General features: G+C 44.9%; 2 pseudogenes; both read left to right on the top strand.

The window, feature by feature from the left end:
* Nucleotides 1-33691: 33691 nt before the first annotated feature.
* Nucleotides 33692-135834, top strand: LOC142427564 (serine/threonine-protein kinase RIO3 pseudogene; annotated as a pseudogene).
* A 2631-nt stretch (nucleotides 135835-138465) lies between these two features.
* LOC142427563 (lysine-specific demethylase 4D-like) lies at nucleotides 138466-139236 on the top strand (annotated as a pseudogene).
* The last annotated feature ends 4943 nt before the right edge of the window (nucleotides 139237-144179 follow it).

Below are 144179 nucleotides of genomic sequence, written 5' to 3'. Positions count from 1 at the left end.
GACCACTTTGGTTAGTTGAACGACCCTTACAGAGGGGAGTATGAATTCATAACAGTGGCAAAATGCAGTTATGAAATAGCGGTAGAAAAATTGATTATTTGGTGATGACCACTACACATTCAGAAGTGTATGGAAGGGTTGTGAAAATGGAAGGTTGAGAACTGCTGTTCTAGAGGAAGACACAAGTACAGTAGATGGGCAGCAAAAGAGAGGAAACCCCAACAGATTGATTAGCACAGTGGCTACAACAATGAGTGCAAGCAAAGAACCACTGTGACATGGAACAAGCCAGGGCAGCGTTTCATTATATTGTGCACAGGATTGCTATGAACTGAAACCCACTCCAGGTCACCTAAAATAGTATCAACAAGACTTGTGCATCTAGGAACGTGCCTCAGTATATCTTAAGAAAAACTCCACTTACTTTAGAGCAACAGTTCTGAACCTGTGCCTCGTGACACTTTTGGGGGGAAAAAACAACATTTTCACAGGGTTGGTCCAGTACAGAACTGTAGCAAATTCCAGTTATGAAATAGCAATGAAAATAATTTTATGACTGGGGGTTCACCAATACATGAGGAAGAGTCTGAAAAGGTCGTGACATTCAGAAGGTTGAGAAGCACTGCATTAGAGGAAGAATGATATCTCAGTAGAGTAGAAGATCAGCAACTGAGAGGCAGGCCCCAAGACTATGGATTAGCACAGTGACTGCAACAATGAGAGACAGCAAAAGAAAACTGTGAGGATGGCAGAGGATGGGACAAAGTTTCATCATATTGTGTATAGAGTTGCTTAGAGCCAGTCCCACTCGACAGCCCCTAACAACAATAAGAACGGCTCTTGCATTTCGCAATATGCTGAACTAGACCATAGGAGAAACTACTCTTATTTTAGAGCAGTGGTTGCCACCAGTGTGTCTAGATCACTTTGTTTGCTCGAACAACCCATTTACAGGGGTGGCCGGATTCATAGCAGTAACAAAATTACAGTTATGAAATAGAAATTGAGAAATTTTTATGTTTGGGGAACCACCACTGTTCATTGGGAAGTGTATGGAAGGGTTGTGGAAATAGGAAGGTTAAGAACCACTATCCTAGAGGAAGACAGGTAAAGTAAAAGGGCAGCAAAAGAGAGCAAGTCCCCACAAGATTGATTACCACAGTGGGTGTAACAATGAACATAAGCAAAGAACCATTGCTAGGATGTCAGAAGCCGGGGCAACATTTCATTACATTGTGCACAGGGTTGCTATGAACCGAAACCCAATCCAGGTCACCTAAAAATAATAACAACAACAGGACTTGTGCATCTAAAAACGTGCCTAAATATATCCTAAGAAAAACTACACTTAGTTTAGTGCAGTTGTTCTGAACTTGTGGCTTGCGACAATTTTGGAGGTAAAAATGACCTTTTCACAGGGGTGGCCCAGTACATAACTGTAGCAAAATTACAGATATGAAGTAGCAATGAAAATAAATTTATGACTGGGTGCTCACCAATACATGAGGAACAGTCTGAAAAGTTCGTGTCATTCGGAAGGTTGAGAACCACTTCTCTAGAGAAAGAAAGAGACCTTGGTAGAGTAGAAGGTCCTAAAACAAGAGGCAGTCCCCAAGAAGATGGATTAGCACAGTGACTTCAACAATGAGCGAAAGCAAAAGAAAACTGTGAGGATGGCAGAAGACGGGACAGTGTTTCATGATATTGCACATAGAGTTTCTATAAGCCAACCCTACTCGACAGCCCCTAACAGCAATAAGAACAGGACGCTTGTGTCTCACAATATGCTGAACTAGACCATAGGAGAAACAACTCTTAGATTAAAGCAGCGGTTCTCAAGCTGTGTGTCATGACCACTTCGGGTGGTCGATTGACCCTTTCACAGGGGTGGCCGGATTCATAACAGTAGCAAACTTACAGTTATGAAATAGCAATAGAAAAACATTTATGATTTGGGGACCGCCACTACATATTGGGAAGTTTATGGAAGCATCATGGAAATAGGAAGGTTGAAAATCACTGTCCTATAGGAAGACACAAGTACAGTAGAAGGGCAGCAAAAGAGAGGAAGCCCAAACAAGATTGATTTGCACAGTGGCTGTACCAATGAGCATAAGCCAAAAACGACTGTGAGTATGGCACAAGCCCAGGCAGTGTTTCATTATATCGTGCACAGTTACTATGAACCAAAACCCACGCCAGGACACCTAAAAATAATAACAGGACTTGTGTATCTAAAAATGTGCTTAACTATAACTTAAGTAATACTGCACTTAATTTAGAGGAGCAGTTATGAACCTCTGTGTCGCGGCCCCTTTGGGTGGGGGGTGGGGTGGGACAAATGATCTTTTCACAGGGGTGGCCAAATTCAAAACTATAGCAAAATTAGTTACGAAGTAGCAATGAAAATAATTTTATGACTGGGGTTCACCAATACATGAGGAACAGTCTGAAAAGGTCGTGGCATTCAGAAGGTTGAGAAGCAATGCATTAGAGGAAGAATGAAATATCAGTAGAGTAGAAGATCAGCAAATGAGAGGCAGTTCCCAAGAAGATGGATCAACACAGTGAATGCAAAAATGAGTGAAAGCAAAAGAAAATACTGAGGATGGCAGAGGACTGGACAGCATTTCATGATATTGTGCATAGAGTTGCTTTGAGCCAACCCCACTTGACAGCCCCTAACAACAATAAGAACAGGTCTTGTGCACTTCACAAAATTCTGAACTAGATCATAGGAGAAACTACACTTTTTTTTGACCAACGGTTCTCAACCTGTGTGTCTAGACCACTTTGTTTGGTCGAACAACCCTTTCAAAGGGATGGCCTGATTCATAACAGTGGCAAATTTAAAATTTTGAAATAGCAATAGAAAAAATTATGTTTGGGGGACCAGCACTGCACATTGGGAAGGGTATGGAAGGATTGTGGAAACAGGAAGGTTGAGAACCACTGTTCTAGAGGAAGACACAAGTACAGTAAAAGGGCAGCAAAAAAGAGCAAGCCCCTGCAAGATTTATTAGCACAGTGGCTGCAACATTGAGCATATGCAAAGAACCATTTCAAGGATGTCAGAAACCGGGGCAACATTTCATTATATTGTTCACAGGGTTGCTATGGACAGAAACCCAATCCAGGACACCTAAAAATAATAACAACAGGATTTATGTATCTAACAATGTGTCTAAATCTATCTGAAGCGAAACTTCACTTAGTTTACAGCAGCAGTTCTGAACCTGTGGGTCGTGACCACTTTGGGTTGGACAAATTGCCTTTTCACAAGGGTGGCCAAGTTCAAAACTGTAACACAATTACTATTATGAAGTTGCAATGAAAATAAATTTATGACCGGGGTCGGCAGTACATGAGGAACAGTCTGAAAACGTCATGGCTTTCAGGAGGTTGAGAACCACTGATGTAATGGAAGAAAGAAATCTTGGTAGAATAGAAGGTCAGCAAACGACAGGGAGTCCATAAAAAGATGGGTCAGCACAGTGAGTGCAACAATGAGCAAAAGCAAAAGAAAAGTGTGAGGATGGGACAGCGTTTCATGATATTGTGAAAAGAGTTGCTTTCAGCCAAACCCACTCGACAGCCACTAACAACAATCAGAACATGACTCGTGCATCTAACAATGGCCTGAACTACACCACAGGATAAACTACTCTTCATTTAGAGCGGCAGTTCTCAACCTGAGTCATGACCACTTTGTTGGTTGAATGACCCTTTCTCAGTGGTGTCCAGATTCATACCAATTACAAAATCACAGTTATGAAGTAGCAATAGAAAATATTTTATGATTTGGGGACCACCATTACACATTGGGATGTTTATGGAAGGGTGGTGGAAAGAGGAAGGTTGAGAACCACTGTCCTAGAAGAAGAAACAAGTACAGTAGAAGGGCAGCAAAAGAGAGGGAGCCCCTACAAGATTGATTAGCAGAGTTACGGCAACAATGAGCAGAAGCAAAGAACTACTGTGACGATGGCACAAGCCAACGCAACGTTTCATTATATTGTGCGTAGGGTTGCAGATGAACCGAAACCCACTCCTTGGCACCTAAAATTAACAACAGGACTTGTGTGTCGATCACTGTGGCTACCTATATCGTAAGAAAACTCCACTTAATTTAGAGAAGCAATTCTAAACCTGTGGTTTGCAACCCCTTTGGGGAAAAAACGACCTTGTCACAGGCGTGGCCCAGTTCAAAACTGTAGCAAAATTAAAGTAATGAAGTTGCAATGAAAATGATTTTATTACTGGAGGATCACCAATACATGAAGTACAGTCTAAAAAGGTCGTGGCATTCGAAAGGTTGAGAATCACTGCTCTAAAGGAAGAAAGAAATCTTTGTAGAGTAGAAGGGCAGCAAACAAGAGGCAGTCCCCTAAAAGGTAGATTAGAACATTGACTGGAAAAATGAGCGACGGCAAATGAAAACTGCGAGGATGGCATAGGATGGGACAGTGTTTCATATTATTGTGCATAGAGTTGCTATGAGCCAAACCCACTCGACAGCCCCTAACAACAATAAGAACAGGACTTGTGCATCTACCAATATGCTGAACTATACCATGAGATAAACTACTCTTAGTTTAGAGCAGTGGTGCACAACCTCTGAGTCCTGACCACCAAGGTTGGTCAAAGACACTTTCACAACGGTGGCCAGATTCATAACAATAGAAAATACATTTATGAAACAGCAATAGAAAAATTATGATTTGGGGACCACCACTACACATTGGGAAGTGTACGGAAGGATCGTGGAAATAGGAAGGTTAAGAACCACTGTTCTAGAGGAAGACACAAGTACAGTAGAAAGGCAGCAAAAGAGAGTAAGCCCAGAAAATTGATTTGCACAGTGGCTGCAACAATGAGCTCAAGCTAAGTTCCACTGAGAGGCTGTCCAAAGCCTGGGCAGCATTTCATCATATTGTTCACAGGGTTGCTATGAACCGAAAACCACTCCAGGGCACCTAAAAATAATAACAACAGGACTTGTGCATCTAACAATGTGCCTAACTATATCTTAAGAAAACTCCACTTAGTTTAGAGCAGTTGTTCTGAACCTATGGGTCACGACCCCTTTGGGGACACAACCTTTTCATAGGGGTGGCCAAGTAAATAACTGTAGCAAAATTAAAGTTATGAAGAAGCAATTAAAATGATTTTATCACTGGGGAGTCACATGAGGAACAGTCTGAAAAGGTCGTGGCATTCAGAAGGATGAGAACCCCTGCTCTAGAGGAAGAAAAAAAACTTTGGTAGAGTAGAAGGTCAGCGAATGAGAGTCAGTCCCCTAAAAGATGGATTAGCACAGTGACTGCAACAATGAGTGAAAGCAAATGAAAACTGTGAGCATGGCAGAGGACAGGACAGCATTTCATGATATTTTGCATAGAGTTGCTATGAGCCAAACCCACTCGACAGCCCCTAACAACAGTAAGAGCAGGACTCGTGCATCTAACAATATGCTCAACTAGACCATAGGAGAAACTGCTCATAGTTTAGAGAAATAGTTATCAAGTTGTGGGTCGTGACCACATTGGTTGGTCGATCGACCTTTCACAGCGGTGGATGGATTCATAACAGTAGCAAAATTATAATTATGAAATAGCAGTAGAAAAAAATTATGATTTGTGGACCACCACTACACATTGGGAAATATATGGAAGGGTCATAGAAATAGGTTGAGAACCACCACCCTAGACGAAGACACAAGAACAGTAGACGGGCAGCCAAAGAGCCAAATCAACAAGATTGATTTGCACAATGGCTGTACCAATGATTGCAAGCAAAGAACCACTGTGAGGATGGCACAGGCCTGACCAGTGTTTCATTATATTGTACACAGGTTTGCTGTGAAACAAAACCCACTCGAAGGCACCTAAAAATAATAACAGGACGTGTGCTTCTCAAAATGTGCTGAACTACATCTTCATAGAAACACTTCTCTTTTAGAGCAGCAATTTTCAAACTCTGTCACAACCATTTTGGAGGTTGAACGACACTCACAGGTGTGGCCCATTCATAACAAGAGCAAAATAAGATTTATAAAGTAGCAATGAAATTACTTTTATGATTGGGGTCACCACTACATGAGGAATGGTATTAAAGGGTTCTGACATTAGGAAGGTTGATAACCACTGCCCTAGAGAAAGACACAAAACTTGGAAAAGGGCAGCAAAAGAGAGGCAGTCCCCAGTAAGATGGATTAGCTCTGTGGCTGCAACAGTGAGCACAAGCAAGAACCACTGTGAGAATGGCGCAAGACTAGCCAGGGTTTCATTATATTGTGCATGGAGTTGCTATGAGCTAAAACCCACTCGACGGCCCGAACAACAATAAGGGGACTCATGCATCTAACAATATACTGAACTAGACCTTGAGAGAAACTCCTCTTAGCTTAGAGCAGCGGTTCTCACCTTGTTAGTTGTAAATTCTTTGGGGGGTCAAGTGACCCTCACATAGGCATGACCCAATTCATAACAGTAGCAAAATTACAGTTATGAAAGAGCAATGAAAATAATTTTACATTTGTGGGCTCACCACTACATGAGAAACTGTATGAAGGGTTCATGGTACAGTAAAAGGGCAGCAAATGAGAGCCAGCCCGAATAAGATGGATATGCACAGTGGCTGCAATAATGAGCACCAGCAAATAAAGCACTGTGAGTATTGCAGAGGAGGGGCAGCGTTTCATTGCATTGTGCATAGAGTGGCTATGAGCAAAACCCTCTCAACAGTACCCAACAACAATAACAACAGTACTTGTGTTTCTAACAATATGCTGAAGTAGACTTTAAGAGAAACTCCTCTTAGTTAGAGCAGTGGTCCTCAACCTGTGGGTCATGACCTCCTATGGGGCCAAACAACCTTTTCATAGCTGTGGCCCAATTTATTACTGTAGCAAAGTTACGTTGTGAAGTAGCAACAAAATAATTTTTGGTTGGGGGTCAAGACTACATGAGCAACTGTATGAAAGGGTAATGGCATTAGTAATGTTGAAAACCACAGTCCTTCAGGAAGACACAAATCTTGATGCAGTTGAAGGGCCGCAAAATATAGTCAGCCCGAATTATTGGAATAGCAGTCGCTGCAATAGTGAGCACAGCTAAGGGAACACTGTGAAGATGGCACAAGATGGTCAGCATTACATTATATTGAGCATAGAGTTGCTATGAGTCAAACCCACTCGACAGCACCTAACAACAAAACAACATGACTTGTGTTTCTTACAATATGCAGAAGTAGACCTTAAGAGAAACTCCTATTAGTTTAATACAGCGGTTCTCAACTTGTGGGTGATGAGCCCTTTGGGGGATTAACGACCCTTTCATAGTGGTGGCCCAGTCATTACAGTAGAAAAATTAGAGTTATGAAGTAGCAATGGAAATAATTTTATGATTTAGCAGTCACCACTATAAGAGGTACAGTATGAAAGGGTCGTGGCAAAAGGAAGGTTGAGGACCACTGCCCTAGAGGAAGATGCAAATCTTGGTAGAGTAGAAAGGCAACAAATAAGAGCCAGCACCCCAAAATATGGTTACAATATTGGCTCCAACAATGAGGACTAGCAAAGAACCACTGTCAAGATGGCACAGGTCTGGGCAGCGTTTCATTATATTGTGCATAGAGATGCAATGAGCCAAAACCCACTCAATGGGATTTAATAACCATAACATCAGGACTTATGTGTTTAACAATATGCTGAAGTAGATCTTAATAGAAACTCTTCTCAGTTTACACCAGGGTTCTCAACCTTGCGTCGCGAACATTTTCGGGTGGGGGAGTGTGTAGAAACACCCTGTCACAGTGATGCTCTGATTCATAACAATAGCAAAATTACAGTTATGAAATAGCAAAGAATATAATTTTATGATTGGGGTCCACTACTACACCAGGAACTGTATGAAATGGCCATGGAATTAGGATGTTTGAGAAACATTGTCCTATAGGAAGACACAAATGTTGGTACAGCAGAAGGGCATCAAAATTTAGGCAGCCCCTATAAGATGGAATAGATGCAGCCGTGAGCGCAAGCAAAGGACCACTGTGAGAATGGCACAGAATGGGGCAGTGTTTCATTGTATTGTACGCAGAGTTGCTATGAGCCTAAACCTACTCGACAGCACCTAAAAACCATAACAAAATGACTTATGCGCCTAACAAAGTGCTGAACTATATCTTAAGAAAAACTCCTCTTAGTTTACAGCAGCAGTTCTCAACCTGTGGGCGGCGACCACTTTGGGGGGACTAATGATCCATTCACAAGTGTGGGCCAATTGACAACAGTAGAAACTTAGTTAATGAAGTAGAAATGAACAAAATTTTATTGTTGGGTGATCACCCCTCCATGAGGAACTGTATGAAAGGGCCGTGGCATTAGGAAAGAAGAGAACCCCTGCCCTGGAGGAAGACAGAAAGCTTGGTACAGTAGAAGGGCAGCAAAAAGGAGGCAGTCCCAATGAGATGGAATAGCACAGTGGCTGGAGCAATGAGTGCAAGAAAATGAACCACTGCGAGGATGGCAGAGGAGAGGTGGCCTTTCATTATATTTGTTATAGAGCTGCAATGAGTAACCTCCCGCGCCCCCGACAGCACCTAACAACAACAACAAAAGGATTTGTTCTTCTAATAATATGCTGCAGAAGACCTTAAGTGAAACTCCTATTAGTTTAGAGCAGCAATTCTCAACCTGTTGGTCGCAACCTCTTTGGGGTGTCGAATGATGCTTTAACAGGGGTGGCTCATTCCTAACAGTAGAAAAATTACCGTTTTGAAGTAGCAATGAAAATAATTTAATGTTTGGGTGATCATTACTACATGAGGGTCGGTATGAAATGGTTGTTGCTTTAGGAAGATGGAGAACCCCTGCCCTAGAGGAAGACACAAATCTTGGTACTGTAGAAGGGCAGCAAAAAATTGGCAGCCCCTAGAAGATGGAATAGATCAGTGGCTGCAGCAATGAGTGCAAGCAAAGAACCACTGTGAGGATGGCACAGGATGGGGCAGCATTTCATTATATTTTTCAGAGATTTGCTATGAACTGAAACACACTGGACAGCACCTAACAGAAATAACTACAGTACTTGTGCTTCTAACTATATGCTCAAGTAGATTTTAAGAGAATCTCATCTTAGTTTAGAGCAGTGGTTCTCAACCTGTGGGCCGTGACACTTCTGAGGGTGTCGAATGACCTTTTCACTGTAGTGGCCAGTGTCATAACTGTGGCAGAATTACCGTTAAGAAGTAGCAATGAAAACGTTTTTATGATTGAGAATTCATCATTATATGAGGAACTGCATGACAGCGTTTTGACATCAGGAAGGTTGAGAACCACTGCCCTAGAGGAAGACACAAAGCTTAGTACTGCAAAAGGGCAGCAAATGAGAGGCAGACCCTACAAGACGGAATAGCACAGTGGCTGCAACAATGAGAGCCATCAAAGAACCATTGTGAGGATGGCACATAACGTGTCAGCATTTCATTCTATTGTTCATAGAGTTGCTAAAACTCCTCAACCTGTGGATCGTGAACCCTTTTGGGGAGTGAGTGGGTTGAATGACCCTTTCACAAGTGTTGCTTGATTCATAAGAGTAGCACAATTATAGCTATGAAATAGCAGCAAAAAAAAAAAAAAACGTTTTATGACTGGGGGTCCACTAATACATTGGGAACTGTATGAAAGGGTCATGGAATTAGGAAGGTTGAGAACCACTGCCCTAAAGGAAGACAGAAATATTGGTAGAGTAGAAGGGCAGCAAATGAGAGGAAGACCCCAAAATGATGGATTAGCACAGTGGCTGCAACAATGAGTGCAAGCAAAGAACCACTGCGAGGATGGCACGGGTGGGGGCAGAATTTCATTATATTGTGCATAGAGTTGCTGTGAGCCGAAACCCTCTGGACAACACCTAACAACAATAACTACAGGACTTGTGCTTCTCACAATATGATGAAGTAGATCCCAAAAGAAACTCCTCAATTTAGAGCAGTGGTTCTCAACCTGTGGGTCGCGACCCCATGGGGGTTTGAATAACCCTTTCACAGTGGAGGCCCAATTCATAACTGTAGCAAAATTAAAGTTATGAATTAGCAATGAAAATTTTATGATTGGGGGGTTCATCACTACATGAGGAGATGTGTGAAAGGGTCATGGCATTAGTAAATTTGAGAACCACTGTCCTAGAGGAAGACACAAATCTTGGTACAGTAGAGGGGAAGCAAAAGAGAGGCAGCCCCCCAAAAATGGGATTAGCACATTGGCTGTAACACTGAGCACATGCAAAATAACCACTGTGAGGATGGCACAAGATGGATCCTCATTTCATTATATCGTGCATAGAGTTGCTATGAGCCAGCACACACTAAAAGCACCAAACAATAAAAAACAGGACTTGTGCTTCCAAGAATATTCTGAAGTAGACCTTAAGAGAAACTCCTGTTAGTTTAGACCAGTGGTTCTCAAACTGTGGAGACTAACGAACCTTTCACATGGGTGGCCTGATTCATAACAGAGACAAAATTATAGTTGTGATGTAGCAATGAAAATATTTTATGCTTGGTATGTCACCACTACATAAGGAATGGCATGAAATGGTTGTGGCATTAGGACATTTGACAACCACTGCCCTAGAGGAAGACACAAATCTTGGTACAGTAGAAGGGCCACAAAAAAGAGGCAGCTACCCAAAGTTGGATTCGCACAGTGGCTGCCACAATGAGCACAAGCAAAGAACCCCTGTGAGGAGGGCACAGGACAAGGCGGTGTTTCATTATATTGTGCACAGAGTTGCTATAAGAAGTACCTACTTGACGGCACCACCACCAACAACAACAAATTGACTTGAGCCTCTAACAGTGTGGTGACATAGATCTTAAGAGAAACTCCTCTAAATTTAGAGCAGCGGTTCTCAACATGTGGGTCGTGACCCCTTTGGGGGTAAGCCGACCCATTTACAGGGGTGGCATGATTCATAACAGTAGCAAAACTAGAGTTATGAAGTAGTAACGAATATAATTTTATCGTTAGGTAGTCACGACTACATGAGGAAGTGTATGAAAGGTCATGGAATTAAGTAGGTTGAAAACCACTGTCCTAGAGGAAGACACAAATGTTGGTACAGTAGAAGGGCAGCAAAAAAGAGATAATCCGCAACAGGACAGAATAGTACAGTGGCTGGAGCAATCAGAGCAAGCAAAGGAACCACTGTGAGGATGGCGCAGGACGGGGCACCATTGCATTGTATTGTGTATAGAGTTGTTAAGAGTTGAAACCCACTTGATGGCAACTAACAACAACCAAAACAAGAATTGAGCATCTAACAATATACTGAACTATATCTTAAAAGAAACACCTCTTAGTTTAGAGCAGCGGTTCTCAACCTGTGGATCAGGACCTCTTTTGGGGGTCGAACTACCCATTCACAGGGGTCGCCCTATTCTTAATAGTAGCAAAATTACAGCTATGAAGTAGTAATGAAAATAATTTTATGGATGGATGTTCACCACAACATCAGGAACTTCATTAGAGTGCCAAGGTATTAGAAAGTTTGAGAACCACTGGTTTAGAGCATAGTAAATTCTGATGAAATACTACATATTTTTAATACATATGGAGAAGTTGAAAAATAAAGGAAATTGGGAGAGGACAGTAGTAGAAAATTCCTATGAGTCAGAATTGCTCTACATCATAGAGTAGCTAAGATAATTAGAAGAAATGATGAAGTCAAAAAGCTGAAGAGAAAATTCTGTAGGACACGTGGCAACAGCTTTATGCTATTGTTAGCCCCTTGGGGTCTCCCTATCTTTTGTTGGTTTCCTTAACCCCATCCCCACCACTGTGGATAGACTTCATTGAACTCTCTTTAATTAAACCTTCTGCATGGTTTGTCGTCCGCTGGACCCATAAGAGATATCATTTAATTTTCTTGATTGCAATTTATCTCTCTAGCATATAGAAATCATTCAAGAGTTTGTTTTTTGTTTGGTTTTCATCCACAATTGCATTTCCTTTCAGATTTGTTTTCCCTTGAAACATGATCAATAGTTCTTTCCTCTCCAATGAAACCCAAGCCCTACACTGCCTGTCTATGAAGTTCATGTGTGTCCTACAAGGGGATCCCAACCATTCCCTAGACCAGTGGTTCTCAACCTTCCCAATGCCGTGACTTTTTCATATAGTTCCTCAGTCTGTGGTCACCCTTGATCATAAAATTATTTCATTGCTAATTCATCACTGTAATTTTGCTACTGTGATGAATCAGGCAACCCCTGTGAAAGTGTCATTCGACCCCCAAAGAAGTCACAACCCACCGGTTGAGATCCACTACCCTAAACGAACGTATGGACCAAGGGTTGTATATGGCCCCACAAATCATCAATACCTGCCAGCATCACACATATCACCAAAGAAAAGCATTTGTAGCCATCACATTAGGGGTGAGTTCGATAAATATTTTACCTGTATGCCCCCATGAATGATGTTATAAATCACCACATGGTCCTTGGCAGTAAAACAGGTTTCTAGCTCCCGCTCTAGACCCAACTTATTCTTCCTACTGCCCTCTTTTCAGAAAAAAAATATTACTCCGGGCCCCCGGCAATGAAAGAATTTTGTACTATAACCCACCATCCAGGATAAAATGTAGTTATCTGCTTTGTAGATCCCAGGATTTGTCAGTGCCCAGCAGGTGGGTGGTGTTGCCCGCTTTGGGAAATGAGACTCTAGGTAAATCAGGTGTGTTTTCACTCTCTCTGCAAGAATTTCAGTTGAGGATCAAGATCTGTCTTGAATGAAGTGCATCCAGAATGCTCCTTAGAGGCAACACTGGCTAGACTTTGTCTCACATACTTGGACATCAGGAGTTATTAGAAGCAACATCATGGAGAAGGCCATCATGCTTGGTAAAGGGGTGCCAAAAAGAGGAAGGTCCTCACCAAGATGGATGGACACAGTTTCTCCAACAATAGGTAAACACATAATGTGATAGTTTATTGCACCAGCCTGGCCGATAAACACAAGTAGGTTTAATTGAAGGGCGGAGAGATAAATGGCTCGGTGAGCCTCGCCTTGCTAGCTCTGGGCCTCAAGGTAAAGGGTACACTACCTGTGGGACGCCTAGTCTCTGGACTGTGTCACTGTAAGTTAAGGTCCCTTTAAGAACACTCGATTGGAATGCTCATCTCTGGTGCTGGGTACCAACAGTTGGTGACAGTTGGTGACCTGCCTTGCTGTTTGCTGCCTGTGTATAAATAGCCCAACTCTCACTACAGAAAAGAAACTGGCGGCTCTCAAGACTTAAAGGACTGCTAGTGTCTCACTGCTTTATAATTTAGAATTTAACTGTTAATTTCTTGTATTATCTATCTATCTATCTATCTATCTATCTATCTATCTATCTAAAATTTAATGGTTCATTTTCTTGTTATATATCCATCTTTATAAATATATATATATATATATATATAATTTATAAATATATTATATATATAATTACTAGCAGTCTGGTTTTGTCTCTCTAGAGAACCCTGTCTAACACACATAACAATTGTGAGGATGGCACAGGAGCAGGGAGTATTTCTTTCGGTTGTACATAGAGTCGCTATGAGTTGAAACCAATTTGACAGCATCCAACAGAACTAGATGTGAAGAAAGCATGGCCTGGTCTGTGTACAGTGATCCCACAGAAGTTCCTCATCAGTTTTTGTGCTTGAATGGGCCAGGTGCTCTCACAAACCACCTCTTCAATAGAAAACTTATATTTTTTTTCTTTCTTCCCAGGAACCATCCTGAAATTTAAAATGACTATTTGACACAGAGTTGATTGTGATTCATGGTGATTCATAGGATTTTCAATGGACATAACCTTTCAGAAATAGATGGCCAGGTTTTTCTTCCAAGGTATTTCTGGGTGCGCTTGAGCCTCCTAAGATTCTGTTGATGGCCAAGGGATTTAACCATTTGTACTATCCAGGGATGACTTACATCTCTATATATCCTTAAAATTGGCATCTCTCTTCTCTTTGTAAAGTCATGACAATTGTTCTGTTTCAGTAAATTTACCTTCTTTAAATATAAGAATGGCATATAATTCTACCACCTCACAGAAAAAGCCAGAAACTTGTTGCTCTCATTTAATAGTGGTGTGGGCGATTACATATTGGGCTGCTAATCCCAAAGTCAACAATTCAAAACCACCAGCTACTCTTAGGGAAAAAAGTGAGGTTTTCCAATCCTATAAAGTTACAGTCTCAAATACCCACAGGAGCAATTGGACCCTGTCCTATAGGGTAGAACTCAGGTCATGGTGAGTCAGAGTGGATATGATCGCAGTGAGTTTGGTTTGGTTTTTGGACTACCCTCCTACCACAATATCTCACAATTACTAACTGCATGTTATGTACTAGTGTTCTACGAATTGCATGTATATTCACTCATTCCATCCCAATAGTGGGTGAAGCATTAGAACTGCTAACTAGAATGTTGGTGGTTCAAACCTACCAGCTGTTCTTCGGGATCAAGATGGGGCTGTCTGCTCTCATAAAGATTTTCAGGGTTGGACATCTGCAGGGACAGTTATTCATTTATCCTGCCGAGCTGCTATGCATCTGAGTAAACTCAAGACCAGTGGGGTTTTGGTGGCTTTTGTGGGGCAAAAGAGAAGCCCTTGACTATTTACCACAAGCTCAGAGAAACCCTCAGCAGCTTCCCATGAGAATGATGCATCAATTTGCTCCAGTACCAGGCACTGCCTATGGGAACGCCTATAGAATGGTTCCACTCTCTTCTACAGGCTCACTATGATTTGGAATTGACTGACCCATTGGTAGTACATCAGCTCCCGTCTATAGATGAGAACATGAATGCATAGAGAAGTGAAGCCATCTGGCCCAGGAGTGACCAGGTTATCAAAGGGGGAGCTGGAATTCAAATCCCAACAGACCAGTCTCAGAGACTACAGGCTTAGTTCCACCCTCTGCTGATGTCTTGATTTCGAGTGGTTGAATTTTGCCTCCTTTCCCCTACACATAATCTCCACCATCCCCTATCAAGCAAAATTAGCTTGAGCATTGAACAGGCACACTCCAGCCCTGCCCGATTCCACACGCACAGGTGAGAAAAGGATGGCGAGACCATTGGGCTGTTTTAGCTGCCACCTCTGCTCCCACTGCCCCAACACAACCACAACGAAGCCAGAGAAAGCGTTCTTGGCCTTGTCACCGCTCCTCAGCCCTGACATGGTGGAGCTTGCCAAAGCCACTCTCTTGGAAACCCACTCGACTGCTCCCTGGGAACTTCCCCTGGAACACTTGGGGGAAAAGGAGAGGGAGCACAACTGCAATGTAATTAACACTGTAACAACTTGTTTCCCCCTTGGATAATACACCATTAGCTGCTTCAATTGTGTATGAAATATAAATTACACGACTCAGAGGTATCATGTCTGAGCAGCCATGATGCTAGGTGACGGTGATGAGGCTCTCCTTAAATGGCCCCTCCACAACCAGCAGGTCCAAGAAACCCAAGCCCCAATGCCGACAGCTAAGACCAAGGCCCTGTGGTCTTTGAGTGTGCCTGCTTCACAGATCCCACAAGGGAGAATATTTCCGGTGGCCCAGGATGCCAGGCTGGAATGTTCCAGCCATCTGCTTTCATCACCCTGGATCTCCCATTTTCTTTCAATGGAGCCGAACGCTGGACAGCACTCTTTCCTCCCTATCTCTCAGAAAAGTAGAAAAAAGGGGTGCTGGCTGTGGTTGTGGTAATATCCTTCTTGCTAAGGAGCTTAGGTGATGCTGTGGGTTAAGCATCCCACTACTAATCACAAGGCAATCAGTTCAAACCTACTAGCTGCTCTGAGAGGGAGAAAGGCCATCTGACAATGGACAAATTTATAGTGTCAGAAACCCACAAGGTCAGTTCCACTCTTTCATCTAGGGTTGCTATGCATCCTAATTGGCTGGATTCACCAGAAGTAGGTTTTGCTTCTTGAGAGTGTATTTGTACATGTGTGTGTACATGTGTGTGTGTGCGCCTGTGTGTGCGTGTGTCTGCATTGGCTCTTGTGTGGTTTGGAAGCTTAGAGCACGCAGCTTGAGGCTGCATTGGAAGCAGGTGGACAAGTCCAGTTGAAAAGAAAGAATGGTGAGATCCATCAAGAGGCAGATCCAAACTCGTTCCCCAGATTCCTTCCATATCCATCCTGCCTCCCATTCATTACTCTGTCTGTCTCAAATTACTCCGTATTCTCTCGCTGGCCAGCCCCCCACAGCTTCCTACCAGCTTTCATCACTAGATTTCTGGACACTACTCTAAATCAGCTTGAGAAACTCACTGATTGATGAGCTACTGAAGGGTTGGATCAGCCACCCTTCTTTTTGGCCCATGAAAGAACTTTCTAAAACCTCATGTCACAAGCAGGTACACTTGCTTTTAGAGAAGAGGCATAGGTGAATTTTTATGTTTCCACCTTGAGAGGGGCAAGCACCACCATGTACAATTAGTAGGTGACCACAAGTATGTCAGTTTTGTGATCACTACTCATCTCCCTTGGGGGACCCATTTGCCCCTCTCCTAGCACCCCGATCCCCGGTGCCATGGCTACACTGGGATGGGACATCCATGTGCTCAACCAGGAACTTCCAGGTGGAATCAGAGCCATTGCACCCTCTGCAGAGTTTCTGTGAGGACAGGGAGTTTGGAAACATATCCTAAAGCTGCAGGAGGAGAAATTTAGGAAATTATCATGCATTTACCCTAATGACAACTGTAAAAATCCCACAACCACCCTTAAAATGCCCTGCCACTGAGCAGAGCCAATAGGAGGAAGAGTCAAAACCCACATATGGGTACAGGAAGACCTCTGGAAGGTGTCCCTGTGGAGGCCGGGGAAGGGGAAGCGTGCAGTTAAGGAGGCTCAGGGGCTCAGGCTCAGGCTGGGAAAGAGCCAGAGTTCCTGTCTACAAAACCCTTCAGACCAGACACAACCCTAGGAAGTTCGACTCTCTGTCTCTCTGCCTAACCACCCACCTCTTAACCAGTCCAGGGTAAGATTCTTTGAACAGGGTCCACAGGATCAGAGGTGAGAGCTGTCAGCACCTGTTACTACCCTGGCTTGGGAAACCTCCCCCACTCTGGAAATCCAAATATTTTCTTGGACATTGATCAAGACCCAGTTCAAGCCTAACCCCGCCCCGCCCTTTTCTCACAGAGGCACTTGGTCAGAATAGCGAATAGCCCTCAACTGTGCCATGCACTCCGCATCTTCATTCCCTGTTCCCTTTGAAACATCTGCTGCAAGAAATCACAAAACTACCAGATGGAGGGCAGGGCGGTGCTTCTTTTTCAGACTTCCCTCTCGTTCTTTCTCTGGTTGCAGCAAACCCATTGCTATCCAGTCAATTCCAACTCGTGGAGACCCATGTAAATATGTTGGACAGGGATCTCTAGAGAGACAAACCAGATTGCTAGTGATTATATATAAATATATTTATAAAGATAGATATATAATACAAGAAATGAACCGTTAAATTATATACAGATAGATAATACAAGAAATTAACAGTTAAATTAGAAAAGCAGTGAGACACTAGCAGTCCCTTAAGGCTTGAGAGCCGCCAGTTGCCAGTCCCTTCCTGTAGAGAAAGCAGGGCTATATATACCAAGGCAGCAAACAGCAAGGCAGTTCACCAACTGTCACCAACTGTAGGTCCCCAGCTCCAGAGACGAACATTCCAATCGTGTGGGATTAAAGGGACCTCAACTTACAGTGACACAGTCCACAGGTTAGGCATCCCACAGGTAGTGTGCCCCTTTAAATTGAGGCACAGAATAAGCAAGGCGAGGCTCACCAAGCCATTTATCCCTCCACCCTTCAATTAATCCTACTTGTGTTTATCGGCCAGGCTGGCACAATAAACTATCGCAGTAAGTTTTCCAAGGTTGTACAACATTATTGGAACATACATCCTCATCATTTTCCCTTGAAACAGATGGTGGGTTTGAACTGTCAACCTTTTAGCTAGCAGTTCAACATTTACATGACAGTGCCTTCAGAGTGGTGTGTCATAGTCTGTAGACACCGTGGGAAGGCATCATTGTTCTGGCTTATTTTCATAATGTGGGGTTCTAGGTAGGCAGGTATGAGGCAGGTGTAAGTGGAAATCCACTTGATGGCAACAAACAACAACACTGATGTCATTGTTTTAGGGCTGGGGGACTGAGGCCTATGAGGTATGGAGCTAAGTAACAACTACTTCAGGTTTGTTAGGTACTTCGTTGCTGAGCTCTGTTCTAGATACTGGGAATACAGCTAGAAAGAAGGTGGCATCCCTGTTCCTGGGGTTGAGAGATTAGAGGGGTTGGAAAACTTACAGTCCTGTTAGTACTGGGTAGAGACATTGTTTCTGCTGTTAGATGCCATTGAGTCAGTTCCAACTCCTAGCCACCCTATGGACAATAGAACGAAACAACACCCAGTCCTGCACCATCCTCTCAATTGTTGTTATGTTTGAGCCCCTTGTTGCAGCCACTGTGTCAATTCATTTACTGAAGGTCTACCTCATTTTCACTGCCTCTCTCTTCACCAAGCAGGATGTCCTTCCTCCTCCAGGGACTGGTCTCTCGTTAACAGTATGTCCAAGATATGTGAGGGGAAGTCTCACCATCCTTGCTTCTAAGGAATATTCTGGCTGTACTTCTAACCCAAATTTGTTTGTTCTTTTGGCAGTTCATAGTAATTTCAATATTCTTCACCAGCATTGCAATATAAATGCATTGGTTCTTCTTTGATCTTCCTTTTCAATGTCCAACTTTCACGTGCAAGAAGGCCATTGAAAATATGACCAAGATGGCTTTAGTCAGGTGCACCTTAATCTTCAATATAACATCCTTGCTCTGAAATACTTTGAAGAACACTTTTTAAAGAGGTCTCTGGCGCCAGCACGTGGCCCCATTAAGGGTGAGGAGGCGGGGTGCACAGGTGGAAGTCCATGGCCCCTTTAAGGCTTTGCCTACTTGGTAGCAGCTGGAGCCACTATTAAGGACAAGGCAGGGGGCCAGCCAGCATTTCCTATGGAGGCCAAGGCCTCAGGAGCTGAGCAGTCTAAGCTCTGAGCGCTGAGTGAGACAGACTCTGAGCTGCACCATCTCCATGGGCCAGAATGACCTGATGGGCAAGGCTTAGGACTTCACAGACCAGGTGTGACCTGTGTGGCCTCCCTGCCCCCTCCCAGACTCCTGCCCACCCGGGCCTTGCCACCATGACCCCTGATGTTAGTCTGCATCTAACCTGGCATGTGCCCAGCCACCAGGACTCCTGCCCTGCCCAGCCCACCCACCTGGGACCACACTCTAGGCCCTCTGCCCCCAAGCTCCCAACCCAGGGTCCAGCCCAGGAGAGGCACATGCCTAGGATCCCTGTTCCAGTCCCCTGCCCTCCTGTGCCTGGGCCTGCCACAAAGACCTTGCCCCAGAACCTCTGCCTACCCAGGAAACACCCCCTGCCCAGCTCGCCCCTGGCTCATCTGGGCCCTGCCCCAGGCCCCCTGCCTGCCCAAGACCTTGTGTTAGCCTGGCTGGCTATGGGGGATGGAGAGGAGGAGAGACCCTGCCCAGGCTCCCTGTACCCCATCCCACTTGGGATAACCTAGGTTGGTCCAGCTCCCAAGGCGTCTCCCCTCCCCGAGGCCAATATACCCAGAACCACATTGGGCCCACTGGGTACCTGAGACCTCCCCATCAAGTGCTCGGGATATGTACCCCCAGCCTGGAATGGGCTCCTAGATTGCTAGAGCCCTATTCCCCTCTTCTTAAGCCCCAACTACGTAAGGTCCCTAGAAAGTGTCTGTTTGTGGGGGCCCTTGTGTGGTCACACTCTGGCTGTAAGGGGCTAGGCTGTGGCTCTTGGAACTTGTCTTCTCATTCTGAACCTTTAGGCCATTGTTCCTTCCACAGGGCAGTTCTACAGGAGTGGCAGGGAACTCTATTCTGGAGTGGAGTTGGCCAGATTTGAGTGGGGGGTGCCCTGGCAGGGATGCCAACTTGAGAGAAGAGCCCGTCTCCCCTTTCTCTTTCCCAGCTACAAAAAAATTTAAAAAGGAAGAGGTCTCATAGAGCAGATTTACCCAATGCAGTACGTCCCTTGAGTTCTTGACTGGGGCTCGCATGATCATTTATTGTTGATCGGAGCAAGAAGATATCCCTGAGCACTTCAGTCTTTTCTCCATTTGTCATGATCATGTTGTAGATGACAGGGTCATAATTACATATAAATATGTCCCTGGGATCCAGCTCCTGGGGAGACCCAAACAACTTGATGAAAAGAAAACAGAGAGAAGACAAGCACTCTGAGCCCTTTTTTGGAAGGAAAGTCCTTTGTGAATAGAGAGCTGCAAGGATGTTGGAGTTCCTGAAGGGGGGCAAACAGTTCCACATTCGACTATTTAACAAATCATTGGCAGTTGGAACCCACCCAGGGACACCCTGGAGGAAAGGCCTGGCAAACTGCTTAAAGCCTGTAGTCTTGAAAGTCCTATGGAATGCACACATGGCGTCACCATGAGTCAGAATCAACTCTCTCGTGCCTGTTTTGGTATGGGGAGAGGAGCGGTGGGGTATAAAGTTGAATCCAAGAAGAGGAAGGATTTGGTCACCATTAAAGTGACTTCTGACTGAATTAATAACAATAATATGCACTTTTGTGGGAGAAAGATGAGGATTTCTACTGCTCTAAATATTTAGTGTCAGAAACCCACAGACAGTTCTACCCTGTCCTATACAGTCGCTGATTTGGTGTCAACTGGATGGCACTAAGATAGCAACTATCTGCTGAAAGGTTGCCATGTGGCAGGGCTCATGCCAAGTCCGTTATGGTTATGCCTATGATCTTTGCGGAAGACAAAGACCCTACTTATGATTACTGTCTCTGTTGTCAGATCGCTTCATTGTCCAGTCTTGGCTCTATGTCCTTCTATCTCCATGACTTTTGACAAATCATTGAATCCCTTTTGTGCTGCTGTGTGTAGAAGGGAAGTGAAAAATAGTTCTTAGCTTGAGTGTTCGAGGTTGAGATTGAATGCTAGAAATACCTTCTTGTTAGTCGCCAGCAAATAAAATTTGACTCCTTGTGACCTTACGTCTGATACAATAAATTACTGCCAGATCCTATGCAATCTTCCTGCCCATTGGCAGGTTTGAGGTCATTGTTGCGGTTATTGTGCCAGTCAGTGTCATGAAGAATTTCCACAGATCCACTACTTTACCAAACATGATGTCCTCTTCTCGCAATTGGTCTTTCCTAATGACATGTCCAAAATCAGCATGACAAAATGTTGCCATCCTCTCTTCTAGGAACATTCTTTGAAGAATGTCCTGGCTTGATTTCCTCTAAGACTGATTTGCTCATTCTTTTGGCCACCCACTGTATGCTCAATACACAGTCTTTGCCATCACTGTCATTCGAATGCCTCAATACTTCTTAGAATCCTGGTCCTACTGCTGTCCTGGTTAGAAATTCCATTTCAGATCTGCTGAAGTGGAATCTGAGTTTCTGTTAGGCCCCAAGGGCATTGCATTTGTGTGCCTGCTAGAAGCACAGATGGGGAACAACATCTGGCCAATAGTAAGTGCTATATAATTATTGGTTGTGATCAGTGTTATTATTTATCATCCCATCTAATCTTTCCAGCACACTCACATGTCAGGAAAACAAGATTCTGAGCCTGTCAGTGCCTTCGCTGAGGCTACCTCTCAGGAGAGGGCAGGGGCTTTATGCAAATCGAATATAAGATCAGACAAGTTGGCCTGAGTGGAGGGACTTTCATTGCTAAAATAGAGGAACAGGTTGTTGGGTATGTGGGAGGAAAGGCATCTAAAGAAAATCAGCAGAGTGCTCTGAGGCTCTGGATTTCTGACTACAAAGACACATACATAACCTTGCTCCCAAACCTCCTCTTTTCTGGCAGTGACATAAACCAAGCATTTGCTCTTTTGCCCTGTACAATCCAGTGGCCTGAAGAACATTCTAAATGATGTACAACCATCACCCCCATCTTGTTTCAGAACATTTGGATCACTCTGAATGGAGACACAGCCAGTACTCCTTAACCAGTCACTCCCCATTGCCTTCGTCACCCAGCCCTTTTCAACCGTGACTCTGCTTGCTGTCTCTATGGATTTGCCTATAGATTCTGCATATTTCATAATAAGTTCTCATTTTGGTCTGACTTGTTTCATTCAGCAAAAGGTTTTCAAGGGCCCTCCATGGTGTAGCATGTTCCAAAACATCATTTCTTTTTAGAGAATGAATAATATTCCATTGTATGACTTAGGTATTGTTTGGTTTATCCATTTTTCGGGCCCCGGGCATTTTTGTAACAGCCACCTTTCAGCTATTGTGTGTATTGCTGCAGTTAACTTGTATCCTACTATCTCTTTGAGTCTCTGTTTGTTATTCTTTGAGGTATATACTTAGATGTTGAATTGTGAGGTGGTCAAGGATTTCCTCTTCCTTGGATCCCTGATCAACGCTCATGCAAGCAGCAATCGAGAGCTTAAAAATGCATTGCATTGTATTGTGTATATATTCACAAGAACTCTTTAGAGTATTGAAAAGCAGGGATGTTATTTTGAGAATTAAGGTTCATCTGACACAAGCCGTAGTATGTTCAAACACTTCCTATGCATGTAAAATTTGGATATTGAATAAGGAAGGCCAAAGAGGAATCGATGCATTTGAATTTTGGTGCTAGGGGAAAAAAAGTACCATGGACTACCAGAAGTACCAAGAAACTTGTCTTGGAAGAAGCACAGGCCAAATGCTCCTTAGAAGTAAGGATGGCCCGATTTTGTCACCCTTTGGCCATGTACTTTCAACATGTTGTTAAAAGAGAACAGGCCCAGAAAAAGGACATCATGCTTGGTAAAGTGGAGGGGCAATGGAAAAGAGGAAGGCTCTCATGAGATGGATGGACATGGGGGCTGCAGTAATGGCCTCAAACATAAGAATAATTGTGATGATGGTACCGGGGGGCATTTTGTTCTTTTTTACATAGGGTTGTTATAAGTGGGAACCAACTGGACCGAACCTAAGAATAATAGTAAATCTCTGACTTGTTAAGAAGGAACAAGCATTTTTCATTTTCTCTATGAGCCAGGCACTGAGCAGACCCTGAAGGTCCAGATAGAAACAGTGCTTGGCCCCTACCCATGATGGGTTCCCTGTCTAGGGGTGAGGCAGCAGACTCCCACTTTTGGAAGAGACCTATGCAGCCTCCTTGGGGTGCCAGTGCATGCTGGAGAGACTCCAGTTAGAGACTTTTCATTTCTCTATACCCTCCTTTAGGGAACTGGAAGAACTTTAGAAAAAAAAATCCCCAGAGATTTCTGTTGCACAATTAGACAAAAGGGAAAAAATGGGGGCTAAAGAGAATGAATGGAGAATACAGAGCTGTGTCTGTGTCCTTGGCCATGCAGCTATCAATCAGCACAGTTGAGTTTCGGAATCAGGAAGGGAAGATCCTCAATATCTGGATCTACCAGGTGTAGTAGGAGTAGCTTCAAAGCTAAAGAAGGATAAGCCCTCTTTCACTTCTAGGAGGAACTCACCTGGGGAGAACTCACTCAGGTGGGACTGCACTGAAGCCTTAGAACTGGGAGGGTTCATAGGAGCATGTTCACTGCCAGAATGGTGGTTTCCCATTCAAGAGTTTCTAGCATATTCCAGCTCAAGAATGGTCTTTGCTGAGTCCCTTGGTTCTTTTTCTGTGACTTCTGTGGCATCACTCGAACGCTTCATCCCCTCTAGCCAGGAGCAGTGGCAGGAAAAACCTGTTAGGGAGAAGTGGGAGAGTGAGCTAGGATATATTCCGTATCTACATTGCAGCACAAATCTAGGCTCTCTCCTTCAGTAAAGGCCCCGTGGGGTTGGGGCTTGACTTTTCTGATTCTCTCCAGTTAGAAGTCAGCACGGAGCTAAAGAAGTGTGAATGGAAGAAAGCAGGATGATGAGCTGACAGCTTTTTCGTGAGGAAATAATAGCCAGAAGGGCTCCAAGTGGGGATGAGGGGATGGCGGGTAAGGGCACACACAAGCTGCTACCAAGGGGAGAGTGAGGAGCAAGAGACCAGCAGAGACTAGTCTCAAAGCCATCTTCAATAATATTTCCCCAACAGACTGTTTTCCTCTCTCCACTCTAAACACATCAGCCTTCACCTCCTCCAAGCACTGAACCCCTCAATGCGGCCTTTATCTGCCCATTCCTCCCACCAATTGGTCCCGGTTGCTATGGAAACTATGGGGGTGAGTAATATGATCCCTCTATTACTATCAACTTCCCTGATTTCAGCACAGATCAATCAACCACTCCCCTCAACCCCATATCTAAGGGGAAGTTCCTAGGGGAAAGTAAGGAAAAGATAAATTCAACACAGGACAAGAACAACAGTGAAAAATGAACAAAGAGAGGGAGTGATGTAATTCCAGAGTGTTAATCAATTCCTTTTGTCCGTTCAGCAACCATCCTCTCCCCCAGCTTAACTCCCTGAAGGAGGAAGGAACTCTCAGTAGGTGTCTGCCAAGGTGAGGTTTCAGGCCACTTGGGGGCTTCTGAGGGTTCCCTTCCAAATTTGCCTTCCCTCTCTTCAAAAGAAAGTCACTGGAACTCACCAGCCAGAGTGGGCTAGGCTATCACTGTGTTGCCCATTTAAGGTTTATATCTTGGGGCAGACTGTAGCTCACAAAATGCCTTCAAGGGATTGTTTCTTCCCTACAAGCTCTTCCAGAATCTTGTCATTCCACATCCAAAGTTGGAGTCTATGTTTCCTCCCTTGAACCCATGCGGGCCTTATGGCTCTCCAGGAATAAAGTATGGCAGGTGAGATGCGATGCGACTTCTAAGGTAATATAGCTCCCACCTGGCTCTTTCTCTGCACAAGACCCTCAGAGTCCAAACCCCTTGCTGTGAGGAAGTGTGGTGAAGAGGCCACATGCAGATGCTGACAATAGTCCTCCTGAAAGTCCCAGCAAACACCAGTGGCCATTGTCAGGTACACCAGTCGGGAAGTTGTGTGAGATGGCTCCATCATCAGCCATTGCCGGATGGCAACCCCACAGAAGAGTCTGCTAGCTTAGTACTGCCAATCCCCAGAACCATAGGAAATAATGACTGATAAGGAAGATAATAATTGACTGCAATTTTCTTTCACACCGGAAGAAATGCACTGGGGTTATAGCTCTGGAGCCACAGTCCTGATGCAGATGTATTAAATAATTTATTGATTATCTAGTGATTCTTCCTGGTCCTCACCCTTCCCAGCTTCCCTGTGCCCACCCAGTCCAAGCAGCTGCTTCATGACTTATTCTGTAAAGCTATGTGCGGGTAAGTCAGAAAGCATTGCTCTAAAACCACAGACACTTTATTAAACAAAAACATCCAAATGTGAAGCGACTGTTTCTAGACACAGCCTCTTTCTTGGTCTACATCCTGGGAGGCAAACTTTTGAGACAGAAGAGCCAACTTTTTCCCTCACAACAATTGAAAAATTCTTTGAGAGAGATAAAAGTATATTTTTTTACAAATTCAATCACCATTATCTGAATAATAACTGTCCTTGGAAAGGTTTCCATGTTACTTCAGAGCCACATGCGTGGACCGAGAGACCCGCAGTGTATCCCTGATCCCTGCTCTATAAGCTTCTGTAATTATTCTCTGAGGTCTTCTCTGCTTATATATACTTCCAATCACACGACATACCATGACCAACAGGGTCGTTTCGGCATCATTGAGGGACTTGGATCACGTGCTGTGGCATGTTCTTTGATCATACTGTGTCCCTTGAGAAAATCTATCCAGATGATACCTTTCAGATCCCCAAACCAAAACAGTCACCATCATCTTCTGAGCTGCCGTCTCTGTTTTGAATTTCAGTGGCACAGCAGATCCCTTCAGAAGTCACAGTTTTGAGTAGAAGCTTTTTTTTTTTGGGGGGGGGGTGTCACACACCTAACAAGATTAAAACAAAACAAAGAAACAACAACAAAAATCCTCACTGCTATTGATGCCAATTCATAGCAAACCGATAGGACAGGGTAAAACTGCCTGTCCTTTGAGATTCTGAGACTAACTTTACAGCAATAGAAAGCCCTGTCTTTCTCCTGCGGATTGGTTGTTGGTTTTGAACGGTTTACCTTGCAGATCAAAACCTAATACATAGCCACTACTCCACTGGGGATCCCTCTAAGACAAGTGTACTAGGGAGCGAACTTACCCGCAGCCATTACCTGATGGCAGACACATGTTTCCATGTGTGTTATTGAAATAAACCTGTGCATGACCAGGATCCCAGGGAGCAATATTCCCTTACTCTTGCACCCACACAGCCCTGGCTGCCCTCCAAAACTCCCTATCCTCGTTGTTCTGGGCTCCCTGTATCTTACCAAGATGCCCTCCACAGTGCTGTCATGTGGGCTAACCAGGGCAACCTCTGCACTTCAACATCCACAGAATCTTTCCATTGCTCAAGTTGGGATCTCAGAAGCTGATTTACTCTTCACCACCCTCTGTGGCTGAGCTACCCACCTCAACTTCTTCGTGTCCAAGGGACGCCTTCTCTTGACCAACCACATATCCACGATGTGCCACTTGCAGCACCTGGTCTAGTGATTCTGGAACCAGACCTTGACCTGACTCTTGGTCCTGCTCAGGAAGCAGGCAAGCCAGGCACTCCTGGCTCACCAGGTGCTTGAGCTGCTCACAAGTCCCCTCCAGCCCAAAGAGTTACTGCTTGCCATCCATCTCCAGGATCACCTCCCACTCCCACCCCTTATATTTTATGCGCTAGGTTGGGGTGGATGGTTTTACAACAAACATAATAATAACAAACTAGAGTGATGTTGGACATTAGGAATGAGAATTTGGGCTGTAATGCACCATTTGTGGCAACAAACTCATTTGAGCTTTTCTGCTTCTCTGCCTGTGAAAACACAGAGATTCAATTGTTTGTTTGTTTTTGTGACCTAGTTGATGGTTTATTTCATGCTGGGTACACACAGCAATCATCGGTCACTATTTTATTATAACATGCTGTGATGGAGAGAGACAGTTGACAATTTTAGCCCATGTGTTGAGGCCGTGCACCCAAAAAATAGATGTCACATATCCAGTGGGCACTCATCTTAGCCATTTGTGGTTGGATGTCAGTCTTATCTATGTCATCTGATAATTTTTGGCTGTCTATTCTTTGCTGTTCATAACGTGTTCAGTGGCTAAGTCCTCAAAAGTGGACAGCCTATTTCTTCTATGTAGTCTGCTCTTAGTCTGGATGTTCTGTTGAAAATGTTCACCTTGGGTGACCCTGCTGGTATTTGAAATACCAATAATACAGCTTCCAGCATCCCACCAATACACAAGCCACTGCAGTATGACAAACTGACAGGTGATGAGTACCGGCTTCTGGCTCCACTATAGGTAGCTGTCATATTGCTTTGTGCTCACAAACTTCTTGAAGGTTGTAGACATCAGTGGGCCTCAAACTTGAGCAGGCATCAGAATCACCTAGAGGATTTCTTAAGACAGATTTCTAGACTTTACCTTCAGACTTCTAAATTTAGTAGTTCTGGAGTGTGGCCGCAAAACGCTCTGTTTGTGCTTAAGAAGTTCCCAGATGATGCTGCAGGTCCACAGATCACACTTTCACTTGCCACCTCTATTCTTCTTCCCCTTCCTTTTCAACCTCTTACAATATGGTTTCCCCCTTCATAATTGTTTCTATGGGGGGGGGGTGGTCAATGCTTTGGGAATATAGTCTAGCCTAATGACATCTGCTCATACTTTGGCCTCCATTGACCTCTGTGTATCATTAAATGCCAAGGGACCATGCTTTCCTATTTGCTGCTCCTTTTGCCTTGCTGCATGTCTTTTCTATTGCTGTATGCTCCTTAGTACTCACTTACCTTGTTCCTGGCACCATGAGTGTCCTGGGGCTTTGGTAACAAATCACCACCAGTTCACAAGAGACACTTAGTTCTCTCATAGTTCTGGAGGCTAGAAGTCTGAAGTCAAGGTGTTGGCAGGGCCATGCTTACTACAAAGGCTCTAGGGAATTTTTTGTGCCTTTTTGTAGCCTCAGGGAAATCTTAGCTGAAGAAAGCACAACTCCAATCTTTGCCTCTCTCTTCACTTGACAGTTTTCCATTTGAATCGCTCTGTGGCTCTTCTCTTCCCATGAGGGCATCAGTCATACAGGATTTGCGTTCAGTCTAATGACCTCCTTGTATAACTAATTACACATGCAAAAATCCCACTTCCAAATGAGGTCATGTTCACAATGATTAGCTGAGCTGCAATCCTCCAGGTCATCAGCTTGACACCACCAGATGCACTTTGGGAGAAAAATGGGGCTTTTTAAATCTTGCAAAGAATTACAATCTTGGAAACCCACCGGGGCAGTTCTACCCTATCTTATAGGGTCTTTATGAGTCGGCATCAACTTGATGACAATGAGTTTTAAGTGGACTGGTTCTTCAACATATTTTTTATGAGGGGAAGAATACAGTTCAATCCATAACACTTCCTCATCTGAAGAGCTGACACTCTTTGGTGTTCTCTTTTTTCTGGTTCCTACTGATGGAGAAGCTCTGCATGAGGTCAAGAAAAAAAAATTCAAGTCTCAAGTTGCAATCTTGAAAGATTCTGTAAACAAAATAATAAATGATACAGTAAACATCAAGAGAAGATGGAAAGACTACACAGACTCACTGTACAAAAAAAGCACTAGTCAACATCTCACCATTTTAGGAAGTAGCATATGAACAAGAACCAATGGTGCTGACACAAGAATTTCAGACTTCACTGAAAGCATTAGCCAAGCACAAGGCTCCAGGAATTGATGGAATATCCATAGAAATGTTTCAGCAAGCCGAAAAAGCACTGGAAGCAATCACTCATCAATCCTAGGGAATTTGGAAGAGTTACTCAGCCAACTGGCTGGAAGAGATCAATATTTGTCCCCATTCCAAAGCAAGGTGATCCAACAAAATGCTCCAACTATAGAACAATATCTTTGATATTGCACACAAGGAAAATTTTGCTAAAAATCATCCAACAATGGTTGCAGCAGTATATTGACAGGGAACTACCAGGAGTTCAGGCTGGATTCACAAGAGGACGTGGAACAAGGGATATTATTAGTGATGTCAGATGGATCTTGGCTCAAAGCAGAGAATACCAGGAAGATGTTTACTTGTGATTCATTTACTATGCAAAGGCATTCAATTGTGTGACCCATAATAAACTTTGAATAACTTTAAGGAGAATGGACTTCCAGAACACAATAAAATGTTACAAATTTGTACATGGATCAAGAGGTAGATCTGTTAACAGAGTAAGGACACATTGAATGGCTTAGAGTCAGGAAAGGTGTTAGGGTTGAATCCTCTCACCATACTTTTTCAATCTGTATGCTGAGCAAATCATCAGAGAAGCTAGATTACATGAAGAAGAATGTGGTATCAGGATTCAAGGGAAGGCTTATTAACAACCTGAGATATACAGATATTCAAAAACCTTGCTTGCTGAAAGGGAGGACTTGAAGCACTTGCTGATGAAGAGCGAGGATTACAGCCTTCAGTATCGGTTACAAATCAATGTAAAGCAGACCCAAATCCTCACCACTGGACCAATAGGTAACACCATGATACGTGGAGAAAATATTTTAGTCATCAAGGTCTGTGTCTTACTTGGATGCACAATCAATGTTCATGGAAGCAGCAGTTGAGAGACCAAAAGAAGTATTGCTTTAGGTAAAGCTTCTGCTCAAGACTGCTTTAGATTGAAGTGCAGACCGTGACTTGGGTCAGGCACACCTTAGTCCTCAAAGTCCCACTCTTCTCCATTGCATCCTATACATCGGAATGTTGGACATGGAATAAGAAAGACCTTAGAAGAATAGAACCATTTGAGTGCGGTTCTGGGGAGGAATATAGAACGCTAAATGGACTGCTAAAAAGACAAAACGATCTATCTTGGAAGAAGTAAGATCAAGGTGCCTTACTTTGAGGCACTTAATTAGAGGAAAAGGATTGCAAGACTTCACTTTGGACATATAGTCAGGAGAGGCCAGTCCCTGGCAGAGGCCATGTTTGGTAAAGTGGAAGGGCAGTGAAAAAGAGGAAGGCTGCCCTGAGATGGATTGACACTGTAGCTACAACCATGGACTCAGTCATAGGGACAATTGTGAAGGCAGCACAGGACAGTGCAGTGTTTTGTTCTGTTGTGCATTGGGTCGCTTTGGGTCAGAGCTGATGTCACCTCAAAATAACAACTGATGAAGATCAAGGATGGCAACCTTCAGTGTGGATTATAACTCAATATAAAGCAAACCAAAATCCTTACAACGGGACCCATAGGTAACATCATGATAAATGGGGAAAATATTTAATTTTTCAAGGATTTCATTTTTCTTGGCTCCACAATTACTACTCATGGAAGCTGCAATCAAGATATCCAATGAAGCATTAGGTTGGATATATTTGCTGCACAAAATCTCTTTAAAGTTTTGAAAATAAAGATGTTACTTTGAGGGCAAAGGTTCTCCTGGCCCAAGTCATGGTATTTTCAATCATCTCATATGCATGTGAAAGTTGGACATTAGATAAGGAAGATGGAAGAATAAGTGATACATTTGAATTATGGAAAAAAATTTGAAAGTACCATAGGCTGCCAGAAGAACAAACAGATCTATCTTGGGTAAACTATACTCAGAATGCTCTTTAGAGGCAAGCATGGTAAGAGTTCACTCATGAACTTTGGACATATTGTCAGGAGAGGCAAGTCCCTGGAGGACATCACGTTTGGTAAAATAGAGGGGCAGTGAAAAAGAGGAAGGCTCTCAACATGGATTGAGACAGCGGCTGCAATAATGGGCTTAGACATAAGAACATTTGTGAGGATTCTGCAGGACTGGGTTGGGTTTTGTTCTGTTGTACATAGGGTCACAATGTGGCAGAAGTGACTCAACTGCACCTAACAAGAACAACAACTGTCATCTATCAATGCCTTCCAAATGTATGGCTCTAGCCATAGCCTCTCTCCTGATGTCCAGGCCCACATTTTCCCCAGTCTACTGGGTGTTTCTAGCTGAGTGTCCTCCAAGTATCCATCATGGTCAGCATCATTCTCCCATATTTCTTGGCTAATGTACTTTGTGTCCCTTAGTCCTTTATGGCTACACAAGTTAGCTACCTCGTCCTCAAATTCAAATGATTATCAGGTCCTCGCCAAAAATGCTTCTCCAATTCCCTTCCTCCTCTCTAATTCATCCTCACCTGGAACCTATTGTTTGGTCCCGCAGTAGCTCTTGCCTGGACCATGACCATGGCTGTCTGAGTGATTTTCTCACCCTTAGATGCATCTCCACTTGTGTGTGCCATTACCAGTTAGATTTCTGACATGGAGATAAGGCTGTATCATTCTCTGGTTTTAAAATGTCAATGACTCTTCATAACTCTGCAGATGCTCTTCTCAGACCCTCTGATGACTCCAGGCTGCCTGAACAACTCCTGTGCCATAGATTACCCAGGGGAGCCCAGAAACAGTGACTGAGGGGTGAGTAGCTACAATTCTCTAATTCTATTACTTCCATGGAGACCATCCTTGAGGCGTCTTTTATCCTGTCTCCAGAGTGACCCTGAAGGATTGAGCTAAATTGTCTCTCATAGAACTTGGTAGCACACTTTGACATATTTTGTTTGTTTGCCTTCTACATTTTTCTCCCTCCCATTTTAGCTTTTCCTGGTAACACCTAATAAATCATTTCCATAAGAATCATGCTCATAGTTGGCTTCCGGGGACCTTGGTCTAAGGCAAGATTTTATAGGGTAAAAATAAAACTTATTAACTTGGAACTCAAAGCCTTTCAAAATCGGTTCTGAGCAATGTTTTTGGATCTATTATTCCTGTGTCCCATCTGACAAGACAGTCACATGTAGAACTTGAATTCCCACATTTCGTGTGCTTCCACACTCCCGTGGCTCTGATAAGGCATTGTGCCTGTGGGAGTGCCAATCCATTCCCTGCATGGAGACCCAGCACAAATGCCACGTCTTCTGTGAAGCCTTCAGAAGTCTGTCTTCTGGCTCCACTGTCCATGTTCCCTTTGCCTTCATGTTTTATGCATTTTCCCGATTCAATATTTATTTGGATGAATGGCTCATTAGCCTGCTTCCCACATTCCATTGTGAACTCCCTAAAGGGTGATCACGTTTCCATAATTATTGTATTCTCACTGCCTGGCCAAGTATTTGATCCATAATAAGCACTCAATAAATGTTGAATAAATGAATTTTATGTAAGGAAGTAGAAATTAGCACTTACCATTTGCCGGGCTTTGTTGTAAAGCCTACACATTTTTTTTTTTTTTTAGGGAGGAGAGCAACAGAGGATCATCAGGGGATAGGCCTTCCACGGGTACCATGCAGGCTCTGCCCAAGGATCCCCCTTCCCTGGGATCTCACCCCTTCCCACCTGAACAAGGAGACCTCTTAGTGCTGCACTCTGGCCTCTGAACGTGGCCCTAGGAAGTGAGAGAGGTATCCCTGGGAGCAGTGGGGTGAAGGCTCTGGGCCTGGAAGAATGAAAGCTGCCTGGGTGTGGGAGTGGAGGTGGTCCTAGGGAGGGGTGGAGTAACTCTGGTCACCCAACAAGAGGAGCATGACTCATCCGCTTTCCAGATAGCAGACAGGCTTGGAAATAGAATAGTGAGGCTGATTGGGGGGGGGGTGCGGGGGGGCGGGGCGGGGAGGGGGCGTATGTACCACTAGAATCCTAGGCTTGGGTTGGGAGGCTGGATGCTTGAACCGGTCCTGGCAGGAGCAGAGCAGCACCAGTGGGCCCACCTTGAGCCACCCCCTCTATTTCCCAGGACTGCGCAGGCCCAGAGCGAGGCTGCCCCAAAGTGTGGGGCCTGCGGAGCTGCGTGGTGGCGCATTTTGGTCCCAGGGACCCCAAAGCACCAGCCACTGCCTCTTGTGAGGGCTTAATATTCACGCAGCAGGGCTCCGACTGCTGCTTCTGGGTCTGGCAGCACATGCGCCTCTGCCTCAAGCTCTGCAGCAAGGAGCTCAGCTTCACCCGCCTCTCAGAAGACCTCACTTAGTGAAACCGCTGCAACATAGAAGCAGAGGCGTGTTTGTGTGGCCTGTGAAAGGTAGTTCTAGGCTGGCCCCCCAGCAGCCCCAGGCCTCCAGATCCCACATTGCACCCGACCCGGGAACCACGCAGGAGCCTCCTGAGACCACAGTATGCACCACACAAGGGAAGTCACCTGATGTGACAGAGCTGAGCTGCAGTGCTTTTCAGCAACCCATCACAGCAGGCTGTGGCTGTTCTTGGCATGGCCAGCCTGCACTTTGAAGTCACCGGGTGCCCTCTGCCCGCCATCACCTGGCAGCAGCAGAGTGAGCAGCCTGAGAACTTGATCCTGCACCCGGACCAGATGTAAGGCAACATGGTGGTCACCAGCATCTGGCAGCTTGTATTGTACAATGCGCAGCCCTTGGACGCTGGGCTCTACACTTGCACTGCCCACAATGCAGCAGGCCTGCTGTGCGCAGACTTCCTGCGCTCAGTGGTGCAGCAGGGCTTGCCAGACCCGGGCTCCCTGTGCAAGCTCTGGATCCCTTGCCTGCCCCATGCGCTCCGCGCCTGCTACACAGCCCTGCATGTGTCCTGCCACCCTGCGCCTGCTGTGGCATTTTGACCTGCAGCACAGCAACAGTGTCACTTTTGGGCCCGGTGGCTGCGATGAGGGTAAGTCCTGCACAATTATCAACTCCTCCAATTCACCAAATGCTAGTATGAGGCAAGTACTGTTGTTATTTGACAGAGGAGGAGGTCAGGGCATGGAGAGGTCAAATGACTAGCCCAAGGTTACAGAGTGAGTCAATAGAAGAGTTAGATTTAGAAGAGTAATCTGATGTCTGAGATCTTCACTCACCACTCTGCTATTCTGGACAATGACGGTTCTAATAGCAACTGTTGCAAAGGAGGTTCACAGCCTCTTAGGTACTTCTAGGTAGGGGCTAAAACTGAGACAAAGAGGGGGAATGGCCGAGTTTCACATTGGGTTATAAACAGCGAAGGTGGCAATCAAACCATTTTTTTCTGACTCCTAATCTAATACCCTCCTACAAAACAGCAGAGATGGGCCTTGAGAGCATCTCATGATAAATTCTCTTGTTTGAGATTCAATGCCACTAGTTTGGGTACCAGCCTGTAAAAACAGGGCAGATAGTTGTTGTCAGGGAAACCTGGTTCCTCGGTAGAAGATGCTCCGTGGCTGGTTATGGGCTAACAGTGGTCATGTACATTTTCATTCTCTGTGAGTGTAACTTCCATGACTGATGGTCATGGGTAGAATTGCTTGGGCTTTAGATTTCTGAACCTGATGCCCATAAACTACATTTTCATATAGAATACATGTCTGAGAAGCAGGCCTGTTTTAATCTCATGAGTTATCACCCTTCCTTTCTCTAAAACTTGAGCCAGCCTCCGATGAGTGAAGAGGTTGCTGTGGCAAGGGAAAAACCCACCCATTCCTTCGCAGCCTCCAGTTTTGGCTCCCTCATCAGATACCTGCATTTATTTACTCTGAAGGGGGAGGATGTTCTAAAGGGTATTTAAGGGTCCTTGCTACCTCAGAGTGGCAAGAAGAGACATGATGTTCACATGCAGTTTGGGTCTCTCAGTCATGATTCCCAATAGCTGCTGACAGCTGAGTAGTTCAGTTTTGGCTCTAGTTACAAAGGATGGTGGTGGTGGTGGCTGTGTGTGTGTATATTCCATTAAATTCAAATCAGTTCTACAGATCAAGTCTTTGTAATACTGGATTACTTTGGGGTTGGCCAAGTGGGAGGAAAGAAGGTATGCTCCCTGGAATGTTCCAGAAGACTTGAACTAGCCTGTTGACTAACCAAGTACATAAATAACCAGCAAGCCGGTTGCCAGGAAGTGGTGCTATTTTATAATGGGTGGTGATAGAACATTAGAGGTTGGCCCAGGTATATTTGAGATATTGAATTTACAGTGGACTATCAAAAAATGAACAATCCATCTTCAAAGAAATACAACCAGAACCCTATTAGGAAATGAAGATGACAAGACTGTGGCTTGCATACTGTGGACACGTCATCACAAAGGGCCAATGGCTAGAAAAAGACATCATGCTTGGTAAATTGGGGAAACAAACCAGGGGAGTTCATCCATGAAACCAATGGACACAGTAGCCCCCGCAAAGGACTCAAGCACACTAGTGCTCTGAAGATGGTACAGGCATGGTCAATGTTTTGTTCTTTTGTACATAAGGTCACCATGAGATGGAGCCTACTTCAGGACCATTAACAACAACCACCTAAGTCCAAAACCAACATCACTGCCAGGGAGTCCATTCTGACTCATAGCCACCCTTTAGGGCAGAGCATGACTACTCCCTGGGATTTCTGCGACTGTGAATTTTTTCAGGAGTAGCCAAGCACATTGTTCTCCAGTGGATGAGCTGATGAGTGTGAACTGCTGACCTTACAGTTGGCAACCCAATGCTTACCCCACTGTCTCACTAGGACTCTGTGTAATAGCAGCAGCAGCCACAGGCACAAACCCTGGCCACTGATGATTTGAAGGGGACAGATAATGGGTCTGGAACTAGGTGTGATCTAAGTAGAGCTAGGACAGACACATGTAGTCTGGGGCTCAAGTGCTTCGTGGATTTGGTTAGACGCTATGGGATGCGATACCACAAGGCAGAGGAGGCCAGGCCAGGGTAGAAAGAAGTTGCTTCATCCTACTAAGATTGAGAGGTTGATTTTGGGCAAATCAAGCTGAGGCTCTAGACATCCGCCTTAATCTCTGTTCAGATGTAGCATTGTAACTCATCAGCTGTGGGAGACAGTTTCCAGTACACTGACAGCTTTCCACCTCCAGTGCCTGAGGCTCTCTGCTTATCTGCCATGGGCAGGCTCAGTCAAGCACAGGGGCAACCTAGTGCAACCCAGAAATGCAGAGGCGTGAATGCCCCAAGGACAATGCTCAGCCCCAGTTCCTCTCTCCTCCTGTGGCCTGATGCTAAGAAAAGTTCCTTGGTTGCTGGGAAGCCTCCTAGGGGATTGAGTCCTAGTGACTCCCTCTTATTGGTTTCCCTCCCTTCCTGGTCTCACCGTGCTGCTCTTGCACTGTGTTTTCCAGGCCCACCTCTCAAACAAACCACCTGTGCCCAAGTGCTTCCTCATGTTGGCATCAGGAGATGCCTATACTGCTACAGAATGAGGACTGGGTTTTTCAATGATACTAAAAGAGCCCTCTGTGGTCCTGCCTGCCAGGTTCTTTACATGAAAATATAGAATTCCTAGTTAAATTAGAATTTCAGGTAAACAATAAAAAGATTTTAGTATATGTCATATTTGGTATAACTATGTGTGATTGTGTGTACTAAGAAAATTTTATTATTTATTTTGGATTCAGTTTTAACTGGGCAGCCTGAGTTTTACCTGACAGCCTTACACATGAACCATGGTTGCAAATAAGTCTGAATTAATTGGGAAACTGAGAATAGTGACAGAAACCTGAGTGACTGGTAACTCTGGGCTAGATAGGCAGATATGTGAAGTTTGAAGCTTTAACATACTTCATCTGGGAAGTGTTTGCATCCCATGGTCTCCTTGGGCAACTTGTCCAGCCAATTATGTAAGGATGAACCATCAAAACCACACTTACTGCCTTAGAGTCAACTCTGATTCATAGTGACCCTGCAGGACAGAGTAGGAAACCCCAACGGGGTTTCCAAGGCTGTGGATCTTTATGGGAGCAGACAGCTTCAACTTTGTCCTAGGGAGTGGGCTGGTGGGTTTCTAGCACCAAACTTGCAGTTAGCATCCAGATGCTTAAAATTCTGCACCACTATGGTTTCTGTTTGAGTTTTAAAGCCATTCACTGCTATTAAATCTGTTCTGATATATAGTGATCAAGTGGACAGAGTAGAACTGATCCCTAGGGTTCCTGAGGCTGTAAATCTTTACAGGAGTGGAAAGCCTCATCTTGGTCCTGGTGGTTTCAAACTGCTGATCATGCAGTTAGCAGGCACAAAACACTACGCCCCCAGCGCTCCTCCGTGTGAGAGCTCAACTAAAAAATTACTGCTATCGATTCAGTTCTGATGTTAGTGTCCCTATGGGACAGAGTAGAGCTGCCCCTATGGGTTTCTGAGATTGCAGATCTTTATGGAAATAGGAAGCCTCCTCTTTCTCCTGAGAAGCAGCTGGTGGTTTCAATCTGTTCACCTTACAGTTAGCAGCCCAACGTGTTATCCACTTACACATGGCTGCCGTGTGAGGACTCAAAACCAAACCAAAGTCACTGTCATCATGTCCATGTCGACTCCTAGTGACCCTCTAGGATAGAGGAGAACTGCTCCTGTGGGGTGCTGAGGCTGTAACTCCATGGGAGTAGACAGCCACAACCTTCTCCCAGGTGAGGACTGGTGGAGGAGAAATATTCCCTAAGGAGGTTAACAGAAGGGTGACTAGAATCTGTCTCCTGAGGAGCAAGCCCTACTGGCCACATAGGCAATGCTCATAAAATTCTTTCCTAGGTGATAGCAACAGCAGGAACCTGGTTGGTGGAGACCATCTATGTAGACTAGAGACTGCGTAGTGCACAGAACTAACAGCTGAAAAGAGAAAGCTTGAGTCACATTCCTTTCCATTGGCTTCCATCCACATGGGAACAGTGAATCATGCTACAGGAGTGAGCAAAGACCTATGGGTGAGGTGAGGGGTAGCTACCTGCCACTTGGTCACATCTCCAGGCTGACAACAGCAGCCCTGTTGGTTCAAGCATAGCAGTTGCTTCAATGTTGACCGAGACATCTGAGAAGGGTGAATCAAGGCTGCATGTAGACTTGCTGCCTAACCCAGCTGGAAGTGCATCTCCAAAACACAGCCATCGAGTGGGGGGTGACTCATAGAGACACCATGGGACAGGGAAGAACTGCCACTGTGCATGTTTTGGGGGCTAGAACACTTTTCTGGGCGTAGCAGACCTCTTCTTTCTCCCGAAAGGGGCTAATGGTTATGAACTTTTGACCATTTGGTTAGCAGCCCCATGTGAAACCCATTCCACCTCCAGGCTCCTGAAGAGTGTTACAAGTAGGGGAAAACACAGTGGCAATCTAGCTGACACCCACTCATGGCGACTCTATGTCTGTCATAGAATTATGCTCCATAGGTTTCCCAGGGCTGAGAGTTTGGAAGTAGAACACCAGGCCTTTCTTCTAAGGCACCTCTGGGTGGATTCAAATAGCAAGCCTTTGGTTAGCAGCCAAGCCCCGTAACCTTTAATAATCTATAGGCATGATTAGTTTATTGAATAACTAACCACAAAGTGGATGAGGTGGGAGAACTATCAACCCCATTTTACAGACAAGGAAACAGTGGTACACTAAGACACCGCTTGAGGTGGAAGAGCCATCATGCAGACCCAGGAAGTGTGACATCTAGGCAGTGAACCCTCCTACTCAGTCATAATCACCGACTCCTCAGAACTGTTTCTGGAATCAGGATACAGTGTATGTAAAGACCCCACACAGGATCAGTGTCTAGACCAGAGTCTGAAGGGATCTTTATATTAAAGATATTTTCTTGTGTTTTCATCACTTTTATCCCTATCTTTCTTCTCCTACACCCAGAATTCTGTCCCAGGAGGGATGGCAACTACAGTGACCAGACTGTTCTGTCTGACTTCTCCAGTAGGATACATGGACCATCTGAATAGACCCTTCGATCTGGATGGCCCTCTCACTCCCATAGACACAACTGTAGCCAGCCCCAGACTCCAAACCTGCAGACTAAGAGTTTTTCACAAGTCTAGAAAGAGCTGTCAATCTCTGTCCTGTCCCGTGGGAACTTCAACGTGGATCCTGGAGGAGAGAGTGGAAATTGGGGGGTGAGGGGGTATAAGAGGCATGGAGAATGAAGACAAGACAGTATCCTGATCAAGTCTTGTTTTAATGAACAAAGAGTTACAGCTTATATCAGCCAGCAAGGGGGGAAGCATCCGCTGCACATGCAAATTAGGCTACTTTGGCAACAGGCCAATCAGGGAGTTCAGGGGAGCGTGCCCTGCCCGTGAGTCAGTAAGGGCTTACAGTCTTCAATTAAGTACGTCGCGGAGTGGCATGTTTATGCAAATCAGGCGTGGGCGATGACAATCTTTTAGCCAATCAAGGGGAGGCTGGGGTAGAAGAATACCCAGAGCTCAGGCTAATGAATTCCAAGTAATGGCCAGGCCTCATGGCTCTGGACATTTCCCCTGAAAAACTAGCCTTTAGAAGAGGAGACATAGAATCAAAAGCTCCAGGTGAGAGTAAATCAGACAACGGAGACAAAGAGAAAACACTAGAGCTTCTCAAAGTGGTTCACCCTGGTTTCCTCGTGGCCAGCATTAAGTCACATTGGCCTGAATCAGTGTCTCCACCCAAATCTGAAGTTCCCAGTACCCTGTGTCCTGCAGTCCCTGTCTTTTACCCAGCAACCCTACTGATTGTACTTTATAGCCACCTTTTCCTTTGTTCAGTTTTTAAAATTTTCTTTCTCATTAAATGATGTGGTCTATGGAAATTTTAAAAAATTTTAGGCCATTATTAACTTATTTCCCTTAAAAAAAAAGTAAGGCCAGCATTCAAGTAAATGTCTGGATAGTCCGAGTAGAAAATGATAGTGCCCGGCTCAAAGATGGCAGCCAAGCACTTGCTGCATTGAATGTGTGTCGCTCTCCACAGTGTTGGAAGTAAACTGTTGTCATGAAACAGGTTCCTGAAAGGTTCCCAAATCTCTAATTCCAGGATTTAAACCATATCTGCCCCCATTCCATTTAGTCTTCCAGATCATCAAAGCTTTAAAATAAAAAGTCTATTTCACATTCTTTTCATCAACCCACAACTGAACTGGCTCATATCAGTTCAAAGACCCAGAAAACACAATCCCTGATTTGTGCTGTATTCAAGTTATGACGAGCTGCTTTGTTACCATCTGCTTTTCTTTCTTTTTTTAATAAATCATTTTATTGGGGGCTCGTACAACTCTTATCACAGTCCATACATACATCAATTGAGTAAAGCACCCCTATACATTCGCTGCCCTCATCATTCTCAAAATTCGCCTTCCACCTGGGTTCCTGAAATCAGCACATCTTCATTTTGTCCCTCCTCCATGAACCCTTAATAGTTTATAAATTATTATTTTACACTGCCTGGGGTCTCCCCTCACCCACCTTCTCATTGCCCATTCCCCAGCGAGGAGGTTACACGCAGATCCCTGAGATCGGTTCTCCCCTTCTACACCCCCTTCCCTCCCGGTGTTGCCACTCTTAACACTGGTCCTAAGGGGATCAACCATCCTAGATTCCCTGTGTTTCCAGATCCCTACTGCACCGCTGTACATCCTCTGGTCTAACCACGTCCACAATGCAGAATTGGGCTTCTATAGCACATATCCCTGATGTCGTTCTAGCTGTAAGTTTATATGCAATTTTTTCAACACCACAGGCTAATAAAGTTCACATGTGTAAATAGGATAATAAAAAGCAAGAATAATGAGGTATTTGACTTCTGTCAGGACTGGTTCATGACAGAATCATCACAATGGGACAGGTCATAACTCAGGAACTGAGTACCTGTCATCCAAACTGGTTGCTGTGGGGTTGATTCCAAGTCACGGATCTACCATGTGTGTAGAGCCAAACTGAACCATGTTAGGTAGGGGCTTCAAGGCTGTGTGAGCGTTCAGAAGCAGGCCACCGGGTCTGTTTTCTGAGGCACCACCATATGGGTTCAGAAGTACATTTTATTTAGGAATTGAGCTCTTAACTGTTTGTGCCACCCAGGGATGCCATGGGGGGAAATTGCTTTTGTGTATTTAGTGTCCTTCCCAAACTGACAAGGGTGCTAACTTGTGTCCTGGCTTTTCTTATAGTAGTTGTGCAGTCTGGGTACAATAGAGAAATAAATCCACAGAAACTCATATGTATAAAAGAGAGTTATAGATAGAGGGTAAGTGCACATCAAGAAAACATCCCAACCCAGTGCTGTCCAAGCCCACAAGCCCAACATTAGCCCATATGTCCCACACCAATCCACAGAGTCCTCCCCCATCTTACAAAACGCACGCAGTGATGCTGGCTGCAGGAGGAAAGCCGAATAAATGAACATGTAAGCATCTCTCAGTGCTGGCAGGGATCTCCAGTCAGCTTCTCCAGTACCCAGGACAGCATCTGGGTAGGTTCTTGTGACTTCTACTCAGGGATGCCTCACTGGAAGTCAGCCTTGCCACCTGAAGCAGAGAACTGGCTAAGGCAGTTGCATCCAGATCTGACCATCAGAAATCAAGAGACCCAAGAACAAGAAAGGTGAGCCTAACCAAGCCATTGATCTCTCCTCCCTTCCATTAACCCCACCTGTGTTTGTTGGCCAGGTTGTCAGAATAAACTTTATCTCAATAGTGGTATTACTACTTTGAAGAAAACTGAATTCTGACACTGGGCTAGGCAGGTTTCTTAGTCTGGGTACATTAGAGAAACAAATCCACAGAAACTCATATGTATAATAGAGTTTTAGATAAAGGGTAAACACACATCAAGAAAACATCCCAACTCAGTGCTGCCCAAGTCCACAAGTCTAACATTAGCCCGTATGTCCCCCACCAATATACAAAGTCCTCCCCCATCTTACCAAACACACGCAGTGATGCTGGCTGGAGAAGAAAAGCTGAATCAGTGAGCACGTAAGCATATCAGCACTGGGAGGGGTCTCCAGGCGGATTCTCCAGCACCCAGGGCTGCATCAGGTTAGGCCCATGTGGCTTCTCCTCAGGAATGTCTCGCAGTAAGTGAGCCTTGCCAGTTGAGGTAAAGAATTGCTAAGGCACACTGGTCTGACCATCAGAGAACAAGAGACCAGAGAACAAGAAAGGCGAGACTTACTGAGGCACTTATCTCCCTGCCCTTCAATTAATCCCACATGTGTTTATTGGCCAGGATAATTAATAAATCTTAACTATCACAGCAGGCAAAGTAGGGCCCACCTCACAATGCCTCTGTATTTAAAACTAGTCAGAGTGAAGCCTTGCCACTGGAACATTTTTCCGGACACGTCATCCAGTCTTTGCATTTGCCTTAACTGCCCAGAAAGTCACTAACTGGAAAGGGATGGGCAAAGACCATGGTGAGCCTCTCAGGAGCATATGCTTGGGCACCCTACCCTTTGTCCCACAGTGTTTTCAGGTTGACTATCAACTGCAATTAACTGCAGTCCTTTTTCAATTACATTATAGAAATAGGAAGTGGCCACTCTTCTAGTGTAATGTACACAAAAGAATTTAACCCTCCCCACTTGTGCCCCAGCCAAACCAAAAACCCTGGCCACCAATCTTCTGCCACTGGACAACATGACAGCCAAAATCTCAGACTCCTGCCATTGAGTCGATTCCAGCTCATAATGACTCTATAGGACAAGGTAGAACTGCCCATGTGGGTTTCTGGGGTTGCTCTTTACTGGAATAGAAAGGCACCTTTTCTCCCCTGGAGCAGCTGATGGTTTACAACCAGTGTGTAACCACTCAGCCACGAGGGCTCCATCTCCTTGTGCAGGAGAACTCAGTGATGTATGGTCTACAACAGTGCTTCTCTAAGGGTGGTACATGGACTGGTGATAAACTGTGAAATGTTTATTATCTGTCCATTTTCAGCTAGGTACACAAAGGAAGGCCAGAGGTCATGTCACTGGTATTTCCAATGTGTGAGTGTGTGAGATGGGTGTGTGTGTGTGTGTGTGTGCGTCCGCGCAATTGCATGCCTGAAAAGGATAGTTGCATCATGCACCAGCAGAGCCTAACACAGGACACACTGGCTGCGGTGGTTTACCAAAACACAGCCAAAACCTATGTCTTGATAGACGTGCTGATACTACAAACAGAAGCAACAGCGGAATGAGACGACAAGTCAGGGTACTCAGCAGGACACCCACGCTGATGAAAGTTCCTATGGACCCTCCCCAAGTGAGAAATGATTGGAGTTGCTCACCAGATATCGGTTGACCACCGGCCCTGCCCCTTGCTTGCAAGATAACCTGATCTTCATTGCAAGGCGCTGAAGCCCCCTGGAGGTTGGAGTCCACTAAAGTAAAGCTACCTATTTTGAGGCAACTCATGCCTTGGTACAGAAACACCATTTGGAGTTTGATTTTGGGGAACTTAGTGGAAAACAAAACAATAAATGAATGCCCTAGAGGAACACCTTAAGAAGGAACAGAAAGAAGAGCCAAAGTCTGTCAAGTAATTTTTGTGTTTTATAATGAAACGAATTAATGTTTTATTGATTTCATAGTTCGAACCATATGCCCTAGTGTGATAAAGTGTGCTCACTTATTGTTTGAAGGTTTATGTTTATCAAACTTGTGTTTGAGACAGTTTTCGTTTCAAGATATCGTAAATTTTAACCAGGTATCCTGATGTGCATCTGATGCAGAGTAAAGAAATGTGATTATGTAACTTGTCATGGTCTTGATAATTTCCTCATGTATGAACCCAAGTCATAAGATTTAAGCTAAGGAAAAGAATATATAAGTAGAAGTTTTGCATGAATAAAATTGGAACTGTCACCCGCAACCTTTGAGTCGTGTGGTTTCTGTCTCTCACTCGCCAACACTGTGACCCACCTTGAGGGACCCGTGGACTTTGCTGCAGTTGGACTGCGGCATTAGTACCATTCTGAGTGCCCTCCAACCCGCGGGGTCCATCTTCCCTCACTGTTTCCCACAATGTTTGCTCCAATGCATGAGGCGCTCAGTATTAGACCATAATTTGGTCTAAGCTGAAGTAAATCAGGGAACTGCACGTGCTTCCCTGAATGTTTCAGGTCAGAAGTAGAGGTGATATACCTTAACCACAAAATCTAAAAAAAACTTTTTTCCAATATTTAGTAGGTTACTTTTGCTCCTCTAGCTATTAACATATTTTGAAATATATTTACATACATACATTTACTAGAAGTCTGTCCCATTATTGGTTACTCCCAACGTGTCACCACTTACCCTTAATTTTCACTGAAAACTTTCACGGCCTGTCTGTCATGGGACCTCAGTTTTCAAAGCCGCTTGTTGGGCACCAAATATGGGGTGATTAGACCATCAAACTACGTCTGAAATTAGGCGGGCGGCTGACAGAAAACAAGAAATAGCCATAAACAAAGCATGGGATTGGGAGGACAACAGTCTGATGGACGGAAGTACGTTCAAAGCTTGTTTTTTACACTCGTCTTACAAGGGAATGGTTACAAAACAAACAGAGAACTTGCTTTAAAATACATCCCTAACCTCTTATCTATGCAAATGTTACTTAATGAATCACACTTTCTAAACATTTGATTAATAACAGCACTATATTCTAAGATAAACACAAGGACATGCAAGGTTCAAAAGACTCTTAAGAGGTCATAAATAACTGAGTTATCTCACACTGCTTTTAGCTGCAAGGTCATAAAGAAATTAGGTATCTCACAATGCTTTTAGTTACAAGGTAAACAGATCACAGGGGACTAGTCACACACCAAGAAACACATGGACCAGCTTATGGCCTAATACATCCACATCTCCCGCCACGCTCTCTCTCTCACACATACATTGACCAATTATGAAATAAACAGTAGCTAGAAACACCTTAGCCTGAGGACTGCAAACATTGGGAATTTCCCCAAAACATTCTCACTTCGAGGTACTGGGTGTGTTAAGGATTGATCATCCTTCCCTGCTGGTGGTTCGATGCCCAATAAGCTGAGTGTATTCTGCTGTGCTCTCGGGACCCACTGACTCCTGTGGGTTGCCCATTCACCCGCTGGCTTTCACTAAAAGCTCATTGGATTTATTGTGTTGTGGCTCATTGGACCATCTTTGAAATCATCCGGGCAAAACTCTTCCCAAGGATCTGTTTATCTGTCCATCTGCCTCTCTGCCTGTCTGTTGAAGATTCTCAGTCACTAGCTAGGCCACTCAAATGGGAGTCAATTAATTGGTGGAGTTGAGAGCAAAAAGACAGAATTTCCACAAACCCGATCATGATTGGCTGCGATGGGTACCCCTCCTAAAATCACAGTTTCAGTGGGACCAGAGTAGCAGGCAGGGGTCAGACCACCATGATTGGAACACATAGAGAGTTGGGGCACATATGCCAAAGAGCTTACAATGTGGCACCAAAAATCTGACTGACCCAAACAGTCAGCAGATGACCCAGGCACACCGTCTTTGTGTGTGTGTGTGTGTGTGTGTGTGTGATAGCCCTTGCTTGAGGAGTGATATCGATTTCCATTGAGGACAGACACACCACCCAGCCATGCCACTGTGGATTATACCACCTGAGTTCTCCCTGTCCTGCCTAACACCGACCCCCCACAAGCCACCTCTTGCCTCCCGCACAAACGCTCAAATTCTTACACACATTTTTGGGTGGGTTTGTTTGTTGGGGATGGGGAAAAAGATCAGGTGTTTTGCTTGTTTGTACTTTTTTAAAACCGTTTAAAGTTGCACTTTAGCCGCATGTCATACCATCAATACCGCCAAGCTATTGTCATCCTTTTAAATTCTAGAACATTTTTCTTCCCTTTAACTGTGATTGATGATGAAGGGGATGGTGATTATGATGATGATTTTCCAATCGTGGCAATACTAGACTAGACACAACAGAACATTCTGCAATCAAAACGTTCTCTTCTTTGTTTCTTTGACAAACTTTTAAGACGGAAGAGCCATTCTGCTAACTCCCTATTCCCTAAATACAGTTTTAAAAGAACTCAAGAGCCAGATGTGTGTCTATTTTTACAGACAGAAGAAATCACCCTTCTCAGGTGAATCTCCTTTCAGATGGATTTCCTGGAATCCAAGAGAGATAATTCCTTCAGGACCAATGAGGATACCAGAAGGGTAGAGGAAGGGTGAGGTGGAAACGGGGACCAATTAAAAATATCTACATATAATCTCCTTTCTGGGGAGATGGAGAAGAAAAAGAATGTGAAAGGAGACATTCGACAGTGTAAGTTATAACAAAATACTAATAAGTTTTAAATATCAATGGTTCATGAGGTAGGGGGAGCTGGGAGGAAGGGGGAAAATGAGGAGGTGATAGAAAGGGCTCAAGCAGAAAGCAAATGTTTTGAGAATGATGATGGCAACACATATACATATGTCCTTGATACAATGGATGGATGGATGGATGGATGGATGGATGGATGGATGAATGGATGGAAGAATAGATGCATGGATGGAATTTGATAAGAGTTGTGTGAGCCTCCAATAAAAGGATTAAAAAAGAGATGGCTTTCCTTTGGACTTGGACATGCTCTTGTCCGTAGGCATCTTCCAAGTCTCCTGTCATTTTCTGCTCACTTCCCTGGACTCAAGGGACTTTTGTGTGAGGCGTGACTTCCTGGGACCTTGCCTGCCCTGCCACCTTGCTGAAATTTATCAGCATTTGTTTTTCATTCCCTTTTCTTTATTGAAACCCATAGCCATTTTGTTTGTGATTGTGTTATATTGTTAAGCTCCCTGGCAGTAACTCGAGGATGCCTCAGGGTAAATGTTAACGTTCAAAAGCAGTAATCCGGATCCACACTCGGGATTACTTAACTGCTACCTGGTCCAGCGATTTTCTCTTCGTGCAGTGTTGCTGTACGGAAGCAGAATTGGGTGGGATATCCAAAACACACACACACACACACACACACACACACATTGATGAGCGTAACCTGTGAGGATTACATTATTTCAAATCAAATCACCACTGACCTGCCCTAGATCAGTCTCCAGGGCTCTTCCTTGCCTTTTACTGTCATTTGGCAAAGTTTCTGCTGGAAACTTTTTGCCCATGGCATCAATATAGCCTCACTTTAGCAAAAAATGGTGGTTTAAAGCAGATAAATGTGCACCACAAACCCTGCCGCGTGCACAACCACCCCTACCTACACACAACCCAACTTGTTTTGAAATAAACATTGGCTTGGAACACTTCATCCTGAGGACTGCACACAGTGGGAATTCCCCCAGAATGTTCCCACTTCGAGGAACTGCTCATGTCACGGATTGATGATCCTTTCCTGCTAGCCGTTTGATGCCTAAAAAGCTGAGTGTGTTCTGCTGTGCACTTGTTACCCACTGACTCTTCCAGTTCACCCATTCACCCACTGGCTTTCACTAAAATCTCACTTGATTGATTGCGATGTGGCTCTGTGGACTGTCTGTGAAACCAAACAGGTACAACTCTTCCGAAGGAGGTGTCTGTCTGACTGCATGTTGGTGAATTTTCACTCACTAGCTAGGCCAGTCAAATGGAAATCAATGGATCGGGGGAGAGACAGCAAAATCAGAGAATTGCCACCAAACTGATCGTGACTGGCAGAGGCAGGTTTCCACTCACGAGATGACAGTTGCAGATGACATCAGAGAAGCGGGCACCGGTCTGACCACTGTGAATGGAACACCAAGAGAGATGGGATCCATGCACAGAAGAGCTTCCAAGGTGGCTCCAGAAAACTCTGACTGACCCAAGCAGTCAAGAGATAATGCATGACCCCTGTGAGTGTGTGTATATGTGTGTGTGTGTGTGTGTGTGTGTGTGTGAGAGAGAGAGAGAGAGAAAGAGAGAGAGAAAGAGAGAGAGAGAGACTGCCATCTGTCTAGGCAAAGTTTAGGCCTTTGCCAATTCACCCCCTTATCCAGTCTTCAGAGCCACAGGGGTAAATCCACTGAAAACTGCATGTTGGTCTTCCACCGTCCAAACAGTGCTCAGAATGGAAGGTCAAATGGAATCCATTCATTCACACGGAGACTCAAGCATAGATCTGGAGGTTTCACAGTCACCAGAGTGTATGAAGCACAACCTTTGAGACCGTGTGCGTGATCCAACTGTCAATGTTCATCCGCTAAGAAGTCTGGGAGACTGGGGCTCACCTGGAGGGGACCTTCACTTTCCTGGGTTGGAGGTGTATCCCACTCACGGTCTCCGAAGTCAATGTCACTCCCCACTGTGTCTCCACCACCAACACCACACTACCACCACACACCATAACAATGCCAGGCTTAAGGCACTTCACAGCACAAGGTTGCTACGCTACTACATGAACTCCCAGGGCAACTTCTTGATGGCTACATGCCTGAGTGTGGTCAGCTATCAAAAGCATTCAGACCCGTTTCCTCCCCCACGCTAAGTAGGCTCCACACCCTTCCCATAAGGCCCATAGATTAAGCCCTGGAGAAGAATTAAAATACACCAAAGGTCAATCCAGCTCAGAGACAAAATTAGGCTGTCACCTTGACTCTAGAGCCCTCCCATCCTGTTAGGGTTGGGCTTTCCTGTCACACGTGTGCTGCAAGAGACACGTGATGTGCTCTCAAATTGAGGCTCTTGAGAGTGAAGGGGTGGCGTTTAGCCTGTTAATCAATTTGCAGCCCGGTGATGTCAATTGGTGGGGCCAGGGACATGAAGAAGCTCACTGGACACCTGACCAACTCTATGTAGGGTTTTACTCTCTTGGGGGGAGATATTCCTAAGGATCACCAGAGGGTACTAAAGGGCGTTTTGGGGCCCTTTGGTTCTTTTTAAATGTATTCCATGGTTTATGAATGGCTTTGGGGGGTTTCACTTTTTATATGTACTATATATATAAATGATCTATGATGTATAAATAGTATACATATTATATGTTAATCGTTTACATAGAATCACTTATATATTATATAAATGTACATAGATATCTACTCCTTAAGGGTGCCTTTTTTAGGGTATCATTGTGTTGCTGTTGTTTCTTACTGATTTGTGGGGCGTTAAAGGTGGTTTTAAATCCGCTTCGTGTTTTCTTTTTTTTTTTAACGTATACGGTATGATTGGTGCTTTTCAGAGGGTTTTAGTGAGTCTCCCGGGCATTCGGGGCGTTTTAAAAGTCTCTTAGGTACTCCTGATAGAGCTCCTCGCTGATGGGGAATTGCAGTGGTGGCTCATATTGCAGGCCTGCTTCCTGTTGATTCACCAAGGGCTTGGCATTCTGCTGAATTTCCAGGTGGTCGAGGAGTTGGTCCAAGAAGCTGGTGTCTTGTGGAGAGGCTTGGGCAAGCAGAGGAGGGTATTGCTGCAGCAGTGTTGCCTGCTGGTTGTGCAGGTGTGTCTCCCCAGTCAGCTGCCGCTGGGCACTCACGCTCACGGCCAGGCCAGGCCCCCATCCCACTGGGGCTGGTGTGTGTGCAGGAGCCGGTCTCTGCCAGAACAGGTTTGGATGCTCCCACAATGAAGTGCCTTTCCACTGCCCGGCGTCCGAAAGAATGTCCTGTTGTTCGGGACCTTGGTTTCCGCAGCTGGAAAGGTCCAAGTAGAGTGTCCTTGTCTCCGGAGGCCTTCCCGCCTGGGTGAACTCCTGTGGCATTTGCCCCTGATGGGTCACCGGGCCCACAGAGGCTTGGCCTCCCATGACGCAAGCTAACGGATTGCTGTCTCCATCACCTCCGCTGCCGCCAAAGAAGCCCAGGGAAGGCGGTCTCTGGGCATCTATGGGTGTGCATTGCTCCAGTGGCTGTAGAACCTGACATGCGAAGACCGGGCTGGAGCTGCATTGCTGGAGCCCGCGGTGATCCAGCTGCACCCTGGTGTGATGTGGGTGTCGAGCCCTTCGGTTCTGGAACCACGTGTCAATCCGCGCTTCCGGAAGGCCTGTCTGGCGTGCCAGTTCTTGCCTGGCTTTCACGCCGGGGAATGGCTGCTTCCCAAACGCTTGCACCAGGTGGGCGCTTTGATCTTTTCTGATGACAGTCCTCTTGCGTCTGTCTGCCGTCGGCGCCCTGGCTGGAGAGGTGGTGCGAGGCGGCACGGGGCACGGCTGTCCCGGAGGGGGCACGGAGCTCAGTCGGCTCCTCCTGAGCTGTCGACTTCTGCGGTTTTTGAAACACAGGAAGATTCTGTCCTCTGCCACGCTGATGGCTCTGGCAAGTTCTTCTCTGGCCGTGAAGCCTTGATACGGGTCTCGAGCAAATGAGGCTTCTAAGATGTCTGATTGAGAAGCGTTCCAGACAGTCCTCTTTCTTTGGTCTTGGGTTCGCTGAGAATGAGCAGGAGGGTCTTTCGAAGCCATGCTGCGGAAGGAGGAGCAGTTCAGGGGGAGAAGAGAGGGCTGTGGGCTCCGACAAGCCAGCGGAACTTGAGTTCTCCGGAGGAGAGGGCCAGACGCCGCTCTTAAATACCATTCCCTTCGAGCACCTCATTCGATATACAAGATGTGATTGGCGACAGGAATGAGCACAGCTAATAGGGATGAGGCACGTGTTTGCAACTGTCTGGGGAGCACCAAAGAGCATTCACCTCCCCCTCCTTCTGCATAGTTCTGGTTTCCGGTTTCATTTCTCAAAGAAATCCCTTCCAATTTAAAAAGTAAAAATGTATCCCTTTTATTTTTAAATTAAAACTGTTTATATTTCGAAGTATTATTTAAAAACCCGGGGGGTTCAGCATTTCAGAAGTGCACAAATCCTGATTGTCTGAGTGAGTGAGTGTGTGTGTGTGTGTGTGTGTGTGTATGCGCGCACACAAGCGTGTCCGAAAAGGATAGTTGCATCATGCACCAGCAGGGCTTCACCCAAGGACACGCTGGCTGAGGTTTACCAAAACACTGCCAAAACCTATGTTCGGATGGACGTGCTGATACTACAAACTGAGAAGCAACAGCGGAATGAGACGACAAGTCAAGCTACTCAGCAGGACACCCACGCTGACGAAAGTTCCCACGGACCCTCCCCAAGTGAGAAATGATTGGAATTACTCACGAGATGTCAGTTGGCCACGGGCCCTGTTTTTGTTTGCAAGACTCCCTGATCTTCATTGCAAGGTGCTGAAATCCCCGTGGTGGTTGAAGTCCAATGAAGTAAAGCTACCTATTGCAGGGCAACTTGACTTCCACTGAAGCAAAGCTGCCTATTTGAGGCAACTCATGCCTTGGTACAGAAAGACCAGTGGGAGTTTGATTTATGGGAACTTAGTGGGAAAGAAAACAATAAATGAAAGCCCTAGAGGAACACCTGAAGAAGGAACAGCCAAAGTCTGTCAAGTAATTTTTGTGTTTGATAATGAAATGCATTAATGCTTTATTGATTTCATAGTTCGAACACTATGCCCTAGTGTGATAAAGTGTGCTCACTTATTGTTAGAAGGTTTATGTTTATCACACTTGTGTTTGAGACAGTTTTCCTTTCAAGATGTGCTAAATTTTAACCAGGAATCATGCAGTGTATCTGATGGAGAGTAAAGAAATGTGATTATGTAACTGGTCATGGTCTTGAGAATTTCCTCATGTATGACCTCAAGCCATAAGATTTAAGCTTAGGAAAAGAATATATAAGTTGAAGCTTTGCATGAATAAAATTGGAACACTCACATGCAACCTTTGAGTCGTGTGGTTTCTGCCTCTCACTCGCCGACGCCGTGACCCACCTTGAGGGACCCGTGGACCTAGCTGCAGCTGTACTGTGGCATCAGTCCCATTCTGAGTGCCCTCCAACTCGCGGGTTCCATCTTCCCTCACTGTTTGCCACAATGTTTGCTCCAATGCACGAGACTCTCAGTATTAAACCATAATTTGGTCTAAGCTGAAGCAGATCAGTACCCTGCAGGTCAGCAGCAGGAGGTGACATACCCTAACCACAAAATCAAAAAGCTCTTCTAATCTTTGGTAGGTTACTTTTGCTCCTCTAGCTCTTAACATATTTGGAAGCATATTTACATACATATATTTACAGGAAGTCTGTCCCATTATTTGTTACTCCCAACGTTTCACCACTTACCCTAATTTTCACTGTAAAGATTCACGGCCTTGCTATTCAGTGGTGTCTGTCACTGGATGCTCAGTTTTCAAAGCCCCCTGTTGGGCGCCAAAAATGCGGGTGATTAGACCAGCTATCCCCCATCAAGCCGCGTCTGAAATGATGCGTGCAGATGAAAGAATAAAAGAAAGAGCCATATAGAAAGCATGGGATTAGGAGAACAACAGTCTGATGGACTGAAGTATGTTCAAACCTTGGTTTTTACACTCTTCTAACAAGGGAATGGTTACAAAAGGAACATCAGAGAACTTGCTTTGAAAAACATCCCTAACCTCTTATCTATGCAAATGTTACTGAACGAGTCACACTTTCTAAACATTTGAATAATAACACCACTATATTCTAAGATAAGCACAAGGACATGCAAGGTTCAAAAGAATCTCAAGAGGTCATAAATAACTGAGTTATCTCACACTGCTTTTAGCTGCAAGGTCATAAAGAATTGAGTTATCTCACAACGCTTTTTGTTACAAGGTAAACAGAGGCAAAGGGGACTAGTCACACACCAAGAAACACATGGACCAGCTTATGGCCATATACATCCACATCTCCCGCCACGCTCTCTCTCTCACACATACATTGACCAATTATGAAATAAACAGTAGCTAGGAACACCCCAGCCTGAGGACTGCAAACATTGGGAATTCCCCAAAAACATTCTCACTTCGAGGTCCTGGGTGTGGTAAGGATTGATCATCCTTCCCTGCTGGTGGTTTGATGCCCAATAAGCTGAGTGTATTCTGATGTGCTCTCGCGACCCACTCACTCCTCTGGGTTGCCCATTCACCCGCTGGCTTTCACTAGAAGCTCATATGATTTCTTGTGTTGTGGCTCATTGGACTGTCTTTGAAATCAACCGGGTGCAACTCTTCCCAAGCATCTGTCCGTCTGTGTATCTGCCTGTCTGCCTGTCTGGCGGCCTGTCTGTTGACGATTCTCAGTCACTAGCTAGGCCGCTCAAATGGGAATCAATTAATCGGTGGAGTTGAGAACAGAAAGACAGAATTGCCACCAAACTGATCGTGGCTGGCTGCGATGGGTTTCCCCTCCAGAAATCACAGTTATGAGTGGCACCAGAGTAGCAGGCAGGGGTCAGACCACCGTGATTGGAACAAATAGAGAAATGGGGCACATATGCCAAAGGGCTTACAATGTGGCTCCAGGAATCTGACTGACCCAAGCAGTCAGCAGATGACCCATGCACACTGCACGTGCGCACGCGCACGTGTGTGTGTGTGTGTGTGTGTGTGTGTGTGTGAGATAGCCCTTGCTTCAGGAGTGATATAGATTTCCATTGAGGTCCAGCATACTACCCAGGCAAGCCACTGTGGATCATACCCCCCGAGTTCTCCTTGTCCCACCTAACACCAAACCCCCCCAAAAGCCATCATCTCTTGCCTCCCGCACAAACACTCAAATTCTTACACAAATTTTTTGGTTGGTTTGTTTTTTGGGGATGTGGGAAAAGATCAGGTGTTTTGCTTGTTTGTATCGTTCGGTTTTAAACCGTTTAAACTTGCACTTTAGCCGCATGTCATACCATCAATACCGCCATCCTATTGTCATGCTTTTAAATTCTAGAATATTTTTTCTTCCCTTTAACTGTGACTGATGATGAAGGTCGTGGTGATGATGACGATGATGATGATGATTTTCCAATCGTGGCAATACTAGACTAGACACAACAGAACATTCTGCAATCAAAACGCTCTCTTATGTGTCTCTTTGACAAACGTTTGAGACGGAAGAGCCGATCTCCTAACTCCCTATTCCCTAAATAGTGTTTTAAAAGAACTCGAGAGCCAGATGTGTGTCTATTTTTACAGACAGAAGAAATCACCCTTCTCAGGTGAATATAACCTTTCAGATGCATTTCCTGCAATCCAAGAGAGATAATTCCCTCAGCAACAGTGAGGATACCAGAAGGGTAGAGGAAGGGCGAGGTGGAAAACAGGAACCAATTTACAAGTATCTACTTAGAATCTCCTTTCTGGGGAGATGAAGAAGAAAAAAAGGGTGAAAAGAGACATTGACAGTGTAAGTTATAACAAAATACTAATAATTTTTAAATATCAAGGGTTCATGAGGTGGGGGGGGGAGCGGGGAGGGAGGGGGGAAATGAGGAGCTGATAGCAAAGGCTCAAGCAGAAAGCAAATATTTTGAGAATGATGATGGCAACACTGGTATAAATGTGCTTGACACATTTGATGGATGGATGGATTTTGATAAGAGTTGTACGAGCTTCCAATAACAATTTTTTTTTAAAGATGGCTTTCCTTTAGACTTGGATGTTCTCTTATCTGCCGGAGGTCTTCCAGGTGTCCTGACCTTTTCTGCTCACTTCCCAGGGCTGAAGGAACTTTTGTGTGAGGGCTGCCTTCCTTGGATTTTGCTTGTCCTGCCACCTTGCTGAATCTGATCAGAGTTTTTTTTTTCCTTTTCCTTTTCTTTTTGAAACCCATTGCCATCGTTTTCGTGATTGAGTTATTTGGTTAAGTTCCCTGGCGGTAATCTTGAGGGTCGTTTGGGGTAAATGTTAACTGTCAGAAGCAGTAATCCTGAGACACTTTTGGAGTTGCACTGCAGAGAAGTCCATTCTTTGCTCCTAGGTCCAGCATTGTTCTCTGCCTGCAGTGTCACCAAATGGGGGCCGCCTGGGCGGGAAATTCAAAATTACATGTCTAAAAGGGACATACACTCACACATACAGTGGTAGAATGTAACCTGTGAGGATTATATTGTATCAAAGCAAACCACCTCAGATTTATCCCTAGATCAGTCTCCAGTGCCCTGCCTGCCCTTTTACTGTCATTTGGAATAAAAATTTTGCCTGGCATTTTTTGCCCATGAAAGCCCCTGAGGACTATGCCTCCTGGGTTCTCCCTATCCTACTTAACACCCATCTGCCCGCCTATGCCCTGCCACTCCCACAATGCAATCCAATTCTTGCACTACCTTTTTGGTTGGCGTATTGGTTAGGTTTGTGGAGGCAAATCGGGTGTTTTGTTTTATTTTTTTTTAAAACCGTTTAAACTTGCGTATTAGCCACATGTCATACCATCATTACAGCCATCCTCTTGTCATCCTATTAGTTTCTAGAACCTTTCCTTCTTCCCTGCAGCTGGGATTGATGATGATGGTGGTGGTGATGATGATGATTTTCTTTTCTGTGTCTCTTTGGCAAACTTTTCAGAAGGAAGAGCTGATCTCACAACACCCTGCTCTGTAAAAACGGTTTTAATAGTTCTCAAGAGCAAAAGTGTATCTATTTTTACAGACAGATTAAATCCATCCATCCATCCATCCGTCCATCCATCCATTGTGTCAAGCACATTTGTACATGTGTTGCCATCATCATTCTCAAAACATTTGGTTTCTGCCTGAAGCTTTGGTATCAGCTCATCATTTCCCCCTCCCACCTCCCTCATGAACCCTTGATAATTGATAAATTATTAGTATTTTGTTATATCTTACACTGTCCGATGTCTCCCTTCACCCACTTTTCTGTAGCCCATCCCCCCATGGAGGAGGTTCTATGTAGATCCTTGTAAATAGACTCCACCTTTCCACCCCACCCTCCCTCCACCTCCTGGTATCACCACTGGTCCTGAAGGGATTATCTCTCCTGGATTCCTGGAAAGCCATCTGAAAGGAGATTTATCTGAGAATGGTGATTTCATCTGTCTGTAAAAATGGACATACGTCTGGCTCTCAAACACTTTCCAAACTACTTTTAGGGAGTATGGAGTTATGATCTCGGCTCCTCCATCTCAAGAGTTTGGCAAAGAGACACAGAAAAGGAAGTTGTGATTGCAGAATGTTCTGTTGTGTCTAGTCTAGTATTGCCACCATGAGAAAAGCATCACCATGATCATCATCATCACCACCACTATCAATATCACAGCTACAGGAAAGAAGAAAATTGTATGGAATCAAATAGGATGGCGCTTATTGATGGTATGACATGCGGCTAAAGTACAAGTTTAAAAGGGTTTAAAAAAGAAAACAAACACATGATCTTCCCCACCCACCCCCAACAAACAAGCCAACGAAAAAGTTTGAGTAAGAATTGGATTGGATTGCAGTGGGGGCGGGTGACAGGTGGCCTGGTGGGTGTTAGGGAGGATAGGGAGAACCCTGTGGCATAGTCCATACTGGCTTGCCAGTGTGGTCTGCCTGCCCTCAATAGAAATCGACCATCAATCCTCAAGGAAGGGCTATCGCACACACACAAACACACACACGGTGGCCATGCATCATCTCCTGACTGCTTGGGTCATTCAGAGGTCCTTGGAGCGACATTGTAAGCTCTTCTGCATATGCACCCCGTCTCGCTATGTCTTCCAACTATGGTGCTCAGACCCCTATCCGCTTCTCCGGTCCCCTCCAATCTGTGTTCTCTCTGGAGGAAACCTGCCGCCAGTCACGATCAGTTTGGTGGCAATTCTGTCCCTTGCTCTCTCTCCACCAATTGATTGATTCCCATTTGAGTGGCCTAGCTTGTGCCTGAGGATTCTTCAAAAGACAGGCAGACAGACAGACAGAAAGCTCCTTGGGAAGAGTTGTACCCAGTTGGCTTCCAAGACAACCCAAAGAGCCACACTGCAATCAATCAAATGTGCTTTAAGTGAAAGCCAGCAGGTGAATGGGCAAACTGTAAGAGTCAGTGGGTCCCGAGAGCACAGCAGAACACACTCAGTTTATTAGGAATCAAAGCACCAGCAGAGAAGGATGGTCAATCTTTGCCACATGCAGTTCCCTGAAGTGGTAAGGTTCTGGGGGAATTCCCAAAGTTTGCGGTCCTCAGGCTGAGATGTACCTTGCCACTGTTTATTTCAAAACTGGTCTACGTGTGGGTGTTTTTGTGTGTGCGCCTTGGTCAAGCCTCAGTCAAAATGACAGAAGCCAAATTCAGCATGTTATTTATCAACTACTAAGGAGTTTTAGCCTGCCTGCACACCCAGCCGCATTCCCCCCACCCCCACCCCAGCCATGGCCCATCAACCACTTCGTTAATAATTGGTAATCTATCTATAAAGTAGATTTCAATTTGTGAAATGGGGGGTGGGTGCGTGTCTCTTTCTGGGCCAGCACTACCTCCAACATGTTGCCCAATCAATAACCCCTCCAACTTAAGCAGAAAGACACCTCCTGTGGCACCTTTTCACCTGAAAAGGATCAAAAGGAAGGCCTGGGCTTGATTACCATATGAAGCCGGCCGTTTTAGCATCTCAATAACCTGGTCTCTGGCTAGAGAGGCATGGTCATTGCTGTCAGGGTGACCGGTTTGTGTTTTGTTTTGTTTTATTCTGTTGTTGATCTGAAGTTGGACTTTGACACTACCTTGGGCAAGCGAACTAGACATTGCTTGTTTCGGGGACACCCAGGATGGGCTGGGATGGGAAGGGAGTGGGAGGAGGCAGCGATCCATGGAGAAGAGCCCTAGGGGAACTCCAATCTCTCCACCTGCAAAGTCAAGGAAGAGGGAGGCTTGAGTGGTCCACAGGAGTGTGGCCTGGTCCCACTGGCCCACCCTTAATTCCGAAGGCCTGCCACCTGGCGGAGCCTCCAACCGCCAGCACTGGGATTCAGTCGAAAAGCAGCTCAGACTCTGGACCCTCCCTTGCGAATCTCCAGCAGTTTTTCTGATGAGACCAGAGGTCCCACTGCTTTATGAGTTGAGTGGGTTGGGACCTGAGTGCTTAGAAGGGGTGAGGGAGGATTTGGCAAACATTTTAGGAACCCAGTATGTGTGTGCTTCGGTGGATGGCTGGTTATGTGTCTGTGTGTGTGTGTGTGTGTGTGTGTGTGTGTGTGTGTGTGTGTGTGTACAGTACCAGGCCCACCTGGTCAAGTTTTAGGAGTGTCATGGCCACGCTTCAGTCAATGCAATCATGCAGGCACAGCAGCAGCAGAACCACCATTACCTCTTTCCGCCACCTAGTCCGAACCCACTTCTGCCCCAGTCTGACCATAATGTACTAACTCACCAACACCAGGTGCCCCCTGAAGCATATAAATCCCATCTAACGTAGAGAAGCATCGCATTGTTTTTGTCACGTTTTGGTTCTATTATTCACTGCCATCGTATATATGGGGATATGGGGATGAAGGTTCAAACATACAGCCTCCCTTCCCACCCACATCTTGGCGCGCAGGCCTTCTTCCTTTGTGATAACAGATGATGGATGATTGTATGGATGGATGGGTGGATGGGTGGATGGGTGGATGGATGGGTACATGAGAGAGAGACAGAAACAGAGAAACCTAACACAGGAGGGCCTTCTCTAGTCTCTGAGAGGAAAGGATCAAAGTGGCTGAGTGTAGGAGGGAGGGGTTTTCCAATGTGAGTGCTATAGCGCACATGCGCTTATGGTCTAAGGGTCACCTGAATTGGACTCCCTCCGGTTCCCCCTAGCTGTGACCAGGTGGATGACAAGATCCCTTCTCTGTGGCTGTTGCTCTACCTAACTCTCATATCCCAGCCGCCCCCATATGCTACTCCACTCTGTTTCTCTTCTCTTCTCTACTCTTCTCTTATCCTTTCCCTCGCTGCTCTCCGCGGTCCTGGTTCTCTCTGGTCAACCCAGCGAGAGGGAGACAGGCGCGCCTACGTCCCTCTAAGTCGGCCAAGAGGGAAAGACAGTATGCGGTCTGCTGACCTCTGTGCTTCTGCCACGCGCTGTCACTTGGAGGTGAGAAAGGCCAACCGGGGTGCATGCCTCCCCGCGCAAGGCCAGCCCGATCTCTTGGCCAAGGAGGCACTGGGTCACCAGGTGGAGCCTTGCAGGACGCGCTTGGCGGGAGGGCAAGAGGGTTCAGAGGTGGGGAGCGGGGCAGCAGGCAATATACACCAGCCACAAGCTCAAGGGATGCACACAGCTGCAGTGTGGCGACAAAGGTCTCCAAAAAACCTCAAAACCTAACCGATCAGTGGTTTGGCTTGAGCCACAGGTAGTGCAGCACAGGCCAGGGCAGCAGCTCAACGCTCCCATCACCAGGGAGGAAGCCAGAAGGGAAGGGACTTGAAAAGACTTTTCTCTCCTAGCACTCGAATCAAGCTGTGACCTGATGAAACTCCCCTCTTAGGTTACTATTGGCCTACTTGCCAAAGTAAGGCTTCACAGACAGTGTGAAGCTTTCCTCTGAGAGCCTGTTGAAGGCCTTCTTGGTGATGTTATGTATCGTCAATCTATCTATCTATCTATCTATCTATCTATCTATCTATCTATCTATCTATCATCTTATAGCTGTGTCTACCTTTCTAACAGTCTACTTACTTATCTGTCTGTCTTTCTCTCCATGAGCTATCTGTTTTCACCAAAAGCAGGGTGCCTGTGTGAATCGGGTGGGAAGGACAGAAGTGTGTGTTTTGACCTTCATATCCTCTATACACGTCTGACTATTGATTGTGGTGAATATGAAAATCTAAACAACACGACAGAGACATGCGATGTCCCTGTGTTTTATAGGCTTGGCTCAATACCAACAGTGGGTGACCAGTGGTGGTAGCATAACAGAATGTTCCCTCAACATCCTGGGTGGGGGTTGGGGTGCGGTTGGCCATGGTGGTGGTGGTGATAGTGGTGCTGTAACAGGATTGCCGATATTGCAGAGCTTGGTTCTAGGTCCTCCTGACCCCTGACCAAGTGGTGCTGGTATTATACAGCCACCCACACTCCAGCCCGATTTACCTCGGGGGTATGTTCACCCTGGGCAAGGAGCTGCAGACCAGAATGCTCCTCCCTGGCCGGGTGGTGAGGGAGGAAGTGTTTGCAATCAGTCACACACACACACAGACTGCCTTCTATCTGGGCAAAGCTTTAGACCTTTGCCAATCTACCCCCTTATCCAGTCGTCAGAGCCACAGAGGCAAATCCACTGAAAAGTGCTTGTTGGTCTTCCACCGTCCACGCAGTGCTCAGAATGGAAGCTCAAATGGAATCCATTCATTCACACGGAGACTCAAGCATAGATCTGGGCATTTCATAGTCACCAGAGTGTGTGAAACACAACCCGCAAGACCGTGTGTGAGAACCAACTGTCAGTGTTCATCCGTTAAGTAGTCTGGGAGGCTGGGGCTCCCCTGGAGGGGACCTTCACTTTCCTGGGTTGGAGGTGTATCCCACTCACGGTCTCCGAAGTCAAAGTCGCTCCTGACCGTGTCCCCGCCACCACCACCACCACGCACCATAACAATGCCAGTCTTAAGGCACTTCACTGCACAGGGTTGCTATGCTGCTACATGAATTCCCAGGGCAACTTCTTGAAGGCTACATTCCTGAGTGTTGTCAGCTATCAAAAGCATTGAGACCCGTTTCCTGCCCCAACCGAAGAAGACTCCACACCCTTCCCATAAGGCCCATAGATTATGCCCTGGAGAAGAATCCAAAGACACCTAAGGTCAAGCAGGCTCAGAGACCAAGCTTAGCTTGTCAATCTTGACTCTAGAGCCCTCCCATCCAGTTAGGGGTGGGCTTTCCTGCCACACGTGTGCTGCAAGAGATACATGATGTGCTCTCAACTTGAGGCTCTTGAGAGTGAAGGGGTGGCATTTAGCCTGTTAATCAGCTTGCAGCTCGATGACCTCAATTGGTGGGGCCGGGGACATGAAGAAGCTCACTGGACACCTGATCAACTCTATGTAGGGTTTTACTCTCTTGCGGGGAGGAAATTACGAATGATCTCCAAGGGGTCCTAAAGGGCTTCTTTGGTCCCTTTGGGTCTTTTTAAATGTATTCCATGGTTTATGAATGGTTTTGGAGGGGTTTCAGTTTTTATATGTACTATATGTAAAAAATGATCTATGATGTATAAATAGTGTACATATTATATGTTAATCGTTTACATAGAATCACTTATATATTATATAAATATACATAGATATCTACTCCTTAAGGGTGCCTTTTTTAGGGTATCATTGTGTTGCTGTTGTTTCTTACTGATTTATGGGGCATTTAAGGTGGTTTTAAATCTGCTTCGTGTTTTCATTTTTTTAACGTATAAGGTATGATTGGTGCTTTTCAGAGGGTTTTAGTGAGTCTCCCGGGCATTCGGGGCGTTTTAAAAGTCTCTTAGGTACTCCTGATAGAGCTCCTCGCTGATAGGGAATTGCAGTGGTGGCTCACATTGCAGGCCTTCTTCCTGTTGATTAACCAAGGGCTGGGCATTCTGCTGAATTTCCAGGTCGTCGAGGAGTTGGTCCAAGAAGCTGGTGCCTTGTGGAGAGGCTTGGGCAAGCAGAGGTGGGTTTTCCTGCAGCAGTGTTGCCTGCTGGTTGTGCAGGTGTGTTTCTCCAGTCAGCTGCCGCTGGGCACTCACGCTGACGGCCAGGCCAGGCCCCCATCCCACTGGGGCTGGTGTGTGTGCAGGAGCCGGTCTCTGCCAGAACAGGTTTGGATGCTCCCACAATGAAGTGCCTTTCCACTGCCCGGCGTCCGAAAGAATGTCCTGTTGTTCGGGACCTTGGTTTCCGCAGCTGGAAAGGTCCAAGTAGAGTGTCCTTGTCTCCGGAGGCCTTCCCGCCTGGGTGAACTCCTGTGGCATTTGCCCCTGATGGGTCACCGGGCCCACAGAGGCTTGGCCTCCCATGACGCAAGCTAACGGATTGCTGTCTCCATCACCTCCGCCGCCGCCTACGAAGCCCAGGGAGGGCGGTCTCTGGGCATCTATGGGTGTGCTTTGCTCAGGTGGCTGCAGAAGCGGACATGGGAAGACCGGGCTGGAGCTGCATTGCTGGAGCCCGCGGTGATCCAGCTGCACCCTGGCGTGATGTGAGTGTCGAGCCCTTCGGTTCTGGAACCACGTGTCAATCCGAGCTTCCGGAAGGCCTGTCTGGCGTGCCAGTTCTTGCCTGGCTTTCACGCCGGGGAATGGCTGCTTCTCAAACGCTTGCACCAGGTGGGCGCTTTGATCTTTGCTGATGACAGTCCTCTTGCGTCTGTCTGCCGTCGGCGCCCTGGCTGGAGAGGTGGTGCGAGGCGGCACGGGGCACGGCTGTCCCGGAGGGGGCACGGAGCTCAGTCGGCTCCTCCTGAGCTGTCGACTTCTGCGGTTTTTGAACCACAGGAAGATTCTGTCCTCTGCCACGCCGATGGCTCTGGCAAGTTCTTCTCTGGCCGTGAAGCCTGGATACGGGTCTCGAGCAAATGAGGCTTGTAAGATGTCAGATTGAGAAGCGTTCCAGACAGTCCTCTTTCTTCGGTCTTGGGTTCGCTTAGAACGAGCAGGAGGGTCTTTCGAAGCCATGCTGCGGAAGGAGGAGCAGTTTCGGGGGAGAAGAGAGGGCTGTGGGCTCCGACAGGCCAGCGGAACTTGAGCTCTCCGGAGGAGAGGGCCAGCCGCCGCTCTTAAATACCATTCCCTTCGAGCACCTCATTCGATATACAAGATGTGATTGGCGACAGGAATGAGCACAGCCAATAGGGAAGAGGCACGTGTTTGCAACTGTCTGGGGAGCACCAAAGAGCATTCACCTCCCCCTCCTTCTGCATAGTTCTGGTTTCCGGTTTCATTTCTCAAAGAAATCCCTTCCAATTTAAAAGGTAAAAATGTATCCCTTTTATTTTTAAATTAAAACTGTTTATATTTCGAAGTATTATTTAAAAACCCGGGGGGTTGCGCGTTTCAGAAGTGCACAAATCCTGACTGTCTGAGTGAGTGAGTGTGTGTGTGTGTGTGTGTGTGTGTGTGTGTATGCGCGCACACAAGCGTGCCCGAAAAGGATAGTTGCATCATGCACCGGCAGGGCTTCACCCAAGGACACGCTGGCTGAGGAGGTTTACCAAAACACTGCCAAAACCTATGTTCGGATGGACGTGCTGATACTACAAACTGAGAAGCAACAGCGGAATGAGAGGACAAGTCAAGCTACTCAGCAGGACACCCACGCTGATGAAAGTTCCCACGGACCCTCCCCAAGTGAGAAATGATTGGAGTTACTCACGAGATGTCAGTTGGCCACGGGCCCTGTCCTTGCTTGCAAGACTCCCTGATCTTCATTGCAAGGTGCTGAAGCCCCCGTGGTGGTCGAAGTCCAATGAAGTAAAGCTACCTATTGTAGGGCAACTTGACTTCCACTGAAGCAAAGCTGCCTATTTGAGGCAACTCATGCCTTGGTACAGAAAGACCAGTGGGAGTTTGATTTATGGGAACTTAGTGGGAAAGAAAACAATAAATGAAAGCCCTAGAGGAACACCTGAAGAAGGAACAGCCAAAGTCTGTCAAGTAATTTTTGTGTTTGATAATGAAATGCATTAATGCTTTATTGATTTCATAGTTCGAACACTATGCCCTAGTGTGATAAAGTGTGCTCACTTATTGTTAGAAGGTTTATGTTTATCACACTTGTGTTTGAGACAGTTTTCCTTTCAAGATGTACTAAATTTTAACCAGGAATCATGCAGTGTATCTGATGGAGAGTAAAGAAATGTGATTATGTAACTGGTCATGGTCTTGAGAATTTCCTCAAGTATGACCTCAAGCCATAAGATTTAAGCTTAGGAAAAGAATATATAAGTTGAAGCTTTGCATGAATAAAATTGGAACACTCACATGCAACCTTTGAGTCGTGTGGTTTCTGCCTCTCACTCGCCGACGCCGTGACCCACCTTGAGGGACCCGTGGACCTAGCTGCAGCTGTACTGTGGCATCAGTCCCATTCTGAGTGCCCTCCAACCCGCGGGGTCCATCTTCCCTCACTGTTTGCCACAATGTTTGCTCCAATGCACGAGGCTCTCAGTATTAGAACATAATTTGGTCTAAGCTGAAGCAGATCAGTACCCTGCAGGTCAGCAGCAGGAGGTGACATACCCTAACCACAAAATCAAAAAGCTCTTCTAATCTTTGGTTGGTTACTTTTGCTCCTCTAGCTCTTAACATATTTGGAAGCATATTTACATACATACATTTACTAGAAGTCTGTCCCATTATTTGTTACTCCCAACGTTTCACCACTTACCCTAATTTTCACTGTAAAGATTCACGGCCTTGCTATTCAGTGGTTTCTGTCACGGGATGCTCAGTTTTCAAAGCCCCCTGTTGGGCGCCAAAAATGCGGGTGATTAGACCAGCTATCCCCCATCAAGCCGCGTCTGAAATGATGCGTGCAGATGAAAGAATAAAAGAAAGAGCCCTATAGAAAGCATGGGATTGGGAGGACAACAGTCTGATGGACTGAAGTATGTTCAAACCTTGGTTTTTACACTCTTCTAACAAGGGAATGGTTACAAAAGGAACATCAGAGAACTTGCTTTGAAAAACATCCCTAACCTCTTTTCTATGCAAATGTTACTGAATGAGTCACACTTTCTAAACATTTGAATAATAACACCACTATATTCTAAGATAAGCACAAGGACATGCAAGGTTCAAAAGAATCTCAAGAGGTCATAAATAACTGAGTTATCTCACACTGCTTTTAGCTGCAAGGTCATAAAGAATTGAGTTATCTCACAACGCTTTTTGTTACAAGGTAAACAGAGGCAAAGGGGACTAGTCACACACCAAGAAACACATGGACCAGCTTATGGCCTAATACATCCACATCTCCCGCCATGCTCTCTCTCTCACACATACATTGACCAATTATGAAATAAACAGTAGCTAGGAACACCCCAGCCTGAGGACTGCAAACATTGGGAATTCCCCAAAAACATTCTCACTTCGAGGTCCTGGGTGTGGTAAGGATTGATCATCCTTCCCTGCTGGTGGTTTGATGCCCAATAAGCTGAGTGTATTCTGATGTGCTCTCGCGACCCACTCACTCCTCTGGGTTGCCCATTCACCCGCTGGCTTTCACTAGAAGCTCGTATGATTTCTTGTGTTGTGGCTCATTGGACTGTCTTTGAAATCAACCGGGTGCAACTCTTCCCAAGCATCTGTCCGTCTGTGTATCTGCCTGTCTGCCTGTCTGTCGGCCTGTCTGTTGACGATTCTCAGTCACTAGCTAGGCCGCTCAAATGGGAATCAATTAATCGGTGGAGTTGAGAACAAAAAGACAGAATTGCCACCAAACTGATCGTGACTGGCTGCGATGGGTTTCCCTTCCAGAAATCACAGTTATGAGTGGCACCAGAGTAGCAGGCAGGGGTCAGACCACCGAGATTGGAACACATAGAGAGATGGGGCACATATGCCAAAGGGCTTACAATGTGGCTCCAGGAATCTGACTGACCCAAGCAGTCAGCAGATGACCCATGCACACTGCGCGTGCGCACGCGCACGTGTGTGTGTGTGTGTGTGTGTGTGTGTGTGTGTGTGTGATAGCCCTTGCTTGAGGAGTGATATAGATTTCCATTGAGGTCCGGCATACGACCCAGGCAAGCCACTGTGGATTATACCACCTGAGTTCTCCCTGTCCCACCTAACACCAAACCCCCCCACAAGCCATCATCTCTTGCCTCCCGCACAAACACTCAAATTCTTACACAAATTTTTTGGTTGGTTTGTTTTTTGGGGATGTGGGAAAAGATCAGGTGTTTTGCTTGTTTGTATCGTTCGGTTTTAAACCGTTTAAACTTGCACTTTAGCCGCATGTCATACCATCAATACCGCCATCCTATTGTCATGCTTTTAAATTCTAGAATATTTTTTCTTCCCTTTAACTGTGACTGATGATGAAGGTCGTGGTGATGATGACGATGATGATGATGATTTTCCAATCGTGGCAATACTAGACTAGACACAACAGAACATTCTGCAATCAAAACGTTCTCTTATGTGTCTCTTTGACAAACGTTTGAGACCGAAGAGCCGATCTCCTAACTCCCTATTCCCTAAATAGTGTTTTAAAAGAACTCGAGAGCCAGATGTGTGTCTATTTTTACAGACAGAAGAAATCACCCTTCTCAGGTGAATATAACCTTTCAGATGGATTTCCTGCAATCCAAGAGAGATAATTCCCTCGGCAACAGTGAGGATACCAGAAGGGTAGAGGAAGGGCGAGGTGGAAAACAGGAACCAATTTACAAGTATCTACTTAGAATCTCCTTTCTGGGGAGATGAAGAAGAAAAAAAGGGTGAAAAGAGACATTGGACAGTGTAAGTTATAACAAAATACTAATAATTTTTAAATATCAAGGGTTCATGAGGTAGGGGGGAGCGGGGAGGGAGGGGGGAAATGAGGAGCTGATAGCAAAGGCTCAAGCAGAAAGCAAATATTTTGAGAATGATGATGGCAACACTGGTATAAATGTGCTTGACACATTTGATGGATGGATGGATTTTGATAAGAGTTGTACGAGCTTCCAATAACAATTTTTTTTTAAAGATGGCTTTCCTTTAGACTTGGATGTTCTCTTATCTGCCGGAGGTCTTCCAGGTGTCCTGACCTTTTCTGCTCACTTCCCAGGGCTGAAGGAACTTTTGTGTGAGGGCTGCCTTCCTTGGATTTTGCTTGTCCTGCCACCTTGCTGAATCTGATCAGAGTTTTTTTTTTTCCTTTTCCTTTTCTTTTTGAAACCCATTGCCATCATTTTCGTGATTGAGTTATTTGGTTAAGTTCCCTGGCGGTAATCTTGAGGGTCGTTTGGGGTAAATGTTAACTGTCAGAAGCAGTAATCCTGAGACACTTTTGGAGTTGCACTGCAGAGAAGTCCATTCTTTGCTCCTAGGTCCAGCATTGTTCTCTGCCTGCAGTGTCACCAAATGGGGGCCGCCTGGGCGGGAAATTCAAAATTGCATGTCTAAAAGGGACATACACTCACACATACAGTGGTAGAATGTAACCTGTGAGGATTATATTGTATCAAAGCAAACCACCTCAGATTTATCCCTAGATCAGTCTCCAGTGCCCTGCCTGCCCTTTTACTGTCATTTGGAATAAAAATTTTGCCTGGCATTTTTTGCCCATGAAAGCCCCTGAGGACTATGCCTCCTGGGTTCTCCCTATCCTACTTAACACCCATCTGCCCGCCTATGCCCTGCCACTCCCACAATGCAATCCAATTCTTGCACTACCTTTTTGGTTGGCGTATTGGTTAGGTTTGTGGAGGCAAATCGGGTGTTTTGTTTTATTTTTTTTTAAAACCGTTTAAACTTGCGTATTAGCCACATGTCATACCATCATTACAGCCATCCTCTTGTCATCCTATTAGTTTCTAGAACCTTTCCTTCTTCCCTGCAGCTGGGATTGATGATGATGGTGGTGGTGATGATGATGATTTTCTTTTCTGTGTCTCTTTGGCAAACTTTTCAGAAGGAAGAGCTGATCTCACAACACCCTGCTCTGTAAAAACAGTTTTAATAGTTCTCAAGAGCAAAAGTGTATCTATTTTTACAGACAGATTAAATCCATCCATCCATCCAACCGTCCATCCATCCATTGTGTCAAGCACATTTGTACATGTGTTGCCATCATCATTCTCAAAACATATGGTTTCTGCAAGAAGCTTTGGTATCAGCTCATCATTTCCCCCTCCCACCTCCCTCATGAACCCTTGATAATTGATAAATTATTAGTATTTTGTTATATCTTACACTGTCCGATGTCTCCCTTCACCCACTTTTCTGTAGCCCATCCCCCCATGGAGGAGGTTCTATGTAGATCCTTGTAAATAGACTCCACCTTTCCACCCCACCCTCCCTCCACCTCCTGGTATCACCACTGGTCCTGAAGGGATTATCTCTCCTGGATTCCTGGAAAGCCATCTGAAAGGAGATTTATCTGAGAATGGTGATTTCATCTGTCTGTAAAAATGGACATACGTCTGGCTCTCAAACACTTTCCAAACTACTTTTAGGGAGTATGGAGTTATGATCTCGGCTCCTCCATCTCAAGAGTTTGGCAAAGAGACACAGAAAAGGAAGTTGTGATTGCAGAATGTTCTGTTGTGTCTAGTCTAGTATTGCCACCATGAGAAAAGCATCACCATGATCATCATCATCACCACCACTATCAATATCACAGCTACAGGAAAGAAGAAAATTGTATGGAATCAAATAGGATGGCGCTTATTGATGGTATGACATGCGGCTAAAGTACAAGTTTAAAAGGGTTTAAAAAAGAAAACAAACACATGATCTTCCCCACCCACCCCCAACAAACAAGCCAACGAAAAAGTTTGAGTAAGAATTGGATTGGATTGCAGTGGGGGCGGGTGACAGGTGGCCTGGTGGGTGTTAGGGAGGATAGGGAGAACCCTGTGGCATAGTCCTTACTGGCTTGCCAGTGTGGTCTGCCTGCCCTCAATAGAAATCGACCATCAATCCTCAAGGAAGGGCTATCGCACACACACAAACACACACACGGTGGCCATGCATCATCTCCTGACTGCTTGGGTCATTCAGAGGTCCTTGGAGCGACATTGTAAGCTCTTCTGCATATGCACCCCGTCTCGCTATGTCTTCCAACTATGGTGCTCAGACCCCTATCCGCTTCTCCGGTCCCCTCCAATCTGTGTTCTCTCTGGGGGAAACCTGCCGCCAGTCACGATCAGTTTGGTGGCAATTCTGTCCCTTGCTCTCTCTCCACCAATTGATTGATTCCCATTTGAGTGGCCTAGCTTGTGCCTGAGGATTCTTCAAAAGACAGGCAGACAGACAGACAGAAAGCTCCTTGGGAAGAGTTGTACCCAGTTGGCTTCCAAGACAACCCAAAGAGCCACACTGCAATCAATCAAATGTGCTTTAAGGGAAAGCCAGCAGGTGAATGGGCAAACTGTAAGAGTCAGTGGGTCCCGAGAGCACAGCAGAACACACTCAGTTTATTAGGAATCAAAGCACCAGCAGAGAAGGATGGTCAATCTTTGCCACATGCAGTTCCCTGAAGTGGTAAGGTTCTGGGGGAATTCCCAATGTTTGCGGTCCTCAGGCTGAGATGTACCTTGCCACTGTTTATTTCAAAACTGGTCGACGTGTGGGTGTTTTTGTGTGTGCGCCTTGGTCAAGCCTCAGTCAAAATGACAGAAGCCAAATTCAGCATGTTATTTATCAACTACTAAGGAGTTTTAGCCTGCCTGCACACCCAGCCGCATTTCCCCCACCCCCACCCCAGCCATGGCCCATCAACCACTTCGTTAATAATTGGTAATCTATCTATAAAGTAGATTTCAATTTGTGAAATGGGGGGTGGGTGCGTGTCTCTTTCTGGGCCAGCACTACCTCCAACATGTTGCCCAATCAATAACCCCTCCAACTTAAGCAGAAAGACACCTCCTGTGGCACCTTTTCACCTGAAAAGGATCAAAAGGAAGGCCTGGGCTTGATTACCATATGAAGCCGGCCGTTTTAGCATCTCAATAACCTGGTCTCTGGCTAGAGAGGCATGGTCATTGCTGTCAGGGTGACCGGTTTGTGTTTTGTTTTGTTTTATTCTGTTGTTGATCTGAAGTTGGACTTTGACACTACCTTGGGCAAGCGAACTAGACATTGCTTGTTTCGGGGACACCCAGGATGGGCTGGGATGGGAAGGGAGTGGGAGGAGGCAGCGATCCATGGAGAAGAGCCCTAGGGGAACTCCAATCTCTCCACCTGCAAAGTCAAGGAAGAGGGAGGCTTGAGTGGTCCACAGGAGTGTGGCCTGGTCCCACTGGCCCACCCTTAATTCCGAAGGCCTGCCACCTGGCGGAGCCTCCAACCGCCAGCACTGGGATTCAGTCGAAAAGCAGCTCAGACTCTGGACCCTCCCTTGCGAATCTCCAGCAGTTTTTCTGATGAGACCAGAGGTCCCACTGCTTTATGAGTTGAGTGGGTTGGGACCTGAGTGCTTAGAAGGGGTGAGGGAGGATTTGGCAAACATTTTAGGAACCCGGTATGTGTGTGCTTCGGTGGATGGCTGGTTATGTGTCTGTGTGTGTGTGTGTGTGTATGTGTGTGTACAGTACCAGGCCCACCTGGTCAAGTTTTAGGAGTGTCATGGCCACGCTTCAGTCAATGCAATCATGCAGGCACAGCAGCAGCAGAACCACCATTACCTCTTTCCGCCACCTAGTCCGAACCCACTTCTGCCCCAGTCTGACCACAATGTACTAACTCACCAACACCAGGTGCCCCCTGAAGCATATAAATCCCATCTAACGTAGAGAAGCATCGCATTGTTTTTGTCACGTTTTGGTTCTATTATTCACTGCCATCGTATATATGGGGATATGGGGATGAAGGTTCAAACATACAGCCTCCCTTCCCACCCACATCTTGGCGCGCAGGCCTTCTTCCTTTGTGATAACAGATGATGGATGATTGTATGGATGGATGGGTGGATGGGTGGATGGGTGGATGGATGGGTACATGAGAGAGAGACAGAAACAGAGAAACCTAACACAGGAGGGCCTTCTCTAGTCTCTGAGAGGAAAGGATCAAAGTGGCTGAGTGTAGGAGGGAGGGGTTTTCCAATGTGAGTGCTATAGCGCACATGCGCTTATGGTCTAAGGGTCACCTGAATTGGACTCCCTCCGGTTCCCCCTAGCTGTGACCAGGTGGATGACAAGATCCCTTCTCTGTGGCTGTTGCTCTACCTAACTCTCATATCCCGGCCGCCCCCATATGCTACTCCACTCTGTTTCTCTTCTCTTCTCTACTCTTCTCTTATCCTTTCCCTCGCTGCTCTCCGCGGTCCTGGTTCTCTCTGGTCAACCCAGCGAGAGGGAGACAGGCGCGCCTACGTCCCTCTAAGTCGGCCAAGAGGGAAAGACAGTATGCGGTCTGCTGACCTCTGTGCTTCTGCCACGCGCTGTCACTTGGAGGTGAGAAAGGCCAACCGGGGTGCATGCCTCCCCGCGCAAGGCCAGCCCGATCTCTTGGCCAAGGAGGCACTGGGTCACCAGGTGGAGCCTTGCAGGACGCGCTTGGCGGGAGGGCAAGAGGGTTCAGAGGTGGGGAGCGGGGCAGCAGGCAATATACACCAGCCACAAGCTCAAGGGATGCACACAGCTGCAGTGTGGCGACAAAGGTCTCCAAAAAACCTCAAAACCTAACCGATCAGTGGTTTGGCTTGAGCCACAGGTAGTGCAGCACAGGCCAGGGCAGCAGCTCAACGCTCCCATCACCAGGGAGGAAGCCAGAAGGGAAGGGACTTGAAAAGACTTTTCTCTCCTAGCACTCGAATCAAGCTGTGACCTGATGAAACTCCCCTCTTAGGTTACTATTGGCCTACTTGCCAAAGTAAGGCTTCACAGACAGTGTGAAGCTTTCCTCTGAGAGCCTGTTGAAGGCCTCCTTGGTGATGTTATGTATCGTCAATCTATCTATCTATCTATCTATCTATCTATCTATCTATCTATCTATCTATCATCTTATAGCTGTGTCTACCTTTCTAACAGTCTACTTACTTATCTGTCTGTCTTTCTCTCCATGAGCTATCTGTTTTCACCAAAAGCAGGGTGCCTGTGTGAATCGGGTGGGAAGGACAGAAGTGTGTGTTTTGACCTTCATATCCTCTATACACGTCTGACTATTGATTGTGGTGAATATGAAAATCTAAACAACACGACAGAGACATGCGATGTCCCTGTGTTTTATAGGCTTGGCTCAATACCAACAGTGGGTGACCAGTGGTGGTAGCATAACAGAATGTTCCCTCAACATCCTGGGTGGGGGTTGGGGTGCGGTTGGCCATGGTGGTGGTGGTGATAGTGGTGCTGTAACAGGATTGCCGATATTGCAGAGCTTGGTTCTAGGTCCTCCTGACCCCTGACCAAGTGGTGCTGGTATTATACAGCCACCCACACTCCAGCCCGATTTACCTCGGGGGTATGTTCACCCTGGGCAAGGAGCTGCAGACCAGAATGCTCCTCCCTGGCCGGGTGGTGAGGGAGGAAGTGTTTGCAATCAGTCACACACACACACAGACTGCCTTCTATCTGGGCAAAGCTTTAGACCTTTGCCAATCTACCCCCTTATCCAGTCGTCAGAGCCACAGAGGCAAATCCACTGAAAAGTGCTTGTTGGTCTTCCACCGTCCACGCAGTGCTCAGAATGGAAGCTCAAATGGAATCCATTCATTCACACGGAGACTCAAGCATAGATCTGGGCATTTCATAGTCACCAGAGTGTGTGAAACACAACCCGCAAGACCGTGTGTGAGAACCAACTGTCAGTGTTCATCCGTTAAGTAGTCTGGGAGGCTGGGGCTCCCCTGGAGGGGACCTTCACTTTCCTGGGTTGGAGGTGTATCCCACTCACGGTCTCCGAAGTCAAAGTCGCTCCTGACCGTGTCCCCGCCACCACCACCACCACGCACCATAACAATGCCAGTCTTAAGGCACTTCACTGCACAGGGTTGCTATGCTGCTACATGAATTCCCAGGGCAACTTCTTGAAGGCTACATTCCTGAGTGTTGTCAGCTATCAAAAGCATTGAGACCCGTTTCCTGCCCCAACCGAAGAAGACTCCACACCCTTCCCATAAGGCCCATAGATTATGCCCTGGAGAAGAATCCAAAGACACCTAAGGTCAAGCAGGCTCAGAGACCAAGCTTAGCTTGTCAATCTTGACTCTAGAGCCCTCCCATCCAGTTAGGGGTGGGCTTTCCTGCCACACGTGTGCTGCAAGAGATACATGATGTGCTCTCAACTTGAGGCTCTTGAGAGTGAAGGGGTGGCATTTAGCCTGTTAATCAGCTTGCAGCTCGATGACCTCAATTGGTGGGGCCGGGGACATGAAGAAGCTCACTGGACACCTGATCAACTCTATGTAGGGTTTTACTCTCTTGCGGGGAGGAAATTACGAATGATCTCCAAGGGGTCCTAAAGGGCTTCTTTGGTCCCTTTGGGTCTTTTTAAATGTATTCCATGGTTTATGAATGGTTTTGGAGGGGTTTCAGTTTTTATATGTACTATATGTAAAAAATGATCTATGATGTATAAATAGTGTACATATTATATGTTAATCGTTTACATAGAATCACTTATATATTATATAAATATACATAGATATCTACTCCTTAAGGGTGCCTTTTTTAGGGTATCATTGTGTTGCTGTTGTTTCTTACTGATTTATGGGGCATTTAAGGTGGTTTTAAATCTGCTTCGTGTTTTCATTTTTTTAACGTATAAGGTATGATTGGTGCTTTTCAGAGGGTTTTAGTGAGTCTCCCGGGCATTCGGGGCGTTTTAAAAGTCTCTTAGGTACTCCTGATAGAGCTCCTCGCTGATAGGGAATTGCAGTGGTGGCTCACATTGCAGGCCTTCTTCCTGTTGATTAACCAAGGGCTGGGCATTCTGCTGAATTTCCAGGTCGTCGAGGAGTTGGTCCAAGAAGCTGGTGCCTTGTGGAGAGGCTTGGGCAAGCAGAGGTGGGTTTTCCTGCAGCAGTGTTGCCTGCTGGTTGTGCAGGTGTGTTTCTCCAGTCAGCTGCCGCTGGGCACTCACGCTGACGGCCAGGCCAGGCCCCCATCCCACTGGGGCTGGTGTGTGTGCAGGAGCCGGTCTCTGCCAGAACAGGTTTGGATGCTCCCACAATGAAGTGCCTTTCCACTGCCCGGCGTCCGAAAGAATGTCCTGTTGTTCGGGACCTTGGTTTCCGCAGCTGGAAAGGTCCAAGTAGAGTGTCCTTGTCTCCGGAGGCCTTCCCGCCTGGGTGAACTCCTGTGGCATTTGCCCCTGATGGGTCACCGGGCCCACAGAGGCTTGGCCTCCCATGACGCAAGCTAACGGATTGCTGTCTCCATCACCTCCGCCGCCGCCTACGAAGCCCAGGGAGGGCGGTCTCTGGGCATCTATGGGTGTGCTTTGCTCAGGTGGCTGCAGAAGCGGACATGGGAAGACCGGGCTGGAGCTGCATTGCTGGAGCCCGCGGTGATCCAGCTGCACCCTGGCGTGATGTGAGTGTCGAGCCCTTCGGTTCTGGAACCACGTGTCAATCCGAGCTTCCGGAAGGCCTGTCTGGCGTGCCAGTTCTTGCCTGGCTTTCACGCCGGGGAATGGCTGCTTCTCAAACGCTTGCACCAGGTGGGCGCTTTGATCTTTGCTGATGACAGTCCTCTTGCGTCTGTCTGCCGTCGGCGCCCTGGCTGGAGAGGTGGTGCGAGGCGGCACGGGGCACGGCTGTCCCGGAGGGGGCACGGAGCTCAGTCGGCTCCTCCTGAGCTGTCGACTTCTGCGGTTTTTGAACCACAGGAAGATTCTGTCCTCTGCCACGCCGATGGCTCTGGCAAGTTCTTCTCTGGCCGTGAAGCCTGGATACGGGTCTCGAGCAAATGAGGCTTGTAAGATGTCAGATTGAGAAGCGTTCCAGACAGTCCTCTTTCTTCGGTCTTGGGTTCGCTTAGAACGAGCAGGAGGGTCTTTCGAAGCCATGCTGCGGAAGGAGGAGCAGTTTCGGGGGAGAAGAGAGGGCTGTGGGCTCCGACAGGCCAGCGGAACTTGAGCTCTCCGGAGGAGAGGGCCAGCCGCCGCTCTTAAATACCATTCCCTTCGAGCACCTCATTCGATATACAAGATGTGATTGGTGACAGGAATGAGCACAGCCAATAGGGAAGAGGCACGTGTTTGCAACTGTCTGGGGAGCACCAAAGAGCATTCACCTCCCCCTCCTTCTGCATAGTTCTGGTTTCCGGTTTCATTTCTCAAAGAAATCCCTTCCAATTTAAAAGGTAAAAATGTATCCCTTTTATTTTTAAATTAAAACTGTTTATATTTCGAAGTATTATTTAAAAACCCGGGGGGTTGCGCGTTTCAGAAGTGCACAAATCCTGACTGTCTGAGTGAGTGTGTGTGTGTGTGTGTGTGTGTGTGTGTGTATGCGCGCACACAAGCGTGCCCGAAAAGGATAGTTGCATCATGCACCGGCAGGGCTTCACCCAAGGACACGCTGGCTGAGGAGGTTTACCAAAACACTGCCAAAACCTATGTTCGGATGGACGTGCTGATACTACAAACTGAGAAGCAACAGCGGAATGAGAGGACAAGTCAAGCTACTCAGCAGGACACCCACGCTGATGAAAGTTCCCACGGACCCTCCCCAAGTGAGAAATGATTGGAGTTACTCACGAGATGTCAGTTGGCCACGGGCCCTGTCCTTGCTTGCAAGACACCCTGATCTTCATTGCAAGGCGCTGAAGCCCCCGTGGTGGTCGAAGTCCAATGAAGTAAAGCTACCTATTGTAGGGCAACTTGACTTCCACTGAAGCAAAGCTGCCTATTTGAGGCAACTCATGCCTTGGTACAGAAAGACCAGTGGGAGTTTGATTTATGGGAACTTAGTGGGAAAGAAAACAATAAATGAAAGCCCTAGAGGAACACCTGAAGAAGGAACAGCCAAAGTCTGTCAAGTAATTTTTGTGTTTGATAATGAAATGCATTAATGCTTTATTGATTTCATAGTTCGAACAATATGCCCTAGTGTGATAAAGTGTGCTCACTTATTGTTAGAAGGTTTATGTTTATCACACTTGTGTTTGAGACAGTTTTCCTTTCAAGATGTACTAAATTTTAACCAGGAATCATGCAGTGTATCTGATGGAGAGTAAAGAAATGTGATTATGTAACTGGTCATGGTCTTGAGAATTTCCTCAAGTATGACCTCAAGCCGTAAGATTTAAGCTTAGGAAAAGAATATATAAGTTGAAGCTTTGCATGAATAAAATTGGAACACTCACATGCAACCTTTGAGTCGTGTGGTTTCTGCCTCTCACTCGCCGACGCCGTGACCCACCTTGAGGGACCCGTGGACCTAGCTGCAGCTGTACTGTGGCATCAGTCCCATTCTGAGTGCCCTCCAACCCGCGGGGTCCATCTTCCCTCACTGTTTGCCACAATGTTTGCTCCAATGCACGAGGCTCTCAGTATTAGAACATAATTTGGTCTAAGCTGAAGCAGATCAGTACCCTGCAGGTCAGCAGCAGGAGGTGACATACCCTAACCACAAAATCAAAAAGCTCTTCTAATCTTTGGTTGGTTACTTTTGCTCCTCTAGCTCTTAACATATTTGGAAGCATATTTACATACATACATTTACTAGAAGTCTGTCCCATTATTTGTTACTCCCAACGTTTCACCACTTACCCTAATTTTCACTGTAAAGATTCACGGCCTTGCTATTCAGTGGTTTCTGTCACGGGATGCTCAGTTTTCAAAGCCCCCTGTTGGGCGCCAAAAATGCGGGTGATTAGACCAGCTATCCCCCATCAAGCCGCGTCTGAAATGATGCGTGCAGATGAAAGAATAAAAGAAAGAGCCCTATAGAAAGCATGGGATTGGGAGGACAACAGTCTGATGGACTGAAGTATGTTCAAACCTTGGTTTTTACACTCTTCTAACAAGGGAATGGTTACAAAAGGAACATCAGAGAACTTGCTTTGAAAAACATCCCTAACCTCTTATCTATGCAAATGTTACTGAACGAGTCACACTTTCTAAACATTTGAATAATAACACCACTATATTCTAAGATAAGCACAAGGACATGCAAGGTTCAAAAGAATCTCAAGAGGTCATAAATAACTGAGTTATCTCACACTGCTTTTAGCTGCAAGGTCATAAAGAATTGAGTTATCTCACAACGCTTTTTGTTACAAGGTAAACAGAGGCAAAGGGGACTAGTCACACACCAAGAAACACATGGACCAGCTTATGGCCTAATACATCCACATCTCCCGCCACGCTCTCTCTCTCACACATACATTGACCAATTATGAAATAAACAGTAGCTAGGAACACCCCAGCCTGAGGACTGCAAACATTGGGAATTCCCCAAAAACATTCTCACTTCGAGGTCCTGGGTGTGGTAAGGATTGATCATCCTTCCCTGCTGGTGGTTTGATGCCCAATAAGCTGAGTGTATTCTGATGTGCTCTCGCGACCCACTCACTCCTCTGGGTTGCCCATTCACCCGCTGGCTTTCACTAGAAGCTCGTATGATTTCTTGTGTTGTGGCTCATTGGACTGTCTTTGAAATCAACCGGGTGCAACTCTTCCCAAGCATCTGTCCGTCTGTGTATCTGCCTGTCTGCCTGTCTGTCGGCCTGTCTGTTGACGACTCTCAGTCACTAGCTAGGCCGCTCAAATGGGAATCAATTAATCGGTGGAGTTGAGAACAAAAAGACAGAATTGCCACCAAACTGATCGTGACTGGCTGCGATGGGTTTCCCTTCCAGAAATCACAGTTATGAGTGGCACCAGAGTAGCAGGCAGGGGTCAGACCACCGAGATTGGAACACATAGAGAGATGGGGCACATATGCCAAAGGGCTTACAATGTGGCTCCAGGAATCTGACTGACCCAAGCAGTCAGCAGATGACCCATGCACACTGCGCGTGCGCACGCGCACGTGTGTGTGTGTGTGTGTGTGTGTGTGTGTGTGTGTGTGTGCGTGTGATAGCCCTTGCTTGAGGAGTGATATAGATTTCCATTGAGGTCCGGCATACGACCCAGGCAAGCCACTGTGGATTATACCACCTGAGTTCTCCCTGTCCCACCTAACACCAAACCCCCCCACAAGCCATCATCTCTTGCCTCCCGCACAAACACTCAAATTCTTACACAAATTTTTTGGTTGGTTTGTTTTTTGGGGATGTGGGAAAAGATCAGGTGTTTTGCTTGTTTGTATCGTTCGGTTTTAAACCGTTTAAACTTGCACTTTAGCCGCATGTCATACCATCAATACCGCCATCCTATTGTCATGCTTTTAAATTCTAGAATATTTTTTCTTCCCTTTAACTGTGACTGATGATGAAGGTCGTGGTGATGATGACGATGATGATGATGATTTTCCAATCGTGGCAATACTAGACTAGACACAACAGAACATTCTGCAATCAAAACGTTCTCTTATGTGTCTCTTTGACAAACGTTTGAGACGGAAGAGCCGATCTCCTAACTCCCTATTCCCTAAATAGTGTTTTAAAAGAACTCGAGAGCCAGATGTGTGTCTATTTTTACAGACAGAAGAAATCACCCTTCTCAGGTGAATATAACCTTTCAGATGGATTTCCTGCAATCCAAGAGAGATAATTCCCTCGGCAACAGTGAGGATACCAGAAGGGTAGAGGAAGGGCGAGGTGGAAAACAGGAACCAATTTACAAGTATCTACTTAGAATCTCCTTTCTGGGGAGATGAAGAAGAAAAAAAGGGTGAAAAGAGACATTGGACAGTGTAAGTTATAACAAAATACTAATAATTTTTAAATATCAAGGGTTCATGAGGTAGGGGGGAGCGGGGAGGGAGGGGGGAAATGAGGAGCTGATAGCAAAGGCTCAAGCAGAAAGCAAATATTTTGAGAATGATGATGGCAACACTGGTATAAATGTGCTTGACACATTTGATGGATGGATGGATTTTGATAAGAGTTGTACGAGCTTCCAATAACAATTTTTTTTTAAAGATGGCTTTCCTTTAGACTTGGATGTTCTCTTATCTGCCGGAGGTCTTCCAGGTGTCCTGACCTTTTCTGCTCACTTCCCAGGGCTGAAGGAACTTTTGTGTGAGGGCTGCCTTCCTTGGATTTTGCTTGTCCTGCCACCTTGCTGAATCTGATCAGAGTTTTTTTTTTTTTCCTTTTCCTTTTCTTTTTGAAACCCATTGCCATCATTTTCGTGATTGAGTTATTTGGTTAAGTTCCCTGGCGGTAATCTTGAGGGTCGTTTGGGGTAAATGTTAACTGTCAGAAGCAGTAATCCTGAGACACTTTTGGAGTTGCACTGCAGAGAAGTCCATTCTTTGCTCCTAGGTCCAGCATTGTTCTCTGCCTGCAGTGTCACCAAATGGGGGCCGCCTGGGCGGGAAATTCAAAATTGCATGTCTAAAAGGGACATACACTCACACATACAGTGGTAGAATGTAACCTGTGAGGATTATATTGTATCAAAGCAAACCACCTCAGATTTATCCCTAGATCAGTCTCCAGTGCCCTGCCTGCCCTTTTACTGTCATTTGGAATAAAAATTTTGCCTGGCATTTTTTGCCCATGAAAGCCCCTGAGGACTATGCCTCCTGGGTTCTCCCTATCCTACTTAACACCCATCTGCCCGCCTATGCCCTGCCACTCCCACAATGCAATCCAATTCTTGCACTACCTTTTTGGTTGGCGTATTGGTTAGGTTTGTGGAGGCAAATCGGGTGTTTTGTTTTATTTTTTTTTAAAACCGTTTAAACTTGCGTATTAGCCACATGTCATACCATCATTACAGCCATCCTCTTGTCATCCTATTAGTTTCTAGAACCTTTCCTTCTTCCCTGCAGCTGGGATTGATGATGATGGTGGTGGTGATGATGATGATTTTCTTTTCTGTGTCTCTTTGGCAAACTTTTCAGAAGGAAGAGCTGATCTCACAACACCCTGCTCTGTAAAAACAGTTTTAATAGTTCTCAAGAGCAAAAGTGTATCTATTTTTACAGACAGATTAAATCCATCCATCCATCCAACCGTCCATCCATCCATTGTGTCAAGCACATTTGTACATGTGTTGCCATCATCATTCTCAAAACATTTGGTTTCTGCCTGAAGCTTTGGTATCAGCTCATCATTTCCCCCTCCCACCTCCCTCATGAACCCTTGATAATTGATAAATTATTAGTATTTTGTTATATCTTACACTGTCCGATGTCTCCCTTCACCCACTTTTCTGTAGCCCATCCCCCCATGGAGGAGGTTCTATGTAGATCCTTGTAAATAGACTCCACCTTTCCACCCCACCCTCCCTCCACCTCCTGGTATCACCACTGGTCCTGAAGGGATTATCTCTCCTGGATTCCTGGAAAGCCATCTGAAAGGAGATTTATCTGAGAATGGTGATTTCATCTGTCTGTAAAAATGGACATACGTCTGGCTCTCAAACACTTTCCAAACTACTTTTAGGGAGTATGGAGTTATGATCTCGGCTCCTCCATCTCAAGAGTTTGGCAAAGAGACACAGAAAAGGAAGTTGTGATTGCAGAATGTTCTGTTGTGTCTAGTCTAGTATTGCCACCATGAGAAAAGCATCACCATGATCATCATCATCACCACCACTATCAATATCACAGCTACAGGAAAGAAGAAAATTGTATGGAATCAAATAGGATGGCGCTTATTGATGGTATGACATGCGGCTAAAGTACAAGTTTAAAAGGGTTTAAAAAAGAAAACAAACACATGATCTTCCCCACCCACCCCCAACAAACAAGCCAACGAAAAAGTTTGAGTAAGAATTGGATTGGATTGCAGTGGGGGCGGGTGACAGGTGGCCTGGTGGGTGTTAGGGAGGATAGGGAGAACCCTGTGGCATAGTCCTTACTGGCTTGCCAGTGTGGTCTGCCTGCCCTCAATAGAAATCGACCATCAATCCTCAAGGAAGGGCTATCGCACACACACAAACACACACACGGTGGCCATGCATCATCTCCTGACTGCTTGGGTCATTCAGAGGTCCTTGGAGCGACATTGTAAGCTCTTCTGCATATGCACCCCGTCTCGCTATGTCTTCCAACTATGGTGCTCAGACCCCTATCCGCTTCTCCGGTCCCCTCCAATCTGTGTTCTCTCTGGGGGAAACCTGCCGCCAGTCACGATCAGTTTGGTGGCAATTCTGTCCCTTGCTCTCTCTCCACCAATTGATTGATTCCCATTTGAGTGGCCTAGCTTGTGCCTGAGGATTCTTCAAAAGACAGGCAGACAGACAGACAGAAAGCTCCTTGGGAAGAGTTGTACCCAGTTGGCTTCCAAGACAACCCAAAGAGCCACACTGCAATCAATCAAATGTGCTTTAAGGGAAAGCCAGCAGGTGAATGGGCAAACTGTAAGAGTCAGTGGGTCCCGAGAGCACAGCAGAACACACTCAGTTTATTAGGAATCAAAGCACCAGCAGAGAAGGATGGTCAATCTTTGCCACATGCAGTTCCCTGAAGTGGTAAGGTTCTGGGGGAATTCCCAATGTTTGCGGTCCTCAGGCTGAGATGTACCTTGCCACTGTTTATTTCAAAACTGGTCGACGTGTGGGTGTTTTTGTGTGTGCGCCTTGGTCAAGCCTCAGTCAAAATGACAGAAGCCAAATTCAGCATGTTATTTATCAACTACTAAGGAGTTTTAGCCTGCCTGCACACCCAGCCGCATTTCCCCCACCCCCACCCCAGCCATGGCCCATCAACCACTTCGTTAATAATTGGTAATCTATCTATAAAGTAGATTTCAATTTGTGAAATGGGGGGTGGGTGCGTGTCTCTTTCTGGGCCAGCACTACCTCCAACATGTTGCCCAATCAATAACCCCTCCAACTTAAGCAGAAAGACACCTCCTGTGGCACCTTTTCACCTGAAAAGGATCAAAAGGAAGGCCTGGGCTTGATTACCATATGAAGCCGGCCGTTTTAGCATCTCAATAACCTGGTCTCTGGCTAGAGAGGCATGGTCATTGCTGTCAGGGTGACCGGTTTGTGTTTTGTTTTGTTTTATTCTGTTGTTGATCTGAAGTTGGACTTTGACACTACCTTGGGCAAGCGAACTAGACATTGCTTGTTTCGGGGACACCCAGGATGGGCTGGGATGGGAAGGGAGTGGGAGGAGGCAGCGATCCATGGAGAAGAGCCCTAGGGGAACTCCAATCTCTCCACCTGCAAAGTCAAGGAAGAGGGAGGCTTGAGTGGTCCACAGGAGTGTGGCCTGGTCCCACTGGCCCACCCTTAATTCCGAAGGCCTGCCACCTGGCGGAGCCTCCAACCGCCAGCACTGGGATTCAGTCGAAAAGCAGCTCAGACTCTGGACCCTCCCTTGCGAATCTCCAGCAGTTTTTCTGATGAGACCAGAGGTCCCACTGCTTTATGAGTTGAGTGGGTTGGGACCTGAGTGCTTAGAAGGGGTGAGGGAGGATTTGGCAAACATTTTAGGAACCCGGTATGTGTGTGCTTCGGTGGATGGCTGGTTATGTGTCTGTGTGTGTGTGTGTGTGTACAGTACCAGGCCCACCTGGTCAAGTTTTAGGAGTGTCATGGCCACGCTTCAGTCAATGCAATCATGCAGGCACAGCAGCAGCAGAACCACCATTACCTCTTTCCGCCACCTAGTCCGAACCCACTTCTGCCCCAGTCTGACCACAATGTACTAACTCACCAACACCAGGTGCCCCCTGAAGCATATAAATCCCATCTAACGTAGAGAAGCATCGCATTGTTTTTGTCACGTTTTGGTTCTATTATTCACTGCCATCGTATATGTGGGGATATGGGGATGAAGGTTCAAACATACAGCCTCCCTTCCCACCCACATCTTGGCGCGCAGGCCTTCTTCCTTTGTGATAACAGATGATGGATGATTGTATGGATGGATGGGTGGATGGGTGGATGGGTGGATGGATGGGTACATGAGAGAGAGACAGAAACAGAGAAACCTAACACAGGAGGGCCTTCTCTAGTCTCTGAGAGGAAAGGATCAAAGTGGCTGAGTGTAGGAGGGAGGGGTTTTCCAATGTGAGTGCTATAGCGCACATGCGCTTATGGTCTAAGGGTCACCTGAATTGGACTCCCTCCGGTTCCCCCTAGCTGTGACCAGGTGGATGACAAGATCCCTTCTCTGTGGCTGTTGCTATACCTAACTCTCATATCCCGGCCGCCCCCATATGCTACTCCACTCTGTTTCTCTTCTCTTCTCTACTCTTCTCTTATCCTTTCCCTCGCTGCTCTCCGCGGTCCTGGTTCTCTCTGGTCAACCCAGCGAGAGGGAGACAGGCGCGCCTACGTCCCTCTAAGTCGGCCAAGAGGGAAAGACAGTATGCGGTCTGCTGACCTCTGTGCTTCTGCCACGCGCTGTCACTTGGAGGTGAGAAAGGCCAACCGGGGTGCATGCCTCCCCGCGCAAGGCCAGCCCGATCTCTTGGCCAAGGAGGCACTGGGTCACCAGGTGGAGCCTTGCAGGACGCGCTTGGCGGGAGGGCAAGAGGGTTCAGAGGTGGGGAGCGGGGCAGCAGGCAATATACACCAGCCACAAGCTCAAGGGATGCACACAGCTGCAGTGTGGCGACAAAGGTCTCCAAAAAACCTCAAAACCTAACCGATCAGTGGTTTGGCTTGAGCCACAGGTAGTGCAGCACAGGCCAGGGCAGCAGCTCAACGCTCCCATCACCAGGGAGGAAGCCAGAAGGGAAGGGACTTGAAAAGACTTTTCTCTCCTAGCACTCGAATCAAGCTGTGACCTGATGAAACTCCCCTCTTAGGTTACTATTGGCCTACTTGCCAAAGTAAGGCTTCACAGACAGTGTGAAGCTTTCCTCTGAGAGCCTGTTGAAGGCCTTCTTGGTGATGTTATGTATCGTCAATCTATCTATCTATCTATCTATCTATCTATCTATCTATCTATCTATCTATCATCTTATAGCTGTGTCTACCTTTCTAACAGTCTACTTACTTATCTGTCTGTCTTTCTCTCCATGAGCTATCTGTTTTCACCAAAAGCAGGGTGCCTGTGTGAATCGGGTGGGAAGGACAGAAGTGTGTGTTTTGACCTTCATATCCTCTATACACGTCTGACTATTGATTGTGGTGAATATGAAAATCTAAACAACACGACAGAGACATGCGATGTCCCTGTGTTTTATAGGCTTGGCTCAATACCAACAGTGGGTGACCAGTGGTGGTAGCATAACAGAATGTTCCCTCAACATCCTGGGTGGGGGTTGGGGTGCGGTTGGCCATGGTGGTGGTGGTGATAGTGGTGCTGTAACAGGATTGCCGATATTGCAGAGCTTGGTTCTAGGTCCTCCTGACCCCTGACCAAGTGGTGCTGGTATTATACAGCCACCGACACTCCAGCCCGATTTACCTCGGGGGTATGTTCACCCTGGGCAAGGAGCTGCAGACCAGAATGCTACTCCCTGGCCGGGTGGTGAGGGAGGAAGTGTTTGCAATCAGTCACACACACACACAGACTGCCTTCTATCTGGGCAAAGCTTTAGACCTTTGCCAATCTACCCCCTTATCCAGTCGTCAGAGCCACAGAGGCAAATCCACTGAAAAGTGCTTGTTGGTCTTCCACCGTCCACGCAGTGCTCAGAATGGAAGCTCAAATGGAATCCATTCATTCACACGGAGACTCAAGCATAGATCTGGGCATTTCATAGTCACCAGAGTGTGTGAAACACAACCCGCAAGACCGTGTGTGAGAACCAACTGTCAGTGTTCATCCGTTAAGTAGTCTGGGAGGCTGGGGCTCCCCTGGAGGGGACCTTCACTTTCCTGGGTTGGAGGTGTATCCCACTCACGGTCTCCGAAGTCAAAGTCGCTCCTGACCGTGTCCCCGCCACCACCACCACCACGCACCATAACAATGCCAGTCTTAAGGCACTTCACTGCACAGGGTTGCTATGCTGCTACATGAATTCCCAGGGCAACTTCTTGAAGGCTACATTCCTGAGTGTTGTCAGCTATCAAAAGCATTGAGACCCGTTTCCTGCCTCAACCAAAGAAGACTCCACACCCTTCCCATAAGGCCCATAGATTATGCCCTGGAGAAGAATTCAAAGACACCTAAGGTCAAGCAGGCTCAGAGACCAAGCTTAGCTTGTCAATCTTGACTCTAGAGCCCTCCCATCCAGTTAGGGGTGGGCTTTCCTGCCACACGTGTGCTGCAAGAGATACATGATGTGCTCTCAACTTGAGGCTCTTGAGAGTGAAGGGGTGGCATTTAGCCTGTTAATCAGCTTGCAGCTCGATGACCTCAATTGGTGGGGCCGGGGACATGAAGAAGCTCACTGGACACCTGATCAACTCTATGTAGGGTTTTACTCTCTTGCGGGGAGGAAATTACGAATGATCTCCAAGGGGTCCTAAAGGGCTTCTTTGGTCCCTTTGGGTCTTTTTAAATGTATTCCATGCTTTATGAATGGTTTTGGAGGGGTTTCAGTTTTTATATGTACTATATGTAAAAAATGATCTATGATGTATAAATAGTGTACATATTATATATTAATCGTTTACATAGAATCACTTATATATTATATAAATATACATAGATATCTACTCCTTAAGGGTGCCTTTTTTAGGGTATCAGTGTGTTGCTGTTGTTTCTTACTGATTTATGGGGCATTTAAGGTGGTTTTAAATCTGCTTCGTGTTTTCTTTTTTTTTAAGCGTATAAGGTATGATTGGTGCTTTTCAGAGGGTTTTAGTGAGTCTTCCGGGCCTTCGGGGCGTTTTACAAGTCTCTTAGGTACTCCTGATAGAGCTCCTCGCTGATGGGGAATTGCAGTGGTGGCTCCCATTGCAGGCCTGCTTCCTGCTGATTCACCAATGGCTGGGCATTCTGCTGAATTTCCAGGTCGTCGAGGAGTTGGTCCAAGAAGCTGGTGCCTTGTGGAGAGGCTTGGGCAAGCAGAGGTGGGTTTTCCTGCAGCAGTGTTGCCTGCTGGTTGTGCAGGTGTGTTTCTCCAGTCAGCTGCCGCTGGGCACTCACGCTGACGGCCAGGCCAGGCCCCCATCCCACTGGGGCTGGTGTGTGTGCAGGAGCCGGTCTCTGCCAGAACAGGTTTGGATGCTCCCACAATGAAGTGCCTTTCCACTGCCCGGCGTCCGAAAGAATGTCCTGTTGTTCGGGACCTTGGTTTCCGCAGCTGGAAAGGTCCAAGTAGAGTGTCCTTGTCTCCGGAGGCCTTCCCGCCTGGGTGAACTCCTGTGGCATTTGCCCCTGATGGGTCACCGGGCCCACAGAGGCTTGGCCTCCCATGACGCAAGCTAACGGATTGCTGTCTCCATCACCTCCGCCGCCGCCTACGAAGCCCAGGGAGGGCGGTCTCTGGGCATCTTTGGGTGTGCTTTGCTCAGGTGGCTGCAGAACCGGACGTGCGAAGACCGGGCTGGAGCTGCATTGCTGGAGCCCGTGGTGATCCAGCTGCACTCCGGTGTGATGTGGGTGTCGAGCCCTTCGGTTCTGGAACCACGTGTCAATCTGAGCTTCCGGAAGGCCTGTCTGGCGTGCCAGTTCTTGCCTGGCTTTCACGCCGGGGAATGGCTGCTTCTCAAACGCTTGCACCAGGTGGGCGCTTTGATCTTTGCTGATGACAGTCCTCTTGCGTCTGTCTGCCGTCGGCGCCCTGGCTGGAGAGGTGGTGCGAGGCGGCACGGGGCACGGCTGTCCCGGAGGGGGCACGGAGCTCAGTCGGCTCCTCCTGAGCTGTCGACTTCTGCGGTTTTTGAACCACAGGAAGATTCTGTCCTCTGCCACGCCGATGGCTCTGGCAAGTTCTTCTCTGGCCGTGAAGCCTGGATACGGGTCTCAAGCAAATGAGGCTTGTAAGATGTCAGATTGAGAAGCGTTCCAGACAGTCCTCTTTCTTCGGTCTTGGGTTCGCTTAGAACGAGCAGGAGGGTCTTTCAAAGCCATGCTGCGGAAGGAGGAGCAGTTTCGGGGGAGAAGAGAGGGCTGTGGGCTCCGACAGGCCAGCGGAACTTGAGCTCTCCGGAGGAGAGGGCCAGCCGCCGCTCTTAAATACCATTCCCTTCGAGCACCTCATTCGATATACAAGATGTGATTGGCGACAGGAATGAGCACAGCCAATAGGGAAGAGGCACGTGTTTGCAACTGTCTGGGGAGCACCAAAGAGCATTCACCTCCCCCTCCTTCTGCATAGTTCTGGTTTCCGGTTTCATTTCTCAAAGAAATCCCTTCCAATTTAAAAGGTAAAAATGTATCCCTTTTATTTTTAAATTAAAACTGTTTATATTTCGAAGTATTATTTAAAAACCCGGGGGGTTGCGCGTTTCAGAAGTGCACAAATCCTGACTGTCTGAGTGAGTGAGTGTGTGTGTGTGTGTGTGTGTGTGTGTGTATGCGCGCACACAAGCGTGCCCGAAAAGGATAGTTGCATCATGCACCGGCAGGGCTTCACCCAAGGACACGCTGGCTGAGGAGGTTTACCAAAACACTGCCAAAACCTATGTTCGGATGGACGTGCTGATACTACAAACTGAGAAGCAACAGCGGAATGAGAGGACAAGTCAAGCTACTCAGCAGTACACCCACGCAGACGAAAGTTCCCACGGACCCTCCCCAAGTGAGAAATGATTGGAGTTACTCACGAGATGTCAGTTGGCCATGGGCCCTGTCCTTGCTTGCAAGACTCCCTGATCTTCATTGCAAGGCGCTGAAGCCCCCGTGGTGGTCGAAGTCCAATGAAGTGAAGCTACCTATTGTAGGGCAACTTGACTTCCACTGAAGCAAAGCTGCCTATTTGAGGCAACTCATGCCTTGGTACAGAAAGACCAGTGGGAGTTTGATTTATGGGAACTTAGTGGGAAAGAAAACAATAAATGAAAGCCCTAGAGGAACACCTGAAGAAGGAACAGCCAAAGTCTGTCAAGTAATTTTTGTGTTTGATAATGAAATGCATTAATGCTTTATTGATTTCATAGTTCGAACAATATGCCCTAGTGTGATAAAGTGTGCTCACTTATTGTTAGAAGGTTTATGTTTATCACACTTGTGTTTGAGACAGTTTTCCTTTCAAGATGTACTAAATTTTAACCAGGAATCATGCAGTGTATCTGATGGAGAGTAAAGAAATGTGATTATGTAACTGGTCATGGTCTTGAGAATTTCCTCAAGTATGACCTCAAGCCATAAGATTTAAGCTTAGGAAAAGAATATATAAATTGAAGCTTTGCATGAATAAAATTGGAACAATCACATGCAACCTTTGAGTCGTGTGGTTTCTGCCTCTCACTCGCCGACGCCGTGACCCACCTTGAGGGACCCGTGGACCTAGCTGCAGCTGTACTGTGGCATCAGTCCCATTCTGAGTGCCCTCCAACCCGCGGGGTCCATCTTCCCTCACTGTTTGCCACAATGTTTGCTCCAATGCACGAGGCTCTCAGTATTAGAACATAATTTGGTCTAAGCTGAAGCAGATCAGTACCCTGCAGGTCAGCAGCAGGAGGTGACATACCCTAACCACAAAATCAAAAAGCTCTTCTAATCTTTGGTTGGTTACTTTTGCTCCTCTAGCTCTTAACATATTTGGAAGCATATTTACATACATACATTTACTAGAAGTCTGTCCCATTATTTGTTACTCCCAACGTTTCACCACTTACCCTAATTTTCACTGTAAAGATTCACGGCCTTGCTATTCAGTGGTTTCTGTCACGGGATGCTCAGTTTTCAAAGCCCCCTGTTGGGCGCCAAAAATGCGGGTGATTAGACCAGCTATCCCCCATCAAGCCGCGTCTGAAATGATGCGTGCAGATGAAAGAATAAAAGAAAGAGCCCTATAGAAAGCATGGGATTGGGAGGACAACAGTCTGATGGACTGAAGTATGTTCAAACCTTGGTTTTTACACTCTTCTAACAAGGGAATGGTTACAAAAGGAACATCAGAGAACTTGCTTTGAAAAACATCCCTAACCTCTTTTCTATGCAAATGTTACTGAACGAGTCACACTTTCTAAACATTTGAATAATAACACCACTATATTCTAAGATAAGCACAAGGACATGCAAGGTTCAAAAGAATCTCAAGAGGTCATAAATAACTGAGTTATCTCACACTGCTTTTAGCTGCAAGGTCATAAAGAAATGAGTTATCTCACAACGCTTTTTGTTACAAGGTAAACAGAGGCAAAGGGGACTAGTCACACACCAAGAAACACATGGACCAGCTTATGGCCTAATACATCCACATCTCCCGCCACGCTCTCTCTCTCACACATACATTGACCAATTTTGAAATAAACAGTAGCTTGGAACACCCCAGCCTGAGGACTGCAAACATTGGGAATTCCCAAAAACATTCTCACTTGGAAGTCCTGGGTGTGGTAAGGATTGATCATCCTTCCCTGCTGGTGGTTTGATGCCCAATAAGCTGAGTGTATTCTGATGTGCTCTCGCGACCCACTCACTCCTCTGGGTTGCCCATTCACCCGCTGGCTTTCACTAGAAGCTCGTATGATTTCTTGTGTTGTGGCTCATTGGACTGTCTTTGAAATCAACCGGGTGCAACTTTTCCCAAGCATCTGTCTGTCTGTGTATCTGCCTGTCTGCCTGTCTGTCGGCCTGTCTGTTGACGATTCTCAGTCACTAGCTAGGCCGCTCAAATGGGAATCAATTAATCGGTGGAGTTGAGAACAGAAAGACAGAATTGCCACCAAACTGATCGTGACTGGCTGCGATGGGTTTCCCCTCCAGAAATCACAGTTATGAGTGACACCAGAGTAGCAGGCAGGGGTCAGACCACCGTGATTGGAACACATAGATAGATGGGGCACATATGCCAAAGGGCTTACAATGTGCTCTCAGGACCCAGTGACTCTTACAATTCACACATTCACCCATTGGATTTCACTAAAAGCTCTTTTGATTGATTGCGGTGTGGTTCTTTGGATTGGTAAACTCTCCTCAATGATCTGTTGTCTGTGTTTCAGTCTGCCTGTGCCTTCCTGTTTGTCTGCCTGTCTGTTGAAGAATTCTCAGTCAATAGTTAGGACACATGAGAATCAATCGATCGCTGGAGATAGATCAACGGGACAGAATTACCATCAAATGATAGCGACTGGCAGCAGCAGGTTTCCAGTGGAGTGATCGCAGCTGCCTTTAGGAGCAGAGATGCGGTTACAAGTGTGACCACTGTGATCAGAGCAAAATGTGAGACAGGGTGCATATGCAGAAGGGCTTCCTACGTGGCTACAGGAAACACTGACCCACACAAGGTGTCATGAGAACACGCATGACCACCGTGTGTGTGTGTATGTGTGTGTGTGTGTGTGTGTGTGTGTGTGTGATAGACTTTCCTTGAAGAGTAATAATCGATTTCCATTTAAGGCAGACATACCACCCAGGGAAGCCACTGAGGACTATGTCACCTGGGGGGAAAATGAGGGCCTGATACCAAGGGCTCAAGCAGAAAGCAACTGTTTTGAGAATGATGGTGACAACACATATACATATGTGCTTGATACAATGGATGGGTGGATGGTTGGGTGGAAGAATAGATGGGTGGATGCAATTTGATAAGAGTGTGTGAGCCTCCAATAAAAGGATTTAAAAAAGAGATGGCTTTCCTTTGGACATGGACATGCTCTTATCTGTAAGCATCTTCCAAATATCCTGTCTTTTTCTGCTCACTTCCATGGGCTCAAGGGACTTTTGTGTGAGGACTGATTTCCTGGGACCTTGCCTGCCCTGCCACCTTACTGAAATTTATCAGCATTTGTTTTTCATTCCCTTTTCTTTTCTGAAACACATTGCCCTTGTGATTGTGATTGTGTTATTTTGTTAAGCTCCCTGGCAGTAATCCCGAGGGTGCGTCAGGGTAAATGTTAACTGTCAGAAGCAGTAATCCGGACCCACACTTGGGATTACTTAACTGCTCCCTGGTCCAGCAACACTGCACGGAAGCAGAATTGGGTGGGATGTCCAAAACACACACACACACACACACACACACACACACACACACACACACACACACATTGAGGAGGGTAACCTTTTTTGATTACATTGTTTCAAAGCAAATCACCACTGACCTACCCTAGATCAGTCTCCAGGGCTCTGCCTGACCTTTTACTGTCACTTGGCAAAGTTTCTGCCTGGAAAATTTTTGCCCATGGCATCAAAAAAGTCTCACTTTAGCACAAATGGAGTTTTAAAGCAGATAAAAGTGCAGCACACACCCTGCCATGTGCACAACCACCCCACCCCCCTACACACAGGCCGACCTGTTTTGAAATAAACATTGGCTTGGAACACCTCATCCTGAGGACTGCACACAGTGGGAATTCCCCCAGAACGTTCCCACTTTGAGGATCTCCTTGTGTCAAGGATTGATGACCCTTTCCTGCTAGCCATTTGATGCCTAATAAGCTTATTGAGTTCTGCTGTGCTCTTGTGACCCACTGACTCTTCCAGTTCACCCATTTACCCACTGGCTTTCACTAAAAGCTCATTTGATTGATTGCGGTGTGGCTCTTTGGACTGTCTGTGAAACCAACCAGGTACAACTCTTCCGAAGGAGGTGTCTGTTTGCGTGCATGTTGAAGAATTCTCAGTCACTAGCTAGGCCAGTCAAATGGAAATCAATGCAATGGATCGGCAGAGAGATTGCAAAGTGAGAGAATTGCCGCCAAACTGATGGTGACCGGCGGAGGCAGGTTTCTACTCAAGAGATCACAGTTGCGGGCAGGGATCAAACAAGTGGGCGCGGGTCTGACCACCGTGAATGGAATACAAAGAGAGATGGGATCCATGTGCAGAAGAGCTTCCAAGGTGGCTCCAGGAAATTCTGACTGACCCAAGCAGTCAGGAGATAATGTATGAGGTGTGTGTGTGTGTGTGTGTGTGTGTGTGTGTGTGTGTGTATGAGAGAGAGAGAGAGAGAGAGAGAGAGAGAGAGAGAGAGAGAGAGATTGGCCAGTGGAACTTGAACTCTCCGGAAGAGAGGGCCAGCAGCCGCTTTTACATAGCATTTCCTTCGAGCACCTCATTCGATACATAACATATGATTGGCGACAGAAATGAGCACAGCCAATAGGGATGAGGCACGTGTTTGCAATTGTCTGCGGATCGGCAAAGCGCATCCTCCTCCTAGTTCTGCATAGTTCTGGTTTCCGGTTTTGTTTCTCAAATGGATCCCTTTTTATTTTTAAATTAAAAATCGTTGGGTTTATATTTCATAGTATTATTTAAAGACCCGGGGGATTGCGTGTTTCCGGAGCGCACAAATCATGACTGTGTGAGTGTGTGATGTGTGTGTGTGTGTGTGTGTGCGTGCGTGCCTGAAAAGGATAGTTGCGTCACGCTCTGGCAGGGTTTGACCCAGAGACACACTGGCTGAGGTGGTTTACCAAAACACAGCCACAACCTACGTTCGAGATGGGAGGAGGCTGACAGGAACTACTTGACTCAGGATAAAATAGCGGCTATATTCACTGAAGAATAAGGAACTGCCTCAGTATTTCCAGTGTGCACAGCTGTCTCTCTTGAGGCAGTGACCATGCATGGGATACGGAATCATCCTTGGTCTCTCAGGCCCGAACCATAGCTCATTCCCAACCAGCGTTTTGGGAGAGCGGTCCCAGACAGAGCTGACCCACCTGCATGCACTGCTGCTAGGAAGAGCGTCAGTTGGCAGGTACGTGAATATGCACATAACAAAGTAGCAGGCTGCTTGCCTCAACCGGACTACTGGTCAAACAACCTCAGAAGTGTTTGGTAATAAGTACACTGCACAAACAGCTGTTTCAGTTGGCCACGCTGCATGGGCACCCACCCACCCACACACGCAAACCCTCACACCCTGACACTTGTACCTAGCTGGAAGTGTTGCAAAAGCTAGGGTCTCCGAGTCAAATGATGCAATAGAGATACAAATCAAGTTTTTCTTGAAACATCTTGAGACAATATGAAGATTTCAGATTAGAAATCCATCCCAACCCATAACTCCCCACAGGTTTGTCAGACAGGAGGAGGGAGGCCAGACAGACCCACCTGTGGGAGGGATGATGTCAGACCTGGGGCTTAGACCACCTGGGGTGCCTCTGTGGAGGCGCAGATCGTAGCATTTCCACGGGGCTGCAGGCATACGCCTGCTGGTCAACCTGCTACACAGCGGCCAGGAAGATGACAAAGTGCCCACTGGGTGATATTCTATCCACCTACGCGAGGCCAGCAAGGAGGGTGAGGGCTAAGAATCACGTGAATGACTAGCCTGCAAGAGCCCGCAGTAATAGTCCAAGCTAGTGGGCATTGTCTATCAGCTTCTCCCAAGCAGATCGCAGAGGGCCGCCTATCAATGCCTTGCAAGGAAGATCAGGTTATCCTGCAAGCAAGAGCAGGGCCCATGGGCTACCTGCATCTCACGAGCAACTCCCATTTCTTGGTTCGGGAGGGTCCTTGGGAACTTTCTTCATCATGGATGTCCTGCTGCATAGCTTGGCTTGTCTTCTCATTCCGCTGCTGCTTCTTAGTTTGTAGTATGAGCAGGTTCATCTGAACTTGGGTTTTGGTTGTGGTTTAGTAAGCCGCCTCAGCTAGTGTGTCCCTGGGTTATGCCCTGCCGGAGCATGACAAAACTATTCTTTTCAGGAACTCCCCCACACACACACACACATCACACACACTCACATAGACACGATTTGTGCACTTCGCAAACACGCAATCCCCCGGGACTTTAAATAATACTGTGAAATATAAACAGTCCGATTATTAATTTAAAAATAAAAAAGGGATCCATTTGAGAAATGAACCCGGAAACCAGAACTATGAAGAAGGATGAGAAGAATGCTCTTTGGCACTCAAGACAGTTGCAAAGACGTGTCTCATCCCTATTGGCTGTGCTCAGTCCAGCCACCCATCACATCTTTAATATCTAATGAGGTGCTCAGAAGAAATGCTATGTAAAAGCGTCGGGTTACCCTCTCCTTCGGAGAGTTCAAGTTCCGCTGACCTGTCGGAGCCCACAGCCCTCTCTTCTCCCCCGGAACTGCTCCTCCGTCCACAGCATGGCTTCAAAAAACTCTCCTGCCCGTTCTCAGCAAAACCAAGACCGAAGAAAGAGGACTGTATGAACCGCTTATCAATTAGACATATTAGAAGCCTCATTTGCTCGAGACCCGTATCCAGGCCTCATGGTCAGAGAAGAAATTGCCAGAGCTACCAGCGTGGCCGAGGACAGAAACTTCCTGTGGTTAAAAAACCGCAGAAATCGACAGCTCAGGAGGAGCCGACTGAGCTCCATCCACCTCCGAGACAGCCGTGCCCGGTGCCGCCTTGCACCACTTCTCGAGCCAGGGCGCTGAAGGCAGACAGACGCAAGAGGACTGTCATCAACAAAGATCAAAGCGCCCACCTGGTGCAAGCGTTTGAGAAGCAGCCATTCCCCGGCGTGAAAGCCAGGCAAGAACTGGCACGCCAGACAGGCCTTCTGAAAGCATGGATTGACACATGGTTCCAGAACCGAAGGACTCGGCACCCAAGTCACACCAGGGTGCACCTGGATCGCCCAGGGCTCCACTGCTGCAACTTCAGGCTTGTCTTCCCATGTCCAGTTCTGCAGACACTGGAGCAAAGCACACCCATAGATGCCAAAAGACAGCCCTCCCTCGGCTTCAGCAACGGTGACGGAGGTGATGGAGACAGCAATCAGGTCATTTGTGTCATGGGAGGCCAAAGCCTCTGAAGGCCTGGTGACCCATCAGGGGCAAATGCCACAGGAGTTTATCCAGGCGGGAAGGCCTCCGGAGACAAGGACACTCTACTTACAACTTTCCAGCTGCGGAAACCAAGGTCCCAAACAATAGGAAATTCTTTCACACACCCTGCAGTGGCAAGACATTTTGTTGTGGGAGCATCCAAACCTGTTCTGGCACAGCCTGGGCCCTGCACACACACCAGCCCCAGTGGGATGGGGGCCTGGGCTGGTCCTAAGTGTGAGAGCCCAGTGGCAGCTGACTGGGGAGACACACCTGCACAACTAGCAGGCAACAGTGCTGCAGGAAACCCCTGCTCTGCTTGCCCAAGCCTCTCCACAAGGCACCAGCTTCTTGGACCAAGATAGTTCATGGAGAGACAGACAGACAGATAGATAAGTAGACTGTGAGAGAGGTAGAGAGGTACATCTATAAGATAGATAGGCAGATAGATAGACAGACAGACAGATAGGTAGACTCATAGATAGATACATAGATGGATGATACATAACCTCACCAGGAAGGCCTTCACTAGGTTCTCAGAGGAAAGCTTCACACTGTCTGTGAAGTTATGAACAATACCCTTCCCTTGGGTGGGTTTGTGCCCCTTGCCCCCGCTCCCCTTTACTTCCTTCTATTCATTCTTTCATTTTCCTTTCCCCACCTCCTCCCCAGTTGTCTACCATGTGTATCCCTGGTTTTGATCTCATCTCTGCCATACTACAGTCTTCGCCCCAAAAATGTTTGCACACGGTAGTTTTTTCCCTATGCCCCTTTTGAATTTTTTTTAATACTTACCTCAGCAGGCTCATGCTGTACTTGTCCTTTTGTGCCTGACTTACTTCACTTAGCATGATTTCCTCCAGTTCTTCCCATGCTGCTATGTGCCTCATATGTTCATCACTGCTTTTTAGTGATGGGTAATACTCCATTGGATGTATATACCACAGTTTTTTAATCCAATCGTCAGGTGATGGAAATTTGGGTTGCTTCCATCTCCTTGCAATTGTGAACTGTGCCACAATGAACATTGGAGCACAGATGTCTGGCCTTGGTTTGCTTCTTGCCTCTTCTAAGTATATGCCCAGTAGTGGGATTGCTGGGTCATATGGTAACTCTATTTCCATCTGCTTTAGGTATCGCCAGATTGATTTCCATAGCGGCTGTACATACTTACAGGCCCAACACCAGTGGATGAGAGTTCCTGTCTCCCCACAGCCCCTCCAACACTTGTTGCTTTTTGAATTGGGCTACCTTTGAGGGTGTCAGGTGGTACCTCATTGTTGTTTTAATTTGCATTTCTCTTATGGCTAAAGATCGGGAACATTTTCTCATATGTTCGTTGGCCATTCAGATTTCTGCGCCTGTGAAACTTCTGTTCAAGTCCTTTGCCCACCTCTCACGTGGGCTATTAGTTTGTTTTTTTTTTTCTTTTCGGAAGCTAGCAGAGTATTGTAGATTTTAGTAATAAGGCCTTTATCTGATGTGTCATTGCTAAAGATGTTTTCCCAGTCTGTGGACTCTCTTATTACTCTCTTGGTGAATTCTTTCGATGTGCACAAATGTTTTATCTTCAGTATATCCCATTTGTCAATTTGTGCCTCCTCTGTGTGTGTGTCCTTCCCTATTTCTGATAGCCTATGTATTCCCTGTGGAAAAGTTCTCAAGTTCCCAATTCCCTCATTGATGGCCCTAATAGTTTGGGGTTTAACTTCAAGGTCTGTGATCCACCTTAAGTTTATTCTTGTGCATGGAGTGAGATAAGGGTCTTGCTTCATTTTTCTGCATGTTAATATCCATTTTTTTCTGGCCCCACTTGTAAAAGAGAGCTTCTGTTTCTCATTTGATATATTTGGGGCCCCTATCAAAGATCAGCTGTCTGTATGCTGATGCCTTTATTTCTGGGTTTTCAGTTCTTTTCCATTGGTCTGAGTATCTTTCATTGTACAAATACCATGCAATTTTGAGAACTGTGGCTGTATAGCATGTGCCAAAGTCAGGTAAAGCAAGCCCTCCCACGGTGTCCTTCTTCTTGAGGAGTTCTCTGCTAATTCTGGGCTTCTTCCCTCTCCATATGAAGTTGGTAATCAGTTTTTCCATTTCTTTGAAGAAAGATGATCGTAATTGTATCGGGATGACATTAAACTTATATAGTGCTTTTGGCAGAACTGACATCTTAACTATATTAAGTCTTCCAATCCAAGAGCGTGGGATATACTTCCATTTGTTGAGGTCGCTCTTGGTTTCTTGTAATAGTGTTCTATAGTTTTCCCTGTATAGATATTTTGTTTTTTCAGTCAGGTGTATCCCTAGATATTTCCATTTGTGTTTGGCTATTGTGAAGGGTACCATATTTTTTAATCTCTTCTTCTGGGGTCTTATCTGATGTGTATAAAAGTCCGATGGACTTCTGTTTGTTGATCTTGTATCCTGCCACTCTGCCAAACTCCTCTATTGCTTCCAGTATTTCCTTGTAGATCTTTTGGGATTTTCCATATATAAAATCATATCATCTGCAAATAACAATAATTCCAGCTCTTCCTTCCCCACACAAATAACTTTGACGTCACATCTTTGCCTTATGCTATTAGCTAAAACGTCCAGCACGATATTAAATAGGAGTGGGGACAAAGGGCATCCTTGTCTGGTCCCCTTTTTCAATGGGATTGTGTTAGTCTTTTCTCCATTGACTACCACGTTGGCTGTTGCTTTTTCATATATAGCTTGTATTGTCTTGAGGAACTTTCCTTCCATTCCTATCTTCGCTAGTATGTTAAACAGGAATTGTTGTTGGATATTGCCGATTGCTTTTCCTGCGTCTATTGATATTATCATGTGGTTCTTAAAGTTTTCCATGTCAATGTGACGAATAATACTAATGGTCTTTCTTATGTTGAACCATCCCTGCATCCCTGGTATGAATCCCACTTGGTCATGGTGAATTATTTGTTTTATATACTTTTGTATTCTGTTGGCTAGTGATTTGTTAAGGATTTTTGCATTGATGTTCATTAGGGATATTGGTCTGTAGTTCTCTATTCTTGTGGGATCCTTTTCCGGTTTGGTTATCAGAGTTATACTAGCTTCATAGAAGGAGTTTGGGAGTTTGCCCTCATTTTCTATGTTCTGGAAAAGTTTGTGTATGATTGGTATTAGTTCTTCCCCAAATGCTTGATAGAATTCTCCAGTGTAGCCATCTGGTCCAGGGGATTTTTTTGTTGGTAATCCCTTGATAATGTTTCCATTTCATCTATTGCTATGGGTCTGTTGAGATTCTTGCAGTCCACTGAGGATGGTCTAGGGAGGGATTGTTTTTCCAGGAATTTGTCCATGTCTTCCAAATTGTTGAATTCATTGGAGTACAATCCTTCATAGTACTGTGTAACTATCCTTTAGATTTCATTAGGCTCTGTTATAATGACCCCTCTTTCATCCCTTATTCTTGCTATTGAGATTTGTTCCCTCCTTTCTTTGGTTAGGTTTGCCAATGGTCTATTGATCCTGTTTATCCTCTCAAAGAACCAACTTTTAGCAATATTAATTTTTTTCCATAGTTTTCTTATTTTCCCTCTCCTGGATCTCAGTCTTGGTTCTTATAATTTCTTTTCTTTTGCTTAGTAGGATTGTCCTGCTGACTCTGCTCTAGTTTTTTAAATTTTTTGTCAGCGTATCAATCATGAGTCTCTCTTCCTTTCTCAGGTGTGCATGTATTGCTAAGAAACTTCCTCTGATGACTGCCTTTGCTGTATCCCATAAGTTTTAATATATCATGTGCTCATTTTCGTTGGTTTCTAGAATCTTCCCACTTCTCTGATCTGCACCAGTATGCACTCCTTTTGCAGTAGAGAGTTATTCATCCTATCCTCCAATTATTTGCTCTTATTTTCTTTGTCTTTCATTTGTTGCTTTCCAGTCTTATGGCACAGTGGTCAGAGAGAGGTCTATAATTTCAATGTGCTTAAATTTATGTACATTTGCTTTATGCACCAGCATGTGGTCTATCTTCGAATATGTGCCATGGGGACTTGAAAAACTGTGAAATTTTTATATTTGGATGAAATGCTCTGTAAATATCTATCGGGTCAAATTGTCAAATTGTGGAGTTTATCTCTCTAGTCTCCTTGTTGAGTTTCTTTCCCTGTGATCTATCTTTCTCAGTGAGTGGTGTGTTGAAGTCACCCACTGTAATTGTCAAGTCTGATTTCTTTCTTAATCTTTTGGAGTGTCTTGTTGACGTATTGAGCTGGTCTCTCATTCGGAGAATATATGTTTACAATGCTTAGTGGTTCTTTGTCTACCATTCCCTTGAGCATTATATAGTGTCCCTCCTTATCTCTTTTTATGGTTTGACCTTTGAGGTCAATTTTATCTGAGATTAGGATTGCAACCCCTGATTTTTTGTATTGCTGTTTGCTTTGTAGGTCCTTCTCCAGCCTGTGATTCTTGACCTATTTTCGTCTGTAGCCTTGAGATGTGTCTCCTCTAGGCAGCAGATTGATAGGTTGTGTTTTCTAAGCTATTCTGCTAGTCTCGGTCTTTTAATGCCTGAGTTCAGGCCATTGATATTCAGGAGCCATGGTGCGGAGGGCCTTAACATTTTGTTTAACTATGCCCAATTCATTAATATAACAATAGTCTTTATTTAGAAACATGCACGTTCCTCTTTTATCTGCTGTGAATAAGTCAAGAACTTGTTGATTTTTTAGGGTGACTCATGCTAAGGATGTTAACTGCCTTTGGAGGGAGACGGGCGTTATCAGATCGGTGTTTTTTGCAATGGATGATGGCTTCTTTTGCTGGCAACTGAAAAGCCTGTAAGAGATTAACTATTAAGTTGCCGTTTACTATGGGGGACCCTTTGGTAATCAGAAAATTCCTGCTCCTTCCAGATAGTGGCATGACAGTGAGATATAAGGAACGCATAATTAGAATCAGAATATATATTAGCCATTTCCCCCCTTGAGCTAGATGTAGAGCTCAAGTGAGAGCAACAATTTTCGCTTTTTGAGAAGTAGTTTTTATTGGGAGGCATGCAGCTTTCCTGAATTAGTTATGTGAGAGGGCAGCATACATAGCCTGACGTTGTCTCTGGGCATCAATGACAGAACTGCCATCAGCAAACAAAGTTAGATTTGGGTTAGGATACAGTTGATCAGAATCTGGGCAGTGTTAGTGCTTCAACTGCCAGGGGGCAGGAGTGACCACTAAGTTCCAGTGAGTCTAGGAGCTGAGGCAAGAGGGTTGCTGGGTTTAAAGAGGGAGCCTGGCGCAGAGTTATATTAAGGTTTTTGATAACCATGTGACAGATTTTCTACAAGTGGCTTGAAGACAGCAAAGACAGTGTCTGCTAAAAGTATGGACACCCTTCCCCTAGACTGTTTCCCAGAAATGGGCTAGTTCTGCAAGCAACTGTACCCTCCAAAATCACGGACCACCCATTTCATTGTTCCTAGAACCAGAACAGGCTGACCTGTTACAACAAGCAGTCATGTATGCCCCACTGAGCAAAACCGCACCTTATGTCAGTGGAAAGTGCCTAACTCTCCAGAAGCTTCAAAAGGGGGGGGGTATAAAAAACCCCTCAAGAGCTCCCCAGGGTGCAGCTTCCACAGCTTCACTTTCCTGTAGGCTGTTGAACTGTCCACTTGTCTCCAATAAAGCCTGCTTTTTAAGCAGTCCTCAATGAGTATGGTCCATCTCTTCTCGTTTCATACCTCAGTTTACCTAACAGACAGGACTCAGTGTGAGAGAAGGTCCTGCAGCCTGTGGGGATAGGTTTTCCTTGGGTTAACTTAAGGGCTGTTTCGGTGACCCAGAGGCAGGTTTGCCAACCTCTGACTGTCATATTTAGATGCTTAGATAGACAAGTTATAGGGGATAGAGCGGGCCCCAGGGGTTGAGCCAGGACTGTTAAATCTTGGGGTTTTTTTTGCCTGTGTAGAGTAAAAAATGTTTGGCAGGGTTTGGTAGACGCAATGGTGGGGATGAAGGTGGGTGCGTTGGAGTTTGTTGAACGCAGTTTTGACTAACTGGGGAAAGTTTAGGAGGCCAACAGAAGTGGCCTTGTTTTTCTGTCGCTTTTCCATGAGCTATCAGGTGAACTATCAGCTTGATGTCCTTTTACACTATAATCTTTCTTACCATGAACACATTCACTTCTTTTTTATTAACTTCTCTGCAAACAACTTTCTGTAACTTTTAAACTTCTTCACATTATGGCACAGCTAGACATTCTATCCAAACTCTTTTCCAATTATTTGTAACTTACTCTGACCTTCTGAAATTTACTGTTTCCATCTAGATTTAAACATTCACTGAAATGAAAATTGTATTAACTAAGTGTCAGCAAAGGGTTAAGGGTCTGTTGGGAGTCGCTTCTGCTGCATTGCATAAAGGCTGCTGTGGCCACTCTGGGGGAGTTTGATGATTCAGTTATAAGGGAGAAATTGGGGACTTAATGTATAGTATTTGTTTACTTAAAGTCAGTGGTCTGAGGTTCTTTATGACTTAGTGTTTATTTAGAGTTAAACTCTGAGTGGTGGGGGTGGGGCACAGGCTTAAACAGATAGCAGCAGAAAGAGGTAAGTGTGTCTTGGAGGGAGAGAGAAGTTAAGGGAGTTGGGCTATGTCTGCTTTACAACTGTTTTAGGAGGGGGCTGCAGGTAAAGGCAAAAAATGTTGACAAGTTGGGTTAAGGGGGATGGGGAAATAGGTATAGTGGCAGGGGGAATGTGGGATAAAAGAGTATAGGGGTTGGAGCTACTGGTTTTTGGGGGATAACAGCTTGATTAATAAGGCGCAGTTCCTGGACCAAACAATAAGTACCATTTGGTTTTTTACTGGTAAGATTGGAGTGTTGTAGGGAGAGTAGGTAATAGTAATGAAGTTGTGAGAAAGGAGGCACTGTATGATCATTTAACCCCAGGAAGCAATGAAGTCCGTAGGACCAGCCTTTCCAGGTTGGGTTAAAGAAGGGATCAGAGATGCTTTGGGTTAGGTAAACTGAGGCACGAAACGAGAAGAGACGGACCATACTCGCCAAGGACTGATTAAAAGGTGGTTAGGGTACATATTAGGTTGTTTTTTTTTTGTTTTTTTTACCTTAATTAGGATGGGCTCGTGGTGACTTGCCAGTGTGGGTGTACCAATATCCCAGACTTCAGGAGACACCTCGGGTAACAACTGTCTGATTGGGGGCAGGGATGAGGTTGTGGAGGTGGCCAGACTTACGAAAGTGACAAAGGGAGAGTGTTGCTGGAGAAGGAGATAGTAGCACGTAACTTGGTTAAAAATAACCTTTTCCAGCAATGGAACAGGGCAAGAGGGGATAACTAAAAAGGAGTGAGAAAATGGGAGTTGATTAAATTGACAAAAGAGAGGTTCTGTCTTCTGCGGAGTGGATGGGGAGGCCCATCTATTTCCATAACTGAGACCTGGGAAGGTGAAGTAGGGCCCGAGTGAGAGGGCAAAATGGAGAAGGTAGCCCCCGTAAGAAAGAGATGGATTTACCCACTACCTGGAGCATGACCCTGGGCTCGGCAAGGGTGACTGGAGTCGTGGAGCCAGAGCCACTTCAGTCGTCTATCAATCCCAGGAGCTCAAGTACCGGAAGGCCTGGACGATCCCAGGGCCCAGCTCCTCTGCATGAAGATGCTGAGGGCGGGGCCGAAGCCAGGCCATTTGATTTCCAGTGACCCGACTGCTTACATTGGGTGTAAGGTTGGGTTGGAAATCTTGGGTTAGGGCAGGAATTGGCCCAGTGGCCACTTTTTCCGCACTTGAAGTTGGCACCTGGTGGTGTTTGCTGACCCCTCTTAGGGGTCACTGTGATGGAGCCAAGCCACCTGTTAGCCTCAGGGCGGCCACCAAGGCTTGGGTCTGGAGGCTAGCCTTTTGCTGAAGTCTGACCTGGTGGGCAGCTTTAGCCATCTCCTCTCAAGCATTAAAAAATTTTAAAGCCATTTTTACCAGATCTTGGATGGGAATTTCAGGGCCGTCCTGGGCCCTTTTTTACCTTTATTCTGATGTCAGGTGCTGATTGGGAAATGAAATGGGAAGCTATGACTGTGGCCCCATTTCAGGATCCTGGGTTTAGCCTAGTAAAACGAACCAGGGATTACTGTAACCTGTTCAGGAAGAGAGCAGGGTTTTCATCTGCCTTATTAGAAACTGCTTCCAATCCTCAGAGGAGATACCTGAGCATGAGGTTCCTGTGGGGAATCTTTGTGCCCTGCCCTATTTGATAGTTCCAGTTGAAGTCCTCCTTTGGGATGGCATGCTTTCCTAAGGAGACGGTATTATCTATAACAAGATCCCGGTTGGCCTGTTGCCTGCCTGCGTCCGTTACTCTGGCATGTTCATCCGGGGTTAATGTGGAAGCTAAAATGACCTGTACATCATGCCAGGTTAAATAAGGGTTAAGTATTGAAATTCTTTTATAAAGTGGGAGGATATAAGTGAGGGCTCTGGCAGAGGAGTTGGGGGAGGCTGTACGGGCACTGGGGAATGCAGGGGTGGCTTTACAGCAGGAAATGTAATCAGAGGAGAATGATATGGGGGTGGAGGAGGCACAATGAAGAGTTCAGCTGGCTCTTCGAGAGCCAGGGTGGTTGGTACTGGTTTGGAGGTCAGTGCTAAGTGGATTTGGTGGGGGGAACAGTGGCTACAGAGCTCAGGGTGGGAATGCAAGTTCCAAAAAGCTTGCACATAGGGGATCACAGAATCCTTACCAGTACGCTGGCAAAATTGTCCAGGTCCTGAAGAACGGTGAAATTGAAAGTGCCAGTCGGGGGCCAATGTGACTGGTTCTTTAATTTGTACTGCGGCCAAGCAACTTGGGAGAGAAAAACAAGCTTTTTCTTTCGCAAGGTCTGAGTGTATTCCAGGCTAGAGAAATTTTTTAAGAGACAGCCCAGTGAAGTTAACGGGTCAATTTTAGACTGTCTTGTGCTCATGGTGAGGGTAGGAGGGAGGAGATGAGAAAGAGATTTAGTTTACAGACACTGTAGAAGTGTGAATAGGAAACACACAGCCAGGTAAAACAGACTTAGGCTGACCCTTTGTGGGCGAGTACAATCTGAGGGAGCAGCTGCCGCGAGGCCTATTGCCAACAGTCCCGTCAGCGGTAGGAACATCAGAAAAGGAATGCCAGCACAATAGGCAAAAGGTCACATGGAAAGAGGGAGAGGGAGTGAACAGAGACAAGGTTTCGGTTTCTGGATGAGCGGGACCAGGCAGGACACACCCAGGCGTCCCCAAGTGAGTCCTGGCTTAGACGGCAGTGAAGGACGGAAGTATTGGCAAGACGTCTCAAGAACAATCACTTCCCTAGAGCCCCTGGGGCCAATGGAAGTATTCCCAGTGCGACCACTTCTCAGGCACGAAGACACCGGCAGAGCTCGAGAGACCGAAACCAAGCCCGGAGAGAGAGAGAGAGAGAGAGAGAGAGAGAGAGAGAGAGAGAGAGAGAGAGAGAGAGAGAGACTGACTCACCAGGGCAGCTGTAGATTGTTTTTTGAACAAGGCCGAGCACTGAAGGTAAGCGCCGTGTCAAAAGGTCCTGGAGATTTAGGGGAGAGAGGGGGCTCTCAGGGGACCCCCCAAAATAGGGGGGAGCCACATACACCCCTTCTGGGTTTCGGGACCAAATTGTTAGGTAAACTGAGGCACAAAACGAGAAGAGACGGACCATACTCGCCGAGGACTGATACAAAAACAGGCTTTATTGGGGAAATGCGGACGGGTTCAACAGCACACAGTAAAGTGAAGCTGTGGAAGCCACCACAGGGGAGCACTTGAGGGGGGTTTTATACCCCTCCCCCCGTTGACGTTTCTGGAGAGTTGACGTAAGGTGCGGTTTTGCTCAGTGGGGTGTACATGACTGTTTGCTCATTGTACAAGGTCAGTCTGTTCTGGTTCTAGGAACAAAGATATGGTCGGTCAGTGCTTTTAGAGGGTACAGTTGTTCGCAGAACTAGCCCGTTTCTGGGAAACTCAGTTTGGGGGAAGGGTGTCCATGCTTTTACCAGACACTTTGAGACCAAAAGTAAAGAGGTCCCTAACTCATTTAAAATGTTTCTTTCCAACAGAGGGACTGGGCACAAAGGGATTTTAAGGAGTAATGAGTAAACAGCTAGTACACCTTGGATAGGCGGGCTTGCCATCAATATTCATGACTGAGATTGAAAATGAGGGCAGGTCAGGCTTGGCGAGGGTGACAGGGGTTTAGTCGGGGTCTCCTCAGACTTCAGCCAATCCCAGCAGGGCCAACGGCAAGTCAGGAATTAGAAGGACAGTTCCCCCACGTGGAGACACAAAGGGTCTGTCGCTTTTCCAAGGCCAGTCGGACTTCCAGTGTCTACTTTGATGCATGCTGGGCAGGGCTTGGTTGGAACTTTAGGCCTGGAGCACTTCAGTGACGAGTGCCCTTCTCTGTAACTGAAGCAGGCACCAGGTGGCGGTCATTATTCCCATACAACTTTGCCCCACCGCTGCCCTTCTGGGGCCACGAGGGAATCGCCAGCCACAGGGCTGCTACTAAGGCTTGGGTTGAAAATTTACCTTCTGTTACAACCAGGCATGACGGACTGACTGCCTGTTCCTCACAGTTGTTAAAACCATAAATGCCATATTTGCTAAATCTCATACCAGGGTTTGAGGGCCTTCCGTTTTTTTAAAAGTTTAACGTAAAGCATCAGTTAAGCAGCTTAAAAATGTGGCTGGATTCTCATCAGGCTTTTGAGTGATTTTAAGATGATCAAAATTGACTCCAATATGGGAAATGGCCTGAAGCCAAGTCAGGGCACACTGAAGCATTTTATTTCAGCAGGCATGTCTGTCCCCACCTGCGTGATTGTAAATTTGATCATTTTAACCAGGTTTTTGTCTGGAAACCACCTAGATCAGGGTTGATTAAGTGAACCTGGTTTGGGTGCTGCTGATCAGCGAGAAAAATGCATTCCCTCTTATCTGCAGTTAGGGTGGAGGAAAGGATGACAAAAATATCATGCCACGACAAATCATAAGCTTGGGTTAAATACTGAAACTCCTTAATATAGGTGGTGGGATCATTATAAAGGAGCCTAAACACTTTTCAACCCAAGATAAATCAGTGAAAGAAAAGGGAACATGAACTGGTCCGCACTCTCAGTCCTGGCCACTTCCCAGAGTGGACAAATGACAAGAGGGTTCTGTGAGCGCATGTGCTTGCTAACCAGGCAAGGCAAGTGCAGACTCAGGTTCCTCCAGCAAGACAGATAGATCAGAAGAAGAAGACGTGGGAGGCTCTGGGTGGCCAGAGTAGGGAGAAGGTACATAGGAGGGGAGACAAGGTGTTCAGGCAGGTCTGAAAAGGCAGACACCAGAGGGGGGTCCAGAAGCAGGAGAGGAGGAATTTTCTTTAGTCAAGAGGACTTGGGAAGGGGATCAGGAAATACAGAGAAAGGGACAGGAGCTCAGAGGAAAGGCGGCCTGGACGTACTGAATCTCGACTATTTTTTTGCTGCTGATCTCCGCCCTAAATGCCTGGTCTTTTTCTGTAACCAAGTTTGGCCTCAATGCCAATTGAAGAATAAGCTGTGCTAGCCAGAAAATAGTACTTTCAATTTTTAATGTTCCCCACAACTTCAACAATTTTTGTCAACAAACTCACAAATAATCAAAAGTTCCATATGTTCAGGTCTTTTTCTTTCTTCCCTCCCGTCCCTCTCTACTACCTGTTACCCTGCTCAAGATCTCTTAGCCAAACACTCTCTTAATCAGGCCCAGACAGTACTCCCCTTCCCTCTTTCTCCAACCCCACTGACTTCTTATCTGTGCCACCAGTAAGGCTTCCTCCATATTCTGGGTACCTCTCCCCATCATTCCTCCATTACCCCCTCAACTCCAAAAGGCTGAGGCACTGTGCCCACTACACCCGCCCCCACCCCTAGCCAGAACCCTCAGACTTCCTGGAGTCTCTCTCTCTCTCTTCCCTTCCCGGCTCCTTCCCCCGCTCAGCCTCCACTTAGCCAACACTTCAAGCCTCTGACAGACATTCCAGATAGGGAAGCAGAACACAAATCAATGGTTTCCACCCTGAAACTGGCAGGAGGGAGGGGTCAGAAAGCTCCGGGAAGTAACAACTTAAATCACTGCACTTTTGATTTCAATAGACTCTGAAATCTCGACAATTTCTGCCAGTAAACTCACAAATAGTCTCAGCAGCTATTTCTGTTTTTGCTCTCCCTTGTCCTCTCAGTTATGTCTGCTTCCTCCATGTCCTGGTCCTAGGTTCCGCATTACAGTCACTATGAGGCAGAATTGACTCAACAGCAGTGAGTTTTGGTTCTGTACATTAATATATTTAAGTGACACATGTCCTTAAGGTCATCAATTTTTTGTTGTTTTATTTTATTTTCACAGTGACATAGAAATTTAATCAGTCATTTATTAGTTATCCTAGTACAGCAGCTCGCAACGTGTGGATTATGACCCTTTCAGGGGTCAAATGACCCTTTCAGAAGGTCACCTGAGACAATGGGAAACACGTATTTTCGGTGGTCTTAGGAACCGAGACACTGCTCCTCTGCCCCCAGGTAGGTCCATCCACATGCAGATGCGTGCACATATGAGTACCCCAAGGTGAAGACTGTTACCATGATTCAAGACAAAATTTCATTTATTTGTAATTAGAAATAAATATTTCACAATATATAATTATATATTGTTTTGTGATTAATCACTATGCTTTAATTATGGTCAATTTGTAGCAAGGAAAATACATACTGCATATTAGATAATTGCATTACAATTAACAGTATGATAATTATAATTATGACGTAGCAATGGAAATAATTTTATGGTTGGGGGTCACCACAACATGAGGAACTATATGAAAGTTCCATATATATATATATATATATATATATATATATATATATATATATATATATATATATAACTGTTTCTTTTTCAATTTGTTTGATTTTACTGTGTAGAACTATGTCTCAATGTTAGCCCCTCATTTTTAAATATTGTGTTTTAATTGTTCCTAGTACAAGGCAACATCCAGATGTATAGTTCTCAAACATAGTAAGATATCACTTATTTAAAAGAGGTGACCATTTTCTCTGCCCCACTGCATGGTAGTACTTACATTTTCGAACCTTTTATCGAGTCTTTTTGAGAGAAGGCTTGTTTTCTTCGCCGTTTTATTATTCTTGGGTGCACTCCAGTGCATTCTGTTAGTGATGCCATGGGGCCTTAACCTTTCCTTATGGTTTTTAGACTATAATCTATATGTGAACAGATTGTCACGTTATGGGACTCAACTGCTTTCATCTTACAGAGCTGCCAATCATTTAACCACCGGAGCAGTAGGGCTTCTTCACGGACTAATTGAGATTTGCCAAGCTGACATGTTTTGCATCATAGACATGCTGATTCTTTTTTTTAAAAAAATTATTATTATTTAAATCAGTTATTGGGGGCTCATACAACTCTTATTGTAATCCATATATACATCCATTGCATAAAGCACATTTTGTATATTTGGTGCCCTATCATTCTGACATGATGATTCTTAATGAGAATTATTTTTGTGTTTTTGTGCACAGAAATTTTTTGTTTTAGTTCATTCATTCATCAGTATATGAGGAGCTTCAATGCTATAGAAAACTACCGCATTCTAAACCCATGAATGTCCCCACAAAATGGGTGGAAACAAATTCCGTATTTCGGGGTACTAATCTGAATAATTTTGCACTTTTGATCATGCTGTGTTTTCTTTAATCATGTTTAAAAGACCTGTTTTATTCATCAAGACAACTCTGTTGCTATTGTGTGCCCTTCTCTTCAGTTTGGCATTAGCGTTTTTCCGGATTATTCCACATTCATTGTCTTCCAGTCAGTACACACACATCTTCACTGTTTGAAAGGTGTTAACACCTGTTAAGGAACCTCCATAAAGCTGAAGATTATTTCTTGTGACATTGCTGTAGGACAGTAACATTTCCCCTATTACAAATGGTATATTCACAGCTAGGAGAGATAGGAACAGAATTATAAGACAAGTTCAGCACTTCTCTAAGGCAGCTGCTTTTCTAGGGTCTGTTTACAACCTAAGTGAGGTCACTCCCTTCAGACCTGCAGTTAACACCATCTTTTCTGGTCATCTATTTCTATACTTTCTCTTAAATGAAAACTGATTCTGACCAAAGTGAAGATTTTTGAAGGCAAATAGTTTACACATAAATTATTTTAACTTCTAAGTAGGCCTGATACTTGAATTCTTAAATCTCAGGGCTTTGGAACATAATAATACAAAGAGAGATGTTTTCTTGGGGCAAACTATGAAACTGAGAATTCTGAGACTACAACAGGAAAGCCACCCAGACAACACATCTCTACCTGCCTCAGAGCCTGGTTCTTTTGCTAACTTGATCATAAGCACCCCCTGTGCTTGAAGGCAAACAAGCAGCCATCTAGCTCAGAAGCAACAAAGCCCACATAGAAGAAGTACACAGCCTAAACTAATACAAGGTGTTGAATGGACCAGGTAGCAGACACCAAGGAACAAAAACAATCATTGTATGATCACCTACCTCACATAAACGCTTAAGACTAATGTGTGCATAAGCAAGTGTGGTGAAGAAGGTTGATGGTACCCGGCTACTGAGAGCTATAGCGTCTGGGGACTTAAAGGCTTGAAAGCAAACGAGCGACCATCTAGCCCAGAAGCAACAAAGCCCACACGGAAGCAGCACACCAACATGGGTGATCGTGAAGGGCAGAGGAGAACAGGTCTCAAACAACAAAGGCGGCAGGGGGAGGGGGGAATTCACATCACCGTGAATGAGGCGGAGTGCGTGACAGGGACCCAATGCCCATCTGTAGACAGCTGGACATCCCTTCCAGAGGGGTAGTGGGGAGGTGATGAGTCACTCAGGGTTCAGTGTAGCAACAATGAAATTCAAATCCTTCCTCTAGTTCTTGAATGCTTCCTCCCCTCCCAATTATCATGATCCCAATTCTACCTTGCGGATCTTGTTAGACCAGAGTATGTACAGCGGTGCAGTAGGGATCTGGAAACACAGGGAATCTAGGATGGATGAAACCTTCAGGACCAGCGGTGGGAGTGGGGACACCGGGAAGGAAGGGCATGTAGAAAGGGAGAACCGATTTTGGAGATCTATATGTAACCTCCTTTCTGGGAGATGGGCAATGGGAAGGTGGGTGAGGGGAGACGCCTGGCAGTGTAAGATAAGATAAAAGAATCATTTATAAACTATTATGGGCGCAGGGGGAGGTGGGAGTGGGGAGGGAGGAGGAAGAGAAAAAAAGGAAACCGAGCTGATTCCAGGAAACCAAGTGGAAGGCGAATTTTGAGAATGACGGGGGCAATGAATGTATAAGGGTGCTTTCCTCAATTGATGTATGTATGGATTGTGTTAAGAGTTGTATGAGCCCCAATAAAAAGATGTATTAATAAAAAAACCACCGACTGTAGCCCATTCCTGAAGGTGGGGTTTATTCACACTGACTTCTCTCACTGTGTCTCCCATAGTAATAACTGGTCATGTCCCACATTCCAGCTATGGATTTACAGATATAGCTCATCCTTGTTACCTTCTCTGTAGATGACTAATCAGGTCTTCCATGAAGTCTGCATATTCTTAGCACAGCATCAGGTTATATTGGGCAATTCACTGCAAGCCCCAGGATGGCTGTACCAATAAGGATAAATTATATTGATGTATTGATCATGCTGAAGTAATTTTGGGTGATTACCACTTAATCTGTGTCTAGCCTCCTCTTTATTTCCCACTTTGAGCTCAGACCAAGGATACCCTAGAGGCAGATTATTCAAGGTGGTGAAATTGGGTCAGATGTGGATCTTAGATCAGGCTATGCTGTGTGGAACGATAGTGGATCATTCTTTGTTGGATCGTTCATGCTTCCTGGAAGGTAAGAGACCCTGGAACCTCACCCAGTAGGTATGTATGACAGGCTCAGGGAGGAACACTGCATTTTGCCTCTGGAAGCCCCTAAGGTGGAGCTCAAAGGTATTCATCCCTGTGCTATCATCCTGATGATGAAGCATTCACTAATGACTGCTGCTAATTTGTCCACCCCAAGGCCTCACTTTGATTCCAGAGTTTATTGAGATGTCCATGTGCCAAGGGTGTCCAGTCAGCATTTCACAGGTTAGGTCCGAGGGGTGTTGGCCCACAGTTGTTATCATGAGTGACTCTTTGAGGACTTTCTTCTTCATGAGTGGCGAACACCAGTGTGCTCTCACAGGGAGTTCCTGGCACTGGACACACAAGGTGTACATAGGATTGACATGTTTCCAGTTTTGAGGGAAGATACAGCCCCACCAAATATGTCTTGTGAGGTTAATTTGTTGGCTCACGCTGATCTAAAGGATGCCTGGAGCCAAATATTTTAGGTTTGTCAGCGCACACTTGTAGAGGGAGTATACAAAATCATTCTCTGAGCCCTTTCCCTAGGTCTGAGTAAAAGGCCATTGTTAGTTTTGAAAAATGGATACAATGGTACAAAGATACAAAATGGTATATACCTTTAATTTTCTGCCTCTTGCATCTTTTGTGATGTGTCTTCTGGGTTGAGGGCAGGGAAGGGGTTGTTGAAAGCCATTAAGACTCAACCTTGAAATGGCTGAGAATCTCATGACCTGTGTCAGTATTTGCTGATTTCTTCTGCAGCTTTACGTTTTGAACAGACTATTAGGAACAGAAAGTATGCAAGGTCGGGGAAAACAGGTTGTTTAATTTTCTCAAGGACATCTGGCTTGGAGGAAGACAGAGTTGCTATGTGTATCAAATGTGCTGGCTTGAATATGAGATAATTTACCCCTGGTTGTTTCTGCATGGATAAAAGGATTATGTTGAATAAACTTGGGGCTTCAGTATTCACTGTTGCCTTCCCAATACTTTCTGTCTCTCTTTTTCCCCCCTTAATCCTAACTCCCTCTTTCAGGGCTGTTCAACTTGTTGGCTTGCTCCAACAAGGGGTCGATGACAAAATAACCAGTAATTAATATGACTTATTTAACATGGGTTTCGCTACATCTTTGAGAAAGAAGCCAGATGAAATTGGGGTTGACAAATTAGTAAATCAGTACAAGTGAGCCCTCAGGCACCTTGCTTATTGAATAACACATCACTGCATATGTCTAATAGCAGAAAAGATTCCTTGAGACCAGGACACAGGAGAAGGGAAACCCACAAAAGACCCGTGATATGGACATGATGTTGTTTATCATATATAAACATTTATAAACCACGTTATTCTGCCACTGCCATGTATTAGATGCAAATGATTTAAGAGTTTATTGGAAATGTGCCTGTGATTCCTGGTTTTGTCTGTCTACCTACCTTAGTTCCTTCATTTAGGTAAAGTCTGAGAGAAAAGACAGCACCACATACTTAATTAGCAATGGGAGTTTCTTGATGGGTTAGATTTGGGTTCACTTTAGGGTTGTAGGGTGCTAGAGTCAGAGTCTGTACCTTAGATTGGAATGTAGGTCTTGGGATTAATGTTCCCTGTTCAAGAACAAGGGTTAATGAATAGAAATGGAACCTAAGTGTCAGAAATTAAGAGTCAGATGTTAGTGGGCAAATTAAAGGGCTTGATGTTTAGAATGTGTCCTTCCTAACAGCTTATGTTTACAGTTGCTTAGGGCTTATGTATTATGGTATAAAGATGTACAGTTATGATTTAAACAGTACCATTTTGGAAGTTGGTTTCTGAATTTGAGACTTCTAAGTTGTGCTCATGATTTTAAAAATTGGGATAAATGAATTAGGCTATTTTTTAACAAATTGGTTATGGGTATCAGGCAATGCTCAGGGTGTTAATAGCCATTCTGATGGTGAGGAGCTTTTCAGGTAGTTAGGGGTTCAGTGTTTGAGGAAATGATCAGTGTGTTGTATGGATGCCCAGTATGTTCAGTTGTAAGGACTAATAGTTTGGGAGATGTTGTTTAGAAATTAATGGTTTGTGAATTAAGTATCAAAAGTTATTTTTGCATGTTGAAATGTAGCCTACACCATTTTTATATTTGTTAGCTATTTATGTCATATCTTGAATCTAGTATAGATATGATTATTAATTTATGATTAGAAGAATTTTAATTTCTCTTTGGAAGTCTCTGTTCTTTCTTAACCAATCTTATTCTGATTGCTGTAGTTTTTACTATCAGTTGTGAAAGTGGATATTCTCATACTTTTTCTGAGGTGGGGTGATGTTGTTTCTCATTCCTCTAATGACGTTTCTCATTCCTCTAATGATATTTTGACTCCCCCCCCTTAGAAATGTTTATTAGCATACTAACATGTTGAACTATATCAGTTCTATTTTTAATTTTAGAGGGTTTTTTCCCCCTTAACATTAGAGACTTTGAATTTAGTATGTTTTCTGTGTCTATTTAGAGAATTATTTATTTTTTACATTAATTGCTATATTACAGTGTTTCTTTTTTCTTATATTAAATCAACTCAAGGACAGATTTCAATTAATCTTGGTATATAATTAATTTAATGTGTTGTCTGACTCAGTTCCCAATATTATAAACAACTTTTTCATATAGATCCATTATCAATACAAGGGTACACTTTACTTGCAATATCATTATCTGCCCTTGGTATCAGGTTATTACTGGTCTCATAGAAAATGTTACTAAGTGTACTCTCACAAACATTGTTATGTCTGCTCCCAATAACTTGAACTTGAAAACAAAACATAAGGTGTTTAATCAGACTGTGTGAATATTCTGATGTCAAACTGTCAGAATTTTCAACTTTAATCTGTCTTCCAGTTAGCCTTGAAGTTTTTCACGGAATTTAATTTTGATTATGTTGGTTATAGACCTTCTGAGCATCCTGAAATCCACTCAACTCTCACAGATACAGCTGTGCCTAGATCCTCTGGTCTTGTAGCTGACCCCTCAGTGTAGAGGACTTTGTGATTTATGCTCCCCTTCACAGAAAAATGGTCACTCACACCTTAGTGACTGTGTGCTCACCTCACACTAGAGCCCAAGTTTGGGAAATAATCGGCCAGAAGACATGCTGGGTGGATCTTAGAGAATTTCCTTCAGCTCACCTCAAGGAGAATTGTCTAAATCCATGAGTGGCAGGAATTCCTGTTATGTTGTCATTGCTTTGTTACACACAGACACACAGAGGAAACTCATTCCTTCTTTTTAGTAAGAGAACTTATGTTCCACCAAATGTCACATGAAAGGTTTGTTGTCTGTTACCATGGAAATAACTTCTGTAAACATAACTAACACGCTGGTATTTTGTGCATGTCTGGGGTACTGATTAGTGGTTTCTGAGGTTGTTGTTGTTTCTGTTAGATGTCATTGAGTTGATTCCACATCATGGGGATCCAATACACAACAGAAGGTAACACTGCCTTCTCCTCTGCCAGACTCAAAATTTAGGATGAACCCATTGTTGTCATCATTGTGTCAGTCCATTTAGTTGGGGATTCCTATTTGTCCCTGCCCTTCTACTTTGCCACATACACTAGGGACTGCTCCCTTTTGACAACATTGTCCAAAGTACATAATATGAATCTCACTATCTTTACCTCTAACTAGCACTCTGAGCTTACTTCTTCAAAGACAGATTGGTTTGTGCCTTTGGAGACCAATGTTATTTCAGTACCCTTCACCGGAATTACAATTCAAACAAATTGATTCTTCTTCAGTCTTCCTTATTCAGTGTTCAACTTCCACATACATATGAAACAATTGAAAATGCTATAGTTTGGGTGAGGTGAACCTAGTGATCACAGTAAGATCCCTGGTCTCCAACACTCTAAACAAGCCTAATAAGGCATATCTATCCAATACAATGTGTCTATTGATCTCTTGGCTGTTACTATCACCATTCTGGGTTTTTTGCATATTTTTTCAAAAGCTAACAGTATTTCTGGAAGGAGTTAAAATTTAGTCAAGCATAAATTAAGAATATTGCTCTAGGCGGGGTTTGGAAACCAACTTTACTCCGGAACCAACCAATGTAAGAGCCCTGAGTTTAAGCCTGTTTTTAAGACAGTGAGCCTTATATTCAAGGTATGCTTGATGACTGGTATACATGAGAGAGTCTAAAACAAATTGTGCTTCTCTCTGTAGCCTGATTTTCTGATTAATTTTAGAGGAGCACTAGTCTACACCCCTTATCCTATAACTGCAACCTCACACAGCCCTGCCTTCAGAGACACCATGGGGGTTGCAAAAGGGCAGTGACAATGATATCCAACTAGCCACTCAGGCTAATGCAGCCCTACTTTATCACAGCACAGCCTCTTCCCAGCACATGAATTTTGTGTTCCTGCCAAACTAGCTTCCTGGTGGAACATGTTTCACAAGCTCAAGCCTAGGCACTAGTTTTTGCCCTTTCCCTAGAAGACCAAGACTATGGATGGCACATCCCAAAACCCAAGCTAATAAGCCCTCTCCTATGGTGTGTGTTGTCTGACATCTGTCAGCATTACCTAGAGTTTGGAATCCAGAATCTAGGCCAAGATGACACAAGGCTTGATCAGTCATCTCTTTCCTGGATCCATCTTGTATTTTTAAGCTTCTGCCCTCACTTTGGCTCTTGTCATGACCCATTTACCTACCCCTTGATATTCCTTGACTATAGGCTGCAGTCTTTCACAATGGCGTTAAAATTGAACGTCCATAAACATAAGAGCTTTAAAGAGTAGGAAATAAGTATTCCCCTGGCTTGTTTCCTTGTATAGAATATCTCTGTCTTGGCCAAGGTACCTCTAGGATGTCCTATTGGTGTCTCTCTGTCTCTTGTTGTCCACCTGTACAACTTTCTCTAGGTACCACACTATTGTGAATACATGGACTACCCAACGATAGGCATTTCTTCATGTACAATACATATTGTAATGAATACGCAGGATGCAAAAGGATTAAGGCAGGTTAAATTTGATGAAAAGCTCAGCCTGGGTTGGAGTGGCATATTTGAGCATGATTCAGCTTGATCACTTTCCCCAGATATGTTAAGGATTATGGTCTGAGGTGCTTTAAGGGCTTGTAATGAACGTTCTTCATAAAATATTCCTTTCTTCATTTAGATTGCTGGTGAAAAGATGATATTTACCTTCAATGGAGCTTGAAAATTTTGATGCCTTAAATCTACTTTATTCTAAAATAAATATTGTATAGATAGGATGTGGATCCAAAGTTGAAAATGATATGATAAATTAGTAAACTTGCTCTGTAAAGATAGAGTGGGCTCTTGTTTAATGCAAATTCCCTCATATTGGAGCATGGTTTTGATCCCAAGGGGTGGGGTTGGTCACTACTTAGCACAAGAAGTGCAGGCCAAGAACCTGACATGCCTTTCTCAACATTGACTCCTCTTCTGGTTCAGAAAAAAGAAATATGGTCTAGTCTAGGGAGTTAGAAAACTCTTACTACTGTCTTGCACAGTGAGGCATCACAAGGAAGGATTTCATCTTCCGACTGGTATATGACCCAAATCCATTCACCTGACTCCAAACAGGGTCAGCCCCTCTGGAGTTCCTGGGGACAGCCCCGGCTGAGGAGCTAGAGGGGAAACAGGAGGGATCTGTGTTTCCTGAAGTCTGACCCTAGGAGAGCTCCAGTGTACAAGGGCCCAGGCTGTCCTGATGGCCAGGTTCCGAGGTCTTTGCTCATGTCCCTGAATGATAGAATTCACTGGGTAAGTAACTGATATAATTGTATTTGAAGTTAAGTTCTGAGCACTCCAACTTACAAAAGGCTCATGGAGTAGTGGTTACAGATTGGGCTGTTAACTGCAAGGTCAGTGGAGCAGAAGTATGTCACACCTGTGGTGAAAGACAGGGTGTCTACTCTTGTAAAGAGTTAGTCTTTGAGAACCACAAAGGGCAGTTCCATCCTCTCCTAAAGGATCACTATAATCGGAAGCCATTCGATGGCATTGAGTGCGGCTTTAGGTTTTGGTTGCTGATAACAGTGACAAACTCAGTATCTATTTGCTGTGTCACAACTTTGATTAAGCTGCCATTAAATACTCTCTGATCATTAACCAACACGTACATCATCTTCCCCCTGGAGGAGAATGCCTTTGAAGTAGATTGCCTGCACTCCTTTCCAGCCAGCCCCTTTCCACTTGACTGCCTAGGTGTTATCCTTGATGGAGGTCAACTTTCTGAGGACAGGACAGGGGCCATTGCCATGAGTCTTGCCTCAACTGACTTTGTGTGAACACTCTGAACCTATCTTGTAAGTGCCTCTATCTAATAATGTGCATGTTCTAATCATGGTCCAATTCCTGCTGCTGCAGACCCATTTGTACCTGTCATGTATTAATCTGCCACCAATCCTGATCTGTGACATGCCTTTTGTTCTATGCCATTTACTCAGGGTCCCAACTGAATTCTCAGTTGTTCTTTTGACCTCGTGCTAATGGCCTCCCTAAAATATATGATGTGTATGTGTGTGTGCCTGTTTCTTTTGCTATCTCTTAAGTTTAATAGATGTTCCCCTTAAATAATAATGGCATAAGGGTCACTTTTCTACCTTAATACACAATTTAGGATCATAAATGAATCAAGCTACTGTTCTTTCAGACAGAATCTTGACAGAAATAAATGCAGGTAAAGTAAAGCCCTGCAGCCTCCTGGTTTCTATCTTGAATGGGCAAATGTTACAAAGGTTTTTTACTCTGCAGATAAATGCTCATTCCACCCCCTAGCCTCAGACAAAATACACTCAACTCTGTATAGGTTGCCAAATCTAGTTCCCCAGATAAGTTCTCATATTTACACCACTTCTCCTACTAACCTTCTGCACAAAGGCACTGAGTTTTTTTGTTCTGTGGCCTGGCAATTCCACTGCTCTGTCTCAGTGTCGTGATACCACTGCCACCATGTCTGCTTCTGCTTCTTCCCAACGCTTTCTCTCTTGTGTCACAGTTCTCTGTCTTCTGAGTTGAAGAGTATCAATACAAGAATCTATTTGCAAAGTCCCCTATTTTTAGCTATTCTTTCTAGATGGTAGTGAGATCCTAATTTGTTTCTGAAATGGCTCAATTAAGCCTAACGTGATGTCCAATGTGACTAATTGCCAGGTTGGGTTTTTAGACATCGTATTTGCATAGCTACAAGGGTACCAATCTATTGTTGGGCAAGCTGCCCACTCCTCTTAAACCAGAAAATCCAACCTCAATACTATCAAGTTAACACTGACTTATAGAGAACTTATAGGACAGGGTAGAACTGCCTCTGTAGGTTTCAAAGACTGTATCTCTTTAGCAGGGTAGAGAGCCGTGTCACTCTAGGGAGGAGAAAGTGCCATCTTTCTTTTTAGGAGAAATATGTGGGTTCCAACTGTTGACCTTGGGGTTAGCAGCCCAACAGTAACCACTGTGCCACCAGAACTCATTTCTTTCATACACTTTGGCGGATGCCAAACCCACGTAAATATTTGGAAGGATTTAAGGGGCCATAGCTAGAAAAACTGTATACTTGCATAGGCCAAATAACAAATTACATTAAGTACTACAAATAATTCTACATTAAAAACATTGTTTACCTTGGGATTGAAAAATGCACTCATTATGGGCAAATGTATACTTCATTTAAAAAACAAACATATATATATATATATATATATATATATATATATATATATATATATATATATATATATATACACGCACATCGGTTTCAATCTAATATGATACATAAGTGCTTATTTTGGTGTCCTGGCTTTGACATGTAGTAAGAGTTGTACTTCTAACCTCATGATCAGAGGCAAAAATCCCATTAGCTGCCTGTTGTGGCTCTAGAGGTGCAGAAACTCTGCACAGCAGTTTTATAGTGTCCTAAAGTGTGCTGACATGTCTAACTCTACTTGATAGTGTGTTTTAAAGGGTTTCTAAAGTGATGTTGTAATTTATAGTTCCCCTAGAAAATAATTTTAAATTTATAACAGCTTTTTATATAGCTCATTTGAAATGCTTCCAGATGCTTTAATTAACAATCATCTTTAAAGTTCAATGACTTGTCATTCTCCTTGAGTCATACAGTAAGGAATTGATAATTGTGTATTCTGTGAGGTAGGGACAAGCTCTTTTGTTTCTTCCTTTTGACATGTATATTTGATTGTCCAATCTCCATTTGTTATAAAGACATCTTATATTCACATGTCTGAAAATTGTGAATTTTAAATTTTATTGCTCAGGGTAAAAGCATATTTTCTGTCACTCAATAAAGAGACCATTACCAGTATTGGGGACTTTGTGTGTTAAGAAGTGCTAAGAACAGTAACAGCATCTGGACCTACGTGTTATGCATTACATTGTATTCTCCCATCAGTCTCCAGATTGTGCATCACCAGCATCTTAGAGGAAAGAGGAAGAAGTCCTTTGTTGGACTATTATTATTTCTGGGGTGGCATCATGAGAGATTCAAATTTGTGAACATCATTAGAGCTGATCCAGATAAGACAAAAATAAGAGCATCTCATTTGCTGGCAGTTCTAAGGACCAAAGAAAATGACCAATGCTCAGGTGATTCTGATGTATTTTATCCTTTTCTGTATGTCCTACTGGAATTGTAGGAGCCTGTGTATTATTGATTCAGTTCATTGGAAAAGTGGAAATCTGAAATAGAAGTTAGAGATGAACTTTTATTCTGATTTCAACATTGGGCTGGAGAAGATTATGAATATATTGATCATAGGGATAACACTAAACTATTTACATTGAGCATAATATGTCGCTAAGGATTTTTGGATGATGGTATCTTTCAATTCATTATTCTGTGGCCAACCCATGAGAATCATTCAAATTAAATGCTATTCCTTGTTTTTAGTGAGAAATAAGATCACGTCTTTTGGAGAGTTCAGTATTCCATGGGATTTTTGCCTGAGTTTCTTTCATGTTTCTTTCTGAAGGTGATGTGTTATGTGATTTCCCAAATATCAACATTCTCTTTAATGCATCTAAAATGGGCCTTGTAGCAATAGTGGTTTAAAAATGGCTGACAGTTTCTAACATCCTCTAACTATAGATGTAGGAGAGCGAATCAACCATCAGCATCAGCTTAAACATACCTATCCCCTCCAATGGCTTTCCAGTTCTGACAGCAGTTATCTCTACCTTAGTTTTCTCCTTCTAAGTTTCAGAATTCTTTCCAGTGGCCACATACCAATTATAGTATGGAGTCATAGGTTCAAGTTTTATTAAACAACAGAATGTAACTTGGTATCAGAATCAATGCGCTACACATTGGGATTCCTACTAAGGAAACATGGAGGCAAAATTTGCTCTTGTTCAGGGCAGGCCAGTTTTCTCTTTCTGCTATCAGACATTTTCCCTTCTAAAGATAGGCTCATTCCTTACTTCCATCTGTATAGGCTCCTCTTAACTCCTTGAGGATATCTTCCTCTTGATCTTGCCTGCCTGCCCCACTATCTTGGCTGAAAAGCCCTTTATGGACCTGTCACCATTAGCTCTGTTGCTGTGTCTTTTCTCCCATTGTCATTATCTCCATTGGTACAGCTCTTGACACATGAATAGTACAGTTCATTTTGCAGGAACATCAGACTAGTCCCTATGAGGTAGAGGTTTAAGCTGTTCTGTGATTTGCTCTGCAGTATCTCACAAAAGTAAATAGCTATCAAGTAAATAACTCTTCAGGTTGTGGAAACTGGTGAGTGCCAAATCCATAGTTCATGTATCAGTCTGGAGGGTTCTCCTCATTAATGTGTTTGTAAATGGTGATGAACCAGATCCTCAGGTAGACAATAGTCCACTGCCTCACAAGTTGAAGTTGTTGAATCTGGTCAGACAAGTTAGGGGATGGTGAGGAACCCAAATGGGAAGGTCACACAACATTGTTGGCTTATAGTGGTGGAAACTCTCAAATCAGGTCACACATGTGGCCCCTCAATTGCAGGGATGTCAAGGAAATGGTTAATGTATTTCTGGAAGTTGGCAAATCCCCAAACCATGGGTTCATTCTGAACTATGTGCATAAAATTGCAGACGGCTTTGACAGCACCAAACAAAGTGGCACATAAGAACATGGTAATGACAGTAACAACACCAACAAGCTAACAAACAAGCCACTGACATACAAAATTTAAAAGGAGAAAAAGACAATAAATAAATAGACAGATAGATAAATAAATTAATTAATTAAATCCGGGGTGGGGGGGAAGCCTGTTAATAGTTTAAGATCTGTTTGTTTACCTCCAAGGGTGTTTTCCAGATGAGTCTGATGGGGTGCAATGTCCTGGCCCCAAAGTCCATCCTTTATACTCCCTCGGGACCTCCTTGCTCTGCTTCCCCCACTGCTACATTGCACGCCCCCAGTGTTTTGCCTCAGTGTGGTGGGGTCAGTTCAGTCATATATCCCACACTATGTCTCCAGTGTTGTCCTGTGTAGGGCCATGTGTCAGTGCAGGATGTCGCATCTCACAATGGGGCCAGGTATATGATCCTCTCTGTACATTGGACCCTCCGAGCCGGGCTATCTTCCTCTGAGCTTGGTGGGCCCAGGTCTGCTCCACCCCATTCTTCTTCCTTGGCTTCAGCTTCCTTATGGGTGTGGTCAGTTCCTTTCCCACACTAGATGATCTATTTTCATTTTCTGTGGCACTCCCTTCCAAGATGGGGGTCAGGCTGATTCTGGTTAGGGCCGGCATAGGGGTGTTTTTGTGGATTCCTCTGTGCGTTACATTGCCCTCCTGGTCTGGCGCGTCATGGTGGGGTCTGTATGCACTTTCTAGTTCTGTGGAGACACAACCAATACTCTCCCCCTGGGTGAGTTAGTGCCCTGTTTCCCCTGTGCCATGAACTCAGTTTCTCCCCACTCCAATTCTCCCTTCCCTTATTTATGTTGGATTCTAATGTACCTCCCTAGGTGTGGCCTGCTCTCCATCCAACTATCAATGCTTCCACCTGTTTATTGCGAGATAAGCGTTTATTCTTCTATTCCTGGCATTCTAATTGTACTTACCTCAGGGAACTCATGTTATACCTGGCCTTTTGAATTTAGTTTACCTCGCTTAATATGATTCCTTGCAGCTCTTCCCATGAAACGACATGTTTCACGTGATCATCCATACTTTTCAGTGCTGCATAGTACTCCATTGTGTGTATGTGCCAGAGTTTACTAATCCATTCATCTATTGATGGAAACTCAGGCTGTTTCCAAGTCTTTGAGATTGTGAATTGTGCCATAATAAACACTGAAGCACAGATGACTGGTCGTGTTTTATTTGTTGCTTCCACTGGGTATATGTCCAGTAGACGGATGACTGGGTCTTAAGGTAGATAAATTTCCATTTTCTTTAAGTATCTCCAGATCGCTTTCCACAGTGGCTGTACAAATCTACACAACCACCAGCAGTGGAGGAGGGTTCCTACTTCACCACAGCCCCTCCAACACTTGTTGCTCTCTGATTTGGGCTAGCCTCAGGGGTGTTAGGTGGTATCTCATGGTTGTTTTGATATGCATTTCTCTTATGGCTAATGACCTGGAACACTTTCTCATATTCTTATTGGCCATATGGGTCTTCTCCCTAGTGAAAGTTCATTTCAGTTCTTTTGCCCATTTCCTTAGGGGGTTAACTGTTTTCCTCTTTTTGCAGGTCATGATGGTGTTGTAGATTTTAGTAATGAGCCCTTTGTCCGATGTGTCATTACTAAAAATCCTCGCCTAGTCTGTGGGTTGTCTTGTCACCCTCTTGGTGAAGTCTTTCGAAGTGCACAGGTACTTTATTCTTATTAAATCCCATTTGTTGATTTCCAGTTCACCTGTGTGTGTACCCTTCTCTATTGCAGTGAGCCTATGAGTTCCCTGGGTCAGTGCTCTGAGGTTACTCCCAATTCCTTCCTTGATGGTCCTTATGGTTTGGAGTTTAACTTCTAGGTCTGTGATCCACCTTGAATTTATTCTTGGGCATGAGGTGAGGTAAACATCTTGCTTCATCTTTCTACATGTAGGAATCCATTGTTCCCAGCACCACTTGTTAAAAAGGGCATCGCTTCCCACTTGATGGTTTGGGGATCCTTATCGAAGATCAGTTGTCTATATGCTGATGGTTTTATTTTGGGGGTATCCTTTTCCACTGGTCTGAGTGTCTGTCATTGTGCCATTACCATGCTGTTTTGACCACTGTAGCTGTGTAATAGGCATTAAAATTGGGTAAGGCAAGTCCTCCAACTGTGTCCTTCTTGAGGAGTTCTCGGCTAATTCTGGGTTTCTTCCCTCTCCATATGAAAATGGTGGTCAGTTTGTCCATTTCTTTGAAGAAGGTTGATGGTATTTGCAATTGTATAGCATTGAACTTGTAAAGTGCTTTAGGTAGGACTGTCATCTTTATTATGTTACGCCTTCCAGTCCAAGAGCAGGAGATGTTATTCCATTTGTGGAGGTCGATTTTGGTTTCCTGTACTAGGGTCTTATAGTTTTCTTTATTTAGGTCTTTAGCATTTTTTGTTATATTTCTAGGTATTTCAGTTTGTTCTTAACTACTGTAAAGGGTACTTCGTTCTTAATCCCCTCTGCCAAGGTTCTGTCTGATGTGTGTAGAAAACCTACCGACTTCTGTTTATTGATCTTCCCTATTCCTCTATCGCTGTAAGTACTCCAGCTGTCGAGCTTTTGGGGTTTTCAATGTACAGGATCATGTTGTCTGCAAATAGCAATAGCTACACCTCCTCCTCCCACATTTGGATACCTTAGATGTCCTTCCGCTGTCTTATGGTTTTAGCCAGAACCTCCAGAACAATATTGAATAGAAGTGGGGACAGGAGGTATCCTTGTCTTATACCCTTTTTCAGTGGGATTGTTTTTGTCTTTTCTCCATTGACTATGATGTTGGCTGTTGGCCTTTCATAGATAGCTTGTATCAGCTAGAGGAACATACCTTCCAATCCTATCTCAATGAGTGTCTTAATTAGAAATGGGTGTTGGATGTTTTCAAATCTTTGTCTATGTCTATGGATATTACCATATGGTTTTTATCCTTGTTCTTCTCGATGTGGCGTATAATATTGATGGATGTTCAACCATCCCTGCATCCCTCGGATGAATCCTCCCTGGTCATAGTGGATGATGTGTTTTATATTCTTTTTATTCTATTGGCCAAAATTTTGTTAAGGATTTTTGCATCTATGTTCATTAAAGATAGATATTGGTCAGTAATTCTCTATACCTGTGGCATCTTTGACCTGTTTGGGTATCAAAGTAATGCTTGCTTCGTAAAATGAGTTTGGGAGTTTGCCATCCTCTTCTATGATATGGAATAGTTTGTGGAGGAACGCTGTCAACTCTTCCCTGAATGCTTGGTCGAATTCTGCTGTGAAGCCATCTGGCCTTGGGGCTTTTTTTGTTGGTAGGTTCTTGATGACCCTATTTCTTCTTTCACTATGGGTTTGTTGAGGTTCTTGATCTCTGAAATAATCTAGGGACAGACTGTTTTTCCAAATATTTATCCATGTCTTCCATGTTTCTGAATACATTAGAGTACAAACCTTCATAGTACTTTGTGATTATCCTTTGAATCTCATTGGGATCTGTTGTTATTGCCCTTTCATCCCTCATCCTGGCTATTGATGTTTCCTCCTTTCTGTCCTTGGTAAGCTTTGCCAGAGGACTGTCAATTTTGTTAATTATTTCATAGAACCAGCTCTTAGCTGCATTTATCTTTTGCATTGTTCTCTTGTCTTCCCACTGGTTTAACTCCACCCTGATTTTCATTATTTCTTTTCTCTTGCTATTAGAGGGGTTGTTCTGCTGATTCTGTTCTAGTTGTTGGAGGTTTTGTGTTAATGTATCTGTCATGTGCATCTCGATTTTTTCATATATGCATTTCATGATATCAAGCTACCTCTGATAACTGCCTTCGGAGAGTCCTATATGTTTTGATATGTTGTGTTCTTGTTCTCGTTAGTTTCTAGAAACTTCCTAATATCCTCTCTGATCTGGGCCTGTACCCATTCATGTCACAGGAGATCATTGTTCATTCTCCAATTGGTTGCCCTTGCTTTTCTGGACGTCCTCTTGTTAATCTCCAGTTTTATGGCACAGTGATATGAGAAGGATGTCTGAATATATCTGTGTTTGAATTTACTCAGGCTGGACTTGTGTCCCAGCATGTGGTCTATTCTTGTAAAAGATTCAAGTGAAGTCTTTTGCATGTGCATGGAAAGCTTTATAAATGTCTATCAGGCACTGATGCCTAATTACATTGCTTAGCTCTATCGCCTCTTTACTGAGCTTTTTCCCAGTGATCTGTCTTGATCTGATAGTGGAGTGTTATAGTCACCTACTATGATTGCTCAGTCTGTGATTTCTCTTTTCATCCTTTTACTAGTTTGACAAAATTTGCCACACCATTATTAGGAGCATAAATATTCAATATGCTAAGTGTTTCTTGGTTTACTTAACATTTGAGCATTAGGCAATGCCGCTCTTTGTTTCTTTTTATGGTTTGGATCTTGAAGTCCATTTTGTCAGAGATTAAAATAGCCACCCCTGCCTTTTTTTGAGTTACCATTGGATTGGTAAACTTTCTGCCAGCCCTCTATTCTTAGCATATTAATGGCTGTGCCTTAAGATGTGTCTCTTGCAGGCAGCAGACTGATGGATTATGTTTTGTGAATGAGTCCTTGAGTCTTTTTCTTTTAATGGACCAGTGGAGTCCATTTGAATTCAGAGTTATTATCACTATCTCTGGATTCATAGTTGTCATATCCTGTTTTGTGTTTTGGTTAACTTCATATCAGTGTACTGTGTTTGAGTGGAGAGTTTCTATCTTGTCTTCTTTTCCATCTGAGACCCTGTTGTCCAGGTAATTGTTGCTGGTATGTTGGCTTCTAGATGGAGATGGGCTATATGGTGGTCTCCTGTTAGTTCTTGGTGGAGATTGATCCTCTGATCATAGTGAGTCAGCCAGTATCTTCTGCAGGGTCGGGTGTCTTGCACCATATCCTTTGAGTCTTTCCTTGTCCTGGAAGACCCTTATCTCACCATCTACCTTAATGGATATCTTGGTAGAGTACAGGATTCTGGGAGAGGTTTTTTTTTCAGCTTTTGGAAGATCTTGCTCTATTCTCTCCTCCTCTTCATGAAATCTGCTGATAGGTCTAAGCATATTCTTACCTGCTCTCCTTTGTATGTGACTGTCTTCCTTTCTCTTGCTGCTCTTAAAATTTTCTTTTCCTTCTAAATTGGATACTTTTACTATTATATGTCTTGGTGTGTTCTTCTTGGGGTCTAATCTAGCTGGCATCCTTTCTGCTTCCCAGGAGTGCCTGCTTCTCCTTGTTAGGGTAGGAAAGTTTTCTTCCAGAAATTCCTTTACTATCTTGACTGTCGACTTGTGTGTTGTATTGTTCTCTAGTAGACCAATTATTTGAATATTATTCCTCTTCATCTGTAATTGATTCCAGGTTATCTTCTGCTTGTTTAATTTTCCTGTATTTCTCACTTGCTTAGGTCTGTTTGGGTGTCCTCAAGATCACTGATACGGTTCTCTGCCTCCTCAAGCCTAATCTTAATTCAATGACTTTGTGTGTGGCTTCTCCTACCTCCTTTGTTAGCTCCTGCGGTTCCCTTTGGTGGGTTGATTTCATCCCCTCTATTATGGACTTCAACTTCTCTATCATTGTATACTTATTCTGGGTTGCTTCCCTCAATTCCTGTAGTATTGCCAGCAGACGTCTGAAGATTTCCTTCTGGGGAAGATCTGTATCTGTTTATTCTATGAGAGACGTTAGCTCTGCTACTATGTTTTCTCTTTTTTTGTTGGGTGTGATGTGGTCTGTTGATTTTTCCTCGATCCTATCTTAGGCCCCCATGTTTCTGGGAGGCCAGGGTGCCCTTATCTGTGTTATTGTTAAGAATTCTTTCAGGCGATGCCTATGACCTATTCTAAAGATGGGTCAGACTGCTGTGTAGGCAGAATTCCCAGAAGGCTTAGTGAAAAGCAGTGGTGAGATGTTTCAGCGACTGGTGTGGAGGCTGAAGCCTCAGTGAGTGCCCCCGGGCTGCTTTGACCTTTTCTGTCAGGATACCCTTAGCACCCCCCCCCCTTTTTTTAGTAATAAAAACGGGAAAAGTTCAAAATTAAAAAATAATTTTTTTAAAAATTGGGAGGAAAAATAGAGAAAGAGAAAGAAGGAGAAGCTATAAAAGAGGAGATAAGAAGTGATAAGTGAAGTGGAAGGAGCAAAAAAAGATAGAAAACCTATAGAAAAGGGACAGAAGAGAAGTAATAGTAATAATGAAAAGGAGGAAGTAAAAGAGAGAAAACACAGAAAGTGAAAGAAAAAAAGAAGAAAACAAGCATGAAATTATATATATATATATATATATATATATATATATATATATATATATATATATATATATATATATATATATATATATATTTAAATTCCCCCATTCTTTTCCCTCCAAGTTAGAAATGCCTTATAGAAGGCGGAGGTGGGCCAGTCCTCACTACCACAGGACATGTTGCTGATCTGGGCTCTGGAGCAGGGCTATGTGAGTGAAAAATGCTCCTCCGATCAACCAGCACTCCCAGGTCCCTGCAGTCCTGTAGAGTTAAGCCTGTGGGCAGAGGCTACCAAGGCGGGAGAAGCCCCAGAGGGGTAAGCTTCCTGCACTGGCAGGAAAAGACTGGGGCCACAAGGGGTGCTGAGGGAGGCAAAGGCCGCAGGGCTCGCCTCCTGTACCAGCTGGAAAGGGTTGGGGTAGGCTTAGAAACTGGTGCTAGGGTTCCCGCAGTGCACTGCACTGGTGAAAGCCAGCTGGAGCATACAAACAGTACTGGTGGGGACCGCAGAGCCACGACCTCGGCTCCTTGCAGGCAGGGAGCAGCGCAGGCTCCTTAGTGTTGTGTTCCGAGCTGGATCAGAGGGCGGTGAGTCTGCCCTCCACCCTGGGAGGAACGCGCCAGAACAGGCTCAGTACTCAGCCACAGGCTGCTGGAAACCGCGCAGCACACCGGGGAAGGCAAAGCTGCTCCAGCGGGGCCACAAAGCCCTTTTGCTCGCATTCCTAACTGGCAGGAGCACCCACTGTTATGCCCAGGGATGTCAACGCTGGAAGGAACGCCCCGAGTCAGGTGGCTTTAGCGCTCCCCGGGCTGCGGGCACTGGACTCTGCGGTGGTGCAAGTCAGCCTGCAGTAGCTCCTGCGTAAATGCAGCATCAGGGACAGAAGCGGTTTGGGCTCCGGGTGAAGGCCCTTGCTGGTGGGAAGTGAAGCGGGAGCTAGGCTGACGGAAGGTGGGGGGGGGGGGGGTTTGGGGGTCAGGCATACGAGGTGGCAGTGGAGAGGTCCCCTGCACCAATGGGGGTGGATGGTCCCCCGTGGGGGTTGCCCAGGCAGCCACTAGTAGCCTGTAGACCAATTACCCAGGCCTTGGTTGAATGGAGTGAGGGATGCGGCCCAAGGGCAGATCCGTGCCATCTGGGGAGAGGGGAACCACGGGAAAGGGAAGATTCTCTCCAGGTGGGGTCCCTCGAGTGGGCAGTTGCTGTGGGGGGTCCCACCACCACTGTGCCTGTTTCGGCAGAGCAGTCAAGCAACTCGGAGCACGGGGTCCCGGTCTGGGGATGGAGTGAGACTATAGCTAGACGGAGCTGCGGTGGCGGGAGCTTAATGACACGATATGTCCCACAAATCGGATCCTGGATTACCGAGGCCCTGGCTCAGGACAAATGTGTGGGGTGGGGTGCTGTCCCGGTGGATATTTCACTCATCAGACTCCTTCCACTCGGCTACCTGGACAGTAAACCCGCCTTGTTTGAAAGTACTCTCAGAGTATGCTGGTCTCCTGATCCGCCATCTTCCCAGAAGTCCTTGGTTAAATTTTCAATACATATATAGTTTTAATTATTCTATTGTGAGTCTTACAGATATCATAACATTCCATAGTTCTATCACATGAAACACTATTAAACAATTGCTGCCACAATGTTTCCAAACATTTTCTTTATTTTAGAACTCCTTGATATCAGCTCCCCTTTATTCCCTCTCTTCAATCTCTTTATTGTGGAAAACAGAAACTTCATAAAAGTGTAAGCAGCCTCTTCTCTATACTTCTTACCAGCAGGGCTTAGAAGACAAGGGCTAATGCTAGAGGAAATTGTCCAGAGTCCAGAGGATATAGATAAAGGTGATAACACACAATCCTCCAGGTACAAAGAGTTTTCTCTACACTGCTTTCCGTTACATGAAAGTATAAAGCTGTCTCCTAAAGACATCCAACTTTTGCTACTCATCTAAAAGATGCCTAGCTTTAAGAGCAATAAGGTTCTCTTTGTTGCTATCAAGGAGTCAACTATTCCTTTGTCTCTTACATGCCTTCTGGATGGGTCCTAAGAGACAGTTGTGTAACTGAGGGGCAGAAATAAAAAGGGAGAGAAAAGTATTTCTGCGGTCACCTCATCCATGATGTCAGGTCTGAGCTGGATAGAGAGAATATATACACTCACCGATTTATATTAACTCCAGGCATGCAAACCCATCCCCACCCCACAACACACACACACACACACACACACACACACACACACAGACACCTACCTACATAATGAGGTGGGAAGTTTCTTTACGCTGGAGGTCCCTTAGTTCATTGGTTGAGTAACTTAACACCAGTGCTGAGGGCAGTTAGAGGGGAGTAACTTGTCCCCTGACTGGGAATATAATATGAGTGTGTATGCTTCTATACATAAAGCTGGTGGCTGTTAGAGATTAGCCATGTGCTCCTATGAGGTATCATTAAGGAATCACTACAATGGGAGGATATTGTGGGGATGATGGGGATGAATTTTCATTAGGACCATATGACTGGGACTCTTCTCTAACATACAAATATGAAGGCCTCCCTCCACCCAGAATCCTGGCCTTGCAGGCTTCTTTAATGCAGACAATAGAGAATTTATCTGCAAATGTTCTCTTCCTGGTCATCAACTTCACAGCCTGATACTTACCATGAAGTGTTTTAAAACATTCAGGCTGTCCCAGATTCACACTTTGCCCATTCTGTTGTGTATTTGGCTGCTAGAGACTTGCATGTCTCACTCCTATATAAACACTGCTAAATGACGTCGATCACTCATCAGCATTACAGATCAGACTGCTATACCCTATTTTTTGCTGTCTGCTTTATCTTCCTTTATGTCACATGCTACTTCTACGGACCCATTTAACTGTGAGGCTGGATCCCACAGTTTATGTCTGCTTTAAGAGTTGGTACAAAACTTTAATAACACTTGTAGTTATTGTTTTTACTTGCAGGCATGTGAAAATTAACCCACCCATGGCAACATTGTAACTCAGGAGAGATCTTGCAATGCACTTGTTTTTGATGATGAGCATGACACCAATCTTCATGAATTTGTCAGTCTCAGCCTTATAAACCACTTAAATCTAAAAATAACTAGTGCTTAAAGTACAATAACATATACAATATCAGTTTTTAAACATATCATTTTGACAACTTGCCATTTTTCTTGATAGTGCTTCATATATTCTGTCTTCCAATTATTAGTACATGTTTGTAGGCAGCTATTTTTTCTCATGCCATGTCACCCAGTGAAGGTCCTCAAAGCATTACTCCATCCACATCATTACTGTTGACTGTACTTTGAGAACTTAGTACTTCTAAAGTGTTATTTAAGTGCCATTAAACCTGAGGAGCTAATGTTCTAGAAGTTAATCACCAGTTCTTCCTCCTAGTCTGTATTTCTGGAATTTCCACTTAGACCTGTGCACCATGTGTGATCCTGATGATATTTTAAATACTGGTGGCAGTGTTTTCGATGTCACAGCAATCTGCACACCCCCACAGGAAAACACTGGATGATGAGTTTTGTAAGCTAGACTGTAGGCTTTCCATAAGTCTCATATATACCTGTAAAATTGTGTTCTCCGAAGTTGAACATTCTGCATTTTTCACATTTCGTTTGTCTAGTACTTAGTTGTCTTTCAGGAAAGATTGATGGAATGAATACATCTGATCTCAAGCACCTGAAATTAGCAGGCCTTACCACCCTTGTGGGTCTGTGTCTTGCTTGTATTTATATTCTTTTTATATTTTCACGGTCCTATTAAGCAACTACCAAATCTGTGTTCATTCATTATTTTCACACCCAAACTGATTTCTACAATAACTGTGTTTACCATTTGGATTGTTTACGCAATTCTAAAATAAAGAAGTCAGTAGTTTTCAATGAGACGAGAAACTTTTCTTGATATTGAACAGGAACAATTTTATACTGGAATGAAATTCCCTGATTGTGAAAAATCCAGTAGTATGAAGTCACAATGCATTCAGCATCAGGAATCTGACAAAACTGAGAAACCACGCATAGGTGATAAATGTGGGAGAATCTTCTTCAAGGAGTCTTTCCTCTGTGAGCACCACTTCAGTCAAATTCTTGATAAGACTTATGAATGCATTCAGGGTGGGCAAGGGTTCGACAAATCATTCAAACTCACTGTACATTATCAAACAGCACATAAAGGACAAAACCCATACACAGGGTTGGAATATGGCAAAGTTTACCACAGTAATACATATTGCGAGGAACATTAGAAAACTCATGTGGTAGGTACCCCCTGTGTATGCAGTGAATGTGGGGAAGGATTTAACAGGAACAGTGATCTCACTGCTCATCAGCAAACTCCTACTGGAGAGAAACCCTATGTATGTCATGATTGTGGCAAAGGTTTCATTCAGATAGCACATCTCAAAATTCATCTACGAAGTCATACTGTAGAAACTCCTTATGTATGCAGTGAGTGTGGCAAAGCTTTCAGTCAGAAGCAATGCCTAACATCACATCAGACATTTCACACAGGAAAGAAACTGCATATCTGTGGTGAGTGTGGAAACACCTTTATTAGGAAGACCAAACTTACTGTTCATCAGCGAACTCATACTGGAAAGAAACCCCATGTGTGTGGTGAATGTGAAAAAACCTTTATCTGGAAGAAGAACCTCACTGATCATCAGTGAACGCCTACTGGAGAAAAACCTAATATATGCGATGAGTGTGGTAAAGCTTTCAGTCAGAAATAATACCTTACAGCACATCAGACATTTCTTTTTTTAAAAAACAATTTATTAGGGGCTCATACAACTCTTCTCACAGTCCATACATATACATACACCAATTGTATAAAGCACATCTGTACATTCTTTGCCCCAATCATTTTCTTTTTTTTCTCTTTTCTTTTTTTACATTTTGTTAGGGACTCATACAACTCTTATCACAATCCATACATATACATACATCAATTGTATAAAGCATATCCATACATTCCCTGCCCCAATCATTCTCAAAACATTTGCTCTCCACTTAAGCCCTTTGTCAGGTCGTCTTTTTTTTTCCCTCACTCCCTGCTCTCCCCTTGCTCATGTGCCCTTGGTAATTTATACATCGTTATTTTGTCATATCTTGCCCTATCCAGAGTCTCCCTTGCCCCCATTCTCTGGCGTCCCTCTCCCAGGGAGGAGGTCACATGTGGATCCTTGTAATCAGTTCCCCCTTTCCAACCCACTCACCCTCCACTCTCTCAGCATCGCCCCTCACACCCTTGGTCCTGAAGGTATCATCCACCCTGGATTCCCTGTGCCTCCAGCCCTCATATGTACCAGTGTACAACCTCTGCCCTATCCAGCCCTGCAAGGTAGAATTCGGATCATGGTAGTTGCGGGGAGGAAGCATCCAGGATCTGGGGGAAAGCTGTGTGCTTCATCGGTACTACCTCGCACCCTAATTAACCCATCTCCTCTCCTAAGCCCCTCTACGAGGGGATCTCCATTGGCCGACACTTGGGCCTTGGGTCTCCACTCTGCAATTCCCCCTTCATTCAATATGGTATATATATATATATATATATATATATATATATATATATATATATATATATATATATATATACACACACACACATATATCTTTTTTTTTGCATGATGCCTTATACCTGCTCCCTTTGGCACCTCGTGATCACACTGGCCGGTGTTCTCCTTCCATGTGGGTTTTTTTTGCTTCTGAGCTAGATGGCTGCTTGTTCACCTTCAAGCCTTTAAGACCCCACACACTATCTCTTTTGATAGCCGGGCACCATCAGCTTTCCTCACCACATTTGTTTATGCACCCATTTGTCTTCAGCGATCCTATCATGGAGGCATGCAGTCAATGATATGGGTTTTTTGTTCTTTCATGCCTGATAACTGATCCCTTCGGGACCACTTGATCACACAGGCTTGTGTGTTCTTCCATGTGGACTTTGTTGCTTCTGGCTAGATGTCCGCTTGTTTATCTTCAAGCCTTTAAGACCCCAGTCACTATCTCTTTTGATAGCCGGGCACCATAAGCTTTCTTCACCACATTTACTTGTTCACCCACTTTGGCTTCAGCAGTTGTGTCGGGAGAGTGAGCATCATAGAGTTCCAATTTAATAAAAGAAAGTATTCATGCATTGAGGGAGTGTTTGAGTAGAAGCCCAAGGTCCTTGCACCACATTAATACTTAACCTATAAATATAGACACATAGATCTATTTCCCCATCCTCCTGTATATATTTGCATGTACATGTCTTTGTCTAGACCCCCATAAATGCCCTTTGACTCCTAGCTCTTTCCTCCATCTCCCTTGACTTTCCTCCTGCCCTACTACCATGCTTCGTCGCCACCTGGGCTAGAGTATACCTCTTCTCTAAGCAACCTTACACTTGATCATTTCCCACCAGGCCTGCCACTCCCCCCTCTCTATGATTTTGGGTCCCATGTTGTTATCTTGTCCTTGTGTTTGTTAACACCACTTCCTTACCCCCCTACCCCGCCACTCCAAGTCCTCCCGGAACTGTCGGTCTCATTGTTTTTCCTCCAGATAGTTCATCCAGCCTGTCCTATTCAGACAGACCTGTGGAGACACTAACATGCATGAAAGCAAGACAGAGGAAAACAAAGCAACAGTATACAACCAGACAACAAGACAACAAAACAACAAAACAACAAAAACAAACCACTGACAAAGAACAAAACAAAACACTTCGCAAGAGAAAAGCTTGTAGTTAGTTCAGGGATCATTTGCTGTCCCTTTGGAGCATTTTCCAGTCCAGTCTGTTGGGGCACCATGCCCTGGCCCCAAAGTCCACTTTCAGCATTCCCTGAGACCTTGCCACTCCATTCCCTTGCTGTTCCGCTGCAGTCCCCTGTGATTTGCCTCGGTGTAGTGGGATCAGATCAGGTGAAATTCCCACACTGTGTCTCCGGTGCTGTCCCCTGTATCGCTCTTAGTCACTGATTGGCATCATTTCTCACAGTGGGGCCAGTCATGTTGTTCGGTCTGTGGACTGCCTGCTCTACTCAGGAACATCATCCTCACGGCCTGGTGGGCCAGGCTGTGCTCCACTCTCTCCTCCTGCCCCTTCATCTGCTCCCGTGTGCTCTGATCAGATATGTCCATCACCCGGAGCTGCAGAGTCAATGTCGTCCTTTGGAATAAATTCTTTTTGGGGGAGGGGCAGGAATCCACTTAATTTATGGTGCTGGGGCCAGCCTCCCAGACCTCTCCACTGGTTCCCTACTCCACGCCGGGATATTGCATTCACACCTTGCGGCACTGGGTTGAAGTCTGCTCCCACTTTTCCTGTGGAGATATAAACAATACCCTCCCCATGGGTGGATTAGTGCCCCATGCACCCACTACCCTTTTCTTCCTTATATTCATCCTTTGTTTTCCTTTACCCCTCTCCTCCACCATTGCATCAGACATTTCACACAGTAAAGAAACCCCATGTATGTGGTGAATGTGGAAAAACCTTTATCAGGAAGACAAACCTTACTGTTCATCAGTGAATTCATACTGGAGAGAAACCCTATGTATGTGATGAATGTGGAAAAGCCCTTGGCAGGAAGAATGTTTTTACTGATCATCAGTGAATTCATACTGGAGAGAAACTGTCTCTGATGAATGTGGAAAAACCTTTGTAAGGAAGAATGTTTTTACTGATCATCAGCAAACTCATACTGGAGAGAAACCCTATGTATGTGGTGAATGTGGAAAAACCTTTTCCTGGAACAGTAACATCACTGTTCATCAGCGAACTCATACTGGAAAGAAACCTCATGTATGTGGCGAATGTGGAAAAGCCTTCATCAGGAAGCATCATTTCGCTGTTCATCAGTGAATTCATGCTGTAGAAAAACACCTTATGTATGCTGTGAGTGTGGTAAAGCTTTTAGCCGAAAGCACTCCCTTACATCACATTATATAATTCACACAGGAAAGAAACTGTTTGCATGTAGTAAATGTGGAATATCTTATATTTCGAATTCAAGTGTCATTCAACACGAGAAAATTGTTAGCAAGAAAACCTTTCAATGAGGTTAATGTAACAAAGCTTTCAAAATAAAGGTACTAGGGTGTGGTCTGGGCTGATTGCAGGGCCAGATAATGGTAACTTACCATGTGGCTTTCCATACTCAGAACTGCTGTCACTTTTCTGACATGGTCCACAGGGGTGGACAGAGGGACTTCCAGTCTTCCATATGGTGCATAGTTCCCTTCTTGCTCTTCAAGCTTTCAATTCCCCAAAGAACTGGACCTTGTGTTTCTGGAACATAGCTATGCCAAGCAATAGGGAGCCCACCCAGATGCTAGTAGTCCCTACCCCACCTCCATTCTCTTTGTTACCCGCCCCCCCCACATTCACCCCACTGAAGACAGCACAAAAGTACCATAAAATACGAGTGAAGATATTAGAAGACATATGGAAACAATTAGTCCAGAGGAAGAATGGACCACAGTCATCCTCAGCTTCCATGTATCTGAGACCAGAAGAATTATATCGTGCCCAGCTACCACTGCTAATTTACTCTGAAAGGTATCACAAAAGAAAGTCCAGAGTGAAGTGGGAGAACAAAGTGGAACAAAATCCAAAATCATAAAATAGACCAGGCTTCACATGAGAAAAAAGAGCATTCGCTGAAAAAGCAGTTGATTCTAAGACGTGTTTACTTGTGTATAAAATGATCCACTCTGGAGTATTGGAGACAATCACTGGCTGTATTAGTACAAGAAAATAATCTCTTGTCTTTCATGCATATGCAGGGAGCATGGAGAATGAAAAGGATAGTAAAGTTGTACCAACCCAATGTGCTATGAAGGTATTTAAAACAACCCTTATTGAGTTCCAGAATCATGAACATATATTAAAGATGATTAAAGGTATAAAGACTGCTTCAGTAAACAAAATCCACCTAAGATCATCCACATGAGCGCAGAAAAAAAAATGCACTGTTTCTCAAGAATGCAGAGCGTTGGAATTCCTTGTCCAACAGTTGTCATGCTCAAGAAACACATTTCAGTTATGTCTTTTATGGCCACAATGTTCCCACTCCTAAATTAAAAGAAGTAAAGCTCAGTAGTGAATTGAAAGATGCCCAGTATCAAAGTCTTGATATGATGCAGCGGTTACATAATGAATGTCCACTGATCCATCCTGACATCAGTGAGTATAACAAGCTGTGGCATGCTGGAAAGATCTGGTTGAGTGATGTCAGCCAGTCTGTAGAACCAACGTCATGGCCTGGAATTCCTCTTCCGGAACTGTAAGAATGTCTCCCAGACTTTCCAGAAAGGAGGAGTTATGGAGCTCTCAATGAATGAGAACTCCTTAATGCTGTTGCAGGCTTAAACATCTCAGCAGATAATGAAGCTGATTTCTCAGCTGACATAGAAGCTTTGGAGAAAATGAATGAAGATCATGTTCAGAAGAATGGAAGGAAAGCTGCTTCATTTGTGAAGGATGACAGAGGTCTACCAGAACTACATCATGAATCACACCCATGACCGCTGACTTTCAATATTAACAGTGACCGTGACCATAATTCTAGTGGAAAAATTATTCTCTATAGTACTATGAAAAATGCAAATTTTGTTTCACAAAAGCTGATGGAAACAGGCATAACCTTTCATTGGGGCATCATGAAATGGAATTGAATGGAACGTCTTCCACATTATGACACCCAAGAAGAGACATAAGTTTGTGGAGAAGATAAATGCATAAGAACTAAAGTATCATGGCCCAAAAGCGTCTTTAAATTTTCAAAATTTTTGCATGTAGTTAATATGGTTAAAACTGTAATTCATAGCCATCATGTAAAAGGATTATTTGAAAGCATGGGCTGTAAGATTTAAACCATGTTTGGCACATTCCATGTTCAGTTTACATTTTATTCAAACTAGTTATTAATTTTCAAGGGAAATATGGCAAATGAGAAATAGTAGACAATTCAATGGGGAAAAGTACCTTTAAAGCAACTCAGGTACCAAACTAACCAGCTGATTTAAGTGATCTGATCTTTTAATAATCTCTAGTACTGCAACTGGAAGGGCCTCTCTGCATGAAAAGCAAGCTCTCTACTTTCATTAGTTTGCTAGGGTGAGGTTTATGTAAAACTAAAACATGGTGAATCCTACTGTTGCTATTAAGTCAGATTAGATAAAGAAAAATCCAAAACGTGTTAGCACTTTTAAATGCCAAATATGTTCTTCTTAAACACATTTTTTATTTCTTTGATACAGTTTTTAACTGCATTTCAAAAAAGTCTGAGGGTATATTTTTCAATAATGTGATGTACGCTGAGTTTGAACTGCTGGGTTCTGTGTTAGATATGAAGCTGTGGATCATTAACCTCCACCCCATTCACGGCTCCTTAAGCTATGCTTTCACTTTTATGAAGAGAATTGGATATATATGTTTTAATCCTAAAATGTCTCTGAAGATTGTATAACTTAGGAACTTGACTCAAATTATAAAATGATGCAGATTTCACAACTTCTGAATTGTTTTGTTTTACCCAATTTTTGTTGTTGTTGCTTTTACTTGTATCGCCCGGGGGGGGGGGGTAGGGGGCAGGATGAGAAAGCCGGAACTAGATAGGATTGCCTATGATGGTTAATACTGAATTTCAAATCTGCTGGTCATTATTTCTAAATACTATGTTCTTAAGATGGAATCATCCCCCTGGTAACACAATATTTGGGAGCTTTCACTACTTTAAGGTTTATGTCTAACACATAGGGTTACACAAACATCTTTCATAGCTAATGTTTTGTGTACTTCTACTGGCTTTTCCAAGGTTCAGCTTTTAGCGTTAATCAGGATGGAAGAGCTTGATGAATTCTCTGTTTTGTGTTGCTTAATTTTTTGTAACATAATTCATCCAGATTTAAGTTGACTGTTGAAGTCATTCTACATCAATTTTATTTTTCCTATTAAGTTCAGTGAAATCTTTACTTGTTCTGTCCTGTATTAGAGCCCTGGTGGAGCCCCATTGGCTGCCAATCCATCAGTTGCTTAACCAGGCCCTTCATGGAGAAGAAGGCTTTGCATGAGAAAAAAGAGCATGAGGGGGAAAAAAACAAAGCCTGAGGGGAAAAAAAACAAAGGCATCTCATCATGTCCTACAGGGTCGAACTGATGTCAGGGAGTTTGTTTGGTTAGTTGTCTTGGTTCATATTTTACAATAAATGTTATTTTTGATATTAGCATTTTTGTGCTATTTTTTCTTTACCTGATTCTTTACTAGCATTTCAGGAAACATTCATTTATGTGGAATGTTTCTGAATTACTGTCTTTAGATTTACTTTTTAAAAATTCCTTGAGGCACAACTTGTTAGTGGAATTGGAAATTGCCCAGGATTGCAACAGGAGCTAAGTATCAACAGATAGAGATACCCTTCCAACTAAGTAAACTTCCAGAACAGCATACTGAGCCAAGAGCAATCTGAGAAAACCCACTCCATGTGGACAAATTCTGTTCTCTCTGGGGGAAACAATAGCTGTCCGCCTTAGTAGAATTCTCTTGGTGAACCAACATGCCTGGAGAGAGTGCATTTGCTCTCACAGAGAAATCAATTAACTGGAAGAGATTTTCAGAGAGATAAAGAAACAAAAGCACAGCATTCCAAGATACATGGAACATCCATGAGAACGGGGTTTTCTAACTCTATTTTGCAGCCATGAATTACCACGACTATCAAAGCCAGAACCCAAGTCTTAAAATCATTACTTTCCAACCTATCATGGAGGAATTTAAGGATTTCAACAAATACATTGTTTATATGGAATGCCAAGGTGCCCACCTGCAGGCCTGGCTAAAATAATCCCATCCGAGCAGTGGACAGCCAGACAGAACTATGACGATATGGATGATATCCTGATAGCCAGTCCTGTGCAGCAGGTAGCTACGGGGCAGACAGGTGTCTTTTTGCTAGATCATAAAACAAAGAAATCCATAACCGTAAAGGAGTATCACCACTTGGCCAACACCGACAGATATCACACACCGGGATGTTGAGGATTTGGAGCGAACATATTGGAAGAGCCGCTTGCACGATTCTCCCATTTATGGGGCTGGGGTATGTGGCTCCTTATTTGGTGAAAACACTGAGCTTTGGAAGCTCAGACACCTGGGAATGATCCAGGATCTTTTGGAGGAGTGTGGAATTGTCATCATAGGCATCCACACTTCCCTCCTGTACTGTGTCCTGTGGGAGACCACCTCCGCTTGGCTCACAGAGGACATGGACCTGTACAGCTTCAACTACCTGCATTTCAGGGAGCCAAAAATGTGGTATGTGGTGCCCCCTGAGCACGGAGCCTGCCTGCAGAGACTGGCCAGGGAGCTTTTCCCTGGCAGTTCCAGTGGTTGCATAAACTTACTGTGGCACAAGGTGGCCCTCATCTCACCCAGGGAGAATGGCATTCCCTTTGTTCGGATCACCCAGGGAGCAGGCGAATTCACGGTCACATTCCTCTATGGCTAATATGCTGGCTTCAATCACGGTTTCAACTTTGTGGAATCCATCAATTTTGCCACCCTGCTCTGGGTTAATTATGGTAACACTGCTGCTCAGTGCAGCTGCGGGGAATCCAGAGTCACATTTCCCATGGACGCCTTCGTGCGCATTCTGCAACCCGAGTGCTATGAGCTGTCGAAATAGGGCAGGAACTACACCTTCGTGGACCACGTGGAGCCCACAGCACTGACCAGCCCGGAGTGGACGGCCTGGATGGAAGCCCGGGCACATGCAATGAACAGGCAGAGTCTGCGGTCCTTTAAGCCCCGCAAGGCCAGGCATCACTCTCAAACGCTGGCTACAGACAGTGGGCTTGGGGGGCTGTGTCCTAGTGTTTCCTCATCCCACACACCGCTCCTGAGCAGGCAGCTCTACTGTGCAGCCTGAGGTCCCTACCATCATGGGCAGCAGTCCTGCAGGATCCAGTGTCTCCTCACTTCCCACCTCAGTTCCATCTGCCCAGTATTTCCAGCCTTCATCAAAGGGGACTCGCACTAGGTGTCCTCGGGACTCGGATGCCCACCAGCAGTCTGTGAAGTTCAGGACCAAGAGGCACACAGCAAGCACACTTGTACACCTGCCCACTCAGTCACTGCATGATGATTGACAATCAACAGATGACCTTGCCCCTTTGAGTTTTGAGATCCAGCATCCTGCTAAAGCTTCGGGGTGCTGCTGTAACCCCGATCTTCAGACAATGGGACCCCCACTGAATCCTGATTCTCCAATGCACCCTGGCCCCTCCCTTCTGTCCCTAGACAACATCTCAGAGAAGTTCCCACACATGCTTGTGCTGAGTCCTCCCAATGAGTGTTTGCCTTCTAGAATATTCTCCAGCTGTGCACAGTAAGGCCCCTGGGAACCTCTTCAAAACTATTGCTATGGACCACTCTTATGATTCTAAAATTCTGCCCTCAGATGAGGTTCTCCAAATCTACTATGAACCCTGGGGACATATTCAATGGAGCTTCACTTCCTAAATCCTGAAAGGCTGTCACCCGCAAAGGTGTTCTTGCTGTGGATTCAGCTAAATTGAATTTCTTGTCAAATGTGATTGTTCCTTGGACTCTCCCAGCCTCAGGAAAAGCACCTAGCCAATCTTCAACGAGGGAATTGTAATCACCTGTGATGACCTGTTTACCTCCTCAGAAGTAGCATATTGATAGGCTGCTTGATATTTGCTTGGACTATTGGCTCCCAAACCCTATGACAATGATAGTGTGTTCTAAGAACTCTCAGACCACCTGGAAATATATGTGTGCCTTGTCTCTTCCTAGGCTTGGGATCTGTCCTTGAAAAGAACTACCCTGCCCAGATAGCTTTAAACCCATTGCTTTCTCATCTATCTCACCGCGTGGTAACCTCAGTGATCAAGAACCACTGTTTTAAAGTTTGATTTGCTGGTAATAATTAAGGAGGCCCATTCCCAAGTCTTTCTTTGATAACGCAGAAGGTGGATTCAAACTGCCAAACTTTAGCCCTCACAAAAATGTAAGCCAACATTGGATGATTCTCAGAATCTGAGATTCTTAATCCATCTGCACTTCTGAAGTGCTGAGCCAGTCTTCTATCAGTGAACACACACCTTTTTTTATTAAACGTTTTATTAGGGGCTCATACAACTCCCATCACAGTCCAAACATATACATACATCAATTGTATAAAGCACATGTGCACACTCTTTGCCCTAATCATTTTCTTTTCTTTCTTTTTTTTTCCTTTTCTTTTTTTTACATTTTATTAGGGACTCATACAACTCCCATCACAATCCATACATATACATACATCAATTGTATAAAGCATATCCATACACTCCCCGCCCCAATCATTCTCAGAGCATTTGCTGTCCACCCAAGCCCCCTGCATCAGCTTCTCCTTTTTTTCCCCTCCCTCTCCGCTCCCCCTCCCTCATGTGCCCTTCGCAATTTATACATCGATATTTTGTCATATCCTGCTCTATCCAGAGTCTCCCTCCCCCATTTCCCTGCCATCCCTCTCCCAGGGAGGAGGTCACATGTGAATCCCTGTAATCAGTTTCCCCTTTCCAACCCACTCACCCTCCACTCTCCCAGCATCGCCCCTCACACCCTTGGTCCTGAAGGTATCATCCACCCTGGATTCCCTGTGTCTCCAGCCCTCATATGTACCAGTGTACAACCTCTGCCCTATCCAGCCCTGCAAGGTAGAATTCGGATCATGGTAGTTGGGGGGAGGAAGCATCCAGGATCTGGGGGAAAGCTGTGTGCTTCATCGGTACTACCTCGCACCCTGACTGACCCATCTCCTCTCCTAAACCCCTCTATGAGAGGATCTCCAGTGACCGACACTTGGGCCTTGGGTCTCCACTCTGCACTTCATTCAATATGGTATGTATATATATCTATATATATATCTACATCTATATATATATATATACATACACATTCTTTTTTTTTGCATGCCTTATACCTGGTCCCTTGGGCACCTCGTGATCGCACTGGCTGGTGTGCTTCTTCCATGTGGGCTTTTTTGCTTCTGAGCTAGATGGCCGCTTGTTTATCTTCAAGCCTTTAAGACCCCAGACACTATCTCTTTTGATAGCCGGGCACCATCAGCTTTCTTCGCCACATTTGCTTATGCACCCATTTGTCTTCAGCGATCCTATCATGGAGGTGTGCAGCCAATGATTTGATGATTTTTTGTTCTTTGATGCCTGATAACTGATCCCTTTGGGATCACTCGCTCACTCAGGCTGGTGTGTTCTTCCATGTGGGCTTTGTTTCTTCTGAGCTAGATGGCCGCTTGTTTATCTTCAAGCCTTTAAGACCCCAGTCACTATCTCTTTTGATAGCCGGGCACCATCAGCTTTTTTCACCACATTTACTTGCTCACCCACTTTGGCTTCAGCAGTTGGCACACACACCTTCTAATGAAATCCAAGCCTTTTTAGCACACTCTGATAATTCTGATGTGGCCATCCTTCAAACGACCAACCAAACAATTGCTCATGGAAAAACTGGACCTTTGAACTAATGAAGTATGTTACTCTTTGGGAATCAGGGATATCTATTTATGTTTATTAATTTCATTGTTCTTAGTGTGTATCTGAAAGAAAATAACGGACCTTAAAACACATTTTGAAAATGTAACTACTATAAGAGATATGTCAAAAACAAAGTGACTCATTACATAGCCAGAGCGTATAAGAAGTAAATAGGACCTGATGAGCCCACCAAACATTCTGTCCTTGTACACAGAGTAGAGAGTTCCTGAGGGAATGGAAGAAAATTGCAGAACAAAACAACACACAGAAAAACATTAAAAAGTCAAACAATGGGCAGAGCTACTGCCCAGAGTCCCCATATAATTGCTGAACTGAAACTACTCCTATAGTAACCTTTCAATTAAATCACATATCAGCATTAACTTGGGACTACATTTCCCAGAAACTCTAGCTACCCCTTTGGCATTTTCTCTTCAACACTAGTATTAAAAACGTGTTTTCAGGTGGGCAGCCAGAAAGATTAGCACCAGAGAGCCAGACATGGAACATAGTGCGACTCATTTTTCCTTACTTGGAGGATTCTTTAAAAAAAATCTACAGGTATCAGTCTCCTACCACCACCCCCTCCCCGATTGCTTAATCAAAAGCGTTAACAGAAAATTCACCTTTGAAAATCCCCATATTTCTTATTCATAAAATCAAAACATGACTGAGTGATTACAAAAGGAGAAAAAGTAAAACTTAAGCACATATGGGTGTTTTTAGGTATGTATTATTTAGTTTGTTTCAAACTAACAACCATCTTTAGGCACAAGGATTTATAATTCACCGTAGTCCAAGTTACATGGGACATAAAAAAACATTCAAATGTATTGAAAATGACATGCTGTGTGGGTCTTAGGTTAAGACCAACAACAGCAAATTAGAATAATAAATTCTATCTTGACAAATAGTTCAGATAATTTTCAGATACATGATCTCTGTATTAGCATTATCTGCATGGACTGCGTTTAGAAGAAACACATCATTAGAAAGATCTAGTATCTTTGTTTTTAAAGTTATATGTTTTATTCCTGAATTACTAAGTAACATTGGTCAAACACAGAATGTTCTTCATTCTCAGAGTCCTACTGCTGTTGTCATTGGAATCAGCTCTTTAAACGATTCTTACTAGATTTTAGATTGACCAATAAGCCCCAAAACTCTTTATTGTGCCCTCCACTTGCATTGCTGGTGGAACTTTCAGCAAACTATCCTAGTCAGGCTTCTTTCAAGGTGTTTGATGTGGTTTTCTGCCACTGTATCCCTGGGGAATAAATATCAGCCTATGAAATCAGTAAGGTTAATATAGAAAGGAAAGAAACACAGGATAAATAAAACACCATTTAAAAGTCAAACAAGACTTTAATAACGTGTTATATAGTCATGAAACTTAAAGCAACCTGGTACAACGGTATATATGAATAGCAGTGAATTAGAATTGATAACCTAGATATACAACCAGGTACGTATAGACAACCTAATCTTTGATAAAGGACTAAAACACATTAAGTGGACAGGAGATATCCTTTTCAACAAATGATGTTGGAAAAACTGGATTTCCACCTGCAAAAGAATGGAATAAAGTCCATACCTCATGCCACATACAAAAATGAACGCATGATAAATCCAATACCTACATATAAACCCTAGACCATACATCCAGACAATAAAAATTTAGGGACAAATTTGACGGCAGTTATACAAGATATAAACACACTATGGACATAATAAAAATATTCACATTATAGAAGACAAAATAAAGAACTGGGAGCTACTAAAAATACATTAATGCACATCAAAAGCCTTCATCTATAAATCCCTGAGGACCAATAATGAGAGTAGCTATACCAGGAGGGGAAGGGGGAAGGTGGAGTAGAAAGGGGGACCGAACACAATGATCTACATATAATCCTCTCCCTGGGGGTCGGACAACAGAAAAGTGGGTGAAGGGAGACATCTGGCAGTTCAAGATATGACAAAACAAGAATAATCTATAAATTAACAAGGGTTCGTGAGGGAGGGAGAGTGAAAGAGGGGAAAACTGAGATGATAACAAGGGCTCAAGTAGAAAGAAATGTTTTGAGAATGATGATGGCAACAAATGTACAAATGTGCTTCACACAATGATGTATGGATTGTGATAAGAGTTGTACGAGCCCACAGTAACATGACTAAAAAAACAAAACAAAACAACTTCACAAAGAACACTAGGATACAGTTAATTCACACTTCCTAACTTGTGTATGTCTGCATGTGTGCCTGATTGCAAGTCTCACTCTATGATTTCATTCTAGTCCATTAGGCT

The sequence above is a fragment of the Tenrec ecaudatus genome, chromosome 15 (assembly GCF_050624435.1).
Source record: "Tenrec ecaudatus isolate mTenEca1 chromosome 15, mTenEca1.hap1, whole genome shotgun sequence".
Classification (NCBI taxonomy): Eukaryota; Metazoa; Chordata; class Mammalia; order Afrosoricida; family Tenrecidae; genus Tenrec; species Tenrec ecaudatus.
This window is presented reverse-complemented; position numbering and strand designations above follow the sequence as displayed.